The sequence below is a fragment of the Gopherus evgoodei genome, chromosome 12 (genome assembly GCF_007399415.2).
Source record: "Gopherus evgoodei ecotype Sinaloan lineage chromosome 12, rGopEvg1_v1.p, whole genome shotgun sequence".
In the NCBI taxonomy this organism is placed as follows: domain Eukaryota; kingdom Metazoa; phylum Chordata; order Testudines; family Testudinidae; genus Gopherus; species Gopherus evgoodei.
In genome coordinates, this window is record NC_044333.1 from 28,974,888 (window position 1) to 29,119,066 (window position 144,179).

A 144,179-nucleotide genomic window follows, 5' to 3' on the forward strand; every position below is an offset into this window, starting at 1 on the left:
TGAGAAGAATATTAAGAGAGGGAAAATTACTTTTTGTAGTGACTCAGCCACACTCAGTCTTTATTCAGGCCTAATTTGACAGTGTCCAGTCTGCAAATGGTGGGGAGGGATAGTTCAGTGGCTTGAGCATTGGCCTCATAAACCCAGGGTTGTGAGTTCAATCCTTGAGGGGGCCACCTATGGATCTGGGGCAAAAATTGGTCCTGCTAGTGAAGGCAGCAGGCTGGACTCAATGACCTTTCAAGGTCCCTTCCAGTTCTAGGAGATTAGTATATCTCAAATTATTACCTATTACCAAATTAATTCCAGTTCTGCAGTTTCTTGTTGAAGTCTGTTTTTAAAGTATATTTTGTTGAAGAATTGCCACTTTTAAGTCTATCATCGAGTGCCCAGGGGGACTGAAGTGCTCTCCTACTGATTTTTTGAATGTTAGAATTCTTGATGTCTGATTTCTATCCATTTATTCTTTTGCATAGAGACTGCCCAGTTTGGCCAGTGTACATGGCAGAGGGGCATTGCTGGCACATGATGGCATATCTCACATGCCCATCTTGATTGAATTGGCCTTGTTAGCACTACAAAAAGTAATTTTCCCTCTCTTGATATTCACCCCTTCTTGTCAACTGTTGAGAATAGGCCACTTCCATCTTGACTGAATTGTCCTTGTTAGCACTGACCCCCAACTTGGTAAGGCAACTCCCATCTTTTCATGTGCTGTTATATATCTGTCTACCATATTTTTTCACTCCAAGCATCTGATAAAGTGGGATTTAGCCCACGAAATCTTATGCCCAAGTAAATCTGTAAGTTTCTAAGGTGCCAAAAGGACTCCTCATTGTTTTTTCATTCTAATATTTTTTTGTTAATCTTTTTCCCTTTCTATGAATAGCCCAAACATGTGTGGGTGTGTATAAAACATATTCCAAATTTATTTTGCACTATGTTGGCTAGTTTTATAAATCCTCATTGCCTTGTAAACATACCCTTTGCTCACAATAGTACCTTTAAAGATCTGAGTAACTCCGCTCAATTTGAAGTTTGCTGGATCAGAACTATAACATTGTTTTCTTTTCCCTAATCACTCAACAAAGCATTATTTAATTGATTTATTTACTTGGTTTTATATTACAGTAATTCTGAACAATTAAATATACAATGTAAAGTTTTGTTCTGTTGAATAGTCAAATTTAAATTTTTGCTTTTTGTGACTATTTTTGCTACCCAAGTCCAGTCTCGCAAAGATGAAAAATGTTGCTAACACAGTTAAGTAGAAATTTGTATTTAAAATTCAAATGAATATTCATGGTTGTTTCAGCAGATGTTTATGCATTAGAAAGGAATGCACACATGTCCTGGGCTAGCTGAATTAAATTAATTTTATGAGTGCATCAAGACAAAGCTGTGCATAAAACAAATCATTTCAGAAAGGATTTTTTTTTCATATTCTTATACTGTCACTGTCCATCTATAGAGCTATCTAATCTGTTTTATATTATGCCCATCACCGTGATATTAGAGTTCCTGTTCCTTTCAGTTGAGAAAAAGTAATTTTGTATACACATAATTAAACCTCGAGGTTTGTTTTGTTCTTAAACAAACAAAAAACTCACAACCTCTTACTCTAATTATCTTTATTAGTCCTCTGGCTCAATGGTATACATGGCATCCTTTTTAAAATAAAAATTGAAGGCCAGATCCTCAGTAAGGCTTCACTGATTTGAATAAGGCAATTTTACAACAAATGAGAATCTGATCTAGAATGTTTAAGTTACAGTGCTAGCTGGGTGACAGTCAGCAGTCCCTCAGCAAATACTTTTTTTTTCATCAGCTTCTTTCAGGATGTGTTAAGAAAGGAACATTTTGAAAAATCTTCTCTTGGGGAGAAAAAAATTGCTCTCCAAGTAGCAAGCTCTAGTTTAGGGTATGCTCAATGGAAAACACGGACAACCCACTAGCAGTTAAATAATAAAAGTGTTGAAAGTCAGCAATTTTCTTTTACTGAGTTTCATTTTAGTTCACTGGAAATACATTTCCAGGACCATCTCCCTGTGAGGTTAGACAAAATAACAACTTATCAGTTTTGTAGGACAACTAACTACAGTTCTCTAGTGATCATTTATTGCAATGCCAACAAAGAACACACATTCTCTTGTGGTACACGTTAGGCTTGAAGCACAAGAACTGTAGAATCCTTGCGGTAGTATTAGTACATCCTCACCTGATGATGAACAGTGATAAAAACCTAACATGCCGTGACTTTCCTGGGGCTTTGGATTTGAACGAGAACAAGTTGAAACACAAAAGAATGACAAAGAAGGAAAGAATAATTTAAGAACAGAAAAATGATTTTTTTCCCTTCCATAATACTTACATATAGAATTAGAGTGGGACAAAATACATCTAATACTCCAGATATACTAGAAAGTCTGCCCATGTCTCAATGTGAAGGAACTATATATATCTTTTAAGTAATCAGAAATGCATTATGGGTTAAATCTCATTCATATGATATTTTTTTCATGATCAGGAAGTCAATTACTTCTGTTTGAAACCCAATAGAATAGTTACTTCATGAGTGATACATCACATAAAAATAAATTGTTGGTTTTTCTAGCTTCAGACTGAAAAATTGAGGCATCCAAAATGCGAGACCACTTCTGAAGATTTTGGCCATGTTTTATAAGTAAAATGATTCCATGTGGTATTATGGAATTATTATGTTTATGATTTTATTTATCATTCAATGTATTATAATCAAAACAATCTATAAGTTTGTCAAGGATAATCTAATGAATCTGGAACAGATACTCTAGGTCCAGTTACGTCTGCACTTTGTGGTAGCAGAATTGTTTTGAAGGGCAAATCTAGATCTGAAGTAAAGGAGTAGCACCTATGTCTATCAGTCCATTATCTACTAGATTATGCTGTCTGCCATGAATGAAGTTAGCAGATGGCAAGGATGAATGACATTTATTTTTTAAATCTATCCTACTAGCCTAACAATGATCTGATCAAGTTTTAGCAATATAATGCTAACATTAAAACATGAGTAAGCGGGTTGAGTTAAAGAGCCTGTGGGAGGCTAGTCTTCAACTTGACCTGCTCATTCATGAAAACTACAGACTGCCTTTTCTTCATTAAGACTGTACCTCAGGTTAATTAACTTGAGTTAAGAACACACTCTTCTCCCCACCAGCGAAGTCAAGGCCTGAGGCAAGATTACGATCTCTTGGGCTAGGGCAGTGGTGTCTGGCCTAAGAGTTCTATGAAGAGAGATGCTTCTGTGCTGCTTTCCTCCTACCTTTGTTCAGAGATACAAAACTTAGTCATTTTGCAAATGAACAAATTACACTGCCTTCTGTCCCCAATTTCTCATTCAAACAGAAACCATCTTACAAAGACCCAAATGTTGGTTACTGCTTGGCCAAAGTGGCAAAAATATACTTTCCTCAAAAGAGAAAACATTTTATGGTGATGTTCCTGAAAATATATAATAGGGCACAAGACTACAACAACTCTTTCTGTTGATACTCTGCTGTTTAAAAGCCAAAGATTGAGTTTTATTACAATATGGTATATGATTTGACAATGATGTTGGTAACCAAGAACAGAGGTATTTTATTTCAGGAGCCTCACACCATGCATAAAAGTGATGCTTAATTGCACCAATTGTACTGCAACTATTAGTTAACAACTGCAGCAAAAGAGCCATTATAGATTTTATATATAATTGTTAAAGGGATTCATAATAGAGTCATATTATATATAAGTGTGCACTACTTATGCAGAGCACCATTCCATTTTGAACTGTAGGAACATATGCTAGTTCAAAAATATAACAGCAAAACTCTTATAAGAATGCAAATATCTTTAGAAAAAATTAACACAGCTAGCAGTTAGCTGTTAGTAAAGTAAATAGTTTCAGAATGATTAGTAACACAACATGATGTGTATGACCTAACTGGGAATTTACATGGTTTATTTCAACTTTAAATAAACCATTTGAGTTTCATTTTATTCAGGTCTATAGGTTGTTTTTTTCCCCTTTTTGCTGCAGTGATCCAGTACAGATCAGGAACAATTCTGACAATGTAGTTAAACACATGCATAAGGCAGAAATGTCCCAAATGGATGAACATGTCAATACAATGGTAAGAATTTTCATTTTCAAAGTCATTATGTTGCTACAACACAATCCTGTATGGTAAGCAAATGTTATTGTCCCCTGAAACCTCCCCTTACTATTGCCTATCTTTGCAAGTCTGTGTAGTATCAAATCTGATGTTTTTATACGCCAGAGAAATCCCTTAAATAAAGAGAAAAAGGAAGCCTCCTTCCTATTGTTTTACCAGCTATGTACTGTTCGAGGCTTTATCCCAATACATTTTTGGCTGTACCAACCTGTTGCTGTCTTACTCAGGATATTTTTGAAAAAGAGCTTTTACAACTTTCCTGGAAGCGATTTACATATATATAGATAAAGCTTCCTTTAATGGCTGAATCTCTTAAATCTCTCTGTTCTCTGACAAACACAAGCTGAACTCTCTAACTAGAAGACACCATAACTAACCGTTGTCTTCAAAGGAAAAAAAATACACTCCAAATATTTCTAATAAGCTAACTTAGTTTTAAAGTTAAAAAACATCCAAACCTTTTTTTTTGGTTAGGAATTTCCCTCCCCCACCCCCCCCCCCAAAAAGTCTTTAGACCAAATGCTTCTATGAAAAATTGTGATCTAATCAGGAAGTGTAACATTCGCAAGCAATACATTTCCTGATATAGGAACATTTCTGCTCTCTTCAAATTGCTGTTCTCTGATCTACATCAGAATTTGATAACTGTATTTATCACCAGCTGCTACAGACATCAGATACAGATCCCCATCTTCTGACCTTTGGAACCCTGACTGAAATTATGAGAACGGGACAAGAAAATGAACTTCTAGGGTCTGATTCATGGTTACATAAAAGCCCTTTTCATATTCTGGAAGTATAGGAAGAATGTAAAAGGTATGTATCTATGCTGATGCAGCTACTACAGTATAACTACAACAATGTACAGAACCCCATGTAGACAGGACTTTATCATAGCCAAATGAAAATGGAGGGTAGGGGAAAGACTGAGAAAAGCTTGGTTGTAAGTTTTCTCCTCCTCAGGCCGATGAGGAAAAAGCCTGAAAGAAGGAATGGACTTTACAGTAGGATCTGACAGGGTGTGGAAAATCAGGCCAGGAAGGATGAACCCACACAGCAGCCCCAGGATCATTGCAGAACAAAAGTCAGTGTTATGCCTCTTTCCAGAGACTCCTGGCTGCCACACAGCCTGGGTACTGTGCTCCTCGGCAGTAGATCTGGACCCCATTCTCTGCTAATATGTTTCCACTGTGCACTGGCTAAGGAGCCCAAGCTCCTTTGACTTATTTTGTCTACATCACCACCCCAGCTCTAAACATTCCTAGCTCACTGCAATATTAGACACCCTGTGGTACGTAAGGGGTGTACCTTCTGCATCAGGGTGACTAACAAGAAATTCAAACTGCAATCCTGCCCTAACATTGCCTCAACTGGTTTTGTGGCTTCGTTAGAAGTTCATGAATATGATTTTTGGTGCTAGCTAGAGGAAGGCACTCAAGTATAATATAAAGGCATTCCCTCATTCCTGAGACTGAGTCAGTTTCTTCTTCTGTAGCCAGAAGAAACATCTCATCTCCACCTTGGCTCTGAGATCCTTGGCTGACAAAGTTTCAGTCTTACCAGTGTGAAGAATTAAAATAAACCTTTAAAAAATGCTGTCTTCCATTTATATTTGTAATTAGAAGATTATTTCCCTAGAATAATCATCTTTTGCTCCTTTCTCATTTTCTCACTGAATCTCTATAAATCATGGTTTACGGTGTTTGTCAGTAAATGTATTGATAGATTTGAGAGTGCTTGGAAGTGAGATGATGTCGTAAACCAAGGAGTTTAGCTTTATTGTAAAATCTTCAAACATGAAGATTTTCAAAACATAGGAATCAAAAGTTAGAATCCTAAATAAGTGGCTGGATTTTCAAAATTCTGCATACCTAGCAACAACTATTGAAGTAAATGGGTGTTCATAAAATCAGGGCACTTAATTGAAACCCTAAATACTAATTAAGGAGCCTGGAGATTATTATTTTTTTTTAGAATCTTGGCTTTAGCTAATGGATAACTCTAGCTATTAGATTAGTGGTGAAAATCATCGATGGAAATGTTAGGTTCCATTGGGTTTGTCAGGAATTACACAATAAGTGCTTAATGATGTTGAATTTACTTTCACAGTTTAAAGGTTTTTAACAAAACAATGGAGCACTTTAAAGAGAAGTCTACAAAGTTAATGATATTTTACTTTCCAGATTTAACTTAAAAAATAAATTATTAAATCAGGTTATAAATCTCATTAAAATCTAATATCATTCAGCAAAGCTGCCTGGTGTGTATAATATGGAAAATTGGATTTCACTGTAACATGTCTATGTACAATATTTCAAGTTAATTACAAAAGCTAGTTTTCCCAACATGTAATGCTAGCTTACAAGGGCTGCCCCACGCTGCACCAGAATGTAAGTGTTCCTAAGAAATTAGATTAAATAACTAGTCATCAACACTATTCAAACTAATAAAAGAAACCTCCATTGTACTAAATATTAATTCATGTCTTCCAAAAAAACAAGGTGCTAAATCTTCAGAATAGCATTCACTGCACCTGGGAGAGGAGCAAAAGTAGTTTTCTGGAACCAATTCAGGCCCTAGCATAAATCTGAACTGTTTTATGCTTCCTCTCCTCCCCTCCGCACCATGATTCCCCACCAAAGTTTGCTCTAGTGAGGATTACTGGGCACTTTGGCTATGTTCCAGATACAAGCCTTACAAAGGGATGGTGTGGAGCTAGTATGGCTGGTTCTGTGACCATCAAGGTTTCCACTGGGGAAATATTCAGAACACAGTTACAGCAACTCCTGACGTAGCACAAGGAGGACTTAATGGGGTGGAGGATTTAGCTCAAGAAGTTAGAACCAAATAGCTGTGAAGTTGCTTCTCATTAGATTTTGAAATTGTGAACAAAAGATACAAGGACACTGTCCACCGGGCTCAAATGCATACCAACTGTTAAAGTCAATGGGAGTGCTACACACAAACCCTGATGCAGCTCCATTGAAGACAATGTAATAGCTCTCACTGACAGCAGTGGGGGGTTCATTGGGCCCATGAAGTATTTATAGATTTGTAATGAAATTTAAGGAACAACTTCTAGTATACCTTAAGTCAATTTTCTGCATATAAGCCATGTAGTTAAAAATGTTCTGATGAAACTGTTTTGACAGAATATTGGGTTTGACTAAATTAAATATTTTGTAAAAAAAAAAAGTACATACTTGCTCTGAAAAAAATCATTTTTGGGGGTCAAAAACCTGAACTTATGAAAACTGAAATGTTTCCAGCTGAAAGACAAATGTTTAAATCCCAAGGTGTTGTTGCAGTACCTCACAGGAATTGTAGTTTGGGTGTCTCATTCTCCTACTTTTTTGTATGGGATAGCTTTCCCAAACCTCTCATGTTAAACCATGGCCATACAATATTTGGGATTTCAATTTTTTTTAACTGAAAGCTCAAAATTTACTATGGCAAGTTTCAATGAAAATAAATTTATTTTCATTTTTGTCAAAATTTTCAGTGGAAATGTCTCCTTTTTTCCAACACATTCTAATGTAAACACACTAATTGTTTAGAAGCCAACTTTTAATATTTAAAAAATTGTTTTGTAGCTAACTGCTGTTTGAAAATATAAGAGTAGTACCTGGTCACACTTATTTTTTCATCAAAAGAAGTTGTAGACTAGTGCCCAGTGTTTTATTGTGTATTATAAATGAAAATAGAGCATACAAAAGCTGCGGGGGAAAAAACGCTCTCAGTGTAAAATTGCAAGGTTAATTGATTACAAGGTGACAAGGGACCATTGTGATCATCTAGTCTGTCCTCCTGTAAAATACAGGTCATAGAACTTCCCCAAATTAATTTTTAGAGCGTATTTTTTTGAAAAAAATCTAATTTTGATTTAAAAATTGTCACTGATGAAGAATCCACCATGACCCTTGGTAAAATGTTCCTGGAGTTAATCACACTCACTGTTAAAAAAATGTCTGCTTTATTTCCAGTCTGAATTTGTCTAGCTTCAACTTCCAGCCATTGGATCATGTTTCAGATTTTACTGCTAGACTGAAGAGCCCATTATTAAATATTTGTTCCTCATGTAGGTATTTTTAGACTATAATCAAGTCACTCCTTAATCTTCTCTTTGTTAAGCTAAATAGATTGAGTTCTTTGAGTCTATCACTACAAGGTATAAAGAGCACTAATTCCCTCTCCCCATATCTATAGCATCCAAATTGTAAAAATAAAAAAGTTATTTCTATATAATGCTATAGGAACAAGATCATCAAATTAACACACACTTTTTTTTAATTTTTTTAGCTAAATGAGATCTAAGCCTGAGCTAAATCAATATTCCAAAGGATAATTTAATGAAAAGACAACAGAAATTGTATTTTCTTGTTTCTTCAAAATAAATTAATTCACAAGGTGCTTTATCTTGTTTAAAACTTATCTAAACCCAAGAGATACCTCAGAATGTTCTTTAATGTGGAAAAATAAACTCACTGCAGTGCAGAGATAGGCTTAAATAACACTGATAAATCAAATTTAAACATCAATACTTCTTAGTATTCCTTTAACTACGCTCTTCTTACAGCTAATGAAAACCTTCGAGCAGTTCTTAGCGCCCCAGCACTATTGATTACAAAGTACCATAATCTGCTGCTTGAAAACCGACTTTACACAAATATGTAGAGGTTCATATTTTCCTCTTCCAGAAGAACTATGAAAGTAATAATTGTAAATAAACTAAGGAAACCCTACTGGGATGTTATTTTCACAGCACTCTGTTAAAACAATATAATCTATAATGAAGTTTGCGTAAAGTACTATGAAGTCTGAGTAACAGCAGCTTTTATTTTGTTAACTTGTCTTGTTACAAAAGTGGGGGTATAACAACTGTAATTGTATAAGTGTCATCTTACATCCCAGAAAGCTCCCTTAACAGTGGTTGGAGCTGAAATGCATAACTCTTGACATCATGGTCACAATGTGAGTCTATCCTGACTTCTAAAAGGATTTATATTAATCTACAGGCCTTCTCTTACAGTGTGCACTAAGGAAAAAACTCCTATTGATTTCTGTCTGCCCAGGTAAAGACAACAGGATCAGGCGCTTCTGATCAAATCTTGCTTGCATTGAGGTATGTCGACACTGTGGGATTATTCCGATTTTACATAAACCAGTTTTGTAAAATAGATTGTATAAAGTTGAGTGCATGCGGCCATACAAAGCACAATAATTCAGTGGTGTGCGTCCATGGTCCGAGGCTAGCATCGATTTCTGGAGCGTTGCACTGTGGGTAGCTATTCCATAGCTATCACATAGCTCCCGCAGTCTCCCCCGTCCCTTGGAATTCTGGGTTGAGATCCCAGTGCCTGATGGGGCAAAAATCATTGTCACGGGTGGTTCTGGGTAAATGTGGTCAGTCATTCCTTCCTCCGGGAAAGCAATGGTAGACAATCATTTTGTGCTCTTTTTCCCTGGATTGCCTTGGCAGACGCCATAGCACGGCAACCATGGAGCCCATTCAGCTTTTTTTTACTGTCACCTTATGTGTACTGGATGCCGCTGACAGAGGCTGAAGGTTGCCCACCAGAGTTCTAACCTTGCCAAGTCTGCCCTAACTTGCAGTCAGGATCAAAAGTGCTCCCAGAAGCCCCAGTATGGGGAAGCATTAAAATGGTTAAATGCCATCTTTTCCTTGCCCCTCACAAGCATGCTACGGAGAGCTCCAGCATTCCTGAGGATCTAGGTCACAATTTTTAATGTCCTCTGATTGTATACTAGAAATATTCTGTGTACACTTTGATTTGGATTACTGAGGACTTGTATGTAGACTTAGTTCCACAAAAGAGCCTTAAAATGTAATACACACTTACAGAAATATGAGACCCAATACAAGAATCGTGCTCAAAATGTCCCTGCATAAAACATGAAGTAGGTTTTAATATTAACTCATAATTATATATAGACCCTGAGCCTACAAACGAATGCTCACATAAGCAACTGTATTCATGGGTCATCCCTATGAGTTCAAAGGACCTATTCACATGCCTAAAGTTACATATATGCATAAGGTTTGTAGCACTGCAAGATTTAGAAAGCTAATAACATACTGGTAGTATCCTCAAACTCTCTTTATGTTTGGATTCGTGGTGTTCCAAGCAATGTATAATATATGGACTTAATTCCCGGAGCGCTACATCATTTCTGCAGGTCTCAGAAGAAGAATATTCCTGGTACTGATCTTTTACATTTTTCTGCTGGCCTTGCTTTACATCATTTATTTAAATATCATTATTAATCTGATATAAACATTATTAAAAACAGTGCTTTATTTTTAAGACTCCATGCACTATCTGGTTAACAGCTTCTATATCTTGAAGTAGTGAGTATCAATATAATCTTTCATGTATTTTAAATTGCATTTGTGACATTGGAAAAAATATGGTTTGGTATAACTTCACAAATTAAACCATTCTTTCTAAATTTGCATAGAAATGTTTGTTTTCCAAGTGATATTCATAAAAGTTTAATGAAACTCATGCTATTATATTCAACTCTTTTTTTTTTTCTCATGTAAAGCAGTCTGACTTTCGGAACATACGGTATGTTTACATTTTAAGTTGCCACAGCCTACCAATTAGTAAACATGCTTAGGAAATTGTCCATTTAAAACAACATTTTTACACTACATACAGTCTTGTAAATCACAGGATGCTGACCACATGAAATGCCAGCTGTGGAAGTAGAAACTGATGAAAATGCAGTAATATAATATAAACCATGTCAGCAATATTTGTGAATAGCAGCTTTCACAATTTCATTCAAACTGCATAGATTATGGTATTTTTAAATTCGGTTCTTTTGTAGTAAATTGGACCCCATCACACACACCCTTTCCCGTATGATAAGCTCTGAATTGTCTGTAGACTTCAAATTAAAAATTGTGACTGAAAAGCGTGAAATGAATTGTCACAATATTAAAGTAGAAAGGGTAATTATGATGATCATAAAAATATGAATTGCAGCATAATGTCCATGCATACCAATATTCTATATTTTTAAAAAATATCAATATTACCTTTTTCTGCAGTGCATTGTATCATATTTATGTGAAGAAGTGACAGACTAAACCACTATGTTCACATCCTACCCGCTATTGTAATAAATAAGGCAATCAATTAATCACAGTTAACTCACACAATTAATTCAAAAATTTATTGTGATTCATCATTGTTTTTATTGCATTGTTAAACAATAGACTACCAATTGAAATGTATTAAATATTTTTGATGTTTTTCTACATTTACAAAAGTATTGATTGCAATTACAACACAGAATACAAAGTGTACACTGTTCACTTTATAGTATTTTTATTACAAATATTTTTACTGTAAAATATAAACAAAAGAAATAGTACTTTTCAATTCACTTCACACAAATAGTGTAGTGCAATATCTTTATTGTGAAAGTGCAATTTACAAATGTCTTTTCTTTTGTTTCAAAACTGCACCCAAAAACAAAACAATACGAAAATTTAGCGGCTAAAAGTCCACTCAGTCCAACTTCTTGTTCAGCTCATAACTGAAACAAACAACTTTGTTTACATTTATGGGAGATAATGCTGCCCACTTTTTATTTACAATGTCATCAGAAAGTGAGAACAGATGTTCACATGGGACTTTTGTAGTCAGCATTTCAAGGTATTTGCGTGCCAGATATGCTAAACATTCTTATGTTCCTTCATGCTTCGGCCACCATTCCAGAGGACATACTTCCATGCTGATGACACTTGTTAAAAAATAATGCTTTAATTAAATTTGTGACCGAACTTCCTGGGGGAGAATTGTATGTCTCCTGGTCTGTTTTACCTGCATTCTGCTGTGTATTTCATGTTATAGCAGTCTCAGATGATGACGCAGCACAAGTTGTTTGTTTTAAGAACACTTTTGCTGCAGATTTGACAAAATGCAAAGAAAGGTTCCAATGTGAGATTTCTAAAGATAGATACAGCACTCGACCCAAGGTTTAAGAATCTGAAGTGCCTTCCAAAATCTTAGAGGGATGAGGTGTGGCGCATGCTTTCAGAAGTCTTAAAAGAGCAAAACTCCAATACGGAAACTTCAGAAACTGAACCGCCAAAAAAGAAAATCAACCTTCCGTTGGTGGCATCTGACTCAGATAATGAAAATGAACGTGCATCGATCTGCACTGCTTTGGATTGTTGTTGAGCAGCACCTGTCATCAGCCTGGCCGCATGTCCTTTGGAATGGTGGTTGAAGCATGAAGGGACGTACGATTCTGTAGTGCATCTGGCATGTTAATATCTTGTAATGTTGGCTACAACAGTGTCATGTGAATGCTTGTTCTCATTTTTAGGTGCCATTTTAAATGGGAAGCGGGCAGCATTATTTCTACAAATGTAAACAAACTTGTTTGTCTGAGTGATTGGGTGAACAAGAAATAGGACTGAGTGGACTTGTAGGATTTAAAGTTTTACATTGTTTATTTTTGAATGCAGTTATTTTGGTACATAATTCTACATTTGTAAGCTCAGCTTTCATGATAAAGAGACTGCACTACAGTACTTGAATTGAAAAATACTATTTATTTTGTTTTTACAGTGCAAATATTTATAATCAGAAATAAATATAAAGTGAGCACTGTATACTTTGTGTTCTGTGTTGTAATTGAAATCAATATATTTGAAAATGTAGAAAACATCCAAAGTGTTTAAATAAATGGTAGTCTATTATTTTTAACAGTGTGATTAATCACAATTAATTGTTTTTATCACTTGACATCCCTAGTAATAATATTTGTATCAGGAAAGCCTTGTGAGGTATCACTTAAAAACTCATCATTTGCTGATCAATAATATCTTGACAAAATGCATTTAGCAGCATTATATGTGAAGTTATAAGCATAAGCTGAGATCATGATGAAAAGTATGCTTTCTGTGGATGGCTAAACCAGTTCCTCAGAGACAAAGGGCCAGCTGATGCCTCAGCCACGTGTAAACAAGGATGCTGGACCATTACCTGCTAGGTAGCCATTCTTTGGCAGGAAACTGGGCAGGGGCAAAAAGTTATATCTTAGCAAAGAAACAGCATGAAGTTCCCTTCCACACAGACTGCCCATTGTCTTGCCCCCAAGTGGAAATGCTTCTCAAAGGTGAGTCAGGACTATAAAAAGAAGGGGCGGACACCCTTCTTTCTCTCTCTCTCCCTGCCATTGCATTTTCTGCATGGAAAAGACAAAGGAAGCATTGGGGAGGGGTGCTGACCTAAAGAGTTTTGGCAGTAAGACTGCTGACAGCATATGGTGAGAAAATTTAGCTTTGAATCCAATCTAGTTTGTTAGGTGTCAGTAAGCATTTTATGTCTCTTTTTCTTGTAAACATTTCTGAGTTGTATGCCTCATTGCTTGTACTCGCTTAAAATCTATTTCTTTGTAGTTAATATATTTGTTTTATTGTTTTATTTAATCCAGTGTGTTTAATTTGAAGTATCAGGATAAGTATTTAAAATAATAAGATGGCATATTATTCCCTTAAGGAAATAATGGACCTATTTATACTGTTTTATTCTTTTTTCCAACATATTAGTAAGTGCCTTTGTGCACATAGGGCATTTGGTATGTTTTAAATCTATGAGCCCAATTCTTCCACTGCTGCATTAGTATTATGCCAGGATTACTCCATTGATTCAACAGTTACATCACTGTAAAAAAGTGATGTAATAGAGGGGAGATCTTGGTACTATTTATTTTTTCCAGTGCTTTTCAACCTGGCTATCTTCTGCAGACTGTTGCTGGTGCAGTGGTAGCTACAAAAATATATGATACATCAAATGTTGATGATGAAGAAGTTCATCTTGATGTGGTTATAGTTGGCTGCTCATAAGCCAAAAGGAAATATAGGGAGAATTACTCACAGAAGCGGATGGGAAGATGGAGCCCAGTTCAGTTCTTATTTAGGCTAACTGCTCTGATTTCACTCTGAGTTTTGCTTGTCTGAGCAGTATAGGAGTGAGCGATTATATTCTATACGCATAAAATATTGACTATTGCTTAATGAGCTACAATACATTGCTGTTAATTGGAATATCATCCTTCAATTTATTTATTATTGTTTTAAAATTTAAAAATAAGTGAGATTTCATTGATCACAGTGAAACATACAAGTACTGGAGAAATGTAGTTTGAAGGAATTTCATCTGATGTTTCTCTGAATACAATCCAAATCTACTAAAAAGGGAAATGGCCTTTAGCGAAGCTAAATGCAAATTGAGGGAACAATTCAATCTATTTGTGGAGGAAATTCAATGTATTGCATGGGGGGGTTATGTACTTATGCTCTGTGCCCAAAGAGGCCAACAGATCTTTTAACAGGCCATTGAAAGAAGAGGGTTGAACTGCAACTGGTTTAAGACCATGTAAATCTGGTATAATGCCAGTGAAGTCAAATGATTCTGGTTTTACAATGATGTACCTAAAATCAGGTAGCAAATATGTTCACAACATACAAGATTGGTTCAGGAGTGCTTGCATGATGTACAAAAAAAAGGTCTATATTTGCCAAACAGAGTAAAACCCTGACCCTAAAGAAATCAGCAACAAAACTCCTATTGACTTCAGTGAAGCCAGGATTTCACCTATAATAGTCGCCAATTGCTATTTAATGATTTCTAGAATAAAGACATATATTTGGTGGAAGCATTTGTGTAACCCTATAGACATGAGATATGTTTGTTGTAATTTCAGCCGTTTCCAGGACCATTTTATTGACATTGAAGGAGTCCATGTAAATTTTTGTTCACATAGTGAACTGTCATAAATATTAAGGGTAGGTGGATCCTTAACTTTGTGTGTTGTTTCAGTGTTACAAAGTGTTAGAAAAGTCATGAAAAAATGTGTTATGTAATGTATGGACAGCCCCTAAATCTGGTGATCATTCTTGAGAAAGTATATAAAGATACAGGTTTCTGACCTCTAGAGCCCTTTAATGACAATACATAACTGATTAAAATCGCTCTCTTTATTCCAGTCCAACCATCATAGTAAAAAAAAAATAAAATAAAAAGAAACATTACATAAAAATTCTGTCCAGTATACCATTCAGGATGAGATTTATATTTTGTATACGGATTATAGAAGGTGCATGTGTCCTTTACTCCTGTCAGCTTGAAAATTTGAGTTCCTTGCATGAATTTGTCTGTTCTTGCACACACTAGACACTTGATAGTTTGCAGAGACACTTTATAAGTGATATTCAGAGTTAGCCTGATGGGGTAGGCGTATCTCTGATTTTACTAACTGGGATAAAGAAAAAATGTTACCTTTTATGTTTGTTTGTTTTTTCAATAACAGAATTTTTAAAAAAAAATGTATTAAAGTTTGACATCTACAACCAAAATTAGTAGAACGTCTGAACAAAGTCTAAAGAGAGAGTATTGGCTAAGATTTTGAATACAATTCTTCAAATAAAAAAAAATGTTTAAAAAATGAGAGTCACATCCAGAACAACGTTCCTCACCCCCTCCTTATTTTTTTTTTCTGGTGCTATGATATTTTTTAAAATAGGGAGAAAAACATAGGCATTGGCCACACCAGATCAGTGCAGGTGCCCATAAAGTCATTAGCCTTTCTCTGAGAGTGAACATATCTAGATGTTTTAAGAAAGGTGCAACAAATCCCAGAGACTACCATTATGGAATAACCTGGTGATAAATAATGTTTTTTCTTAGCACCTACTCTCCCCCTGGTCAGTTAGTGGTGGGCCATGTGAATGCTTCTAGCACAAGCTTTTCCATAAACATATTCAGATGAATATTTGTGATATTCACAGTTTCTGCAAATGTTTATAGGAACCTGATGGTACTCATTCATAAAAATGAATTGAAGGTTGTAAACAATGTAGCAGTGTTTTTTTTAATATTAATCTATCTCTATCTGAAACCATATCACTGCCTCTTAATTTCTTTAAGTCTTTCATCTTTCAACCAGTTTGAAAAAAAAGCCTGATGATCTGAAAGTGTGCCTAAAGGAGAAAAACAAATATCAACTGTTCTAGCTACTGAGGCAGGATAGTTTGAAGAGTAGTGAGTACACCCACCCAATCTCATGCCTTTCTGACTGTGCCAGCTCTTGCCAAATCTGTCGGTGTCAGTTTGAGCACTGACAAATTCATAGCTGGCAACCAGACCAGCTCAGTTATATGTTCTCATAGACTCATAGACTTTAAGGCCACAAGGAACCAGCATGTCTTCTAGTCTGACTTCCTGTACACTCCAGGCCACAAAACTTCACCCACCCACTACTTTAATAGACCCATAACTTCTGGCTGAGCTACTGAGGTCCTCAAATCATGATTTAAAAAAATCATCTCATGCTAATATTTGTTTGTCATAAACAGATGGTTAATGTCTCTTTTACCTGTAAAGGGTTAACGAACAGGGAACCAAACACCTGACCAGGGGACCAATCAGGAGACAAGATACTTTCAAATCTCGGTGGAGGGAAGCCTTTGTTTGTGTTTTTTGGGTTTGGTTTTGTTCTCTCTGGGTTCTGAGAGTAACCACACGTACCTACAGGCTCTCTAATCTTCTGTTCAAATTTAGGAAGTATAAAGGTAGAAAGGTGGTTTAGTCTTTTCGATTGTTTTTTCTTTATTTGCAAATGTGTATCTGGCTGGTAGAAATTAAATGTGTATCTGGCTGGTAGAGTTTTAATGTGTATTTGGCTGAAAGCATTTTAAATTGTATTTCTGTTGGAGGAGACTTTTTCTCCAGTTTCTATAAGCTGGCAGACCCTGTAACTTTTACCATCTGAAGTACAGAGACACCTTTTACTTTTTTCTTTTTCTTTTTATTAAAAGTTTTGCTTTTAAGACCTGTCTGATTTTCCCCCCTTGTTGAGGCTCAAGGGAATTGAGTCTGTACTTAACAGGGAAGGAAAAGGGAGGGGAAGGATGGAATCCCTTTGTTTTAGGGGCGAGAATCTGTCTATCTCTCCAGGAGACCTAATTTCTCTGTGTTGTGATTCAAGGAGTTTGAATCACAGTAATCTTCCAGGGTAACCCAGGGAGGGGAAGGCTGGGAAAGGTAACAGTGAGGAAAGGGGTTTACTTTCCTTGTCTTAAGATCCAGGGGGTCTGGGTCTTGGGGGTCCCCAGGGAAGGTTTTGAGGGGACCAGAATATATCAGGCACTAGAATTCCTGATTGGTGGCAGCTTATCAGATCTAAGCTGGTAATTAAGCTTAGAGGAATTCATGCTGCTACCCCAACTTTTGGACTCTAAGGTTCAGATTGGGGAAATATACCATGACATGGTGAGCAGCGTTAGGATAAGAATCCAAAAGCCAGTAAGATTATTATTTTTCTTTTTTCTCTGCTAGCTGCTTATAAGTAGAGAAAAGGAGGATTTTAAAAGCAAATCTGCAGGCTTTTTTTTCTTTCTCTCTTCCTTCTGAGTACACTGAAGGCAGAAGATTAAGGTTTGGCAAGATAGAGTGTAGAGCCCAAAGGGACTGTCTCTTACTCCATGGTAAGTCTGTTACAGAGATCTAGAGGTTCACATTTGTGACTGGGTTCATGAAATCTAATTTTAGAATATACTACCACTTTGGGGTGTCTGCTCTTCTTTTGACAGTCTGTCCTGAGATTGGCACACTTTAGACAGTGTGACACTGACAACATAAGGAAGATCAATATGACAGAGATGCAAACAAGATGGCATAAAGAGACTTGAAAAAGAGAACAAGGAGAATACTGAACTGCATAAAGAATTGTCGTGATTTATAACTATGCTCCCAGAAATTGGGATGTGTATGTAGTTGGTTTATAACTCTAGAAGACCATCTATTTGGAGACAGTGTACCATCTTCATTTAAAATTGATGCATCATCCCTCTTTTCTCTTATGAACAGGAGACAAGCACCATCCGAAGAGCTGAATTTACCCAACAGATATCCATCATGAATATGTATGTTCTCCACTAAACTCTCCATTACATGTCACTTTAAACTGATGACTTACCACTTCCACTACTGCCTGTATTCGACCCAGCTGTGGTTGGTACTAAGGTAAGGAAAGTATCCAGAAAGATTATATACTTTGTTAATTCCAGTTGATCTTAATATTGTGACCACTTCTCTGAGTGCTCTCTAATTTTACACTTACATATTTTTGGCTAGAAAATAACATATATAATTTGCTAGTTGCATTTTTTGAATGATACATCCCATCCTATCAAACTTTCAGATATTGCCAGCTCTTGTGTCAAATGTGTGAAATAGAAACCTGTGTGTTTTTCTTTCCTTTTCCCTTTTTAATAAACAAGCAAATAAAAACCCTGACTTACTGTAACCACATATTTCACTGCAAATACCCTTCTGGAAAACCAGGCAATTTTTTTATTGAAAAATTGATGCAAACCAGTTAAATGTGCTCATTTTCTGAAGAAATTTTGTATAGCATGGCCAGGCTTAATAAAAACTGAGGTCCCAACCTTTCAGCTAACAGTCAAGGGGAGAAGTATACTTTATGGAATAGTCTGTATTTCCATCTTCTGTTGTGCCCTTCTGCATGCCCTTTTAGCTTTCAGAGCTACACATCTGTGCTCACTGCTTCTCATACCTGCATATCCTGGATTTGTTAGAAATTTTAAGCCCTCAGGCTGCCAAACTCAGCCTTTCTCATCAGCCTTCCTCATCTTTCCTGCACTCACTGCTTCACCTCTACCGGTTTTTCATGTGCTTCTGTGTCATATTCTATTTTCACACATCTCCCATTCATGTAAGGAATTGACTCAATGGAGGGATGACTTATGTTCTTGCTGCTATCTAGGTGTTCCACTTAGTTTCCTCACACATCCTTTTTAAGTCTCCACAGTGATACAAGCAGCCGTGGCCAAATCACCACTATTCCCACTATTGAAGAGCTTTCTGGCCAGCCAACTCATTCAGTTGTTCTGCAGCTAGATTTCTGAGTAATGGAGGGATTGGATACTTTTCAGCAGAAAGTACTTTTTCTTTCCACATTGACTATGTTTCTGCGTTAGGAACTGATATTCCAAATTGATTTCTGACTCACACATGGAGAAAAGGTAAGTTCAGCTTCTGACATTTAGAAATGTGTTCTCAAGTGGATGAAACTGTCAGACCTTTTCTAAGCTGGATAACTCAAATGGATAATACTTGGCTCCTGAGTCCTTCTATTATCTCAAATATACCCCAGTCCTTCAAAAGGAATCCCCAACCTTTAGAAGCCCATTTATTTAAATCCGTTCTAACATTGGTATCCTGACTTTTCCCTTTTAAGAAGTTGGGCAGCCCCTGTTCTGTACTCTTTTGTACCAAGTCCTGTTTGATAAGAAAACAAATATTCTCATTAGGTCTCATCTGGAGAAATATTCCCTATCTGACATGAGTAAACAATTGTTTTGGCAGATATATGAATTTCCTGCTAAAAGGATCCTTACCATTCTTTAATGAACATATACAGAGAAAACGTGTCTTCTTCAATAGAGTTTAGATGATGACTTCATAGTCCTCTGCTGAAAGAAAGACTCTAACAATGGGAAGCACATATTGCAGCCTTCAGATTCTTTCATGTTGCATCCCTATTATTTGGGATAACCTTAGCTTCTATGGTCTCTGTGCAGGGGAGAAAAAAGGGAAAAGATCTATGGAAGGTGACGAGTTAGATGAAAGGATAGTTTGCATGATCTTTGAGCCCCTTTGTGAGTCTATGCAAGATCTACCTGAGAAACATCTGCTCAGATGTTCCATACCCCCTCACTACCCTATCCCCAACCCCAATTGTTCTCAAGATCATTCAGGCCTGTTAAAAGCGCCTTTTCACAAAAGTGAAGGCCTCTGTGTGCCTCAGGATTTGCCCCAATGTAATTTATCACTATATAATTCTCCAATGTAAAGTAGAGGGGAAAAAAGAGGGTGGAGAAAATAATTATTGATTTCTTGATGGGCTAGTCCATCAATTTATATAATTTCCCTCCTAATGTCTCATCAATGGGCTTATCTATTATTCTAGAGAAATTAAATGTAAACTCTTACTTTATTTAATAAAAGCTTAACTTCTTCTAACTTGACTTTTGCTGAAAAAAGTGATACCTCTGGGGTCTCATGTCATTTATAATGAGGGTAATTTATTTGTGTCAGATGGTATAAGGAAACTTGTACAGTTAAGTTATATACAAAATGGCCAGCAACTTTTCCAAACCAGGACATGGCCAACCAGAGAATCAGATCCCCAATATCCTACCCCATCTGCCTACACATCCATCCCTGTGGCCATTGTCATGATAATATCAAACCTACCTCCTGTCTCACTCTCCCCAGGAACCTGGGAAAAGTTTGATCCTTCCAGTTTGTTGTGAAGCTCAGCAGATTCAGTCCATTTCAGATTCAAGGAGAATTATTTCTAAAGGTCAGAGAGTCTTATTATGAGGAGACCCTGACAACAGCTTAGAAGAAATGAACTACTATAAAATGTGTGTCAGTATAATTACCCAATATCAAGGGTTGCTTTGTTCAAGAATAGGAGAGAGAGATTCCTTTCCAAACCAACTTCATAACATAGCCTCTAAACCCTGTTAAAATACCAGAACATCCATGTCTGCTGAAATATTAATCACCTTTAAAGTGAATTTAATGCTTCTATTATAAATAGAAAAGCTTATTTCAGATAGTGGTCACAAACAATGCAATCAAGGGTCATTTAAAAAAAATTCTTCTGCTGAGATATCTGTTACAAAAAGCATTTAATTTTCCCCCAATTCTTAATTAATTGGTCTCATATACCATTATTGTTCAATACTTTTTGAATAGTAAAGTGATCTAAATGCCATTCTAAACACCTGGAAACAGGAACAAAGATGTTTGTTAATTAGGAGAACTTTTAGATAAAGTGGAAGCTAAAGTACAAAAAAAAATGTATTTGTGGCAACTCAAATAAAAAGGATTTCTTTGCTTTACTTTTCTTTTTTCCCTTCAAAAGAGGTAAGCTACAACTGCGGAGATAAGAATGTAAATCTATATGGAATTCAGTCTTGTTGCAGGCTGTCATTCCGACGTGGCTGGCATCTTCAAATCCCTGACAGAAGAAGTGAGGTGACATTAACCTGTCAGTCCTTCCACCCCAGTCTGACTTTTTTGAAGGCCTGAGGCAAACACATGCGACCAGTCACTAAAGGATTTGGTACCATTCCTCCGGTGCAGTAAGTCTGTAGCCCAGCAGCTGTTGTTTAGTGATAGATCAGTGAAGCAAAAAATTATGCTGGTATAAAAAATAGATCTTGAGCCACAGCTCTCATTCTTATGCCTTTGTTCTGCATTAGTAGGAAACCTCTGGGATTCATTTAGCTGTAATCCTTTGTTGCTAAGGGGCAGAGCGTCTTTCAGACAGTGATGATGGAGTCACCTTTGAAACAAGTGCAAATGAGTAGAAATCATTTTCCAATCTATCCTCCCAGGATTACATTTGATAAACTGGTGCACATTCCAAGAGCCTATTCTGAATGTTGAGAACTGACATACATACTAAATAAGCATTTTTTGCTTATTTTGTTCATATTTTTTTCCCTGACATTTTAATTAGTTTACCTTCTGGAGTTTCAACCCTTCGTTCAAGACCCACTGGTAGACATACAAAACAAAACTAAACTAAGAAACAAACATCAAGAGGCAAATTCTGTCCTCATGGATACCCACTGAAGTAAACACTCACCCACACTTTCTCTCTCTCTCTTAAGTGTCTGATCCAGCCTCCCCAGGAGTCAATAGAGCTCTCCAGTGGCTTTGGATCCGGGTTTAAGTGCACAATTAGGGATAGAATTGTTCCCTAATTCATTGTAATATATTTCTGATTAGTTTAAACTCTTTTTTGTCCTGTTCACAAATTATCCATGAGCAGGTCATGAATTCTCAGAATGTACTAATTATTTGTACATAAAGGTGAGCACATTTGGCAGGAAGCTTTCTCAAAAAATATTTAATCATGCAAGAATTCATGATGATTTTGCTTTCCACGGTCATTGTATTGAACAAATAGAGCAGAATGTTTGCAAATGTGTAAATAGAAGGGTCACTAATGCCAGTGAAGTCAATTGGTGGGTTTTAGTCACTAGATTTGCCCATTTATACATCATAAGGATGTTGGGTTATAGTTGTGGACTTGGACCTGGCATCATATTGCATCTCTCTCAATAAAGTCAGTGGAAGTTCTGCCTGAATAAGGTGTATTTTATGTAAAGCAAAAGCCATCATGTGCTAACCAAGCAACCTCTACTGAAAATCTAAGACTAAAAAGATAGCACTAGATTTTGTACTTGTAACTAATGTATGCCAGCTTGGACCCAGACTCTCTAGTGTATTAAAGCTTCTTGGTGACAGAAGCACATTGGTGACAGACTATGGTCCTAAAGCCAGCATATGTGGTCCCAGAATTGTTATTCCAGTATAGGGACATCCTTCAGTTGCCCACAGTCAGCACACTTTCTCCTATGCCAACCTATCCCTGCTGCTGTGATGATGAAATATGTACTTTGAAGTTGTGCTGTTCTAGTCCTATACAAATTCTAGCCTGCATTCTATCCTCCAGGTATGAATAATAGGCTGTACAGTTATATTCATATGCACTTTTTAGCCTGGGTGATATCAGCTCCCCAAGTTGTTCTTTTCCTGCTAAAATCACAAATTATTTGCCAAGAGGTTCTAGAGGGGCCAACTATGTGGGCAGGATTGCTACACATGAAAGCACAAGAGCTCCAAAGTATGTTCCTGCTTGTAGTGGAGTGACCACCCGCTACTGCCCTGAAGGGCTTGAAATCAGCCCTGGGAGAGGGCTGAGGCTGCTGCTAGGAAAAGCAGCAAGCCTTGGCTGATTGGGGAACCAGCCACAGATGCGGCCATGCCCCAGTAAGGGCCCAGCTGGCCCTTATAAGAGGGCAGTAGGCCAGGAGCACACAGACACTCCCTCTCTCTAGATGCAGAGAGGGATGGGCCCGGATGCTAGGAGCTAAGCAGGGTATCGAGACTGGAGCAGGGCTGGGGGAAGGCCAGAGCAGCTGGGGAGCTCCGGCCTAGAAACCCCCCAGGCTGCAGGCCTTGATAAAGGCCAAGAAAAGGGTACTAGGGGTGCAGGCCAGGGTAGGCCAAGGCAGCAGATCCAACCCCGCCCCTTGCCAGTGATGAGTGACACTTATACTGCAGTCTGACCCAGGGAACGGGGGCTAGGTGATGACTGGCAGTGGCCATAGACTGAGATGAGGTGGGGATAGAGGGTGGGGGTTCCCCAGGAAGGGGAGACCCCGATCTGTCAGGTATTGCCAGGGAGCAGCACACTGGCCTGAAAGGGGCACCAGGGTCCAGGATGGACTCTGGCCCACTAGCAAATGGGACACCGTTACACTGTTCTATTGGCTTTGCCCACTCAATCCCCTACCCAGGAAGACCAGTTGGACAGTCTTTTGGGGACTTTTGCCAGGAGGCAGAATCCAGGAGAACAGCTATCATTCTGGGCTCCTACTGCAAGCTGGGGTTTGCACTTCAGTGCAATACCAATCATAATTGGGGCCTAAAAGTTGTGTGTCATATGAGTATCCTGAAAGACAAAGGATTGCCAAGAAGATGAACATCGATAGTTGTTAAATTCCAAAACTATCTACAGGTACAAATAAGGTACATTTTCAAAGGTTGAAAGTGTTAATATTATTAACATACAATGACTGATGGAATAGTCAATATCTATTTTAACCAATGTTAAACATATCTCATGAAGAAAATATCTAGCAGAAATAATCAACATTGGTGTATATTTGTCCTTTGATCTCACTGCTCAGCACCTTTTGGGGGGGGAAAATCATGACACTTCTACTTAGATGCCTAAATATGGCTCTAGGAGCCTTAATTTAGGCACTCTGGTCTTACAATTCTAATCATTTTCTTTTGAAGAGCAGGAGAGAGAATCTGGCCTGTGGACAAAAACTGCATTCATATTTGCTTAGTGATACCTATGTAAATTCTTGCGCCTTCCTTTGCAATCCATAAGCTCTTCATGGGAGGCAGTGTGGTCTAGGGGACAAAGTACTGGACTGGGACTCAGGAGACCCCAGCCTGTTGGGTGACATTGCCTCAGTTTCCCTGCCTCAGTTTCCCTATCTGTAAATTGGGCAGAATGATGCTGAACTCCTTTGTAAAAAAAAAAAAAATCTACTAATGAAAAGCCCTGGATAAAGTCTTGGTGATACCCAGGTACAGCACAGCATTAACATTTGCACTCTCTCACTGCTGTCATCATATCTTATTTTCAGGCTGTTTGGTGTATGTATCCCTGTAAGAGTCTCTCAGTCCAAGTCTGACAAACAACCTCCTCCTCCTCACTTTTAAGTCTTTTCCTATGTCACTACAACCATTTCCCCACCTGGACTAGTGATCTTGGCATATCTTCTATTACCCAAATTATTTTCATATGGGTTGTGTGTGTGTGTGTTGGTGTCTCAAGTAATGTTACCACTTCATTTGTTTACCAAATACTGGTGACTTTAACAGAGCAGGGAACTTTTTTAGACTGTTCTTAAATTTGTACATTTAGGGCATTATAGAAATGCTTCCAAGTAATGCTAATCAGTTGTGGTGATAGACAAAGTATTATAAGGTCCAGTGAAATAAGCAAAGAGACAACTAAACTTCTGAGCCACAATGATCAGATTTTCATGCAAAATAGCAATAACTAGTGAAAAAGCTGAGGGGGGGAAGGGGAGAAAATGTTATTAGGAGAATTGTTTCTGCTAAGAAAACTTACCAATATTTTCCAGTGAGTATCAGTTGGGTTTATTTGCTTTGTTATGTTTGTAACACCAGTTATGCATTGCTAGCTCTTAAATGTAGCTGTACTATTAGATTTACAGATTTTGCACAATTGATATGAGTTAGTATGAGAGAACTGTCTATTAATGTAAGTAATTACTGTACATTAGATTTTAATGTGATAAGGAATAGTTGTTTTAAACATTTTATTTAATCCAAAATGTATCCATTTTCATATTGCTTCTTAGAATTAAATATGTATCCTTAAAATGTGTAATTGTAGTTCTAAATGAATTATTTAAAAGGGCACTTTATTGTTTGATTATAATACTGTAAATAAAAACAAAATGCTAATATGTTTCTTTTAAAATAATTTATAGTCACTGTTCCTGTTCCTAGGCAATGAAATTGTGGTCAAAAAAGCACAGTTTGACACATCCTCCACTGAGAGTTAATCCTGTGTGAAATACAGGAAATGCTGAGTTTATAGTCAGTTTCCTTTGCATTGTTCTGCAGGGAGAGATGCAGGTTAAACACCTTCTTACTCTCTCTGAAGAGCAGATAGGTAGGTAGGATTTCCTTTTCCTTGGTTAAAGCAGCAAAGAATCCTGTGGCACCTTATAGACTAACAGACGTTTTGGAGCATGAGCTTTCGTGGGTGAATACCCACTTCCTCAGATGCATGTAATGGAAATATCCAGGGGCAGGTATATATATATGTGCTAGCAAGCAAGCTAGAGATAACGAGGTCAATTTGCTCTTAGCAACACAAACATAAGCTTATAGTATTGGAAAACTTGCCACATGCACATTATTAAAACCAGTTTAACTTAATTAAGCACACTGTAATGCTGATGGACTAGCACTAAAGAAGCAGCACTATAGAAAAAATTCTGATATGAAAGAATGATGCAAATAATACATATTTTTTTAATTTATCAAAATTTTATTGGAAATTTATATGAAGAGGTATTGAAACAAAGATTTGTTTTTAATTAAAAGCAATCTTTCTGGCTTTTTTTGCTGCAAAATCAGTAATAATGTCATCGTATGACAAAGTCGTGTCTTGTTCGATCGCAAGAATAGCAAGACCAGTCAAGCGTTCCTGACTCATTGTAGAGCGGAGATAGTTTTTAATGAGCTTTAGTTTTGAGAAACTCTGTTCTCCTGATGCTTCTGTTACAGGAATTGTCAGTAGAATACGAGTGGCAATGTACACGTTAGGATATATGTCAACAAGTTTGCGGGTATGAATAAACTGTACAATGTCCATCACCGATTTTGCATGTGGCAACATTGATGACAGTGTAGTCGATTCTTTGTAGAGTTCAAGTCCATTTAAATCAAAATTATCACCATGCTTCAGGAGGCTCTCTAGATTCTTGCACTTTGTCATTAGTTGCTCTTGTTTTCCTATTTTGTTGAATTTAGTTATGTCATACAAAAATCCAAACTGTTCATGGTGTACTTGCAAGGTAGTAAACCTTTCATCAACAGCAGATACTGCTTTATCCATCACAACATTAAAAAATTCAACCTCAAATTTCTTTTCTGGATCGTCTATGGGCATGATCTGCTGTACAGATTCTTCATAAAGAAGTGTCCCTGGCCTTTTTAACTCATATTAACTATGTATTACTTTATGAAAGTTGGAGAAAAACATTTTGAAAATGTAAAACATTGGCTGCCCAATTTCTGGGCTGGCAAAAGTTATACTGACTCACAGGGAAAAAAAAAAGCAGGAGAATCTTAGTACAACATATGGTCACTCTATACCAGGGGTCGGATCGGCAACCTTTCAGAAGTGGTGTGCCAAGTTCACTGTAATTTAAGGTTTCTCGTGCCAGTGATACATTTTAATGTTTGTAGAAGGTTTCTCTCTATGTCTATATTATATAAATAAACTATTGATATTATCTGAGGTCTTGGCCACCGGTCCTGCTCAGGCCACTGCCAGCTGAGTAAATGAAACCCCAAACCGGCAGCGGGCTGGTGGCTGGATCCCTAGACAAGGATCCCAGGCCCTGCTCAGCCCGCTGCTGATCTGGGGTTCTGAGTATCAATTCCTGCCAGCCAGGATCCCGGCTGCCAACCCCCCCTCAGCCTGCTACCAGAATGGGATTCTGCTCACCCAGGCTGGCAGGAGGCAGAGTGGGGCTGGCGCCTGAGCTCCTGACTGGCAAGGGGCCAGCAGCCGGAACCCCGGAGTAGCAGTAGGCTGAGTGCTGCTGGCACCCCAGACTGGCAGCAGACTGAGCCACTCAACCCCCCACCGGCCCTGCTCAGCCCACCACCAGCCCACTCAGCCCGCTGCCGGCTGAGTGAATGGAACCCCAGGCTGACAGCAGGTTGAGTGGTTCAACTGGCCTGCTCAGCCCACTGCCAGCCTGGGATTCCTTGGGGGTCCCCAGGCCAGCAGCAGGTGCTGAGTGGGGCCGATGGCTGGTATCCCAGCTGGCAATAGGGCAGCAGCCGGAACCCCCGAGCAGTGATGGGCTGAGCTGCTCAGCCTGCTGCTGCATAACATCAAAAATCAGCTCACCTGCCACCTTTGACAGGTGTGCCGTAGGTTGCCGAACCCTGCTTTATACACTAGTAAGATGAGCATATTACAGTTGTTGGCGGGCTCTTATCAGGAGTAACAGGCTATAGGAAAGTCAGTCAACATTTTTTGTTTCTCTGATGAAAACTGACCCACTCCCTGCCTCAAACCAAACCTGTCACTAATAATTGTCAACAACTTAATTTTCTGTTTTTGGCTAAGATATTGATTTAAAAAAAAACATTGAAATTGGATTCAGGATTGTTATTTGGGGCTTTGTCTTATATAGGCACCAATTACCCCCACCTAGAGTGACCAGACAGAAAGTGTGTAAAATCAGGACAGGGATGGGTGGGAGTGGGAGGGGGATAAAAGGAGCTTATATAAGAAAAAGACCCCAAAATTGGGACTGTCCCTATAAAATAGGGATATCTGCTCACCCTACTCCAATCCCTTATCCTGATTTTTCACACATCTGGCTAACCCCAGCTAAGCCCTGTGTGACATTCCAATTCTGGCTGCCTGCCGAGGAAGTGAGTTACTTTCACTTTCATTCCTCAGCAGGCAGGCAGCCAGCCTCTCCTCCCCCCACCTACCCCCAGCACCTCCCCCAACCCAGCCCTGACGGAGGGGAGGGAGGAGACAGAGAGGGATGCTCCTGGGGAGGAGGGAGAAAGGAGGAGGTGCTCCGTGGGGCAGGGGGGAGAAGAATGGATGTTATGGGAGACAACAAAGGATACTGGTTCCAGAGCCACAGAGCCTGCCTGACCTGACCTCAGCCGGGGGGAAAGAGTCACACTCACAGGTGAGCTCCTTTCCCAACCCCTACCCACACCCCTTCCCAGAGACCCCAGCAGCCAATCCCATTCCTCAGACTGGGCTGCATTCGTCTCTCTCTAGGACCCAGCAGCCCTGCTTCTCCACTGTCTGGGCTGCCTGCAGAGTGGTGCCCCCAGGCAGAGTGAGGCCCTACGCGGCTGCCTATTCTGCCTATGCCTAAGGACGGCCCTGACTGTACTGCAATGGCTAATATGTTTGGGGTAAGGGAGCAAGGGGATAGAGTCATACAGAAGCTGCTTTTTCTGAAATCAAGACTAGTGAAAAAGTTTAGATCCATTACAATCCATGTCCAGAAAAAGTCCTTGGGACAGATTCTGTGCTGTTCCTCCTGAGATGCACAGTACAGGAAGAAGAAAGGGCAAAGATGGATTTGAACCATCTTTCTGCTGCACCGATTTTAGGCTGTTGTTTGGTTTGAAGGCCAGGAGACTGCTCTAATTTAGGGACAGCCTTCCAATGGCTGCCTATGAGTTGCAGTGCAGAATCTCCATAACATTGAGCAGTTGGTCTGCATCTCCTACCCCTGATCTACCCACTCATATCAAGTCCTCTTACTTTGGCCTATTGGTGCTCAAACATCAGGAGCATGCACCCAATATGGTTGCATCTCTATTACAACCTATATATGCTCTGGAACAGCCAGATAAAAGTGAAAGCTCATATTTCATATCCTGTTAAGGAGGCAGGTTTAAAAAAAATTAAACAATTTCCTCCTCCATGTGCACAGTCAGCCTACAGTCTGGCATCTCTCAAAGGTGAGTGTTTGACTTTGGAACCCTAGTTTTCTTTTAATTTAGGCTGTGTGTGTGTGTGTGTGTGTGTGTGTGTGTGTGTGTGTGTGTGTGTGTGTGTGTGTGTGTGTGTGTGTGTGTGTGTGTGTTTAGGGACGGCATGCAGGAACACATCGGCAGGTAAACAGTTTTTCTCAGTCATGCTACTTACATAATTTATACTGATACGCATTAAATGAGCCAGATTCTTAGATGGTGCAAATCCCCATAGCTGCATTGAAATCTTCCGGACTATGCCACTTTGCAGCAGCTAAGAATTTAGCACGCTATATAGATGTTCTATTTCTAAAGGTGTCTCTTTCTTTTCTGCTGAGCACTGATCAGTTGAGTGGAGTGTTATTGAATTACAACAGAACTGGGGGGCAGACAGCTAGACCAAAGCTCACGCTGAGTTACTTCACATTTTAACTCCAGCAGAAATGCCATTATTGACCACTCTGTTTTGTGACAGAATCTATTATCTTCATGTTTCACTCTCTGCAGTGAGGATGCTATGGCCCACCTACTGTTCCTTTGGCGACTCTGCTGTGCAGAAAAGTGAAACAAAGGTTTGATACTAGAGCTTGCAAAGTGGTCTGAAGGTGAGATTTTCTTACTTTATCTGACTTATGTTCAGATTCAGAAACGACTGTATTTTGTGCTAGAAGTCGATGCTTGATTGTTTTGGAAGTTGTGGTAACCCCCTCTTCAACATCAGTGCAATTTATGGACTTTCTTTGGAGGATTAAGAAAGAATTATATATATTTTGTATATTAAATTGTTGTTTATATTTCAACATAATACATATTTTGCTCTTTCATAAAGACTTGAATTCCTGACTACAACATGGAGAATACACTGGGACATATCTAGTGCATTCAGGCAAAGGGTGTAGCACACTTATTTTATAATGAGCTGTTCTTGAATGTTAATAACGTTGTGATGGAGGATGGGTGATAGACACCCTTCATTAGGATACAAGAAGTAGTTAAGCTCTTCTTTTGACGTGAGATAGTTAAAACAGTAGTAGCCCCTGTCCAATACACAGTCTACGTGCAAGGCTGGTCAGAATCTGAGCTATGTGACTGGTAGGCTTTCAGTGGGGGTGGAATGCAAAGGCTTTGTATCGTGTGGGTGGAAATTTGTGTATCATTTGTAGAAGCAGCCATAGAGAAAAGCACTGGTAATGTGGCCCTTATAAAAACAAGCCAAGAGAGAGCTCTATGTCGGAAGAGTTTGGGCTGGAAAGATGCTTTGAACTGTGACCAAGGAAATTGCCACATGTCTGATTCTCAGTGTGATCAAGGAAACAAGACTATGTACATTTTTTTTTTGTAAACACACAGAATTGAATCAAAATGTAAACTCACCAGCTGGCATGCCCCCTGGTGACTGAGCATGGAATAGCAAGTTTGCCTTATGGCATTTCTGTTGAAAGCCGCACTGGCCCTGTGATAGTTTTGTGACTTGGCCCTCTGGACAGGTCACATATTGTCCCACCCTTCTGGCATAAGCCAGCAGTCTAATCCCTGATAGTGTGCCAGCTTCATGTTAGACCATCGGTCCAAGCCCAGACTATCTTTACTCCTGGCTTCAGTAGTCCTAATGTCTTGTTGAAGGGTTTCTGCTCCACCTTCCTCAGTCGGCTGAAGGGGATCCCAAAGCCGTCCTCTCCACTGATTTTGAATAGATAGTCAAGGCCTGATTACACAGACCCCCTAGCCCCCGCCCCTCCACCCAGACCACTTCCTACCTTGCTCTGTCTTGGTCCTTTGCCTCAACCTCTTTCTGGGTTTCTGGTGTGCCCATTCCACTCTCTAAGCCTCTCCCATCCTTTCACTACTTAGCAATTTCTGTTGTCCAGCTGGTTCTGTGGCAGGAGAGTTTTCTCCATTTCCCTTGTGGGGCAAAAGCTGAGCCAGCTGGACTCTTTATTCTCTCTGCAGGCCCACCACAGAATTGAGATGTACCTTTGTTATGGGAAGCACTGTCTGCCAGCTGGCCCACTCAGCTTCCTGACTCCATCCCGACTTTTTCCCTGATTGAGAGGCAGAAATCTGCCCTTCTTCCTGGTCAGGCCCTAACTGAGCTGGGTTCAGACCTTTTTCTAGGTCTGATACTTAGTGCAGGTGTAGTGGGGTGAGGCCAATTGCACCACAGGCTCTCATTCACCCCTTCAAGCCCAGTGTGGACTTGGTATATCCCATCACACAGAGAAATACCTGTCTCCATCATCAATTTCTCCTGCTAATGGAAACAATCTCCAAGATGCTAAGTATTGGCTAACTGCTCAGATAAAAAAGGTAACAATAATAATATTAATTAATAATAAATTATAGTTATGTAGTATCTTGCAACCAAAGATCAACATAGAATTTACAATAGTTAAGTCGCACCAGACCCTTGTCAGGTAGGTAGGTTTATACTCCCTAGATGTGAACACACAAACAATGAGACCAGTGCTATATAATGTGGTTAAATATGGAATAAATAGCCAAGAGGGAGGCCTTCTCCCCCCACTGCAGACTACCCAGGAGGGCTGTTCTAGTGAAGAATTCAACTGGACGCTAATGTCCTCAGGTCCAGAAGATGGGTATAAAGGCATTGACCCCCTCCACACCGTTCAGCCTGTCCTGGGACTTTGGGTGGGTGCCAGAGTGCCAACCCATACCTCAACTTCCTACAGGAGGCAGGTGAGATGAGATGAAAGGAGCTGTTACACAAAGCTAGAGCAATTTCACTGTTTATAAATTTATAAGTTTTCCAAGTTTATACTGGTGTAACTGAGATAAGAATTAGCCCCAATATATAAGTTTAAATAATCCTGGGAAAATAAGACTAAATATCAAAATGTATACACCTTAACATTACATAGAATCATAGACTATTAGGGTTAGAAGGGACCTCAGGAGGTCATCTAGTCCAACCCCCTGCTCCAACCAGGACCATCCCCAGATTTTTACCCCAGTTCCCTTAATGGCCCCCTCAGGGATTGAACTCACAACCCTGGGTTTAGTAGGCCAATGCTCAAACCCCTGAGCTATCCCTCCCCCCTTGTGCTCTGCTGTAGCTGTAACACCCACAGATCTCAGTCATCAGCAGGCGGGATCGAACCTGGGGCTTCGGGAGCTTAGAGCAAGAGCCTCTACTGCATAAGCAAAAAGCCAACTGGCTGTTAGCCAAGGCTGTAGAGCAGAGTCATTTTATCTCTCTCTCTAAGTGGTCTCATTGCCACTAGATGGGACAGAACGCCACACCCAGGAGGTGTGTGGGTTACACACTTCCCCTAGCTGAGGAAGTGAGTCCTAAGCTTCAGAGACTTCCCAGCTGAAATCCCAGAGGATCCCCCACTTGTAACACCGACAGACCCCAGTTACCAGTGGGCAGGATTGAATCTGGGGTCTAGTCCATGAACCTCTATCAGACCATAATCTTCTGTGGTGTTAGAGGGCTTTCCCTTCACCCTCTGCCCTGGTTCTTGTCACGTAGACAGAAAGCAGAAGACCAGAAGTCTGAAGTACAAACAATGCAACGTTAATTGGGGTTAGTTTCCAAGCAAGCATATTCCGAAGCCTTTCACACCAGTCGGGCTTATCTCTATACGCTGATAGGGTCTGTTCCCCAGTGTTCCATTCCCAGCTCTGATGCCGCAGAGGATTTACCCCGTGCCTCCCTTCCCAGCTCTGACGCCACAAAGCCTTGGCCTGTGTCCCTGTTCCCCATTCCCCCCTGTTCCTGTTCTCCCCCTTAGCAAACGTTATTCCAATTTCCCTTTCCCTCAATATTCTCAGCTATACCTTAACTAATCATTTTACTGAAATTTAACTAACCAATCCTAACATATTGTAATATAATTCTCTAACCGATCATATCCCACTACCCTAATTAACTTACACCTAGCAAAACTAATTATACAGCAGACAGAAACAATTAGAGAACCAGAGTAAACAATAGAAAAGTGGGGGCCATAAAGATAAAACAATACAGAAATGAGGGTTCACAACCACCAACCATTGATCAGTGATTTCTTGACAGACAGGATGCTATCAAACTAAATTTTCTTTAACCATCTTAAGATCTGTTTCTTATCTGGTGATGATGGGCACTGTCAGGAGAGGAACGTCTTCCTAATAGCCCAATAGCACCTTATTTCAATGTGACTGGTTTGGAAGGTGATGATGTAACCGTATGCTTAGTCAAAGGCCTTAGTCTGAGGCCTTGTTTTTAGACTATCCTAGTGAGAGAGAGCCCATACACAGGTGGACTGTGATTTTGATTCTTTGTTTTTATACCCCTGTAACTAGCTCAGTGATAAAAAATACACCTAAGTTCTTCAAGTATAGGCCTTTACAAGCAGGCCTGAATATCTGTATTCTAACATGTGGTGGCCTCTTGGACTGCTAGCCTGTGGAGGGGGGGTGAAGGTAGTGGGAACTGGATAAAATATACCATATACTGAGTGAACAGAGGGAGAAGCATGGAGGAGGTCACAGTGGGGAAAAAAAAATAAAAAAAGGATTCCCCTAGGAGACTCTCCCTGAAGATCCAACATTGCCACCATTATCACTGCTGGCAGGGAGAAAGTCCTACAGAAGTCTGGAGAAGTCATTTGCTATCACAAAGCTAGAGCAAAGGATGAGCAGGGAAGGGCTGTGAACCCGGAGAATTCAGTAAGCTGTTCACCAAACTGAGTTTTTGCAAGTTTATCACAACTCAATTTGTAAGACCTTTTCCCCCTTCAGAATCCAGGTCATCAGGTGGTAAGGTTATATACATTGATAATTGCTTTAGTTACTTATTTTAGTTTTCTATCATATGCTGGTTTAAATAACATTTAATAAACACTTTATGCTTTTAATAATATGCTCAGATATTCTAGACATTGAAGTACATGAATGAATTTTAAACCAAGGCCCACACTAGCCTCAGCTGAGTGAGCAGATGTTGATATTCTTTCCTCACATCCAATCTAAGAATAGGGGGTAGAGTATCCATGTATATACCTGACATAGCATCAGCTACTTGATAGTCACATTCACAACCTCTGAATGAGGAATGAGCTAATGGATCTGGCTTGTCATAGATCCACTCTACTCTGCTCCCAAACCACCTTTCTTACTATCTCTGGGGTCCTCACACTGTACAATGGAGCCACTCTGCTTCTGCTTCATACAGGGCCTTCCACACCCTTCTACAGGATTTAGTCTATTTACTATACTAGGCTCGTATATGATGTGAGCCACATGTCCAAGCGGCACATTAGAACAATTACATTGCATCTAAAAGGAAAGGAATAGATTTTTAATGAACTATAAGTGTTTTGTTTTATTTTATCCTGCATCTTTGCTGTCAAGAAGTATTGCTACTGACTAGCTGTATGCTAATAAAATAGCTTCACTTTTAGCATTTCCAATAATAAAACGGACGAGCTGTAGTAAAACAAATATATGGAAATCTATAGTGGAATTCAAGCATTTGTTTGGAACATATAACTCCTTTTTATTCCATGAGAACAAGTTTGTTTTCTCTTAGAGGGAATATAATTATGATGAACAACAAGTACATTTAATGCTACTTCAAGCATGAAAAGGCAAAAGCACAGGTTATAACATCTGAATGATTTATACATAATATACTGTGCAGAATTATTAATCCTACAGAACTGCAAGTGTTGATGGTGCTTTACAGACAAATGAAAGTGAAGCCAGTAGCAGTGACTTATCTTTTCACTGTAGAGATGTGATTACTGCCTCAGTTTGCTCTCTTCAGTGGGTTAATTTAGCCCTCTGGCTAAATCAAAACTCCAGCCATTCCCAGGAGACGGAAGTCCATCTTTTTAGGGTGTCACAGCAACAACTCTTGGTGACCTCACAGTCCAGGGAAGCAGAGGGGAAGCTTCCTCCTACCCTCTCCTGGAAGCTCTGGCCTTGGACCCCAAAAAGAAAAACAATGCTTGGTTCAATTCCCCAGGTTCCTTTTCCTCCCCTTGCTAGACGTTCTTCCCACTTCAGGATTACCATACTAGCAGTTCCAAAAACCTTTCCTTTCTAGGCTTTCTTTCTTCATAAACTTCTTCTATGAACACCCATACCTTAGTATGTGAGACCCACAACCTGGTCTCTTCAGGCTTCTCTTCAGTTGGAGCAAAAGGGAGTTCTTGTATACAGTTTCCTTTCTCAGCAGAACTACACCTCCCATCCACCCTGGGGACTATAGTCAATAGATTCCAGAATGTTTGGGTTCTGGATTGTACCAGAGTCCTGGCCATGCTGGGTTTATAGCTTCCTTAAAGGGCCAGCACATTCTACTACAGAATCCCTTCCCCTAGGAATTTTCAGTCTAAATCCTTAATCCTGCAATGTGTTCTGGGTGGGTGGATCCCTACAACCATGCAATCTCCTGAACACCCCTGAACTTCATGGGGCTCCATGCTGGCACATGCATAGAGTTTATTGCAGGATCAGGGACAGTTAATACATTCTAAACTAGTAATAAGTGAACCAGTTTGGACAAAATAAAATGCCATATAGGTTCAATAAAGTCACATGAATATGTACTTCCTAGTTTTGATGGAATGAGAGAAGTGTTTGTTGTTATATATCTGGCCTAGATAAAACCTGGAAGTATCAGTCACCTCTCTCGAAAGGCTGAGCTTGCAAGATGGCAATGTTTTAGGCCGTTTAAAATAAGTTTTAATAAGTGCCTATACTTTTAGATATTTATCCTCTCCGAGCCCCCAGAATCCTTGTTATTTTGCCTAGATATTAAAAATCTAAGGATGAAGATTAATAAATTGTAAGGTATTGTGTGCTCCTGAAGAAAAAAGATACTTGCAGTAAAGAGGATATAGAAGAGTTCTTCGTTCTTTATAACAGGGCTCATCAACCTTTCAGAAGTGGTGTGCCGAGTCTTCATTTATTCGCTCTAATTTAAGGTTTCACGTGCCAGTAATACATTTTAATGTTTTTAGAAGGTCTCTTTCTATAAGTCTTTCATATATAACTCAACTATTGTTGTATGTAAAGTAAATATTTTTAAAATGTTTAAGAAGCTTCATTTAAAATTAAAATGCAAAGCCCCCTGGTGGCCAGGACGCAGGCAGTGTGAGTGCCACTGAAAATCAGCTCACGTGCCACCTACGGCACACGTGCCATAGGTTGTCTACCCCTGCTTTATAAGAATGGGTAGGCATAATTAAAACGGGAATCTAAACTACAAAACAATGAGAATCCAAAAGGAGATATTTGACAATAAGCCATCTTAATTTTATTGCTCACCTTCAAAGAGCTCTCTTTTTCATTTTAACTACAATGTAATTGTTTTACAAAGGATTACAGGGGAAAAAAATAGGAGTTTGGTATAAAAGTCACAGTTTAGTATGAACTCTATGATTTTTTTTCCCTCTTAAAAAATGTGGGCTAGAGATTCAGAAGAGCTCAGCATTCAGCAGCTCCTATTTAGGCATGTAGAGAAAGTGGCCAGATTTTCAGAAGCACTTCAGTGGCTTGCCTCTCTCAAATCAGGGCATACTGTTTTTGTCATTACAAACAAATAACTATCATATTTTATTTCAATTCTTGAGCTATTGTTTCATCAAGTGGCTAATACCACTTTAGTTTAGTTTATATCACATAGCTTTTGAAGGCCTAGAGATGAATAAGGTCTTTCATGACACGATCCCTCCTGAATATTAATCATGTCAAAGGTTGTCTTCTGTATAACTTCTACACTGTGTGACTGTGACTAATAAATATTCAGTGGAGTTCCCTTAATCATCAGGCTGCTAGTGCTACTGAAGATTGTGAGTTGGTACCAATCAAGGGGATAACACTCCTGAAGGATCATCCAGTTACGTGGGATAATTATGGTTTCTGGCAGACAATTTTTTTTCTGAAATAACTACATCACAAGTTATCTAAAATATGGGTTGGTTTAAGACTGTTCACTTACACTTTTCACTATTCATATTGTTCAATTAGTCATATAAGTCACATGGTATTGTGTCTATCCCCTGACTGAATGAGTGTACCTTTTATAAGCAGAAAATGGGCTTAAAATTTTAGTGTGTGCATGTACAAGAAATGCCAGTATTATGAAAGTATCTTTAAATAGACTTGGAAGGATTAATTTTTTGTCAGAAAACATCTATTTCACCATACACGCAGAAACTAACAAAATATTTGCATTGATGATAATCAAAATTTAGAGAGGCAAAGTAAGGAAAATGCTGGTTTAGACCTTATTAGAGCTTGATATGAGTATATTTACTTTGTATATTTTGACATGATATTGACAATTTGTGTTTTAATGGATATGAATATTGAACTTTTTGAATCTCAGCATCTATTACCATTAAGTAACTGTTGGACACCCCTGTAATGTTCTGCAATTATGAACATTTAAATAGATAATGAATAAAAATGGATTAAAAATAAACATTATCCTCTGAAATTATAAAAATAAAAATAGAATTCTGCCAAGCCTAATTTTAGAGTAAATTCCCAGAACACATTTGAAATGTTCTCCTAGCTATCACAGAGAGAGAGAGAGCTAACTGGAAAGAAGAACCATAAATCTCTCAAGAAAGTTGGTTCTTGCAACTTTTCTATGCATTAGCAGAATCGAGCAGTTTAGAAAGTTCAGGTGCCACAGTCAAGCAATGGAAGCTTCAGTAATCAACCTGAAACAAACTGAAGTTCACCCATCCAAAATCCATGCAAATACTGAAGATTATTTTTACACTTGGTGACTAGCCCAGAGCTGAATAACCTCAAAGGTTAGTACTTTCAGGGGCAAATGAAGGCATTACACTCTTCTCTTCAAGGGAGGCAGTCCACACCTTGTAGGTTTGGACCTTATTTAAGTTGTCATTCTTCACATGTGCAGTACAAATTATGGGCCATTCCTGCTTGCATTAAATTAGTGAAAAATCCCCTGGGTATTTGGCAATAGAGTCAACTGGAATCATTTTGCAGCAAAGGCTGGAGAGAGGTGAATATAATGGAACATGAATATGAGGCCAGTTGTTTGTGCACGAAATAAACAGTTCTACAATGCTTTCTAAGAACAATTAGTGTTTAGCAATGGAACCTCATTACAGTGACCTAATATTAAATCTTTGCTAAGAAGCATGGAGAAATTTTCTGTGCAAATTAAGGAGTGTGTAGATTAGCTTTGTGTCATTTAGCAATGGCTCTCCTGTATGTGTTTACCTCAAACATGCTGAATGGAAGAAAGAAAGCAGCTTTCATATCAGATACAGATTTCCAAAACAGGTAGCCAGAAATGTAAAACAGTATATATAAAACTCAGAATATTTAAAATAATCCATATCTTTGAGTGCCACAGAGAAATACCTAAAATTTCCTGGTGAATCATTCAAAATACTTAGCAGCAGTTTTTAAATGGCTGTAGTACATAAAAATGAAATTTGCTAAGAGTAACAACTGTTACATATTTTCTTGTTACATGTATAAAAATGATTTATTAATACTACCCTTTGTTTTGTATGGGATTTTTATGTTATTCCAAGTGAGATAATGTATCCATGGTCTGTTAATCATATTTGATTTTTTTTATCCTTTGCATTAATGCTCAATTATAATAACATTTTGTTTCACATCTGACTCCTTGCTATCTAATACAGAATCCAAAAAGCACTATTAATAGTGGGTTCAATCAATTTCTAAGTGCATGCATTTCCTCTAGGTACTGATCTAATTGCAATCATAGAAGACATTAAAGGAACATGCTGTAAGAATGGGAAAATTGTGTAAGTTAGAGTGCCAGGGACAATGAATAAACATGTATATGATTCTTCTAAGTGCTTTTGGAATGAAAGTCTATTAATCCACTTACCTATTGAATGACTCAAAACACAAGGAAATAAATGTTCTGATCCAATGTTAGGAGCTTTATGAATGCATATGGGAATGCTACCACAAATGCAGGAAATCAGGACTCATCATAGTTATTTTTAGTTAAATGTTAGGCTGCAATTTTTAATGAGGGTACTTAAAATAAAAAACAATCTCTAACAGTCACTTAAACAGCTATCTAGTAGTAAAGTTATATCTGTTCAAAATGGATCCCTCTCCCTTCAGAGTAATAGACCATCTAGCCCCAAAATGAAAAAGCCATCATATCACTTGCTCAAATGAGATTCATTTCCACCAGCCTAAGTTCCTCAACTAGTCCTTTTTACCCCTGCAATAATTCAGCTATAACAAGGGTTACCTGAAATCTGTGAATGATACTATTGCTCTTCTACAGAGCCTGGTTGGCTAGAGAGCTCATTTGAAATGAAAATCCTGCCCCTACTTCCTGGTTCCCCAGCTCTCCTCTCGTTGGAGTAAAGGATAGTTATTCCTACAAGGGATTGCGTGGGCTGAAAGAGTGGGTCTGTGCTGCTCTCCAGGCACAAAGCAGGTGAAGAGTCTGAACGCTGGGCTGGAAGACCGTTCCAGGGAGCAACCTGAGTGTGGGGACCCCCTGGGACTGCACTGCACTGCACATATGGATTGGCCAGAGCCAAAGGGGAAAGAGAGACTTTAATCTAGGACTAAGGACTCGCAGCTGGACGGGCTGTGAAGACTGTTACTGAAGGAAGCAGTTCCTTTTAGGCATCTGAGATATATTATACACTCCCACTGGGTGACTGTTTGCTGGGATTCTGTACATCGTAGTAAAAGTGTTGTGAGAGATTTGTGCACTGATGTGATTCCTTCATGAATTTTTCCCTCCCCAAAGAGATTGGAACCCTGAAAAAGAGGGGAGCCCCCACCATACAGCATGCAAACAATGATTTATTTGAGGAACCTTAGCCCGACACCAGTGCTCAGTTCCCAGCAAGCAACTCTAAATCAAGAATCAACTCCAGTCAGAAACAATGCAAAGGGCAAACTCTCCTGCTGTGGCACAGATCTCTCTGCCCAGAATCTTGCACAGTCAGAACTAACATTAAGCATATCTTTCTAAGACTGGAACTTGTTCACATGCTAAGAAAGAGAACTTGAAACACTAAGTGTAGCAGCTCTACCCAGTGGCACTAGCTGCTATGAAACAGGCCCGTGAATATCTGTAATCATCTGCATGTTTCAGTCTGTCTCCCAAAATGTGATTTATGTGCTTGACTTTTGGGACAGGATTAGACAGTTTCAACATCTTCACGTACAGAGAGAGACGACACAGTGAGACTGAGTGGCTCTACCTGACCAAACAAGTGAGTGGCATTCTCCTGGATAGGCCCTGATGGATAATCCTTCTGACTAGACCAAAAACTATTTGAGCAGTATGAGTTAAACAGAACCAGGCTGAGAGACCTACAGACTCACAGGTAAAGGGGAAAAAGGGAAGAAGAACAGCAGAACATGTTGTGAGTAGCTCTCCGGGTGGGTCATAGGTATAGTTGGGATCGCTAAAGAATGTAAGTTGGTTCTGCTCTATTCCTGTAACTTAAAAGGAAACCCTGTGCACCTTAGCTTATAGTGAATCATACGTTTAATTGAGGATAAATATGCACATAGGCTGTTTGTTGTTTTAAAATCCTCACATTTTCTCATGCTTTGTTCCAAATATTAAATAAAATACTTTGTTTTAAGAAGGCTGTTGGTCAATATTGCTGGTCACAACTTCCCAAAGGGAGGAAATGTGAGTTCCTGTCACCCAGTCTGATGACAAGCAATTGGAATATAAAACAAAACAGTAATTTATGCTTTATTTGGATTCAGAAATTGGCGTTCTATGAACTGCAGTCTGTGTCAATTTCTTTTTTCACCTTTTCCTAGCTGGTACATGCTGCTAGCATTACAGGCCTTATCCAATGATCCTGAAATCATTGGAGAGCATGCCATTGATTTGAATAGGTTTTGAATCAGGAACTATCTCATTCTGTTGACCAACAGGTAAGTGCTTCAATTGTATAAACAGGATGTTGCATCCCTCATCTTCTTTGTTCTCTAATTATCTGGATTTGCTCTATTATCGGTGAGTTTCCATCTGAACCATCTTTACCATTAGCATATTGGCATCTACAATAACATTTTTAGGCCCAATTTTCCCAAAGAGTTCTTAATTCTTGTTTTTGTGCCCTCATTCAATTGTTGGTCCATATGACAACATAAAAATTTATAGGAACAAAATAGTCTGCTATCTAAATTCTATAATTTGTGCCCAGAATTGATTGAGCCTGTATTATGTGTGTAAAATTGTGGCTCCAAAATTATTTGCCAGCTTTGAATATCTGACCTCTGAAGTCATCTACACCTGTAAGTAATGGTCACACAATATTATTAAGCTCTGTTGCCTTGTTTTCATTTTGATTTTCACTATTATCCACACCAAAATAAATGAAACAGCCAAACAGGCTTTCAAAGCGTGTCCTCATGGTACAGTCTTTATTAAAGTTCCACGCAAAACATGACAGCCAGATTACATGAAAACTACAAGGAGTCCAGTGGCACCTTAAAGACTAACAGATTTATTTGAGCATAAGCTTTCATAGCTGAAAAACCCACTTCTTCAGATGCCTGGAGTGAAAATTACAAATATAAGCATAAATATATAATTGCACATGAAGAGAAGGGAGTTACTTACAGTGGAGAAACAATGTTGAAGGCCAATTTAGTCAGGGTGGATGTAGTCCACTCCCAATAATGGATGAAGAGGTGTCAATACCAAGAGAGGGAAAACTGATTTTGTAGTGAGCCAGCCATTCCCAGTCCCTATTCAAGCCCAAACTGATGGTATTCAGTTTGCAAATAAATTGTAGCTCAGCAGTTTTTCTTTTAAGTTTTTTTGGTTGAAGTCTGGCTACCTTTAAATCTGTTATTGAGTGTCCAGGGAGATTGAAGTGTTTTCCTACTGGCTTTTGTATGTTGCCATTCCTGATGTCTGATTTGTGTCCATTTATCCTTTTACATAGAGACTGTCCAGTTTGGCCAATGTATATGGCAGAGGGGCATTGCTAGCACATGAAGATATATGCACATGATGGCATATATCACATTAGTAGATGTGCAAGTGAATGAGTCTCTGATGGTGTGGCTGGTGTGGTTGGATCCTATGATGGTGTCGCTAGAGTAGATATGGGGACGGAGAAGGCAACAGGGTTTATTACAGGGATTGGTTCCTGGGTTAGTGTTTCTGTGGTGTGTAGTTGCTGGTGAGTATTTACTTCATGTTGCGGGGCTGTCTGTAAGCGAGGATTGGCCTCTTTCCCAAGGCTTGTGAGAGTGGGAGATTGTTTTCCAGAATAGGTTGTAGATAGTTGATGACGCACTCCAGAAGTTTTAGCTGGGGGCTGTATGTGATGGCCAGTGGTGTTCTGTTGTTTTCCTTGTTGAGCCTGTCCTGTAGTAGGTGATTTCTGGATACCCATCTCGCTCTGTCAATCTGTTTCCTCACTTCCCCAGGTGGGTATTGTAGTTTTAAGAATGCTTGATAGAGATCTTGTAGGTGCTTGTCTCTGTCTGAGGGATTGGAGCAAATGCGGTTGTATCTTAAGGCTTGGCTGTAGACAATGGATCGTGTGATGTGTCCTGGATGGAAGCTAGAGGCTTGTAGGTAAGTATAGCAGTCAACAGGTTTCCAGTATAGGGTGATGTTTCTGTCACCATCATTTATTTACACTGTAGTGTCCAGGAAGTAGATCTCTTATGTGGACTGCTCCAGGCTGAGGTTGATGATGGGGTGGAAATTGTTGAAATCCAGGTGGAATTCTTCAAGGGCCTCCTTTCCATGGGTCCATATCCACAGTTCAACTTTGAACTGGAGTGAAAAGGTTGGGCTCTAGTAAAGAATCAGAGTCTTTTACTCTTAAAAATCACCATTTTGGCTTCAATTTTTATACAAACCTCTGTGCCTTATAGTCCACTGATTTCACTGCCGGGGGAAAAATGCTTTTAAACTATTCTTAATATTATTTTTCCTGCTGCTAGTATTCAATAGTGATGCCTGCCTAAATTGTATCACTTGTGCCTGCAATTCTTTCTGGGTAAAAACCTGCATGTGAAAAGTTAGAGGATGTTTACAAATCTGGTTCTCTTTAGTCTTAATTACATGTACCTCAGCTGACTTAAATCAAACTCAAAATTACAATATTTGATGAGGATAAGAACAAATGTGTGTGTCTCCAATTGTGTATTGTTTTGAAAATCTAGTAGATGAACATAGTCGTTCTGCAGCTAAGATGTAATTTTTGTTTATTTATCTCACCTCAACCATTCCTGGAAAATGAAATCCTGTTCAGACAAGCAACTAACATATATCTCACTGGTAGGATAACTCAGTGGTTTGAGCATTGGCCTGCTAAACCCACGGTTGTGAGCTCAGTCCTTGAGGGGGCCACTTAGGGATCTGGAGCAAAATCAGTACTTGGCCCTGCTAGTGAAGGCAGGGGGCTGGACTCAATGACCTTTCAGGGTCCCTTCCAGTTCTATGAGATAGGTATATCTCCTTATGTAATATTACATCTCTACCCCAATATAACACGACGCAGTATAACACAAATTTGGATATAATGCGGTAAAGCAGCGCTCTGGACGAGCGGGGCTGCATGCTCCGGCAGATCAAAGCAAGTTCGATATAACGTAGTTTCACCTATAACACAGTAAGATTTTTTGGCTCCTGAGAACAGCATAATATCGAGGTAGAGGTGTATATTTATTATTATATGTAACCTGGAGATCTTTCAGCAAATTAAAGAGGTTTCATTTTTACTATGAGCAATAAGTTACTTTTCTCTGTAGCAGAAATAAAGTTAAAATCATACTCTTGGCTTTATTTCTGCTTTAATGTTAGACATGGTGCATACCATCTTTCAAGGTGCCAAATAAAAAGGAAAACTATCCAGTTTTAATCAACATTAATAATGTCCCAGGGTCATTGTTAGTTATTTTTATTGGCAAAATACCATATTGCCATATGATATAGTATTACCATCAAAATATTTTTTCTCAGTATTCTTTTTAGAAAACATTATGTTGCATTTTCCAGTGCAACCACCAGCTGGCAGTGGGGTCAAATCTTTCATAATTAACCTGAGCTTCTTACCCTAGGAATGGGACCTCAGCCACCTCACAGTTCTTACCCTCATATTTTCTTTTCTGGTTTGCGTTCACATCACTTCGCCTTTCAGGTGTTCCTTTGTCGTCTTTTGACTAATCCACCTATCCTTGCTCTGAAATTGCCAACTGCTCCACAACTGCACAGCTAGCAAGCATTTGAACCTGCTCAAAAAAAGGTCTCTCTGTTTGGAGGAAATGAAACACCCAGTGACAGCCAGGAACAATTTGTAAGACAAGTACTTGTGACTAAGAGGCTAACTGCAGCTCCAAACATCCTAGTGAAGTGGGTTCAATAACTTGTGGTGGCCCATTCAAGGGATACATTTCCCATTATATCTTACAGGCAAAAATCAACTTTGTCCACAACAGCACCTTTCCTGCTTATCTACACCCAATTGAAGTGGCTTCAACCATACTCTGAATATGCTGAAATACATAGTAAATAATGTGCTTGTAGTAATGTAGACTTAAATATATGCTATTCATATACCCAAAGCCACATATAACTTACAGAAATATGTATTTCTTTATAAAATTGCACTGCAAGAGAAACAAAGTCTTTGCTGACAAGATAGTTCTGTGTTATGCTTTTCACATTAAGGGAGATTGTAGTGCTCCCACTCTTTATATAAAACATATATGTATAATATGCATGGTCTACCTCCATTGTGGGTGATAGTGAGGTGAAGGGGTGGAAAAGGGGTCTGAGAGCAGCTTCCCTTGGACCGTTACTTCTCTCCGGGTGAAGGTGAGAAGAGAGGGTGGATAGGCAGGGGTGCAGAACCGGTAGACCCTTCTCCGAAACCACGAGAGAATCAGGGCTGAAAAGTGACATTGAATCAGAGTTCAGTCTCTGGTCTGCTCCTGGGGCAGTTCAACTATGTGTCCTTATTCAGTGTGTGGTAGTGGCAGTGGTACCCATTTTAATTTGTACATTGTTTTATAACAGGTTTATTTAGTATCATATCCCAATGATACATGCTACATATATGATTATGTATTATCTATTAGTTGGGACTTGAAACCAGTTATTCTAGTTCCTGGACAAACAAAGAACAAAAAGACAGTCCCTACTCAAAAAGCTGACAATCTAAGTACTGTAGGACCCTGACTCAATGGTATGCTTTATCCTTCTGAGCAACATACATTAAACAACCTCTTTGTGTTAAGAGACACTGCATCAATATATACATTTAAATTAATACAAAATGCAAATATTTTTACAGGTTTTTTTTTCAAAGTTAGGGAATGAGGTACAGAGGACCACCTCTTTCCTTTGCATGATAAAAAGTACATGACAAAAGCAACGCTGAAAAAGAGAGTTTCTTGGGGACAAGCTTTGATCAAATGCATGTAAATAGGCTGAAATAAGCTCAAGTACACTTAAAAAACACCACTCAGACACATTTTCAGAACAAACTATTGCTTATGAATCCTAAGTGATTAATATCCAAAGGAAGCTAGGTGAACACTTTTAATTTTATAATTATATCTGTATTATACATCCACCATCACTTTACTTTGTCCTTTCAAACATCATTTACATAAAACTGAGATTATTGTCTTAGAAAAAAATAGGCAAGCAAGCATCTGCACAAAAGCCTTTTATTGCTGGTGTTCATTATTTTAACGCATGATACTGATAATAAGTGAAATGCAATCTCAAATATATCAAATATGTTTAGCTATTTGCACAGTTATCTGCATCTAATTAGAGACCTGAAAATTATTAATATGCAAATTGCAAAGTTTTAATGCATAGCATTACCCTAAAATCTATTTAAAATGTCCAAATGTATCTTTTCAGAATCTTGGACCATATTATCTGTATCACTTTTTTTAAAGAATGTATCAAAATAAAGAAATTGGTTTAAAAATGTTATTTTCCCCTTGGAACAAGAGCTGTGAATCGCATTAGATTTTCTTCTGGTTTAAGGAGGCCAGACATGACTCTTGTTGGGGACCGTCAACACTGCTTGTTGCGTTGAATCAATACTAGTGATCTAGTGAAAGGGAATTCCACCCAGAATTCCCTTCACACTGCTCCTAGTTTGAGATGGGGAGACTCCAAATAATGGTTGGAATTTGCAACAGGTTTGGTAATAAAATGTATGATTAAGAAACTGATGGCCCAATTCTGCTCCCATTGAATCTAATGGAAGCAGGAACTCTATTATCCGTAATAATTTACCAATAACTATCTTTGTGATTATGGAAATTGGGATAAAAAGAACCAAATTTTATGGGTCATGGCTCAGCCTGACCAGGAGGAGATTTTCAATCCCATGTATGTTGCATTTAATCAAATAGCTTACTTTTCGTGGATTCTGGTCACGTGTCTTCCTCAGTTTCCCTTTCCCATGGTTGATTCATTGTCTTCCTCTGGTGGGCCTCAGGCTCCCAGTATGGCTAGATTACTAAGGTGGCCTGGTCCTCTGCCTATGTCACAATGATCCATCTCTTCTAGAATTGACAAGTACAGACACAGTTCACCCCACTGGCTCCAACTTGCCCTTTTCAGGTGACATGGAGTCCTTTCCTAGGACACACTGTTCTTTGAAGATCCTTCAGGACTCAGTGCAGGTTTCATTGTACCTAACAGTCCCTTCATCTGTGGGTATCAGCTTGCCTGCTGTCATGGACTTACAAGATCTGTGCTACACTCCTACTTTAAGACAGTTTTCTGGGAGTAACCCTTTAGAGTACCAGACCACAAAGGGTCACACTTATCCACAAGAGTAGGGTACATGGCCTCAATGTCTCGGAGACTGAGCCTTTGGGCCCCAGCATTCCTGTGTCTCACCATAAGGTCTGTACGATGAGTCCAGCTAAGCTAGGCTGTTGTTCAGAGACTTTTATCCTCTCCAGGGATCAATGCACTTGAGCAAATAGCTGCAGCAACACCAGACAACCTTTCAAAACTGAGTAGGTTCATTAGTCAAATGGAATACAGTGCTGGGAAGTCCGTAGGTTTGCATAGAGAAGCAAAGGTAAAAGTTCAGAATGGCCCAAATCAGAGCTCCACAAAAGACAAGCTGCTGTAGGATCCATCTAGGCTTTTTCTTTCTCTCTGTCCCTTTGTCTCTCAGGATATACCTGCACTTAAAATGCTACATGGCACAGCTGCAGCACTGCAAGAGTGCTGCTGCTGTGGTGTGTCAATGTACACACTTACTACAGTGTTGGGAGAGAATCTCCCATTGCTATATGTAATCCACCTCCCTGGGAGGCTATCACTGTACCACTGTCTACACTGGGAATTAGGTCGGCTTAATTATGTCTCTCAAAGGTATAGATTTTTCTGTACCTCTCTGAGATGCAGCTAGGCTGAGGTAACTTCGAAGTTGAGTTGTCCTCAGTCCCAGGTGAGAGCTCCTGTGTTCTGTGTGTCTAGTTCCTCTCACAGCTTCCTGTTACTTCCAATACATTGTTCTTGCACTGCAAAACCATGCTTAGTTCACAGGTTCAGCTTGCCTGAGTCTTCCATTGCTAAACTTTTCCATTTGGTCATTGGAGTTCTATTGTCTTTCCTAGATAGGTGCTGATTCCAGCCAGCTCTCCATGGTTCATTCATACTACCTCTGACAGCTGCCTGACACAAATACCTCCCCATGCCTTCCCTCTGTTCTAGGGGAAGTACTTTAACCCTTCTCTGCCTACCAGGTAGCAATATCAAACCCAATGGGCCAACTACCATGCCTATAATTAATAAAAATATTACAGACCATTTCCATTATACCTTCCTTCTGGAAGTACAGGTGAGCTGTTGAAGAATTTTCATGCCACCAAGTCCAAGTGGCACTGAATGCAAACCCAGTACATCTCTAATCTAGGTTCTACTTCATGGACCCTGTAGCAAACAAAGAAGGTGCAATTATGCATACTGCTTGCTTTGGCTCCTTGGACCTCTTCTTACCTAAGCCTATCTCTTGGCCTTCCCCAAGTTCTTTCCTGGACTCTGTTTGCTCTTTCTCTAGACGTCTTCCCTGGGACCACTGTGGATGGTTCAGTCCTTCCCACATTGTCTCTCAAGTCTTAGTCTTTGTCAACTTCCCTAAGCTCATTTTCCTGCCAACATCCCACAATCCTTTCACCTGACTTAGCTGCCAGCTCAGCGTATGAAAGAGGGCGCAGGGATGCACATACATACCCCCACGAATAGTGTCCTGTTACACTGTACAGATGATTAAGTATATTTTAACCTGTAACTTTAAGGTTAGAAAACTGCACTCTAATTGGGGTTGTAAAAGTAACTGGAATCTTCCGTTAGAAGTAGAATGAAGTGGCTCATCTTATGAAGAGAGAGTCTATGAACAAATCACAGCAATCTCCATGCTATGTATTATGCACTGGCTACTTCTTTCAGACTGGGTGCAGTTGAAGACATTGGACACAAGCATGTACATGGGATATAAGTCAGTGGTCTCCCCTACCATCTGTTGATCAGCTGGTGGAAAAGACTGAAGGAGCAGACTATTTGCATAGCTAGACCTACTTTGCTAGGTGATCATCTGCTTTGCCAAAGTGATCAGTTTTGGCTGATTGGGTTAAAATTCACTTACTCCTTGGATGCAAAAGTAATGAAATGTTGTTATCCTTACTGTATGACTAAAGGGTAGTGGAACTATAATTAATATGCCCTAATTGAGGGGTCACCATAAATTTCATCTCACTTGCTAAATGGAGATACGATGCTAAATCCAAGTGAAAGAAGGTGTTTTTACCTGGGATGTTGACTCTTTTTAAGGGCCCTTAAATGTTATTTGATCCTCCCCCTACAATGTTTAAAGACAGAGCTGATTACACTCAGTTATAGGTCCTTGTTTTTGCTCAATAATCACTGGAACTGAAATCACTAGTAAGCTGATCAAGAAATCTGAGCTATAGATCTGATGTGAGGACAGCATGGCAATGAAGAACAACACAAAAAAAGAGAAGCAGTGAGATTTCCCCACTATCTGCTGAAATCATTACGGACTCGAGTAGGCCGTGGATCCTCAGAATGTGGCATGACAGCTAAAGGTGATAGCGACAGGAAGTGTCGGAAGACAGGATACTGGGCTAGGTGGACCTTTGGTCTGACCCAGTATGGCCGTTCTTATGTTATGTAAGCAGTGGCAAACTGTGACACTGGCAAGCAGCAGCAGAGGTAGAGGCAACAGGCCCAACAACACTTTCTTTCATTTTTTATCCTCCTCTCTCTTTTCAAGCCAATCTAACCTGCAGTCTGGGTATCTGGTACAGAAAACTCTATATGCCTGGATAGTTTCTTCTCTCATTTACAAAGTATATCTAAAGTAACCATGTGGAGGTCAGTTCTGGATTTACAACTGAGTGACAGTACAATCTAAATGCATCTAATATATACTGATAAAAATAACTGTGATGCTTACTTTCAAAATTATGAAAAACACATTTGTCTGGATAGTATATGATAAACAAAGTGAAGTGACAAAACCACATTTTTATAGAGGATTTGTCTTTTTGTAGGCTTTCTTGGATTAACCTGTATTATGATGTTCATGTTCAGATCCTACATAATACATGTAGAATGTAACTTGCTTTCGAATTATATCTGTCTTCAATGCTAAAGATATCTGATGAATTATTATCCATTTGAGCATATACCCCTAGCTTGGCTGTAATGTTGCTCAGGGCAAAATATTTTTACTTTGAGGACATGAGTGATTTATGGCTTTTGGTCTTGGCATGTGAAATCCATCGTGTGTGTGTGTGTGTGTGTGTGTGTGTGTGTGTGTGTGTGTGTGTGTGTGTGTGTGTGTGTTCTAAAGCAAAAATAAACACACAAATCTTTAAAAGATACAATGAAGGCTAAAAGTGGAATCTTTAAAGAATCTGTTGTGAAAAAAATAAGAGCCATGCAGCAAAATGCAAGAATCTGGAATGTCAAAAAAAAATCCGATCAGTGTGCAAGATTTCATCCGTCTCTTTCAGCTACTTATATGTAGGATGACTTAGGATCAACAAGATTCACAGGCCACTGGCATTTTTAACCACATTTGATCAGGATTAGCCAATCCAGTGAGAGTAACAAAAGCATCCAAGGGACCTCTTATGCCATGTCTACACTACAGATGCTAGTGTTGCTAGCCTTGTGGATCTGAACAGAAGGCAGCAACAGCAGGAATTGTTTTGTAGAAGTGCCCAGTGTAGCTACAGCCATAGATGAAAAATCTCTTCAGAGGTCTTCCAAATTTGACCTTACCAACTTTGCCAGCCTACAAGGAAAAAATAATTAAATTAATGGAAAAAACTTACCTTCCCAATATTACATTTAACTATTAATAACTACCAAAGCAAACAAACTCTAACTAAAGCAGAAATGAATAATTTTTTTCATATTTATTGTTACACATCTGAATTCACATCCAACTAAATGTTAGCACAGGGTAATATGTTACAGAAACCCACAAAAACATTCTAAAATGGCCTTTCTGAATAATTGAATATGACTTTGTCTTTTTACCAGAATTCTCTGTAAACTCAACATGGCCTCAATGAGAGTTTACCACAATATTATCTACAAAGTATCATTTACCAGTATTTCAGCTAGCCTTACTGTAAGTGATGAACTTCCTACCAGGACAAATATAGCAGGATTTACTAGAATGTAGTTTTTGGGCTCCATGAGTTCTCATCATAAGGAAAATTATAATTCAATAGCCCACAACAGGCTGGACTGAAGTTGAACTTGAAGGATTAACCAACACAGTGGAGAAGTGAGAAGCCTGCGGCTACTTCACCCCTTCTCCTCCCACACATGCAGATTACCCAGTTAGTGTATGGAGCAGTCGTGACTGGATTCCTGTGGGCACAATTCTGTTGTGTTTCTTACATGGTCCATGCAAGGAGTGGAAAGATACCATGGGTTTCCCTTCCCTATTCACTTGTGAAAGGACCAGCCACGATCTGACCTCTTACTATTCATAGAAAATAAGTTACAGATTTCTCATTTTTCTTACGATGTCAATGGGGTTAAGGTGGGGGAGAGGTGTGACTGGTACATGATGGAGGATATCAAGGGATGTAACAGCAGGCATACCCTGTGGCACACTACTAATGTGGAAAGAATTCCCTATATTCCCCAGGGAGCAGCACCTCCACAACTCACCTACATAGACTTGCATGCAATCTGTGTAATCTAGTCCAAAGGAAAAAAAAAATCTTCTTCCCTTACAGAAAGGCAAGTTCTCAATGGCAAAAAGCCTTTCAAACTCAAGCAGCACAAGCAGCTTTTTATTAATAGATCACATCCTCACACACCTATCAAACAAATTATCTCACAGAAGTACTTTGCACATAGATAGCACTTTCCTTCTCAGGCAGTAAAAGTACTTGAAAATATTAATAAAACAAGGATCATAGCAGTCCTATTTATACAAGCGGCACACTACAGCACAAAAAGGTCACATTAATATCCAAGTCCATACTGCATGCCCAGTGTTAAAACCCAGTCATGTCAATTATCCCCTCCCTAGCCACTAGTCCTTTTCTTTATGGGAAGGCCATCAGGGTTACTTGTGTTACCAAGTCAACATGTGAAAAAAGTGTAGGAATCTGGGTCACCTTTGTACCAAAAAATGCTGGCAGCGAAAAAAGCAGTGTTAGGATTAGAAGCATCTTCTCTGGGGCAGGATGACTTCAGTTTTCTGACTTTTAAAAATACAGTAGTTTATAAATAAACCTACTTATTGCAATATCAAAGGACACATACCTTTACATAGACCGAGTAGCATGAATAGTTCCAATGCTTTAAATGGAGCAAGATACTACTCAGTGTGTGTAAGAGTATCAGAATCTGGCTTGGCAGTGAATTGGATTATCACCAGTGAATATTGCTTAGCAATGAATTGGATATTTCTTTTAATTGACTGACTATCTCCATGTTCTTCTGGTGGACCTCCAAAATAATAAAAAGAGGGGCAAATGAACTGGACCATAGTTGGACAGCATCCATCCAGGAAATAGTGGTAGAATATTTTAGTACCAGGCAAAGCTTTGACTAAAAATGATCATCATTGGATGGTAAAGGTAAATTAAATTTCTTTCCCACTGAGGGCATATGCCATTAAAATTCTTTCTTATCTAGCATTTCCGTGCAAGACTTCAGGGTAAAACTGAAGATGTCTTCATCTGTATTGGAACTCAGGTTCGTTTTCATTCATTGTGGCTTTGAAATGTTTTGTACATTGCAAATATTGATGGCCATGGGAGTATCTGGGGGGTGAAGTTTTTTGAGGGGGGGAAAAGGATTGTTCTTTAACTTCAAGGTGCAATTCTGCCTTTAGGAATGTCCCTAATTATATTCTGTTTCCCCCTACATATGGAAAATGCTGACTCCAGAGCATTGCTCTGATCCATATGCCATTTTACAAGGTTGCTCTGGCAGTATGGCTGTGAAAAGGTGTCACCCACTCTGTATGGGTGTGAAAAGTGGAACAAACATGGCTTCTTCCTGCTGTACACAGCTGGTTACTTTTGTAACCATGTCATACTTCAGTGGAAATGCACTTGCATAGGATGGCTACTGTACTTCAAGCGCTGGCTGTTGCAAACAGCTGAAGCCCGATTGCCCTTGTTTGTTTCACTTTCTTCTTGTCGAAGATTCAGCAGAACAAAGAAACAGGCTTTTGCCCATTTCAACAAGTTCTTCCCTGCTAGTATTAACTTTTCTTCCACTCTGCTCAATTTCTATAGGCGAGAATATGCCTCAAATGTGTATATTTTGTGACAAAGGCGGCAAATTAATATTGCTTCAATTCCGAGCTGAATTACCGAGCAATCATGATCAGACTAGAAAGTTGGCATGTTGCCCCTGACTATAAGAACTCAACCTGAAAAAGTAAAAGAGTCTCTCAGACCCATCAGGAGTCATTTATGGCAGGAAGGTGGCAACATTGTAATGTCAATCTCCCTCTTTTCTGTCCCTATTCTGAGCTTGCTCCGTGGAGTGAATCTGATCTTGCTGGGGGCAAGTTGTCGCCAATAGGAATGAAAGGCTCATTATTAGACAATAGCCCTTTCATGAGTGTCAACATTCTTTGGGAAGTGAACTGTGTTGAGGAAAGAGTGTGAACCACTACAACACCAGCAGGGATTTCCTTTCTCAAAATGAGCTTCTCTGTAGCTATGCCTTAATTTCTTTTCCCTGCCTCCTTCCCCTACATAAAAGGTGAAGTCTCTCAATTCAAATCTGGTTTTGCTGTGAGGAAATTACTACATTTTTGCTAAGGTACCTGTGTGAAAACCTGCAATTATTTGCCCCCCTAAAGTGGAATTAATCCAATCGCTTTTCTCTATGGAAAAACCCATTATGTTCTGTGGATGAAATGGCAACATTAGCAAACTTGGAAATGATTAATTTCACCCAACACTCATTGGTAACAGCATGTCATAAATAGGATGAGGATTAGCGTCAATAAAAGTCAGACTGAGAAAGAGAGGTCAAAATCAATGCCATACATATATATATATAAAGAGGGAGAGAGGAACATTACTAGACTAGGGCAATTATCTAATAGCTTACTTGTCTCCCACTTGGAAAGCAATATGTTTAGTTGTTTTATTAACACTAGTATTCTTTTTGGTGGGTTAGCACTGATTTTGATGATTCTTTTTTTTTATACATATGATTTCCACACATTTTCTAACCTCCAAACTCCTGGGCTTCTGAACTTTGTTGCTCACTATCGCTAATAACATGCCATGGCTGTAGGCCCAGCTTGGCAAGGCGTTTCCTCTCAAATAGTATTTGAATATTCAGGCTAAAGCAACCCTTTGGCATAATGTCTAAACAGCTTAATATTCATTTAGTGAACATGGGGAAGCAGTAGAATCAGTAATATTTCAGGCATGGTTGAATGAAATCACAAAACTCAGCACCAGAGCTAATTTATATCTCTAACCTGAGAGCTACATTTTCACTTTCTCAACTATATATGATATCTCTAGGTTACTGGAATTTTAGTTGATACTAAAGGGATCTGAGACAGTCGGTTCTAGGTAGTTGAAAGAGTAATGTGCAAGAGCCAATTTTTGCTATACTGTTATTTGTGTAGGAAATTTGAGATGGTGACAGTTCACAAGAGTAGCTCATTGTGAACCTGAGCTATTTCTGCACTGGCTCTTTTCAACAAACATTTTTTCAAGAGGTCAATCAGCTTTAAATCAATTTGTTAAATCTATGCAAACTTTGTATCACTTTCACTATTATGACCAGCACCTTCCCTCCTTCATACCATGGTACAAAACATTTTCTTTTTTAGAGGGGGTATCTTTTTTCCAGTGTGATACTGCAGTTTTATACTATTCAGTGATATTTCCACATTCTCATTAAACTCTCTCTCCCTCCTACTTAGAAAATGAAACTTCAGTTTTCACAGAAGAATTTTTATCATGTTTGTAGCCAACTGTGATCCTAGAGCTTGTCTACAAATGAAAATTAATCTGGAATAAGGGAAACTGTGAATTTAAAGCAAATTAACCATTACTGAATTAACTCCTTGTGTGGGCTGCTGCTGGCTATGTAGATGTACCCAATATGACTTAAGATCCTAAGCCTTTAAACAGGACTTAGGCACCTAAGTCATTTAGGAGTTCTTAAAAGTTTTAGCCCTTGTCTATACATGGGCAACCAGTGAAGCTGCACCAAATCCCATGTATAGACATGAAAAGTTGTGATTTGCACTGGTTGAGCTTGTACGACTTCCAGTTAGGGGCAAACTCAGCTAGGGCAAATGTCAGCTGACCTTGTCTCCACTTGGAATTTGTATCAGTAAAGGTAACCTAGTTGCCAGCCATAATGGCTGAATCTGGTTTAGACAGGACCAGATTGTAAGTACCTTGAGTTAATGACTTTCTAAAAAAATCTGTAAAGAACCTTGCACGGTTTTGGCACCACAGAAACAATTAGTTTAGAAGTTTTTCTTCTGTGATAAAAGCAAACTAATTTTGCTCTCTCTGTGTGAAAAGTACTTTACTTGCAGTGTAGTGTCTCAGGTTCGAGTGTGCCTCTGTGTGTCTGAGGAGGAGAAAGGGTAAATAAACCCTCCAAGATTTAAGTCACATTTATATTTTCATTCCCAGATCAGAGTTTTTATCCCAGTCTTTCAATAGCATCTATGCCTTCGAATAATTTTCCCACTATCATATATGAAACTCTGTGCCCCCTTTTAAATGTGCTTATGTTTGCCTCTGATAGAGAAGAGGGAAACATAACAGAGTGAGTGAGAGAGACTGCTGACAGGAGATATGGCAAGAAGAGAAGAAGGACACAATGCAATAGGACAATTTCTAGACTCCTCTCCGCTTCCAGAGACCATAATTACCCTACTCACACAGGACTACATTGTGGCATTTATGACACAGCCCTGAGTAGGGAAAAGGCAGAGCACATTGTACCAGGTGTAGCATTAGAGACATGGGGCCTCCAAGAGACTAGCTTTCTCGATGCTGCTTCTTGTGCAGAAGGGGGTTCTCAGCCTTCTCCAGCCATGAACATTGAGCAGATGAACCAATAAGTGCACCAGCCTATGTGTCAGTGCACAAAGTGAGTGGCCATGAAGTCAGTTCTTTTCCACCCCATTTATAGTGACCTATAGAGATCCTACCATCAGAAAAAGCAGTTAAAGAGTTGTACAAGGGCTTCCTGCATGGCCCTCTGTCCCTATAAACCAATTCAAGGACATTCATGGTCAGGTCCATGGGAGTTGGGGGGAGAAGGTCATGTAATATATTCCTTCCATTGTGTAGCCACCTCTCTCAGCTACATTGTCACTACATGGGAGCTAAGAGGTAGGGCTAAAGAAAATAATGGGGGCAGCTGCTCTACTATATTTGGAAGCAGAGGGCAAAATTTCCGGGCCTCAATCTCTGGCATTGATTAGGTCTAAGGCCTGACTTGATTGCATTCTTGTGTTACAGGGTTCTCGAAGACAGTACAAGGAAGGAATCTGGAATGATTCTATTCATATTAACTACTTCAGCATTCAAACTAGTTATGAGATGGACTTTAAAAAATCTACTGTCTTTGCCCCTTTTTGTATACATCACATTATTTTGCCCACTGTGATGGCAGATTTGCTTGTAAAACTACTGTTCATAATCTGTGACTCCCTGTAAATGTGATTTTCTACTAATTTATTAGGAGGCAGCCTAGGTGAGGAGGCAGACACAGGAAGCAAATTCAACTCTTCCATTTGATAGAGATCACAGGTCATTTCATCTCTGTATATTTAATATTGAACACAGAAATATCATACCAAGAAGCTGTATAAGCCATTCATTTAAGACCTAATTTCAATACATTAGTGAAATAGATGAAAATGTATTCCTCAGAGGAGTTCAGCATACATCACCCTTACTACCTAATATTAAACATTTCTAATTATCTAACTTGCACCTGACAGCTTTTCCATTGCACAGATTAAAAAAGGTACAAATCAGAGTTACAAACTTTCAAAGTTGCTTTTGTACCCTCTTTCTTCCCACCTACCCATGCAAATGTTTGGTTTCTAGTTAACCTACAACACTTATGCTGTGCACACAATCTGTGACTGTAGTTAAAACAAGATTCAGCCACCAATTCAGCATAGTCATTATCTGGAAGTAAATATAAAATCACTACTGATAAAATGTGTGGTTGATGCAAAGATTGGCAGAGTGGTGAAGGATCAGAACAGAGCAGTCACACCATGTGATCTGAACTGCTTGGTAAGCTGGGATCATTCAAACAAAGTGCATTTTAATATAGCAAATGCAAAGTTATACAACTGGCAACAAGGAATGCAGGTCTGGGTTTAGTGTGTGGGTGGTGCTGGTGGTCTGTGATATATGGCAAGTCAGACTCGATGATCTGCTGGTCTCTTGTTTGCTTAAACCAATGGTGGGCAACCTGCGGCATATTGGTAATCTGCTAATGGGCCATGAGACAGTTTGTTTACAGCCACCCGCACCTCTCACTGGCCGCAGTTTGCTGTTCCCAAGTTATAATTTCTACACACTGGTTTTAGACAAAACAAAAAACAAGTTTATTAACTACAAAAGATAGATTTTAAGTTATTATAACTGATAGCAAACAAATCAAAGCAGATTACCTTAGTAAATAAACATAACTGCAAACTGAGCTTAACACACTAGATAGATAGGATATGAATTAGCAAATTCTCACCCTGAATGATAAACAGGTTGGCAGAATTTTAAGGCACAAGCTGTCCTGGCTTTCCCAGATTTTCATACACAGGCTAAAAATCCTTCTAGTCTGGGACCATCACTTCCCACAGTTCTGTTCTGGCCCATCTGGTGTTTCTAGGTTTGGTGTTCTAGGGAGAGCAAGGTATCATCATGTCATTTCCCCCCCTTTTATATCTTCGCACTTGCTGGAAAGCTCTTTTTGCTGTGACCTGAGTCAAGCAGTTCCCATCGTGTAGTGCTATCTCTGAGAGGTTTGTGTTTTACACAGTTCCTGGGGTAATACTTGTGCTTGTGTGTACTTTCTCAATAAGCCATTTACATTGTTTGGCCTTTTACTGTTGCAGCTGAAAAGCTGCTTGTTGGTGTTTTCAACCTCATAACATGTTTCAGTAAAACGTATATAGCTAAACTTCATATCTTCCCATACGACGATAGCACATACAATCCAATGATATTTTACTGTCTAGCAGATCAAGACTTTTAGAATGACCCCTCACAAGGCATACTTTATACAAAGCATATCCTAATTACATGACCGTGGTGAATTTTGGGGTGCCAGGGTGTCACAGATGCTTTCTGAAGTATGTTAGCCAAATACAATTTATGTTTTAGTCAAACAAAAGTTACTGGGCTCAATATAGAAGTATCAGGATTAAATGTAATGGCCTATGTTATACAGGAGGTCAGATAAGATGATTTAATCTCTTCTGGCCTTAAACACTATGAAAAATTAGAGTTACATGTCACATCTTTAATGTTACCATTATGACCATCACACCATCGTGCTATTCTTTGTAACAGAATGTGAAAAAAAAAAAAAACCTTCGTAAGGGTAACCTACCAGCTACATGAAAGTGCAATTTTTAGAGATGTCCCACATTTGTGTTATTTCTTTGACACACCATTGTGACAATGTGTATGGGACCCTTTGTGGACCCTTGCTGAAGGCTCTGCTACATACTGCCGCAGGAAGGAGCAGTAGAGATGGGCCCTGCAATCCTGCCTAGAGAAGTTTGTTGAAGAAGCCAATCGGAGCTCAGCAGGTTCAGCTAAATGGAGCTGCAGGTGGTTAGCAGCTCAGTTTTTGGGTGAAACCAGAAGAGTGAGGAAAGGGGTTCCTGCTCTGGCTAAAGGAGTTTGGTGGGCTGTGTTTGCTAAACCTGGAAGTGAAAGGACCTGAGAACTCTAACACTAAGGTAATGGATGGACATAAAGGGGCTGGGTGGGAAGAGACCCACAGGAAATGCAGCAATAACTAACTAAAGGAAACAGTATGTGGCTGTGTCATAAACAGATAGCTAAGGGTTAATGTCTCTTTCACCTGAAGCACCTGACCAGAGGACCAATCAGGAAACCAGATTTTTTTCAACTTTGGGTGGAGGAAATTTTGTGTCTGAGGTCTTTGTTTTCTGTCTGCCTGCTTTCTCTGAGCTTTGGAGAAGTAGTCTCTGCTTTCTACTCTTCTGTTTCTAAGTGTAAGGACAAAGAGATCAGATAGTAAGTTATATGGTTTCTTTTCTTTGGTATTTGCATGAATATAAGTGCTGGAGTGCTTTGATTTGTATTTTTTTTGAATAAGGCTGTTTATTCATATTTCTTTTAAGCAATTGACCCTGTATTTTGTCACCTTAATACAGAGAGACCATTTGTATGTATTTTCTTTCTTTTTATATAAAGCTTTCTTTTTGAGACCTGTTGGAGTTTTCTTTTCTGGGAAATTTCAGGGAAATTGAGTCTGTACTCACCAGGGAATTGGTGGGAGGAAGAAATCAGGGGGAGATCTGTGTGTGTTGGATTTGCTAGCCTGATTTTGCATTCCCTCTAGGTGAAGAGGAAAGTGCTTTTGTTTCCAGGACTGGGAACGGAGAGGGGGAGTCACTCTATTTGGATTCACAGAGCTTGTGTCTGTGTATCTCTCCAGGAACACCTGGAGGGGGGAAGGGAAAAAGGATTATTTCCCTTTGTTGTGAGACTCAAGGGATTTGGGTCTTGGGGTCCCCAGGGAAGGTTTTTCAGGGGGACCAGAGTGCCCCAAAACACTCTAATTTTTTGGGTGGTGGCAGCAAGTACCAGGTCCAAGCTGGTAGCTAAGCTTGGAGGTTTTCATGCTAACCCCCATATTTTGGACGCTAAGGTCCAAATCTGGGACTAAAGTTATGACAGGCTGCTATTTATAGGATCCCTCGGTTGGAGTGTGGAATAGTGGGTGGAACTAGGGTTGCCCTAGTAGCCACTGGTGAAGGAGCGGGTATAGGGTTCCTTTAGAACCCTGAGCAAAAGGCTGAAGACCTTGGTGAGAGCAGACAATTTAGTGAACTCTTTGCTACCCCAGAAGGGCTTTACTTTGACTGTGTGACTTGGCTGGATGGCTGAGCTACTGATGACCTGCCTAGTAAGATTGGCAACCTATGGGGAGTGCGAGGAGTGGGACAATACCACGCCCAGTTGCTTGGATGCACTTGGGAGGTGAGTACTCCCAATCACAACTCTCCACTCTTGGTAAGATTAAAGAGACAAGGAGGTTAAAACACTATCATTCAAGACAGCTTACACTTTTCTCCTTTATTTATGCATGCACCCAAACACTTTAACCCTATTTTTGAAAGCATCATAGTTTTATCTTTAAAGAACCCCCTCGCCGCCCCCCCCAAAAAAACCTTGCTGTTTTGTGACTGTTGGGTGGGCATCCCTGGATGTTGGCTATTAGGACCATTAATTCTAATGACTCAGGCCTAGCAATTCATTCATCTTGTGGTTTGAACTTTTGGTACAGTAATTGGTATAACAGGAACAGGCCACATCCTCAAGACACTCTGGAGGTACAAAGCCATTTTGAACATCCAGCTGGGGAGTACAGACTACCCAGGTGGCATAAAGCCCAGCCAAGTTGATTTGTGCACCCTCACCCCACTGACATAGATGACATCTTGTGGGTAGGACAGGTATGGACAGAGCATATTGCACTCTGCAGATTCGATACTGACAATTGTCTCTAGAGGGTCAATGCTACCTGTACAAAATAGAGTACTCCTGATGCTTAGTCAGTCTCAGACTGTTTATAGGGATCAGGGAGAGGATAGAAAGTTGGCAGAAAACTGTTTTCTGGTATGGTTGGAAATAAAATGAAATTTCAGTTTAAAAAAACAAACCTACAGATGTCTAACTTTCCCTTTAATTTTATGTGAGTGGCTGTATTTGACCTATTATCATAATTAAAAATTGAACATTCTAGTATGAATGCCATCTTCAGAATTACCTACCCTATATACTTGATAATATGCTGGTTCATTTATAAGTTGACTCCCATAAGATAGATAAGTAAAAATGGAAAATTTGTATAACCCGTTCATAAGCCAATCCTATAATTTTGGCTCCTGGGCCATCAGGAAAAGCTGCTGGTGGGCCGAGATGGTTTGTTTACCTCAAGTGTCCACAGGCACAGAGGTAAACCTAAATAAAGAAAGTGTCCTGGTGCGCTGGGACGTTTACCTTAACGGGCCGGGACAGCAACTGGTGGGGAAATATTTTGTTGGGGAGAAGCTGGGAGTCAGGGGAGTAACCCCTGTGACCACTCCTCACATGACCTCCCCTTAGCCCAGAACCCCCACATTCTCCCCATCCCATCCCTTCCCACCTTATGCAGGGAGGGCTAGGGGAGGATGCCTTTGGCCTGGCTGCAGCCTTCTCCGGCAGGCCGGGTGGCGTGGCTGCAGCTGCTTCGGAGGCTGGGAGGAGAGCAGTGTGGCCAAAAGCGGAAAGACTCTGGGCCCATCTCTTCCCTTCAGTCTCTGCTGGCTGTGCTGCCTCTCCTTGCTCCCTCTGTAAGGGGGAGGGTCTTTTTTCCACCTCTCCCTCTCTATACCTGTTCATAAGCCAACCCCCTTCTCTCAAGCTTCCCTTTACTAAAAAGATTTGGCTTATGAATGAGTGTGTGTGTGTGTGTGTGTGTGTGTGTGTATATATATATATATATATATATATATATATATATATATATATATATATATATATATATATATATATATATATATATATATATATATATATATATATATATATATATATGTTTATTGTCCTTCCAATGTAAGAGGACTCCATGGTTCCCTACAGAATTTAGTTTTTAATAAACGTGTTTGTTTTTCTCTTCTATTTTTCTCTGCCCAAGTACTTCAGAATTAGAAGAAACAGGGCCTCTAAAGCAGCAATGTAGGACTACCATGACAATTGTCAGACCCAGACAGCTTTTCTTTTAGAATAACAAATTCATTATTTGGCCTGTTTTTGTTTTTCCTTTTATCTTTCTTGTACTTTGTTACTATGCATCCAGGGCCAGATCCAGGAGTTTTGCTGCCCCAAGCAGCCCCCCCCCGCACCCCAAAAAAACCTGTGATTGCCATCTGCAGCAATTCAGTGGGAGGTCCTTCGCTCTGACCAGGAGCGAGGGAATCCTCCGCCGAATTGCTGCTGAATACCTGAACGTGTTGCCCCTTTCCGGAGTGGCCACCCCAAGCACCTGCTTGTTAAGCTGGTGCCTGGAGCCAGCCCTGTATGTGTCCAATGACTCATCAGTGCCTCGTTGTTCCACTTAAATGCATATATTTTTAAAGTTCTTGCCGTTCAGTAACATTTATTGAGTAGCAAAAAGCTTCCAAAACCAGAAAACATCCAGTCTACTTTTGCTGTGTAGTGTGCCTGTTTATTTCTCTAAGAGTACATCAGAACATACCTTTTTAATTATATATATTTTTAAACAGTTGGTCTCTTTTGTGCATGTGCCACCACTTTTTTTCCATCATAATAATGAACTATCGCCCACTGATTTAGGTGACACACTGCTTACATGGATGTATGGGAGTGTACATGAACACGCACATAGAGGTAGCTGGCACACAGTCAATTTGACTGGCGAACTCGCCTACTGCATTTGGACACTTATGCTCTGCAATTGTAAAAAACTCTACTATAGAACATCTGTGTTGTTAGTGAAAATTCAAATTCAATAACTAGTTATGCATGTAAATATAACTTGTTTAGCTTTAAGAACCTCCTCACATCCAGGGATCATTCTGTTAGAACTGTTAATTGCCTTACTATCTATTTCTGAGATATATTTGACTTGCATCCTTTATTAAATAATGGGACCTACACCTTGAAATAGCTCATGTCTGAAGTCCAGTAGTGACAATAGTGGAGGAAGAGACCAAATCCTGGAGCCCTGCCTCTCAGTTATAATGCACAACCAGAATTGAGTTGAAAGTGCAATCAGTTTTTTTTTTCTTAGTCTTCTACTGAAGCCATTTTACATAGTCTTGTTTCACCAGCTTAGTACTCTGGTTTCAGGTTCGTTTATATCCATATTTTAGCACTAAAGTTAGTTTAACATATTCAAACCCCCCCCTCTTTCTGATGGCAGCTATGGGTTTTTCTCTGGAATTGTTCCTATCTCAAGACCGTATTTCATGGGTGAGATCAACAGCTGCCGCAGTTCTGCTTGGCACATTTAGGAGGGGCTCAAAGCTATCTTTGTGCTGCTTCAATCACCAGTGTTGCAAGGGCCTCCTACAAAACACATCAGTCTCAGGGTTGCTGCCAGTTTTCAATATTCTCCCCCCTTCTCCCATTGGTATAGTGGGGACACATCAGCAAAGGTGGGAAGAGGTAGCAGATCCAGCTATGCTGGTCTTAGGCTAACCAGAGAGTATTTTGCTCTAGGTGGGATCTTCAGATTCGTTTTTCATGGATCTTTATCACTGGGGCTTAACAAGGACTGGGATCTGCTCACAAGACTCTCCTTACCTTTGCCTCCTCCCACATATTGCGTAGCAAAAATATGTCTCTCTCTTTAATTTAAACATCTCCCATCACTTCCCCCTTTATCATTATTTCTCATATCCCTTTCCAGTCATCTTTCACTCTCATGTGCTTCTTATCATTCACACCATTTATTTAAGTGGCTTAACGAACATCAATAGTTTTTCATTCAGTTCTTGGAGCTCTGTTTTAGTTACTATGGTGCACTGAAATACATTCTGCAGCATCTTCCATAATTAACTTTAGTTTACTTAAAAGTTTTTAAGTGTTTCTATATCACTTATTTCTAAATTAGAAGAAATCATATTTAGCCTTGGAGTTAACTTTTTTGTCGGTATTTCATCCACAAAAGCCTGCACACACTTTTCTCCTCGCTATTCTCCTTTCAGTACAAAGACAAAGAATCTTTGAGTGCTTTAAGCATTCTTTGTCAATATGTTACCCTCCTTACATCCACTTAAATACTTTTCTATCCCCTTCCCTGATCTCTTGTTCCTTATGCACTGTACTTGAAACATTTCTTCTTTAATCCTATTGTAGTGCAATCTGTATTTCGCTCACTACCTTGACCTTATCACTTTTCAGACTCAGATTCATTCTGTATTCTTGTGTGCTTCTTTTGCACCCTTACTTTTTTGTTCACATGTTCTTGTTGGTATACTTATACTTTCTTTAAAGACCTCAGCTGGTGCATTTATCACCATGGGTATTAAACCATCCATTTAATTTGTCCTTTCACCTCTTAAAGTGGGTTATAATAGTGGCTCTTTAATTCAGCATAAATGAAGATGTACTCTGTCCTACAAGCAAGCTGCTCTCCTTATACATGCTTCATTGTGAGCATATCTGATAACTTTTGCCAGAAATAACCAACATTATTTCATTATATATCAGTGACTACCTCCTACTTCTAAGGCTTTCATGATGGATTTTTTCCTCATGGAAAATGTACTAAGAATTTGACTGAAAATTGCTGGTGAAAAATACTGTCAAGTTATTAAAAACAAAGTCAAGTAGCAGATTAACTTTTGGTTGCAAAATTAGCAGAAAGACCACTTTAGGTTCATGAGGATTCTCCCATGCTGAAGAATGAGGCTACTGTGGTGGATCTAGAGCTGCCTGTAATAGAGTATTGATAAATTATCTTGACAGCATGTTAATGTAGTAGGTAGCTGGAACCTGATCCATAGTCTCTTAAGTACTTGAACAGTGTATAAGAGTCAGCTGTTTTGAAATTCTACCTTAAATACCCTGCTGAACTCAGACCAGGTTGGAGCAGCAGATCCAAGCTGTGGAAATGAAAAAAAAAAAGTCTTTGGCTGGGTTTAAAGATCTCTCCGTCTCCCAGTCCTGGGGAGAAGAGACAACCACGCTGCCAGAGATTAGGAATCTGGGGTAAAATAGAAATGTGGCTGAGTACTCTTAGGTTATGCTTTGTTCCTATTATTAAGAACAATTTCTTAAAAATTATTTTGGTCACTGTATTCATTGCTGGTTACAAGCTCCAAAGGAAACAACAGGTATCAAATCTTGTTGGAACTACAACACTTTATACACTGGGTGTTGTAGCCTAGAGCCAGAGAAGAGTGGGAAATTCATGAAATTCTGTCTTGGGAGAAATGAAAACACAGATGAGAAAGGGTCAGAGATGCAACAGCTGGCCCTGTCACCAGGACAGCTACACTTGGAGTACATTCCTCTTTCCTGGATATCTAATTGCTTGACATGGAGACAATATATTGAAGGGCTATTGTAGTTGTGCAGTGGCTCAATCCTAATGCCTTATCTGTTAGGCTAGGTTTGCCTTCTTTGAAAAATGTAACATCAAAAGGGAATGCTTTTTTTTTTTTTTTTTTTTTTTTTGTGGCCAATATGTTGGACTGGGATTGAGAAGATGGAGAACATGTAAGTCAACCTACTACAAACTTCTTGTGACAATGTGCAGATGACTTAGTATCCCTGTATCTCAATTCCCCATCTGTGGAATGGGGATAATAATGCTGCTTCTCCCCCACATATCTAACTAGATGGCAAATAGTTCTGGGCAAGGACTATTATATATACAGTTCCCACTACAGTGGGTTTCTGGCTTCCTAATATAAATTGCATTCTACCATAAATGGAGGATAGAGAGCTTTGTAGCAGTTGTATCATGATTTGATGAATAAGAAGGACAATGCTTCATACGTAGAAAGGCTAGAAGCAGCCTCAGCATGGGAGAGAGCAGTGCCATTAAGCTGTTTTTGAATGTAGCTTGTCAAATGCTGAAATTAGTTTTCTAGTTTGAAAGAGCTATATTCAGTTTAGTCGGTTAAGTCTCTTCTGCAGGCATTTTCACCACAGGCATTTGTACCAGTGTCTGATCCCAAGATCTGGCATGAATAAATATTGAAAGAGTATTATTTGCTACTAATTCACTGTCATTTGTTTGGAAGTCGCCTTCTGAGGGAGGAGAAGCAATATCCTGTTACTCAGGAAATCAAAGGTGGACTAGAAGGGAACAGTTTGTGGAAAAACCCACAGGCTATAAAAATTATTTGTCTAAACTGTTCAATGGATACGTACTGTGGAAGTAGAGAAAACTGAAAGGGATTCTCCAACAGTACAATTCCACCTGCACAGATCAAGATCAATTTAGAAATAATATGGAAATGGGGGATGAGGGAGAAGAGTAAATTCCCAATTAATTGAACCAGCTCTGATTGCAAATTTGGCTTTCTAAAACTTTCAGTTTATTACAGTGACACTGATTGTGTGAGAGATGTTAATTTTCATATTTCTTCCTCTAATAATAGCTCAGTTATCACAGAACAGTGATGGGCAATCTGCGGCCTGCAGGTCACACACAGCCTGTCAGGGTAATCTGCTGGTGGGCTGCGAGACAGTGTTTACAGTGACTGTCCACAGGCATGGCCTCCTGCAGCTCTCAGTGGCTGCTGTTCGCCATTCCTGGCCAATGGGAGCTGCAGGCTTCCTGCAGCTCCATGATAAAAGCATGAAATGTTCTGCACCTTTCTGATCATATGTAGCCACTTCACTGTTTTGTACATAACTGCAAAAGGTCAGTCAACTTGTGCCGGGGCTTAAAACTGAAGATGTAAAGAATCATTAGGGAGCAGTGGTTAAATAAAGCAGGGCATCATGTCAGATGTACAACAGCACTGCAGGCTTGGCTGGCTTCTCAGAGCAAAGCTTGTGACATATGTTGTCTTTAGGTTTCCAAATGACTTATAGCACCTTTTTAAGGTTTGTTGGAAATAGAGACTCCAGGGAAAGAATAATTCAGGCAGGAGACCTAACGGAGGGCAGGGGATAAAGAGGAGACAGAGGGAAGACAAAAATGAAAGCTTAACAAGAGAGGAAGGTTGTTTTTGTTTTTTTGTTTTTTAAGTTTAAATAGGGGAAAGCTCAGGTGCTGGAAAAAGGTTATTTGGTAAAGCTGCCTAGAAAGTTGCTATTCACATAATGCACCATACTAGTCAGATGAAATTTATTTTTTTTAACATGTTTCTCATGGGACCATCACTCAGACCCCTCAAGCTACTATTCACTGCTTCTGTAGAGATGCCAACAGAAGCAATAATATTGAGAGTTCCATGAATGATGGAGGGAGAGCATAAAGTGGGGGGGTAGGGGAAGCAAAGAGGTAATCAGATACTTGTGGAACAGTGCAATTGCTGTTCCTTTGTAATAGCTCTGCTAATAGTAATCAGTTAATAGGTAGACATGGGATGGGATATTCTATGAAGATTAGTTGTGTGTAGAAAAGATGGAAGTGAAGGGAAAATAAATGAAATTGCAGGAGAACCTTCCCATTTTGCTACCACATGCATATTACTTCATGTAGACAACTTAAGTCAGGAATCTGGCATACCTGTTTTGCAAATGAGATGAAAATAAAAGGATAGTTAATTGTGTATTAAAAGGAAAAGATCTCTCTCAGCCTTTGATCATGAAATTTACCTCCGGTGCTCTATCCTCTACCCACTGATATCAGTGGTAGAACTCCCATTGACTTTGGATGCAGGATCAGCCTCTCTTGACCTTTTTAAGAGTTGATTAATGATCTACTGCAGTGGCTCTGCTATATTGGGTCACATCCATAAACACTTCATGAAGGCCACATGCAAGAAGGAAAATGGTAAGACTCAAAGAGATGAAAGTAGAGAACCAAGAGGAAATACAGCAGCTACAGGACCCATCTCCTCAGACCAAATCAGACTAATTTAATTTAGCCATTATTTGGGGATATAAATGAACCCAAACCTGTTTGAACACCTCTGTATTGTTCTTCATGTAAGAATGAGTTTCAGCCCCTAGAAGAACCAAAGTCCAATTACTCTTCCTCCCTGTTTCAACTGCAGGAGTAGAAATAGTAGACAGAGGCTTTATCAAGATGTCAAATTATTTTTGATGTATATCCTTTCAGTGCTATCTGATGCATCTTTGAAACTTTTCACAAACAATAAGACCACTCAGCTTTAAATAAACAACTGTCTCTTTTTCACAAGTCATTTAAAGTTTCTAAAGTTGCATGGTTCCTGTTCTCAAAAGTGTGTATGTGTGTGTGTGTTTTTTTTCAAACCAAAGTAGCGTGAATGGGATTTTAGTGTTGACACTGTTTTGTCTGCAACCACCCCTCTTGCTCTACAGTTTAAATTCTGATTCTTGGCAAAGAGTTAAAGAAAATGGTATTTAAATATACAGAATTCAACCATTCCTTTAAAATTGATAGATTCCAAGGCCAAAAGGGATCACTCTAATCATCTAGTCTGACTTCTAAAGCATAGGTCATAGAAATGTCCCAAATATATTCTAGAGCATATTGTTTTAGTAGGGCTGTCAAGAGATTTAAAAAATTAATTGAATGATTAATTGCACTATTAAACAAAAATTGAAAACTATTTAAATATTTTTGGATGTTTTCTACCTTTTCAAATGTGTTGATTTCAATTACAATACAGAATACAAAGTGTACAGTGCTCGCTGTACATTTTTTATTAAAAGAATTTGCACTGTAAAAAAGTGTTTTTCAATTCACCTAATACAAGTAATGTAGTGAAAGTGCAACTTACACATGTAGATTGTTTTATTTTTTGAGGGCAGTTATGTAACAAAAAATCTGTGTAAATTGCACTTTCATGACAAAGATTGCCCTACAGTACTTGTATTTTTCAATTCACCTCATATTATTTCGTTCATTTTTACAGTGCACATATTTGTAATAAAAGAAATACACGCTTTCATTTCAATTACAACACAAAATACAACTGTATATGAAAATGTAGAATCATCCAACATTAAAATTTAAATTGGCATTCTATTGTTTAATAGTGCAATTAAAACTGCAATTAATAGCAATTAATTTGAGTTAATTGCATGAGTTAACTCTGATTACTCATGATTAAATTTGATTGGATGCCTTTTTAAAAAAACATCCAATCTTTATTTAAACACTGTCAAGGTTGACCCTTGGTAAGTTGTGCCAGTGAGTAATTACTCACTGTTAAACACCCACATCTTATTTCCAGTCCGAATTTGTTTAGCTTCAGCTTTGAACCATTGGATCTTGTTATACCATTTTCTGCTAGATTGAAGCGCTTATTATTAAATATTTGTTCCTCATGTAAATACTTAGCTTAACAAAGAGAAAGTTAAATAGGTTGAGCTCCTTGAGTGTCACTATATGGCAGCTTTTGTAATCCTTTAGGCATGCTTATGGCTCTTTCTGAACCCTAATTATCAACATCCTGCTTGAGCTCTGGAAGCAGGAACCGGACACTATGTTCTAGCAGCAGTCGCACCAGTGCCAAGTAAAGGTAAAATCTCTTCTCCTACTCAAGGTTTCCCTGTTTATGCATCCAAGGATAGTATTTGCCCTTTTGGCCACAGTGTTGCACTGGGAACTTTATGTTCAGCTGATTATGCACCAATCTTCTATCCTGTAAATATGCCCTACATTCTTTGCTACTAGATTTAGCCATATAAAAACACATTGTTTACACAAGCCCAGCTGAGCAAGTGATCCAGATCACTTGCTATCAGTGACCTGTACATTTAATTATTTACTGCTCCCCAAATTTTCTGTGTCATCTGCCAATTTTAAGTGGAAATTTTGTTTTCCAAGTCGCTGATAAAAATGTTAAATAATGTAGGGCCAACAGCCAAACCTTGTGGGAACCTAACAGAAACATATTTGTTCAATGACTTCCAGTTTAGTTACATTTTGAGACCTATCAGTTAACAAGCTTTTAATACATATAATGTTTACTATGATAATTTTATTATTCCAGATTTTAATCAAAATGTCAGAAGTCTATTACATCAGTATTATTGCCTCTACCAACCAAAGTTGTAATAACTATCTTTTTTGAGGATAACTTGAGAGGATCTATTTTCCATAAAGCCACCTAATTAGCATTAGTTAAATAACCTGACTTTGATTTTTGAGTCCCAAATCAGCCAGGATTGATGTCTGACAGCCTATCATTACATAGGTCATCCCATTTACCCTTTTGAAATATTGACACATTATCTATTTTCCAATCTTCTGGGACTTCCCCAGGGTTCCAAGACTATTGAAAATCAACATTAACAGTCCAGTGAGCAACGCATCCAGCTCTTTTAATACTCTTGGATGCAAGTTATGCAGACCAACTGACCTTAAAATATCCAACTCTTGTAGCTGCTTAAAATACTTTTTCTATTACACCAGTATCTCAGGAGTGTTGTATACGGTTTTTCCCAAATACAGAATAGAAATGTGGTTAATTCTTCTACATTAAGGCAATCATTTCCATCTAGTAATGGATCGATACCAACCTTTAGGATTCTTTTTTCCTAATATACTTAAAAAAAACCCACCTCTTTATTCTTAACTCTTTTGTCTCTTTGCTTCCCTTCAACAGTTTTCTATTGATCCTAGTTTCTGATTTATATTCATTGCTATTGGCTCCCCATTTTATATATGTATAGAGACAGATCTGCCTTCACTTCCTCTCTACTCCAGGGATATTGTTGGGATATATATATAACATATATTTTTTAAACCAGTAGGGATGCCTTCCTCACTCATGGGATTGTAGCTTTTTGGAAATCTGGTAAAGTGTTCTTAAACCATTCAAAATTATATTCATTATTAAATTCTTTCTCCCAGCTGACTTGGCTCAATGGTTTTCAGATTTGTGAAACTTACACAGAAATTTAAAAGGGCATGTATATGTAATCTCTGGCCTAGATTCTCTTCTGTTTGCACATTATAAATGTGACTAAGTTATGATCACTAAGCTACCATTTATTTTTAGTTCTGTGATCCGTTCCTCTTTGTCTGTCGAGACAAGGTCTAATATAGTGGATGCAACAATTTCTAAGTTGGGAAACTGTCAACATTGAGATGTACTTGGTTTATTCTTAGTGGAATGAGTAACTGGTATGAATGATGTACAGTGTACAATTGTAGGAAAAGGTGGGCTTTTCAAACAATGTTAGTGATGTATAGGGAAATTCAGTGACCACACAAGGTTTTAAAACAGCTGCATACAAAATGCTTGATATTAAATCTGAAGTTTTGGACTTCCATTTCTTAATTATGCAAATACTGCTTTTCAGTTAATATCCTACAAGGAAAAGATGCTGTGGGGAGAAAGCCCAAGCCTGCAAACTTCTTCCTTTGTTTAATTAGTCACAGTGATGTCCTATGAAGGCCTGACCCTGCTCATTTTAAAGTCAGTGACCCTAATCATATTCATTTCCGTGGAACAGGAAGGAGGTCATGCTACTTAACCTATGCAAAATCAAAGTGTTCTAGATTAGATGTTTTCGGTATTGTTTTGAGTTAGTATAAGCAGGACCCAATTCCCAGAGGAAAAGATGTTATGCTAACATTGCTCTTGATTTTCATTATGATTATTGCTATTTTAGTTTAATCAATGTTTAGTGCTTACATAATGCTCTTCATTTTTCCAAACATTAGCTAATAGCCATTAAAAAATGCTGAAAAGTTTCAGATGGCTGCAGGGATTCCCTTAGATGAAAGATTCCAAAATACTAGCTACAATATGGCAATTTAATGTCTCCTCATCAAGCCGCCTGGAATTTTAGTAAGCTAATCAGATTTCTCCCTCAGTCCTGCCCATTTGCTCTAATGAAGTTGAAAACTGAATTTATTTTAATATAATGCACACATTAATAAAACATGCTAAGCAATGAGGCAGGACAAATCAGGATCACTTGGGTAGAATTGGGTAGAAAGTAGCAGTATGTGAAGCCTGCTGGTTTTTGTTTGCATTGATTTTGGAGAGGAGGGAATAAGCCCAGACATTCATATCATATCATTTAGATGCTCCCCTGGCTTGCTTCAAGCTCTGAAAACTCAGAGCAAAGCTAGGAGAAACTAGTGGGCATTGGTAAGTTTTGTGTGTGTTTTGTCATCTCACTAAGGCCTCTTCCCCTATTTCCACCAACATTCTTCCTGGTTACTTCCAGCTCTAATTGGAAGAAGCCACCTGTCTACTGCATCATGGCAGAATTAATTTCATCTTCACTAAGCCATCCCTGAGAGATGGGAGTTAAATCATGTCTTGAACATGCATCATCATTTAGACATTGTTATGTATTTATTTCTAAGAAAAATGTGTCTGTATCCCAGATGCACAAGTATCATATCTTGCAGGAATTCTCATGTTAAATACTTTTGCTTTGTTGTTGAACACTGAAGTAAACAGATGCTTTCAGCAAGCATTTTCGTTTTTTGTGTTTTTTTTAATTTTGATGTCAGGTTAGCTACTGCTGCCCTTGGTTAAACATTTTATACCCACCTGTATACTTTATCCATTAGAAATAGTATATATTTTTTTAAGCTGGCTCCTTCTGTGTCTGGAATTACACTGATACTGTGTAGATAACAGTTTAATTCTAATGAATGAAAGGAATAAATCAGTTTCATGAACTGTAAGGGGATTTTTAAAGGCTTTTTTTCTTTGTAAAAGGCCTCTTTTTTTTTTTTAGTGCAGTATCACAGAAATTATCTACAAGTGTTGTATGAAATAGCAGTGCCTATGTGAGTAAGTTTGAAACTAAGCTCCGGCTTTACAGTTCCTAACTCTAGGTTTATAAGAACAAAAATAGAAATTGAGAAACACACTCACTGTTTTTGCTTGGGGGATAGCTTTTCTGTTAATCCTTTGCTGCAGGCTTTCATTGAGTTGAAATGAGTGACTACTCAAAAATGCACTCACCCCTCTCCCCCTTCAGCCCATTCTCCTCCTAGATTTAGCACCAATTGACTTTGTACCTTTCTAGGTATTAGTGAGCTGGGGAATATCACTACAAAATGCCAGTTTCAGTTCACGAGAACTTGTGGACACATTTTCCTGGCTCTTCAGCCAAGACTTGAAGCTTGAATAAACTTCATATCAGCAACACAAAACTCAGCTGAACTACAGTGTTAATTTTCATTATGTTTCAAAGTAAGCCCAGATACTAAAATCCAGTGGTGGGGTGGGTAGGAGTGTGTGTGTGTCTTTTTTGGAAAAAAGAAGAAATGAGCTCACCTTTAAGCCCAAATTCCAATCTTGGCAAAATGGCTTATGAAACCTAGTTGAGAGTTTCAAATTCATGATGAAACTTGAAGGTGAGACTTATTTCAGTGAGTACATCTTGCTCTTTATGGCTTTCTATGTCATCATTATTGACTTCACTTTACACTCCCAGTCCAGCATAACGAAGGTGCTGTATCTTTTACTGTAGTAGGTGAATACTCCCTGGACAGCTGGAAGAATGGTTTATGGGATTGCAATGAGCAGTTCATAGAGACATTCTAGGCATGTTAGGATCAAGGTAGGAGTCCTGACTAGGAAGTAGGCAGAGAGTGTTGCTGTTCTTGGTCATTAATCAGTTCGGAGGTGTAAGAGTTCGTCATGGCGTCTCTCCAAACACATCCCCAGAAATTACTTCTACAACAGAAGTTAAGTCTGGGATTTCCATGAGCATGCAAATCCTAAATCTCATTTAAATATAATGGGCTGTTGACATGTAAACTGAAACCTAATGTTAAGAGCCTTTTGAAAACACACCGAGTTCTTCAAGTTTAAAACAAAAAGACCTCCAAGTGACCCACCCACTACTGTTATCCCTACGAAACACAGTACTTTTTTCTCCTCTTGCTGGTATCGGAGCAGCACTTAAACTATTTTCAGAGTTGTGCTGATATTGTTCAATGAGATTAGTGCCTCCAAAAACAATACTTGTTGCAGTTCTGCTGTTCGATTATTCTTTGCACAATATATAGACACAATTGTCTGACACCCTTCTCCCCCATTTTCTCTAGTTATTTATATGACTACTACCTTCAGAATGCTTTTGACCACAAAAGCTAAAAATAGCTAGATGCATTCCTAGGATAAATCTGTTTTTACGTAAAGTGTTCAGAAGTGCAGATCTCCACCCACTCCTAAAAACTTGCTCTACTGATCGAGCAGCAGATCTTCTCCTGAACCTGTGGGCTCTTATTAAGTTTTTCTATGCTACAATTCATTTAATAGGTTTACAACCAAATGGTTTTTAAAGGAAGCTATGGCCTGGATTCAACATGCATGCGAGGCCTGTGAATGGTTTTGTCTTGATCTCTCACACAGATGTTTCAGGCAATCCTTCCTCCGGCAGCATAGTTCTCACTGTCAGGAATACAAGCACTAGGAGTTTTGATTTTCATTGAGCTAGCTTGTTCAGGTGTTTCACCTTTTATCCTAAAACTGAAGCATTAAGGGCTAATTCTTTTCTGATTTATATATCCTGTAATTCCACTAACCTTAAAGCCTTCATCCAACTGCAATGGTATTTCATAAGGCAGAATTGGACCCAGTGCTGTTTAATTTGAATTGAATTTCATAGCCCAAACTAGTTAATGGTTGCTAACAAGATGCACTTTTGACCACTTGAGTTCCCAAGTTAATAATTAGGATTGAGTAGGGGATATTAAGTTTATTATGGGCTATGATGATTGGTAAGGTGGAAAAGAGACATAATTTGAGAACTGCCATCACTTTCACTTTTGTTTGAACAGAAATCAGGAACAAAAGGTTTTCTGAGCAGATCTAGTAACTAATGACTACCACTTATGATTAATTATGAAGCTGAAGGTTTATATTTTTTTAGGAAAAGTAACTAAAACAATTACAAAATACAGGGGTGCAATAGAAAGCCATATTTATTACATCAGAAGGCACTTTAAACTTGTTCAGTGCTTCATATTTTAAGAAAGTACTCAAAGGATGAAAGGAGCCATAGAAAGTGGGAGGTAGGTGAAGGATGCTACTCAGAAAATAGCAAGTCAGAGAAAAGTAACTCTGCACAGAGCTAGGAAAATAGTTAACATACTGCAGTAACATAAGCCTACAACTAAGGGGTGGATGTTGGCTCTTGCCCAGCTGTGGTGTATGCTACCTCTGCAGCTATTGTTGTGATAGGCTCAGTTGTGAATGAGGCACTGGTAACAAGGTACTTAGAGGTCAAATTAAAATAAAGTCCAACTGCCAAGAATGAGAACTGCTCTAGGAAGTCTTAATTAAATAAAGTAGAACTACAGTATTTTACTGATTGCTCATCCAGGCTATTAGCCCATGACTGTGTCATCTCAACTGTAGTCATTGTTAATTATCTGAGGTAAGAGGCAGTAGGCAATGTTACACAGTGAATTTCCATAGTGAGCAATATTTCTTTTCATTGGGGGAATTGCCTAGATGTGGTGTTTTCATAGGACCTGTTTCTGCTCCCTAAAAGGGACTCTCAAATTTCACTGACTTCAGTAGAAGTAAGGATCAGGCTATTATACATAAGTAGTACTACTTTTATTTCTAATAAGATGAATCATGAGGGGGGAAAAAACACAAAGTTTCCAAGAGGCATAATTATAATCAGGTGAGAGCTTGAAAAGGCATCTAAGGTGATTTCAGTGAAAGTCCATATGAAAAGCCCTAATTAAGAAGAATGATGGCTTTTACTTAAGCCCCCTGAAAAATATAAGATGCTCTATTTAACTACTCCACACCCAGTAGCAAGAATATCCAAAATACCAGTGTATTTTTAAGCAAACAACTCTTTTTTTTTTTTGGCTACAGCAGTCCATAGACTTATCTGTTTGTCAGGGATGCTGGCAGGCATGAAGCATCATGATGGACAAATTTATGAGAATAAAATTGAATTGGAATCCAATAAAAAGTTTACTGATTGAAGTATTCATGTAATTACAACATTTTCAATAAAATTGTAGTGCCAGCATTGTCTGGGTACACGGCAAGAAGGATAGGAGATATTTGTCATAGATTTAAATCAGGCCACAACTTTATTATATAGATGCCTGGGACTACCCGGCAGATAAAGTGTACAGTGCAGGCAAATCCATGTTTATTCAAATCACTTTTCCGGGGCTTCCACCAGCCCCCACCCTTTGTTTCTTTCCACATCCCCCAGCCAACCCATGGCTTAGACCTTACCATCTGCCACCCAGTAAGAGTGTCAAAGTGAGCTATGAGAATGAGGGGTTGGATCAGAGGAGTCCCCAACCTCCCCCCCTCCCCCGCATTCTTGTGTGTGTGTGTGTGTGTGTGTGTGTGTGTGTGTGTGTGTGTGTGTGTGTGTGTGTGTGTGTGTGGTTGTTTTGTTTTGTCAAGTACCTCCTTTTTAAGTCCTTTTTATCAGGCCCATTTATCTGGTCACTGGTTGCCTTCCCTATGGAGTGCCTGCACTGGACATCCACCACAAGGAGGCGCCAGCAATTTGCTTGGCTGCCTCCCCCGCAACTCAGCCAGGTTGCTAGACATCTTCAAATGACCTCTTGCCTAGCAGCCCTACTGAGGAGAAAGAACCCATTGTCCTTCAGTGCCACCGAACACACCCAGAGGAAGTGAAGGACGCGCTGCCGAAGACCCAGAGCTTCCACTCTGGGTCTTCGGCAACAAGGACTCCTTCTACTCCGGGTCTTCAATAGCAGTTCGGCGACAGGTCCTTCGCTCCCTCCCGGACTGTCATAAACAGATAGTTAAGAGTTAATGTCTCTTTTACCTGTAAAGGGTTAAGAAGCTCAGTAAACCTGGCTGACACCTGACCAGAGGACCAATAAGGGGACAAGATACTTTCAAACCTTGGTGGAGGGAAGTCTTTATGTTCTTTGTTTTGTTCGCCCTTGGGACTAAGAGGGACCAGACGTCCATCCAGGTTCTCCAAATCTTTCTGAATCCGTCTCTCATGTTTCAAACTTATAAGTAATAGCCAGGCAAGGCGTGTTAGTCTTATGTATTTTTTCTCAACTTCTAAATGTTTCTTTTTGCTGGAAAGATTTTACCTCTGTTTGCTGTAACTTTGAACCTAAGGCTAGGGGGGGTCCCTCTGGTCTACAGGAACCTGATTACCCTGTAAAGCATTTTCCATCCTGATTTTACAGAGAGAAAAATTCTTTTCTTTCTTTAATTAAAAGCTTTCTTTTTAAGAACCTGATTTTTCCCCCTTGTGTTAAGATCCAAGGGGTTTGGATCTGTGTTCACCAGGGAATTGGTGAAGTCCCTCAAGGCAACCCAGGGAGGGGACGAAGTTTTGGGGGAACAGAGTGCACCAGACACTGGAATTCTGAGTAGTGGCAGTACACCAGAGCTAAGCTAGTAATTAGGCTTAGAAGTGTCCATGCAGGTCCCCACAACTGTACCCTAAAGTTCAGAGTGGGGAAAGAAACCTTGACAGGGACCCACTGCCAAAGTGCCCTGAAGACCCGGAGCGGAAGGACCCCTGACACCGAAGACCCTAGGCCCTCTGAACCTCTGGGCGGCCCTGAGTCCCCATGTGCCCAAGGGCTTCATTCCCAACACGGGCTTTGCTACCCTTGCTGGGGGTCTGCCCCTGTCCTGCTACCCAAGCTTGAGCCCATGTTCAGCCTACGCTGTCTCCCTGTGCAGACCCCTCACACCTAGCTGCCTGAAGCTGCTACAGTAAATGCAAATTAGCTTTCACCAGCTGTGTAATACCATCTGTGTCCCCACTGAAGGTGCCACTCCTAGGTGTGTCTGACCAGGCTTCTGGACCTCTAACTTCTGGGACCAGAGTATTCACTATCCCAATAGACTCACTCCTGTCCCCTTACTGAACTTACTGAGGGACTGGTTGAGCATGGTCCCTGAACTCACCATGGATCACCACTCCTTGCCAGGGTGGAAGGCCAGATGCCACCTCTGCCATTCATCCCTCCCGCCCCCCCCCCCCACTTCTGTCTGGTTCAGATCAAACTGACCCCTGGGATCAGTGTTAGTCCCATCCCTCATGTCCAGTGGAGGAGAACATCCTGGTTCTGAGTGACCTTGTGCCCTTTGGAAGTGCTGTAATGCTGTGGAGAAAACCTCGGAAACAATTTCACTGACCACTTGTTGCACAGCTCTGTTGACTACCCCATTAATCCACACAGCCTGCCCACCTGCATGTGTGAACACTTCCCTTCGGTCATTCCCCTTCCTCAGTTCATGAGGCTGCCTGGGCTATGCCAAGGGTTATTAAAGACACTACCCTGGGCATTAGGAGCCCCCATACTGGTGAGCACCCTGTGCCCCTGCTGCAATACTGTCTCCCTTGGGTCCCCTTCCAGCCCTAGGGCTCCATTGAGACTGACCTGCATTGCAGCTGCTGCCTCTCCTTGTACCCTTTCCAGCAAAGGTACAGACACCTGAGCCGCAACCTGCTCACAGCCAGAAAAAATTGCAGCCTGATAGCCCATACAGATACTTGCAGCACAGCTGGTACATGAAACCGTTAAATGTCCTTGTCCTCCCTCTCTTTCCAATGAACATTGATTGTTTCAGATGTTGACCAGCTTAGCTTGCCAATTCACTCTCCCAGCTTGCAGCTTCTGGCCTGCTTCCAAGTGGAAGTACCTGGGGCAGGAGGATGCTAGTTCCCCTTCTTTCTGCTCTCCCCTTCCTGCATGAGCCTGAAAGCCACACTGTCTTGTGACTGCACCAGATGCCGAGCAGCAACTACACTTGCTATATTACACCCCTTGTGTCCTGCTTGTAATTTGCCTCTGCCTGTCCTTCCTTGCAGCTGGGGTCATGGGGTAGCAGCCCCTTTTTTTCCCCCAAGCTCACCCTTCTCCATGTCCCTGGAGACAGGCTGCTTCACAATCCTGTTTGCTGGCTTCCTCACTGCGCAGAACAAAGACTTTCCCCACCCAGGTTTCATACTTTTATGCCCTTTGCACATCACATTCTGGGATGGAGGAGTCATTGCTGCAAAGCTGACCACGGAGCACCTTTTTTGCAGCAGTTTCTGGCCTCCTTCCTCTTCCTCCTCCTCCCCTCCACGATAAAGCAGAGCTGTCCTTCCTGGGTAAGCCTCAGATAAACTGTCCATTAGAATGGTCTATTATGGAATATTTTTTAAACTACTATGACTTTAAAAAAAATAGAAATACGTGACTTAATACAGAATTAATGTAGCTAAGGCACCCATCTTAAAACTCATATAATCTTTTAAATTTATCACTTCAGTAAAGTTTTTTTCCCCCGTTTTTTTCTGAAGGAACTATAAGGTACACAAGGTATTTTAGCTGCAGGGTGCATATGTGGAGAAAGTATTGCCTGCTGAGATCATCTGCCTGCCTTGTAAATTAACTGCAAAAAGAGTCCTGGTCATGTTACAGTATGACATTTATTTTTCTAATCTGTTTAATACCATAGTTTGCACATGATGTGTTTCTGATGTGCTTTTATATTTCTGATACTAAAAAAAAAATCACAGAGCTGCAGTAGTGATTCTTTTACAGATAATATAATTCATAACAAATTGTATTTTTCAGAAAACATATACATGAAAAACCTAACCTCATGTTCATTCTTTCAAAAAAAAAAAAAAAGTCTGTTGCCCATCTTTCTATTTGTCAGTATAAGGTCTAAGCACCATTTCTGGATGCACATGCAACCAGAATCTCCCATTCTATTTTAAAGACCCAAGATAACTGTAGTCAGAATTTGAATAAGTCATGCGCTAGTCTTGGGGGGGAGGGAATCTGTATCATAATTTCATATATTTCAAACTTGTTAATCACTTTAGTTTCTCCTGTATCCTCTAGAACCTAAAAATAGTTAGCTGGCAATCACAGAATTTTACTGTTTCCCTGCAATTTCTACAAAAGTGTTTGTAGAAAGATAGGTGGCTTCTTATACAGTTGCTGCCTGAGCTTCTACTCTTTCTTATTTTTCTTATCCCTGTTTAGACCCTAGTTTTCACAGAGCACTCATACTATACAGTCATATTTTATGCATTTGTACATACTATGTATTATGCTTCCAGTATTCCCAAGTACTTTTAAACTAATTAAAAGAAAAATAAGCTCTCTAGGCCGAACAGGAAATCCTCACAACTCCTCCCCATATTGGTGGTCCTGACTTTTCAGTGATTGGTATAAAGACAGTTTTGCTGTCAGTTGGGTGCAAGGGAGGCAGGTGAAAGTCCATCAGTCCCCTCCTCTGCTCTCCATAGCTCCATGCTGTCTCTCAAACCCTTTCTTCCTTCCTTTTCGCTAAATTAGATCATCCACCTGAATCTCTTAATCTATCTGTCTTCTCAATCTCCAGCTGCCGTTTATGTCAGTTGTGAATGCTCAGCACTTATGCAATTCAGAATTCAAGTGCCTCAGGAAAATGAGGACCACCAATGAAAAGTTTCACTGTGTTAAATGACTTACCTTCCATCCACTAGGAACTCTGTGATGGAGGCAGTGACAGATTCCAAGTGCCTTAACCATGAGCTCATCATCTTCCTGCAGTTCCCTACCTTATTCATTACTCCTCATCCAACTGCTGCAATAAATGAGGAAGGGATCCTGGCAACAACAGCCTCATTTCACTGCACAAGCGAAATTGATTCCCTGACCACTATCCATCCTGCTCACTGAATGAAGCAGGGGTCTTGGTGGAGGGGGAGAAGCATATGGTCATGTGATAGGAGACTTTATCATAATGGATATGCACAAGGGAACTGAATTAAGGCTTCATGAGCAGCCTTAATATTAGCATTTCCTAATTCTCAAGTACTTAACTTTGCACCTTTTTAATGTACACTTTTTGAATGTAACATTGAGCGAAATAAAAGGACAATAGCAATGGGGGGGTTAAGTTACATTTTGAAAGAGAATGCACAGAGATGGTGATATGGTAATAAAGGTCACCACCAGGTAGCTATGAGTCCTTCCATCCCCACTTTTCATCTGTCATTACACCTTTCTGTGGGGTATATTTGAAGTTAAATTCAGCCTCTCAAAGTGGAAGTTACACATACTTTATGCATAAGATACACAATTTATTACTTTGACACGGTAAGGGCCAATGTTTCTCACATGGACCATTCTGATAGGAGTCACTAAACTAAAGTCAGGGGCATTACAGATGCACAACTAGTGTAAAGCTAGAAGTGTGATTCCCAGCTCATATACATCCTTTGTACTAGCTCTTATTGCACTAGCAAGCTAAAGATAGTAGTGTAACTATAGTAGTAGGGGCAGTGGTGGCATGGGCTACCTAGCCCAAATACAATCCCCTGAACCTCATGGATCTGTACTTGGGGCAGCTAGCCCATGCCGCTGCTGTGGTTGCACTACTCTCTTTCGCATGGTAGCTTGGTGAGAGCTAGTACAAGTATGTGTACATGAGCTGGAAATCTCTTTCCTAGCTCATAGTGTAGACATGGGTTAAGAGAGAATAAGACCCTGGGCGCATATGAAGATGATGAGACAGAGATCTCATTGCTCATGGTAACAGGTCTTAAATTCTCTTCCATGACTCACTAGGCAGTTTGCTTCCCCCCTGCAGATACCAAGAGCACCTTCACAGTATTTCAGCTAGAAATTTTGCTTCATTAATTTTGCTTGTGGCATTCCTTTGAAATTCAAGAAGGCAGCACGTGGTGACCATGACTCCTGAGAGGGAAAAGCTTTTTCCATTCTGATAAATTAATCCCTCAGGATGAAAGATTCTCAAAGGAAAGTGACTTGACTTAAACAAAATTCACGCTAGAGAAAACAGTTCTCTTGAAGGTTACAGCAGGGGGAAAATTCCCTCACCAGTAACTCTAAGCTACGCAAAATTATTCTAAAGGGGAGATTTGCAGCACTGAGTCCTTACCACCAAGAGGGGGAAAATTAATTCAGCAGTGGCACCTGTTATAAGTGAAAGTCTTCAGATAACAAATTGTCCAGGTCATACTCTTACCTTCTGGTACGATGGACATTGTATTTTTAAGAAAGGGTTGAGAAGATTTAATGTCATGTAGAAATGAAAGGTGCTTTTACATTATGGAGACAAAAACTGGAGGGGGGGGCAGGGTGAGTGGAAGAGAGAGACAGTATGGAGAGAGAGAGTTTAAGGCCAAATCCTCAACTGATGTGTCAATAGGGCTGTACTCATTCATGAAAATTGAGAATTTGGCCCTTCAAGTTGATAAGATTGAGGAATTTATATAGGTCTAGTTCAGTACTAGCAATGAATTGATGTTCAGAAACACTGAATGAATTAAATATAGTGATGTGATCTTCTGAAGCACCCAAGTAACTTAATTTTATTAGCTTTTGTGTACTTATGTTTAATGCATGATAGTTGATTTTGCCCCATGTAATACTTGTAAAGCAAGCCACAGCACCTTTGCTATAGCTATGAAGACAGACTCTGTATGAAGAGAATTAGTTTGACTAGATAAATATGTTAGATGTAGGAAGAATTTAAAAAGCCTGCCTAGGATAAACTCAAAGTGCACGTTAACCAGAGGTGCATGAAGCCTTCCAGGTAAAGCAGAAGTTGTATCTGATCCAAACCCGTTAATAGAAAGACTCACACTGACTTAACTTCAAAGGGCTTTGGATCAGGCTCTTGGCTGAAACTTGTAATTTTTCTGACATAATTATGGTGAGAACTATACTTGCCAGCCATGCCAATTCATGCCGTGTCCAAAAGGGATACCATGAGTTTTCATGGCTTAAGTCAATAGCCATGAGATCAACTATGTATGAAAACACTGAGTGGAGAATTGGAAGGAGAGAAATTGTTTGAACGCAGGAAGAAGCTATTGGGAAAACATAGGACAAAGTAATTGAAGTCAGCTTATACAATATAGAATACATCTTTAATTTATATAATACCAAAGATTGTATGTCTAAGACATCAACAGAAGTGAGAGGAAAAAAGGTTCATGAACAGTAGGCAAAATTCCAAGACAGAGGAAGGAGAGAATCTTTATTAATTTCATCAATGCTTCATTCCCATAAAATGCTGTGATTACAGTCCTAGCATCAGTGCAGGCATTGTCAGATTCCAACATAGTAACACATGCACCTGTGGCTATAGTGGGGGAAGTATATTTTAATGCAGTTTCTCATTCCAACAATCCACTATCTATCATCACTACTTCTCACCTACCCTCCCACAGCATTGACATGTTAGAGAGACATCTGTTACCTAGGAAGGTATTTTTCATTTGTGGCTTTTTTATGGGATCTTTAATTACATCATATAATTGTATCTCACCTCTGCACTGTCCCCTTTCAAGGGAGTCAGTCAGCATCACGTTTATGCCAGAGGCACAGTCTGACCTAGCCTACACTTTGCAAGGCAAAAAGTCAAAGTCACAAAGGAACAGCTCATACTATTGGTGCAACAATGGAAGGGATGTAAGAAATATATTTGAGTACCCAATAATAGCTCAGCTGTTTTATGAATTACAGCTATTAGTTTCTCATGGGAACTGTAAAAGAAAAATGACAGGTAATCAACATAGTCTGGAAAAAAGGGCAAAACTCATGGATTTATTGGGGTGAGGTAGAGAGCCGAATCCTAATTAGTCATGTGGGATGGGGCAGGTTTTTTGAAGGTCTGGGAGTATATTTGTAGATCTGTTTTCTAGAAGAGGAAGATGTTTACCATATTCCCCAGCCCATTTCAAATAGATAATGCTGTTTGCACCCAAGGCTTTTGAGTTCAAAGTGGACACTGATTGCACTCCCCGTACAATGTAGCTCTTTCAAGTTGTGCTCGGGGGGAGGGGGTAAGCACTGACTTAGTTTTCAGGTTAGACTGATCTTCAAATATTCCTGACAATTCTTTTTTGGTTTGAGGATTTGGCCAGCAAAAACCTGATAGTTAGGGCCATACCAAATTCACGGTCCATTTTGGTCAATTTCACATCATAAGATTTAAAAAACAATAAATGTCATGAGTTCAGCTATTTAAATCTGAAATTTCTTGGTGGTGTGATTGTAGAGGTCCTGACCCAAAAAGGAGTTTGGTGTATATGTGTGTGTGTGTTTGTGTGTGTGTGTTTTTTGGGGAGGCGAGTGTCACAAGATTTTGTACGGAGGGTTGCGGTACTGCTACCCTTACTTCCCTGGCGCAGGCGATGACATTGCCTTCAGACGTGGGAAGCTGGAGAGCAGTGACTGCTGGCCAGGAGCCCAGATTTGAAGAAAGAAGTAAAGGATGTGATGGTATGGTATTGCCACCCTTACTTTTGTGCTGCTGACAGAGGACATGGCCTTCAGAGGTGGGCACCCGGCAAACAGCCGCAGCTCTCCAGTATCCCAACTCTGAAAGCACCTCAGAAGTAAGGGTGGCAATACTGTGACCCCCTTAAATAACTTTTTGATGCCCCTGCAACTCCTTTTTGGATCAAGACCCCATGACACACACACACACACAACTTGAGAAGCACTGGTCTTCCCTGTGAAATCTGTATAATATAGGGTTAAAAGCACAGAAAAGACCAAATTTCATGGGGGAGACCAGATTTCACAGTCCATGACACGTTTTTCATGGCCGTGAATTTGGTAGCATCCTACTTATAGCCTATGCACTAGGTGAGGCTCATTTGGGGATTACGTTCACATGAAACCTCTCTCCATGTGTTCATCATGCTTTGACTATCTTAACCTTCATTCCTTCTCTGTGGTTGAAGACCTTTTCCCAGCAAACTGAGAGCTCTGTATCGGCTTCCTTGGCTCACTTCCCTGGGTGCTTTGGCTCAAGCTAAGAGCCTTTATCCAGTGATCCATGATGGGACACCTATAGAATCCTAACAGTGTTAGCTGCTTTTCTCCTCTCTCCCTCCATTCTGAATGGGACATCCATTGAAAATGCTCCTGTTTTCAGAATGCCACTTTACAAAACAAATCTTGCTATACAAATGTAGAGTGGGGAAAAAAACCAACAATTCCTAGCTCAGAAATTCCATGAGGGATGACAAGAGTCACTGAGCATTTTGGAAAGGAATAAAAGTTTATATAATCTCTCCTTCCTCCCCCTTAGAACTACCCAAAGGATGACCATTCCATATTACAACAACTTTTGAGAGTTCAAAACCTTGTTTTTGTTTCAAGTGTGGAACAAAACCAAAACCTTTTGAATGTTTCCATGCCAACAGAATTGGATCAAAATGTCCTTCCCCACCCCTTCTGGGCTGAAACCTGAGCTTTGGTTCAGGAAAACTTCTGATTCCCATTTTGGCCACTTCAAGGGAGAATGTCAGACTCTCATTTGTGTAGTCTAGCCTTGTGGTCGGAGCATTGGCCTGGGATGTGGGAGATGTAGGTTGAAGTGACCAGCCCTGGACTCTTGTTCATCATTGTAGTGTCTGGGTGCTTTCAGTAGTGCATTAAGCAACATAACTAACATCTGGGGGTGCATGTGTATGTTCTCTCACCCTCTCTCCAAGGAAAGAATCTTGGGGACTGTCTTTATAAATACGTACACACACATTGCTGTGTGTGTTAGAGAAAGCAAAGTCAAAAGATATGCACCTTGCACTTGGAGCAGAAAGCAGTGAGAATTGTGATGATCCTTAGCTGCTAGAGTTGTTTTTTACTACATAGTCTCCAGCTGTCCCCAGAGAAAGCTTTATCTCCCAAAGAGATGTGCTGCACTGTTATTGTAGAGAGTTCCATTGTGCCAGAGGAGTGTAATTAACCACGGTCTTAGCTCTGAAGCTTTAGATCTTTTAGCTATCTTGGACCCAGGATATAGGACATTTTTAAGATAAGGAAAAGGACCTTGAATTTAATTTAAATTTATGGAATCATAGAAATGTAGGACGGCAAGGGACCTTGATAGGTCATCCAGTCTAGTCTCCTGCACTGAGAAAGGATTAAATATTATCTAGACAAGTGGTAGGCAGCCTGCACACAGCCCATCAGTGTAATCTGCGGCGTGGGCCACAGGGACGTTCTGGCCATTGCTTCCCGCAGCTCCCATTGGCCAGGAACAGCAAACCATGGCCACTGGGAGCTGCTGGCAGCCGTGCCTGAGGAGGATCAATGTAAACAAACTGTCTCATGGCCTGCCAGCAGATTACTCTGACGGCTGTGTGCGGAGTGCAAGTTGCTCACCGCTGATCTAGACTAACCCTGATTGGTGTTTGTCTAACCTGTTCTTAAAAACTTTCAATTATAGAGTTTCTAGGTAACTTGTTTTGGTGCTCAACTGCCCTTATGACAAACTTGCTAATTATATTGTCCAGCCTAAATCTCCCTTGCTGAATTGTAAACCCATTACTTCTCCTTAATCACTGAGGACAGGAGAAGAACAATTTATCACCCTCCTCTTTATAACAACCTTTTACATACTTGAAGACTGTAATATCTCCCTAAGTCTTCTCTTCTCCAGACTAAACAAACTCAATGTTTTTGATCTTTCCTCATAGGTCATGTTTCTAGACCTAGGTCTATAGGAAGCCAGTGTTGAGAGGAGAGAACAGATCTGATGTGCTTACTCTCCCATTTCTCCTTCCCCACCTCATGCAGGACTCCTCCCCTCCCAACTATGTAAACATCCCTACAAAGTGAAGTAGCCAATGTAGTCCTCCCTGCACAGAGATCACTTGGGAAGTGATTATGACTTAGAGAGGTACACTGCCCCCAACCTGGGCCAGTATCTAAATGGCTCAAATTGCCCCTATGTCTGATATTTTTGAGCAGTGGCTCCAAGATTCTTCCTTTGTGCTCTGTTGTGGCAAAGATTATTGTCCGCAAAATAAAATTCAGTCCTTAAGTGCCCTGAGTTTTACTCGCCACAAATATCTGGGCAGTCAGGTTACCCAAGGGTACCAAGCCCTTTGCTTTTACCATCTGCTCTGTTTTCCCTTAGCAAGGTTTTGCCCTTGCATTCCCCTTCATCAAGAGACCTGGATCTGGCTCCAGTTATTGTTGTTATTTTAATTAATCTTGGCTATCCAACCTAAATATCTTTTTCCTATGTCTCAAAACTACCACCGCTTGGCAGAGTTGAATACAATTGGCAGTCAGTGTTCAAGAGACGCCGAGAACTTGAATAGAAGGGAGTGGAGGTCAGCATGCTGCCCTGGCAGAGACAGTGGCATTTTAGAATAACATACTGGCTCTACTCATTGCTATTAGATGCTCACTTTCAACACTGCCAAATTCGTAGAGTTGAGTAAGAGTGCTAGTCTGAAGTGTGCTATTCACAATATGCATAGCTGAAGTATCATAGGAAAAGTGTGGTATACCTCCCTTAAATAGGGAGACAAAGTTCCTAAGGGCCACATGTGAGCACATGCACATACATTAAAGATTAAGTTTCATACTGAAAGATTAGGGGTGTTCTCATTTTGAGTGTGATCATATTGATTGTTTCCAGGATGCACAAAAATGAAATGGTAAATCGTGGACTAAATTGTCAAAGGCATTTAAAATGTTTAGAATTGTCTATTTTTTGCAATGCAACTGGAAAATACAAAAAGTGTATGGGGTTTAGTTTTGGTTTTTATTTAGCATTTTCCCTTCCCCATTATTTCAGAGACAAGTAGTGGACATAGGGGAAAACCTGAAAATAAACAAATAGAAAAAAGCTTTAAACTCTGAAGTGTTGAAGATTTGTGAAAAAACTTTAAGCAGGAAAAGAGTTGTTCCTTTCCAAAGGCAGGAGAATGAAAAAGAACTCGTGGAAAATGTTTTCCATTTTTCTAGCAAACAAAACCAGGAGAGCCTCTATATCCTGAGCATCAGAAAGACATAGACAAGTTCTTGGAACTTGATTTTGCTATTTATGTACATCTGAGTCTTAGATATGAAGTGACACAGACAAATAATTGGTTAGGCTTGAAACATTAAGTTGGGATTACAGTTGTGAGAGCACAGTGGTTTCTAATATATCTATTAATATATCCAAAGCACCTTAACTGAAACTATCCCAGTTCTTCAAAAAGTTGCTGTGTGTTCAGTATGCTGGTTATGTCAGCAAAACTTTATATCCTCATTGTAGTATTTAGACTATAAAGAGTCCCAGTAGTTAATGTAGAGGGAAGCATTTGCAAACTAGTTTAACTCAGTATGTAATCTTTGATCTTAATGTGACCTAAGAGAAGATATCTACCGAGACCTGTCAAAACTGCAATGTCAGATAAATGGAAATGTTGCAATTTACAGATTTTGCAGATCTACATTTTTCAAACTTGGTACAGAAGATTTCTTAAGTGAGAGAAAAATCCTGCTACAAATTAAAAGGTTTTTTTGTTTTTTTTTTAAATAGGTCACTAAAATGGAAATGTAAAACAGCTGGGAAATTTGTGCTTTTTCTGAACTCATGCCCCGTGGGATGAATTTGACTGCCAACAGTATATTTGTTAATTGCTGCTGTTGTGATCCAAAGAGCTTCTTAGAGATCGACACTTCTATTGAACATCTAAATTAAATTCCCTCTTCCTGCATGTGCAAAGGCACCTCAGAATGGCTTTTACATGATCCTCATCGTAAATACCTTCCATTCACAGGGGCAGTAACAAATATTCTCCTGCCCCTTTTGTTTTTCACAAACCTTGACACATGAAAAAATATGTACATCTAGTCAAACATTGTTTTATTGCCCAACTTTCTGTGCACTTGCATGTTTTTCAGGGTTCCGATCTACTATTGATAAATTGTCAGTTTAATACTTCCTAATACAAGGCATTTTTTAATAAACTATAGAGTAGCGAGTGGGATTGCAAAGCTTATTTTCAGAATTCAGTTAACTAATTTACATGAAAGTGTCATAATAGGCTTGTATTTCAGTTGCATGATTTCATTCTTCCCTTTAATATTTAATTGCATAGCAGTGTGCTAGTGTAATAGATCTTACTGAGTATTGCTTAACAAATAATGCAGCCCACCATTTATGAACTACAAACATGAAGTACCAGAACATACTAGACATGTGATTGAGGTCTTTTGCCATTAGAGGAGAAAGGTTATTTTGTATGTATTAAACTCACAAGGTTGTGGTAAAATATCCAGAGAGGGGTCGGAGCCAAAACTGCAAATCTGATAATCCCTCAGATTTTGGAGAAATTTTGAGCCAGATTTTGCTGTTTGGCCCATGTATTAAAGTGACACGTTCTTAAAGAGGTATTGAGTACAATTCTACCTTCAGTTTACACTTTTGAAAATGGTATATCTAGGTATTAACAGAATATATTCCAAGAATAAACTTCATTAAGGTGAAACAGAGGCTCAGTGTACATATCAGTAAATAGGGAGCAAGACATCCATTAAAAAGGGCAGAAGTTCAGAATAATTTTTTAGAATCCCAGACATTAACTGTATTTCTATTCTCTATACATTATCCAAATGACTTTAAATCTTCCCCTTAGCAATACAGCCTCCCATCTTTTTTTGTGCCTATTTTGTCAGAGGTTATAATAGGATCAAGGACTTTACTGCTTTTTAGTCTCTGGCTAATCAACCCTACAATTTGAAAATCTGTGTCTTTAAAATGTAAGAGTATTGAAAATGGATACTAAGGAGATTATTTTTGTTGAGTGGTTTTGAGTTTGTATTGTTACTGGGAGATGGAACATCTCCTTTCCATGAGAGGTCACTGACACCACTCCAACAGGACAGCCATCATAAACCAGGATTGAAAGATCAAAATTTGCTGTGCAAGTGCTTTGGCAACTTTTTCGGCATTCCATTGCCTATTCCTAATTTTTGTAAAAGTGAGAGATCAGTGAGAATTAGTTTGCCTGTCCCATGAAGTTTTTGGTGATATCAAAGTTCCTGTCCTGAATCAGGATAAAAGAATCAATGTCAAATGTTTGTGAACCAATAAATAAATAATTAAAACTTTTAAAAAATGGATTGCATCAATTGAAATGTTTCAATTTTGGCCATTTTTTTAAAAGTTTGAACATTATGTAAAACTTAAGCTTTAAAAAAGAAACCAAACAAAAAAACAAAAACAAAAACCCATGATTTGTAGCCAGAATACCAGAATTTCTTAATTCAAATAAAGTCAAAATAAAATGTTTGGACAACTGCAAAGTTGTCATCAAAATTTTAAGTAATTGAAACTGACCTTTTCCTGGGGATGGTGGTGAGGAGGGGAGATTATTGATGAATCAACATTTTCTAACGTTTTATTGAAAAATCCTGATCAGCTTTAGAAAGAGTTTTTAAAATCAGGTGCTTTTTTTCTTTTTTTCTTTTTAACCAGATGAGACAAACATGGCCCAAACTCTCCATAGTAGTTCACCAGTGTCAAGGAAGTCTGCGGTATGTATCAGAGCAACTGTGGGTACTGACTGTGATGGTTCTCAGGGCACTCAGGACTGATAGTCACCTTGTTACCCACTGCCTCCAGCAAAAGGGCATCTTTCTTGTGGTATTTGGGTGCTAGGTCCCTGACGCTACCAGCCTGTCAGCCAGTCAATCACTCTTCTCTCAGTTTTACCAGCCCTGTCTTTGCCTTGCTGGTTAATATGAAGCCCAGTCCCCTTGAAATGTTCCCTTCTAACACTGGCTACTCACAGAAATTCCAGATCCTCTTCACCCAAAAGTGCAGTTCACCAATTTTATCTTAAATTGCCACTCCTGAGTAAGACACCACATTTGTGAACACTTATAATAAAACAAAGGAAGGTTTATTTAAGAAAGAATAGAGGTTCCACTAGAATCAAGAGTGAGTGTTGGAAATAAATGGTTACATTATAAAACAAGATCATAAAATGCAAACTACGCCCTATTCTTACTAATAGCTACCTTTCTTGTCTAACAAAGTAGGTTTCCCCCCACAAAGTTCAGTTTTTTGCAGAGATGACTGGCCCAAGGACCAGGATCTAGTCGTTCATGAAACACCTTCGCTCAACAAGGCATCTCCTTAGCAAATGGAAGTGGAGTGTTTTTCTCTGCTCTGTGAAATACTGAAGCTGTGTTTTTTTGGTCATTATTCATGGACAGGGCAATCCCCTCTTTGTCACAATGTTCCTTTTTACCTCCTTTTGATTGTTGGCAATTGTTTTTGATGGCTTTCCACTGACTGTTCTGATATGAGTCAAGAGTAAGCAATTGAACCTTGCACTACATCATCAGGGAAGGGTGACAACTCCCTCCCATTTGAATCACTGAGACATGATTCCCTGCTGACTTTTATTCTAATACAATAAGGCATAGTTTTCAATAGTTACATTATTCCTTAAATCTTATCTGTACACACATTTCATAATGATTATGAATATTGATACATTACAGGTTTTCAGTAGATACTGCACATGCTACCCTTCACTGATAAATACTGTGAAAATGATGTATTAGTTGTAGTGAGTTTGTCAGCTCTGAGATAGGAGTTCTTAAAAATAAAATTTAAATTTCTCTTCCGGGGTGGATTCCTTCAGCATCAGTTCTGTTTCCTACAGTCATGAAGAAATAACATGTTCATACCTGACATTGAGAGTTCTACAGCCTAGATATGCCCATTTGTTTTGCTGATGGACTATTTTTATTCCTTTTGTTTAGAGCAGCTTGTTCTTTGGAGTTACGAACCCCAAGAGCGCCTGTGCTCATTTTGGAGCAGCTCAGGGCCATTAATTCTTTCCCTAGCATGTTTAGTGCTTTCAAAATTATTCACACATTGGCCAGAGTTCTTACCCAAGACAATTTTCCCCATAAACTGCAATTAGGGTAGGAACTTGCTGGGCAGTTTCCTACTGCTAATTTCACTTACAAACTGATTCCCCAGCTGTTCTAATGTAACACATGGGATGTCGATTTTTTGAAAATGCTGTAAAAACTGACAGATTTTCATCTGTTGTCTATTTCAGAAAATTATGCTAGGGATGAACTTGATTCACAGTGGGTACAACTCCCACTGAAACCTAAAGCTGCATTACATATTTGTAGTAGAGCTATATCTGGGCCCTATAGCTTTCAGCCAGGACATTAACTTAAAAAGAATAAGAATTCTGGACATTTTAATGTTAGACTCAGTTTTACCAGATAGCACTGAAAGGACCCCCTCTGTCTTTGTAGTATTTGGTGTTACAAGCTTTTTCAGACATTCATAACAAGGACTAGAAACCCCTGTGTCATAATCCAAATTTACTGCAGAAGCATCTTAGTTTAATTGTTACTCCTCAGAGGCCAATTTCTTTTTTTAAAACCAGCAGTGATCTCCTCCTCCATTTCCAAATTGTTGCATTTGGTATAATGATAATTAAAAGTCTGGAAGAGACTCAAAAAAAATAGTGTTTGAGGAAGTCAGATTCCTAAATAGGACATTTTGACTATTCCAGGTAGTACAGCTCAAAACTAGGAGAGGTCTAGGGAGACCTGCAACATCAGAATTCTCTAACAAAAATATACTTAGAGATGAGCTAATACCTATGCAGTACCAAGGCATCTTTAAAAATGCTAAAGAATTGAAGTTGGAAAAAGACCTCTCAATACAGAAGAATTATAGGCTACATTTTCACAGCACAACTGGCCTGAATTAGCCTAGCATAGGTAGTGTCCCCACTGCAAAGCTGTACCCATGCCAGACCTGTGTGGCTGCATCTATAATGGTGCTATACTAGCCAGGGTGCTGGGCTGGATTTCTAGCAGGATGTCCCACAGTTCTTTGAAGTGCATTAAACTGAGCCATTATGAATTTATTTGCAGTGTATTGTTTGAGAACTTCTGTCCTACCTTTGCTCCTGTAAGTGCTTTTATAGGTGTTACTGATATCCCACAATAGTTTACCAGAAGGCTGGTGTCAGCTTTTAGGCAACTAGCAGCATAAGAGAAGGATTTCTTGGATAGTATCTCTGTTCAAATGCTGTGAAAGTGCAGCAGAAAAGGAGCAGGCAAACTTGGGGTTGAGGCATACAGCCCAGATGAAAGTATGAGATAGGAATGGAGGACTAGCAGCATCCAGGCTTGATTAGCCTGCATTTTTATAACAAAGTAAGTGGGCTCCCAATCCAGATTAAAGGGAAACCGGAGCTCAAGCCTACTCCCTCAGCAGTGCCTGCTAGCCCAAGCTTCAAGTACCATCAAACTCAGGTTAGACACTGTGGATGGAAGCAGGAAGGATGGAAGTTAGCCAAGATGTTGCCCTTAACCCTGCTACCATCCACAGTGTCTAGGGCAACATCTTGGCTAACTCTGCAGTGAAGACATCCCCATAGCGTGGAGTTCTCAGATATTATATATGTAACCCTTCTGCCCCTCTGAGTTGGCAGCAACAAGGGCCGGGTTCAGTATCCAGGGGTTCCGTTTCAATAACACAATGGAAAACCAGCTCGAGCCCCCACCTAGTGCCCTGGGAAAATCTTACACACACCCCTGGGTGCCTCGAAGAGGCAATACTTCCCCTCTCACAAGCACAGAGTCTCGGTGTAGCAGAAAAGGTTTAATTATATGAGATAAACAACAAGCATTAAATTGGGAAAACACCTCAACTAAACCGTGAGCAAAGACCCACCCCAGGAAATTGGGCCATGTCCTTTTCTCTGGGCTCTTGAGTCCAGCAACCCCCCAAATCACCCACAGTCCCAAAAGTCCCACAATCCAAGAGTCTCTGTCCCGGGTCAGTACAGCCCCAGAGTTCAAGAGTCTATCTGCAGAGTCTTCCCCGCCAGCCTGGGTAGAAAGGGGCACCTTACGTGGTCCAGGGCCAACTGTCCTGCCTCTCCATGGGGTTCTGCTTCCGCCTTCTCCAAGAACTGCTTTGTTCTACCAGCCACTCCACTCTGCTCCTCCAGCCGTCCTCACAAACTGCTCTGCTAGCCGCTCTGCTCCACCAGCTGTCCCGTGATCCGCTCCAGCTGTGCCTGCAAACTGCTCGGCTCTGCTCGCTCTGTGGGCTTTTCCACCCATCCACTCTGCCAGCTGCTCTGCTCCACCAGCTGTCCCGTGTTCCACTCTAGCCATCCCCACAAACTGCTCCACGCCACTCTGCCAGCTGCTCTGTTCCGCAGTATAGCTTCAGGCTCCCCCACTAGTTAGCACAGTACTCAGTGCTCTCAGCTCAGTAATTCCAGCTCTTTAGTGATTTCAGCTCATAGTAAGGGAGCCCCAGTGCTAGTGCACCATTAGCCCAAAGTGAGTTCAGCTCAGTAACCTGTATCTAGATTCTTAAGGGAATAAGAAAAATCAACTCTGATATTCCACAGTGGAGAGAGAAGTGGGTGGAACTGGTGCTTCTGGCTCACACAAGGAGCCTGCACCACCAGGCACAGATACCTGTCCTCAGCCTCTCTCAATTCACTGGGTTTTGGAACCCATGTCCCTTGTCTGGCAAGTGTCACTTTATTTATGTTGAGACATTTCTGTCATAAAGCAGTCTCGTAGTTCCTCATTCACATAATCGGGTAACAATAGTTTATTCCTCTTGCCCCAGTAACAAAGAATTTGGGGATCCCAGAGCTGTCAAAATAACCATCCCAGGCTGCCGTGCGCTATGCTAGATGGGGTGAGTGTGCCAATGCAAATACTTAAAATTCCTTTCCACATTCCCCATAATTCACCACCAGATGTCAGGGTAGGGCTCATCCTAACTCTGCTTACATATAGAATATGTGTTCCGCTAGAAATGGGACACAACATTATAACCAAGTTACTACAGCTGAGCAAACATTCTCATTTATGTATAATGAAGCATTTGACTTTCTTGCTACTACGCAATACCAATGCACTCTTCGAAGTGATTGAAGGAGATAGCAAGAAGTCACAGCAGTGGTATGCCAAAGGTTAGAGATGGAAAAATGCTGTTGGTCAGTGAGACCTTAGAAGAGTTCTACAAGATTTAATAAAGTGTAATAACATTTCTGTACAATGTTAATGCTGTCCTGTAGATTTTAGAAGAATTCCATCTTTGCTATGGACTTCTATAGGATGGCTTCAAAGATCTGCAAAGAGGTTAGCACGTGAGTTCCCCACAGTAGGGTACCAACATCTATTTGTTTCATTCTCTCAAATTCTACAGGAATTTTCCATGGGGGCTGGAAGGGGACGAAAAAATTTGCCAAGAGACATAAGGACTTTAATACTCTGCATGACAAACCCAGGATTTTTTCCTTCTCTGCCTTGTTTCTCTTTTAACCTCAGATACTTTAAGCACGAGACTTATGTTTTGTACCTTTTTGTTTTTGCTTTAATTTCATTTTCACTCAGTATTTTAAGATTTGTTCGAGACCTGTTTTGAGGCTTGTTCTGTCCATGTGAAATACTAAGATTTGTTCTCCAATACAAGGAAAGAACTTGGGAATGATGCCAGGAGTGTATTATCTGAGCACTCAGTCCAAAGCATTGGGCAAGAATGCCCTGTCCCTAGGAGGTTCAACCAAGACACTGGCCATGGTCAGCCAAGCACATGGGTAACCACTTGTAACAGAAGGCTACCCATTCTAGATATACAAGGATAGTGATTTAAGAGCTCTCTAGAATATGACTTAAAGACTTTAGAGAAGTAAGAGTACCACAAAGAGAAATGAAGGCATCTCTCAGGATCTCTTTCTCTTCCTCCTCCCCCCAGCAAAGAAAAAAACAAAACTCTATTGGCTATTCATTACTTTCACTGTCATTCCATGTGCCAGAGTATCTTTAAAATTTGGATTACAGTTTGAACAAAACCACCAAGAACTCCAAAAATCAAATAAGTAGGAAAAACAATTCATTTCACTGAGGAAAGTTGTATGAACAAGTAATCCTAATAACATTTTTCCCTTCAACTCATTATCAATATATTGTTTACTGACATGAAAATGGATTACAGCATCTCTGAAATTAAAGATGGATCTGTATACACATTTCCCAAGATGGTCTCTTGTCATACTGCATTTGATCAATCCTCACCCTCTTTTTATTACTATTGATGGAAGAGCAAATTATCCAGAAATAAGTGATCAATAATGGAATCAGCTCCTAGGCTTTGTATATTATCCATTGGCATCTGTTGTTCCATTCCAGGTTGTGATTGGGTATGATTGCATTCTCTTGTTTAGATAGCTTCCACTGCTTAAGTAAATGTATATAGCATACCCAGTGGGAGGTTCTTTACACACTATTATTCTCCAAAACCCACTGTAACTTCACATTAATCCATATACTTTAGCAAGTCTAATACTGCATCATCTCTGTACTACTCCACTTATTCTGGGTGATTGCTGGTGCGCTTTGTATCTTTTGTTTTTAACCACAGCTCTGAAAATATAATTACAAGCATTCCAGCCCGGTTGCGGGGAGTGGGATGGAGACAGATAGAGCTCTCCCGTCTGTAAAAAAGAATTTAAAAAACTCACTCATCCATCTTGAAGATAGAAATGGTCACATATCATTAATACTGTGATCTTATGGGTAAACCCTGTGGGGGCAATTTTGAAGAGTGTGACCAAGAGATCTTTGAATGGACAAATCTGTGCTACTGTGTTTTTATTCAGAAAAAAGTGTGCTTGTACCTCCCTTGCACCGCTTCATAAAGCACAGGCCAATTGCATTTGTGGTATTTCAAGTCCCCTGCGATATATTGTGTTTGGGTAACAGGTATGTTAAATGAGGCTTTTAGAAACTGGAAAGCTGATTTGTGACCCAAGCACTTGCATGACATCGAGGTTCTATTTTTAAATAGACCACGGCTTAGTGTAGCCTTTTCTATATTAAAGATTTTTGAGGGTAAGCATCTCATTATTCATATTAATCCATTTGTGCTAGAAGTAGGATTTTCCTGGGATGATGATTGTTGGCACAAAAGGAGTTGAGTTCATATTGTTTTGCAGTCCATTTCCAGGCCAAGTCTGTATGGTTTGTTATATTAATTTGTTGGGGAGGAGGAGAAGTTGCCCATAGCCAGGCTGCCTCTGCTCATGTGCCTCCCTGAAAAAGTACCCCTCAAATTAAGCATCATGAAAATGATAGCTGCTTTACCCCAAGAGGACACTGAGAATCCTCTCCCCCTCACCATTTTTTTCCCAGGGTTCACAAATGCCTATACTCCCTGTGATCACAGAAAGAGATGCCCCCCTTTCCATGTAGCATTATTCCACTGATAGTATGCACAGGCTAGGGTGGGGGAAAAAACCAAAACACTACCCAGTGTTTTAAGCTGTGCAAATATCACTCCAAGGAAACGGAGCTGAGAGGTACTTGTGAAGACCTATTTTTGAAACCGTACTGTTCCTTTAATGTTTTCTAAGTTAATACATATCTACTAATCCTGATGATGATCCATGTAGGTTAGTGGATATGTATCCATATGGTTGAAATATATGTATATTTGAGCCATATGGGTCCACATCAACTCCCCCACATGAATCATCATCAGGATCAGAATCTTTATAACCCCAGCACAGATCTCTGTAACTCGAGATAATTCCGGGGTAGGCAGCCTATGGCACGTGTGCCAAAGGCGGCACGCGAGCTGATTTTCGGTAGCACTCACACTGCCCGGGTCCTGATCACCAGTCTGGGGGGCTCTGCATTTTAATTTAATTTTAAATGAAGCTTCTTAAACATTTTAAAAACCTTGTTTACTTTACATTCAACACTAGTTTAGTTATATATCATGGACTTATAGAAGGAGACCTTCTAAAAGTGTTAAAATGTATAACTGGCACGCAAAACCTTAAATTAGAGTGAAAAAAAAAGAAGACTCAGCACACCACTTCTGAAAGTTTGCTGACCCTGGAGGTAATTGGATAACATCCTCTGGGCCAGCCACTAGATGGGACTTCATAGATATTTGCTGACATCAGAAGAATGTCGGGGCTCTGGAATCCTGGGCTGGGTGAGGATCTGACGGGCATATTCTCTAATGATTGCAAACATTTTGGTCCCTATCCCAGTCTTGCCTTCTTCTTCCTGCTCCATATCTTCCCAGTTTTCAGGCCCCGCTCCTTGCCCTTCTCCATACCAAGTCAGGTTGTTTCTCTCCTCCTTTTCTATGCTGCCTGGGAGCCTTCAGCAAGTGTTGAGAATACAGGTGAGAGTCTCCCTGTTCTCAGTTCCTGTGCCTAGCAGCACCACAGTGTCTGCTGGCAACCAGAAGGAGTAATTGCATTGAAAGTCCTGCTCAGCCATGTAACCATGGGCTGGAGCATGCATGGTACAGATGGACTCTGTGGAGAATTTAGTAAACTAAACACACTAAGATGTCTCTACCAAAAATGTTTTTGAACATGCTCAGAGGGTCATAACTTGACCAAATTTGAGGGTTTTTTTTCCTCACAGGGCTGGCACCCGGGCTATTTACCTGCCAAATTTCAAGTCCCTGCTCCAAAGCATGAATATGCTAGAAAGTCTCAGCAAGGCAGCTGTAGACATTTTCCCCATGGGGAAAATGTATTTTTCTTCAATCTTGTTCTGAAAAATAGCTGGCCAGTGTTTGCTGAAGTTCACCCCTTCTCCACCTCCCCCTTCAAAAAAAAAAAAAAGTCCCAAGGCAGTTAGCATAGAAAGTTTTAACCCAAAGAGTTTGGAAAAGTTATTAACAATTAAAAGTAGGATTTTATAATTTAAAGTTGATAGGCAAGCTTAACTTTAGTCTGCCTATAATTAAAACAAGTACATGAGGATGTCAGACATTAATGATGTCTCAGTTCTGTAGTGTTCCTATGCTTGTAATTAAGTTCTAGGTCCCAGTCCCATACATTTATCTATGCAAGAGTCATGTAGATAAGAACCCAATTCACAAGGCTCTACCTGTGTGGTTTAGCTATCAGGACCAGGGCCTTAGATTGTATGCTACATAGAGGAGCAATCAGGTTTTAAATATTTGGAAAGAACATAGCATATTTTGGGACCTACTTTAATTCAATCTAGAAATTAGATTGTAAGCTGTTCAGGTAGAGAGACTGTCTGTGTAGCACCTAGGTTTAAGGGCACCTATACAGCTTGTTGCAGCTAATAAGCACTACAAATAGCAAGTTAGCATTTACAGACTTCCTTTGTGCATTTGGTTGACAAGCTATTCCATAAATGAATAAATGTTTAGAACAGTCATTACAGGACAAGTCCTGAGGGTCACTCAGCTAGACTTAGAATGAAAGCTGTTTGGGACAGAGACTGTCTGTTTTCATTCTCTGTGTATAGTACCTAGCACAGTAGGGTCCTTGCCCACGACTGGGGTGAGAGGAGTGACAGTAATGCAAGTAGACTCCATTTGAGAGTCTGAGGGAGATTTGTTTTTTTGATGAAAAAGAGTAGGCATTCCACAGCATGTGCCTCATGTGTCTTATGAACCAAATTCTGACTTCTTCAGTTTCTGCATTAACTGGCTGGAGCAGTGTAACATGTTTGTGGGAGCCTGCGTATGTACTCTTGGAAAGAATATTCTTCTGAGTACTATACAGCTACTTCTGACATGCCACTCCACCTATCCCTCTGCCCAGGATGTCATGCCCACTGTATGCCTCCTGACCCTATACTGGGGCATTGGTTCAGAACTGCCTCATAGGGAAATGTGCCATTAAGTCACAAGCATCATATTCTGTAGCATTGAAGTATTCATTTTATATTTCCCACCCAGGCATGGATCCTTTTAAGTTCTGACAGCTTCCCAGCAAAAGGTCTCAGCAGCTGTCATCATAGCACACCATGACCAACAGTGCTGTTTCAGACTTCTATAAATGTAGATGTGTTGTAAAACAATTGGATAGTCTGTTAGTAGCAAAGGGGTTTCTTTATGACAAAAATCTTGTCATCGTTATAATACATATTTTATTCTTCAGATGTCAGTGTTAGATTAATTATGCAAGGTCAGTGCTGATTGTTTGTCCAAATTTGTCCTCCTTCCCTTGAAAGACTAATCCTTGGCTGGGTGCGTCAGTATTCAAAATTCTGCAAATAAATGCAGTTGAAAAGGTTTTTAACCTAGCTCATGATAGTAGGAATACAATCACAGCCATATACGTGCAATAGGCTTAGTGCCTCCAGCATAAAATACAATTTCTGGCTCATCAAGTTTTATTGATAAAACATAGATGTAGTTATGTTATAAGACTTTTGAATCCAATTTTCCAGAGGGAAAAATGAAATTGGCTTTTTTGCATAATCTTCAATATATTCTTATTGGATAAGTGATTGTTTCAGATATGTTTAAAAGTGCCAGGATTAGAGGATGTCAATTTTCCTCCCCACAGCACATGCAACATCAAGTGTTTCATCGCTGCTGTAGATGTCTGAATGTGACATTTCATGGAAACAAACTTCTTCTTTTACATTACATACTAAACTTGAAGCTAAAAATCAAGTATTGCTACCTTCTTCTACAAATAGGAACTCAAAACAGCACTATTTCATGAGTAAATGGGCTTTTTAGTTATCTACAATGGGTACATAACACATGGACTAAAACAAATCATGAAACATTTGTAATACACTTGATTAAGTACTTCCTTACAATAGCATTATTACACATCTTTCACAATCCAATTCAGGCATCATATCAGAAGAATATTACAAGTGCTAAATCTACACATGATAAATCGCTTGAAACAAATTTAAAATAAAGTCAAACAACATCTGGGAAGTCATGATATGATGGTGTGGTCAGAAGTTGGCTGCGTGTCCATTAATTTAGTGTTCTGTTCCAGTTCTGCACAGATAGCGAAGACAGCAGACCTCAATTAAATTGCCCAATAAATCCACAGACTTGGCCTGCCTCTTGGTCACAACCTGACTTTGCTTCATATCAGCAAAGTTTTGACCACTATAATTCAGGCCTCAGGCCTCTAATACAAGGGCTTATGTCTCAGCATCTCTTCCTGCTACAGATGGGTCTAACCAACAGGGTTTCTGCAATAGCAAAATCATGTTTCACTAATCTTAGGATTCTTTGCAAGTGTCAAAGTACTGAATAAAGGAGACTTCCAAAAGCCCTTTATCAAGATCCCTACTAGAAGGCTAAATAAGTTAAGTAATCAAGGGTGAGAGGCAAAATATTGTCATGGAGCAAAAACTGATTACGATAGGGAACCAAAACTAGGGTTAAATGGCCATTTTTTATCATAGTGAAAGGTTAACAGCAGTTATGTGTTTCCTAATGCTAGAAAAGTTACTAGTTTTGGTGGTGGTCCCCACTATGTGATAGAACCAAAGCCAGCAGAAGTAAATTGAAAGACTCTCATTGACTTCAAAGAACTTTACATCAGGTCTTTTAGGCATAACTGTCTCTGGAGTTGGGACACTCTAGAAATTGAATGTCCTTCAAGAGTGGACGTAAGGAGTTCACAATGGTATGCAATATCTGAAATTTACTGACAATTATTATATTTAAAGCATTTTATTGTAAACACTGAGAACCTTAGTTAACCAAGAAAATCTCAAACTGATGCATAATCAGCCTTGTTTACTCAGTTATTTAGGTACATTTTCTACTCTGTGGCATTTTGAAAGACATTGTCATAATATAATTAGTAAATAGATGCAAGATATATTCTGCTAGCTTTTGAGAGACAATATTAGTAATACACAACAGTGACTCAAAGTATCTTGTTCTCTTAATCTAGCCATTAATAACTATTATGTTTTGTTATTCACTGGCAAACAAGTATCAAATAGCTTTTTATGATAGATGACAGTAACATCAGCATATTGGAGGAACAGATATGAGTTGTTCTGTTGCATCCCATGGGTGGAATTGAAAGTGCGCTAAGTTAACAGAGGGAAAACATGCAGCTTAGTGATACAAGTGAAGTCATACACAGATTTGTAATGGATTTAGCTTGTGTGATATGCTGTCATTTTGGAAAACATATACTTCTTCTTGCCAAATTTTCCATTCGAATAAACCATTATTTAGTAAGACGATTGGAATAAGAGACACTGTCACTCACTATGGTAATGTAAATGTAGCAGGCTGTAATATATTTCGTAGCAGCCAGATTGCTAAATCTGTAAAAAGGATGAGGTTTTTTTAGTGTTTTTGTTTTTTTAGAAATGATCTTAATCTCCCTCCATGCCAGTTTTCTAGATGAACACTGTTGTCCACTGTAAGATATCTTTAGAGTAATAATAAGGAATATACTAATGTGCACATACAGCCCTCCTCCTCACCAACTCGAGTCCGAAGACCATAAACTGAAATCAGTTGGTGCTGTAGATAATCACCGCTCAGCAGAATAAGATTTTTTTTTTAAACAATTTTGGCCATAACCACACCAGGTGCTTCAGCCTCTTTCCAAGTACTAGATCTATACAAAACTGCCCAAGAAAGATGTGCACCAGCCATCTCACCAATTTTTTGAAAACTCTCAGAACCCTTTGACAACAATCCAGATCCATTTGTTAACTGACAAACACTCCTGCAACAACTCTTTACCATTTGCTCCTTCCCTGCAAGGAGATCTCCTCTTACCCCCTCCTCCCAAGACATCCTAGAATTACAACTCCTCTTATTTTACCTTTTGCAAGTAACCATTTCATAGATGAACCCTACTCTCACACCTCATCAGGAGTACCTGAGCACAGGTCTCCCCACCTGCACTATGCCCCAACAAACTCTTCAGATTAAAGTCTATATCCTACTGCTGCCATACCCTCCTAATTTCATAATGTCTTTCACCTGGAAGTTAATGTTCCAAGGATTTGAAAATAGAACACTACTTGCTTCAGTGTGGTTATAGTATTATAACAGGGCAAAATCTGGCTTAATATATGCATAATAGAATTAAATCAAATCAAATTAAATTAGATACAATGAGTAATTTTTTCTTAACATTTTTTCTCAGTGAAAATGCTCAAAAGCTACTACAAAATTATAGTCCAAAAGCCAGTTTTCCCCTAATGTAAAGCCATTGGTGTCAACAGCATTACACTAGGCATGAATTTATTTGGTAATTGAATTCTGCAAGTTAAAGCAGGTTAGGCACCTCGTAAGAAAATATTTTGAGTCCCATAAACCACAGGCAGAAAAAGATATTATATGTCTCTAACAATTAGACTATCTAAGTAGACAGTTTGCTTAGTATTTCCTTGATAATATCAAGCAAGACATTGAGACAAGTATACCAAACTGGAATATTTTATTCAACTCTGTATTAGAGTATGGTTGGTGTGGGCTTTATCAGATTTGTAGAAAGGGTAAATACTTATCTAAAATACACCAACTCATACATTAACAGGGAAAATTCTGTTCTGTATAGCCTAATTGGTTTCAGAATTTGGTTCAATATCTTTAGTAAGAGATTAAATGAGATGCATTTGTCTGGTCAATACATCAAATGCTCACAGAGCAGAAATGAAGGTAGGCTAAGCTCCTTAACTCTAACATGTAAAAGCAAAAATGTTTATCAGGTACATAACTAGAATGACTAGGATCAATGTTAACAGTGTTTGTCTCCAAAGTGACTTTACAAATGCTAACAGGTTACATTAATTTATTTTCTTCCCTTCTCCCTCACCTCACCTTGACAATCAAAATACAAAAGGAGCTCTTAAAAACGATAAAGTCATTGCGGAGAAACTAAATGGATTCTTTGCTTCAGTCTTCACGGCTGAGGATGTTAGGGAGATTCCCAAACCTAAGCCGGCTTTTGTAGGTGACAAATCTGAGGAACTGTTACAGATTGAAGTGTCACTAGAGGAGGTTTTGGAATTAATTGATAAACTCAACATTAACAAGTCACCAGGATCAGATGGCATTCACCCAAGAGTTCTGAAAGAACTCAAATGTGAAGTTGTGGAACTAATAACTAAGGTTTGTAACCTGTCCTTTAAATCAGCTTCGGTACCCAATGACTGGAAGTTAGCTAACGTAACACCAATATTTAAAAAGGGCTCTAGAGGTGATCCCAGCAGTTACAGACCAGTAAGTCTAACGTCGGTACCGGGCAAATTAGTCTAAACAATAGTTAAGAATAAAATTGTCAGACACATAGAAAAACATAAACTGTTGAGCAATAATCAATATGGTTTCTGTAAAAGGAAATCGTGTCTTACTAATCTATTAGAGTTCTTTGAAGGGGTCATCAAATATGTGGACAAGGGGGATCCAGTGGACATAGTGTACTTAGATTTCCAGAAAGCCTTTGACAAGGTCCCTCACCAAAGGCTCTTACGTAAATTAAGCTGTCATGGGATAAAAGGGAAGGTCCTTTCATGGATTGAGAACTGGTTAAAAGACAGGGAACAAAGGGTAGGAATTAAATGGTAAATTCTCAGAATGGAGAGGGGTAACTAGTGGTGTTCCCCAGAAGTCAGTCCTAGGACCAATCCTATTCAATTTATTCATAAATGATCTGGAGAAAGAGGTAAACAGTGAGGTGGCAAAGTTTGCAGATGATACTAAACTACTCAAGATAGTTAAGACCAAAGCAGATTGTGAAGAACTTCAAAGATCCCACAAAACTAAGTGATAGGGCAACAAAATGGCAAATGAAATTTAATGTGGATAAATGTAAAGTAATGCACATTGGAAAAAATAACCCCAACTATACATACAATATAATGGGGGGCTAATTTAGCTACAACGAGTCAGGAAAAAGATCTTGGCGTCATCGTTGATAGTTCTCTGAAGATGTCCATGCAGTGTGCAGAGGCGGTCAAAAAAGCAAACAGGATGTTAGGAATCATTAAAAAGGGGATAGAGAATAAAACAGAGAATATCTTATTGCCCTTATATAAATCCATGGTACTCCCACATCTTGAATACTGTGTACTGATGTGGTCTCCTCACCTCACAAAAGATATTCTAGCACTAGAAAAGGTTCAGAAAAGGGCAACTAAAATGTTTAGGGGTTTGGAGAAGGTCCCATACAAGGAAAAATTAAAGAGGCTAGGCCTCTTCAGCTTGGAAAAGAGGAGACTAAGGGGGGGATATGATAGAGGTATGTAAAATCATGAGTGATGTAGAGAAAGTGGATAAGGAAAAGTTATTTACTTATTCCCATAATACAAGAACTAGGGATCACCAAATGAAATTAATAGGTAGCAGGTTTAAAACGTATATCACATTGGTAGATGTGCAGGTGAATGAGCCCTTGATGGTGTAGCTGCTGTGATTGGGGCCTGTGATGGTGTTCCTTGAATAGATATGTGGACAAAGTTGGCAAATGCCTCTGTTGCAAGGATAGGTTCCTGGGTTAGTGTTATTGTTGTGTGGTTGCTGGTGAGTATTTGTTTCGGGTTGGGAGTCTGTCTGTAAGCGAGGACTGGCCTGTCTCCCAAGATCTGTGAGAGTGAGGGATTGTCCTTCAGGATAAGTTGTAGATCCTTGATGCGCTGGAGAGGTTTTAGTTGGGGGCTGAAGGTGACAGCTAGTGGTGTTCTGATACTTTCTTTGTTGGGCCTGTCCAGTAGTAGGTGACTTCTGGCTACTCTTCTGGCTCTATCAATCTGTTTCTTCACTTCAGCAGGTGGGTATTGCAGTTTTAAGAATGATAGAGATTTTGTCTCTGCCTGAGAGATTGGAGCAAATGTGGTTGTATCTTAGAGATTTGCTGTAGAAAATGGATCGTGTGATGTGGTCTAGATGAAAGCTGGAGGCATGTAGGTAAGTATAGCGGGCAGTGGGTTTCTGGTATAGGGTGGTGGTTATTAGCACTGTAGTGTCCAGGAAGTGGATCTCTTGTGTGGATTGGCCCCGGCTGAGGTTGATGGTGGGATGGAAATTGTAGAAATCTTGGTGGAATTCCCAAGGGCTTCTTTTCCATGGGTCCAGATGATGATGTCATCGATGTAGCACAAGTAGAGTAGGAGTGTTAGGGGACAAGAACTGAGGAAGTGTTGTTCTAAGTCAGCCATAAAAATGTTGGCATACTGTGAGGCCATGCGGGTACCAATAGCCGTGCCGCTGACTTGAAGCTATATATTGTCCCCAAATGTGAAATAGTTGTGGGTGAGGACAAAGTCACAAAGTTCAGCCATCAGGTTTGCTGTGACATTTTGAAGTGAAGACTCATTTTTGTGTCTGATTTCAATCTATGACAAAAATTTTGCTTTTGCCATGATGAAAGTGGCAACATTTCACATCCTGAAAATAGTATGACTCTTTAAAAAAAAATCGTTTGTGCCAAAATTTGAAGGGTAGAGTACAAAATATTATTGTTTTGAAAACCCGGAAAAGATCTATGCATGGAATGTTTTTTGTTTGTTTCATTTTGTTTTTCTTTTGTGTGGTTGTTTATGTTTTGTTTGTGTGTGTCAGTGGAGATACTTTTTACATAAGGCAACACATTACAGTAAGTCAACAACAGTACAAAACTGGAAAAGAACTTCTGAACAATCTCAGCATGGATGATACTCCATGGCAGTTCTACCTTTGGTAGCAAGATCATTTAAAGGACAGGTCTTTCTTATGTTGCCAAGTTTTCCCCAATCTATTCCAAACAGTAGTGCTCAACAGGGATGGACAAATAATGAAGGAGATTATTCACATGCATTCAGGGACTTCTAAATGGAATTTCACTTTCATCATGATTGTGCCGTTTGTTGTTCACCTTTTGCAAGCACTCATGTGAGAAAAATTTAGTTAATATGAATGTTTGCTGAAAGTATATTCTGAGCTGCAGCCAAGATCCATTTAATAACAGAGTGAATTTTGTTTTGAGCAAAACAAAAAATCATTTTAGGCAGACAGGGTTGTAGGTTATTAAGTTTAGGTCATGCAGTCAGAAAACAGAAACACCATGTGACTTAGGTCACACACAACTCAAATAATGAACTGCAAATACTGAATATGCTCAGTGAACAGTTTTGGGTTAAGAGCCAGGACTAACTTGTTCTTACTAAAGATTCAAACAATTTCAAAAGCTAACCATGTTTTAAAAAGAAACTATGTATGTTCAGATATAACAAACCAAAGGAGCTACATTTGCTGGATATTTGCCCAACTATAATGGTGAGTTTTCAAACATGTCTTTCAGCAACTCCAGGAAAAGGCATTCCATTAACATATAGTGTGCGACAAATGACTACATCAGTTCCGTCCCTATGCGGGCAGACTATCAGAACCAGCTTCTCCTATCTTTCAGAATAATCTAAAAACTTGTACTATTTTCTGTTGCCTTAATTATATGCCAGGAAAGGGTAGAGCAAAATGATACATAAATATGCCAACAAAAAGAGACAAGTATGCATTATCTGTCCCTTTGACTGTTTATACTGAATCAAGCCTGAATTAGTATTCCTGGCTTGTGGTTGTAGCTTTTGGCTCCTAGACTTCTAAGTGCATTTACTAGTAATCTCCGTGCATGCTGACAGATATGCCACAATACCTTAATTGCCATTGGCTACAAGGCTAATAAAGGTTCGTAACAAAGCAGAATTCCGTAGGGGCTCATTTTTTAAACAGGTAATATCAAGCCCTATGAACTTTTAATGCCCACTCTGTCCTATTTAGATAGTCATGGCTCAGAACTTGTATTAAAAGTAGCAAGGAATGCTTGTTCAGAAGTGTTTGAAAATATTGCAAATTCAATTGTAATATAAGCTTAGTCCAAACTAATCCTATCCTTTACTGACCTTTGCAGAAACAGTTCTTTCATTTAGCAGCTTCGTTTCCCATCTTTCAGCTTTTCTTACTCCCCAGTCCTTCTATTTTATATTATTTAGTCATCAAGAATTTGTTTGATGGGGCTGCTGCCATTTAGATGTGTAGTCTGATAGGTTTGTTGTGCTCACCCCAGAGCAAATCCTATTTCTCATTCTATTTCCACTGCAGCCTCATTTTCATCTCAACACTGCATTCTTCAGGAGCTAGTCAATACCTTTTTCCTTTGTAAGACAATGAATATGTTTACTTTTTGCTATACCTCTCCAGCTCTGTGTACAGAGTTTTGGAGTTTCTTTTTTCTATTTCTCTGCTCATTACACACACACTAAATTCATCCAGAAGCTAAAAATAAATGAAATTGAAAGTCAAGAAGGAAGTGTGTGTGTGTGTGATTTCAGTAAGATCTTTCAATAACACTAATAGAATACTAGATTAGAATACAATAGCAGTGTTGTAATTGATGACCCCAGTGCGCAATTGCTAATCACAACCTCAGTCCACTTAAATAGTGAAATATTTTGTATCCTTTGTAAATTAGCTACACCATTACTTACATAAGGTCTGATTTGCCTTTTACACTCATATATGGTTCCAACCCTCATTTAGGTCAATAGGAAATGGATCCATATACAGTTGTCTGAGAACAAAATTGGACCTTGAATACTTGAATAAACTGACACAAAATCAAGACTATCTTAGTGTGGCACAAATATCTCGTTCCTATTCATGTTAAATACTGGTGGCCTGATCCTACACTTGTGTAAATGATCATAACTCTATTGAAGTTAATGGAGCTGTGACCATTTACATCTGTATGTGCTTTTATAGTGCTGATAATGATAACACAGTTTTTCTTAGTGCTCAACAAACAAGGCAGATATCAAGCCCAAAACCTCAAAAGGTATTTCAATGTTTAACACCCATTGAATTCAATGTGAGTTAAGTGCCTAAATACATTTGAGGATCTGGACCCAACTCTATGCCCTGAACTCTTCCCACTGTCTTTCACGAGGCTACTTCCTTCTCCCCAGAGTACCGTCCAGCCAATACAGACCTTTGATTTTCTTCCCTCTGACACAAGTAACTTTAAACACTGAAATTAAACTCTTTTTCTTGGGATATAAAGCTACATCAATTCAGAGACATTCCAGATGGCATCTCTCCACAGGCAGCCATGTTTCTGCTGAGTATTTTTCTGGCTGTCTCGCTGCTCCTTGTAACCAAATACTTCCAAGTGCTGGTACTTGGGTTTGCCCAGCTAGACCCAGTTCCAGTAGCTCTCTTCCTCTTTCTGTTCCTCTTATATCTTCCAAATTGTTCTTCTGATAGTTACTTAGCTGCACCTGTATCTGGATTTGCACTGTTAATCCTTACCTCCTGCACAGAGATCAGGTCAGAAAATTTGATCTTCCACCTCATCTTCCTATGGCATGCCCCAGAAATGTACTATCTTCCCTCACAATAGGTCAAATACTGATCATACTATAAATATAATACCAACCTGTCTTCATGGTTAGAGATACTCAGACTTTCCAAACTGGTAGAATCATCTGAAATTGCTTTAGAAAAACCAGAGGTAATAGGTAGCTGAGAGGGCAGACATTAAGAAATTAAAAGTAAAAGTAAAAACTTTTTAAAAATATTTAGTTATTTGGGACCCACTGATTCCTGGCACCAGCATGACACCTCATAAGCTTCCAACTGCATTGCTTCTATCTAATATATTTATCTGATTACGCAACAGAAAAAAATGCCATTTGACTTCTGTGACCAATTGCAATCAAGCAATTCATCTCAAATTTCACATATCAAATAGTGACTAGCAGGCCTGAAAATCAATACTATTGAAATAAGTCATCTAGCTATTGAACTTAACAAATCTGAGATCTGTTTGAGGACATTGTTCCAAGAGAAAGAAACTAAATTTTTTGAATAAAGTGTAATTTGAATAACTTATTCAACTTCAATATTAATTGTTTCATTTTTGGTTAAGAGATCATTTAGAATGAGTTCTTCCCTGTGAAGAGAGCCAACACAGGGGTTGCATTCCACTTATTTTGTATTTTGGGGGGTTAACTAGGATTTAAATGGTGCATGAGTTCTGTACTGGTCTTCAGCACTGCATTGTAACAAATGAAAAAATAGGACATTTCCATACCTATGTACTATATATTAGTGAAAGTTTGATGGTTCTTAATGATGATTCAAGAGATCCTTCTTGAAAAGGGACAGATACTAAATTGTATCCTTTTTTTTCTTTCTAAGAAGATTGTTTTTAAAAAGCATGTTTTCTTCTAATAGCTTTTACATTTTGTCCGTAAAAGAAAATCACATACCGTCAGTCATCCTTTCAGAGAAAGCCTTATGTTTTTGTAAAAATATACCCAATTTACCATACTGTTTGTACAGTGCTGCCAGTCTTTAAGATTTCATTGTTCATCACAAAGTCAAATCTAATCCTTTCACTGTTCGGTTTCCTCACTATAACTACAATTAGTATGTCCTTGATCTCACTCTTATATGTGCCTTCCTTTTTATCAACATTTGGCAGTGCTATACCTTCTGTGTTGCTATAGTTCTTCAACCATTTACAAAGAAATATCTTAAGCATATCTAAGTGACAACCTCTATGGATGTAAAAATAGTATTGTTAAGTTTTACTATAGTGCTTTTCAATATTCTTATCTGGCTTTCATACAATTCTTCTTTACACTAAGATTTCTATAGCTAGTCATTAGCATCAGCATCCCCAGTTGGAAATCCGACTTGACCATTTGTTATGACCATAGTTGTTGTATTATGTGGAGGTCATTATATATTACTGAGGAAATGCATGTACCATTTAGCAATCAGTCATGTATGGCTTTAATGGCAGAAATCATTTCACTTCCATTTGGTATTAAAAGATATTGAATTTGTTGCCACAGTGGTCCTATAAATAACAGCTCGACGGTCCATTAAATGGTAAACACAAAAATGTCTGAAAGGATATATTTTGATTCTTAAAACATATGTCTTTAATGTACCATTATGATCATTTAGCCCTTACTATTTCTTTGTGAAATTACCTCTGAGGTTTGCACTGGAGATCTGAGGACACGATTGTATTTCATCAGTCCTAGTATTTAGAGTTTTCTTGTTAACAAAGCTAATGATTCCCCATAGTTGTGTTATACCATTTTCACTATCTGGATGCATTGTTTTGTTTTGTTTTTGTGTTCAGGATCCTAAAGATATAAAGTCAATGGAGTAAACACTAGCAAAATGTAGAGCTGATATTCCACTTCCATCAGGCCAGAGTTTGTTTCTGTTTCTGGTCTTACGGTTACGGTACTGGTATGGGATTCTGAAGGCCTGATTCTACTATAGATCTTCTGTGTGACATTGGGCAAGTCACTTGCTTTCTCTATGCCTCTGTTATCCATAAAATGGAAATAATAATGCCACATCTCTCCTACCACTTGTCTATTTACACTGTAGGGTCCTGGGAGCAAGGACTGTCTTACTCTTAGTACATTAAAACTAAGGGTATGTCTCCACTACCTGCCGGATCAGCGGGCAGTGATCGATCCAGCAGAGATTGATTTATCGCATCTGTAGCCTGTTACATAGATACTCATATTTTTTGTTTGTTTCTCTAAGCTAATATAGCCAAAAAAAAGCTGATATACAATCAATAATTGTAAAAACAAAATTTAATTGGGATCATTATTCATCCAGATCAAGAAAATTGTTGAATCCCTTGGCTGCTATCTATTACACTGGGATGGCACTAGATGATTTGGTAATATCCTATTTGGATTCCCTATTATGAGATTTACGTCTGTTTTGCTGCATAATATCACCATTATTTACATATGTCCATTCTACATCCAACTAAAACACATTTCATATTTTGTGATAGCTAGTGCTTTTTGCTCTTAGGTCACTGGGAAATTGATGCTCTATCTAAAAATCTCTAGAGTGAGTTACTAAACATTTCATGTGTGGGAACAGGTCACACTTTCTTCCTCTATGTTCTTTTCCTATTTGGTCTCCTAGGCCAGAAGATGTAACACGTACTCTGCTGGCTGGATAATGTGTGGTCAGACCAGATGGATCTAACTAAATTCAGTTTACCTGTAACTAGACTTCAGTTCATGGAAATGTTAAAATTTGGGGCACAGAGTGTGAAAATGCACTACTCCTACAGCCTCGTGGAGGGATGTATTCCTCCCCATCCCCTAAGTTGTTGCCTCTCTGGTGCAATTCTCTTGGCTCACCAATATATTTAGGCACAGCACATCCATACTACTTGCTATGGTCCCTCTCCTTCAACTGCAGCCCCCATCAAGTCATCCTGAACCTTCTCTCTCTGCTGGTTCACCCTGCCTTTCCTGCCTCCTTCCTTTCCTTCCAGAATGCCCTCTCTTAAGAAAGAAAGATGCTCAGGGCCATATATTTTCATTCGGGATGCAAACACCCAAATTTAAATGTGCATGTTCTATGTGGCTTTTCACACTGTCTGAGGAGGACATTAATTTGTATAGAGTTGTAGACAAAATCCTGGAACCCTGTCCTGAAGAGGATTTCCTGCCCTGCAGTCCATTGATTAACACTGAGATCCAGCCATCTAGCAGGGTCCTAGAGCCCAGGGTCCAGGCCACGCCCAAATGTCTACATGGCAGGTAAACAGCCCCTTAGTGTGAGCCCGGCTGCAGGTTTTTAACTGCAGTGCAGGTGTACCCTAAGGCTCTAGGACCATACACATGAAATCAACAATAGTAGACATTACTGTGTTTATTTTTAAATTGTATTGGTTAAGAGAAGTGAGGAGTGCTTAGTCTCTTAAAAAGCTGTTTGCAGAAAACATTACCTCAGATCACTCAATTTCTTTAATTTATCCATTTTTCCCCCTTCATTAGGATTTGCTTGAGGACATCAACACTGGAATCCCAGTCTGAATCCATGACTGAGATATAACCCCCACAATTTAATGAACTGCCAGGATCTGCTTCGTTACTTCAAACACTGGAGAATAAGAAGAGAACACAAAAGGTAATTATCACATACATCAGTCCCATTCATTCTCGTTTACTTGCACTTTTAAAAATAAGTATATCATGTGAATTCAGTTCTTGTAGAAGATGTCATATTGACAGCTCTGGTATACAAAAGCCTCTGTTTATTTATAGAGAACAGACTTCTATTTATCCTACAGAACAGGTGTGGTACATTGCAAGCCAACTCCTATTCACCTCTATAGGTCTCCCTCTTCCATGGCAATTGAAGGTATCTCCACACGTGATCATAAGTGAGATCGCAGCATGTGTAGACATATCTGAGCTAACTTGGATCTAGTGAGCTCAAGCTGAGGCAACTCATGTGGTAGCATGGTTAGCTGCTCGAGTACATGCTTTTTGTCCTGAACGTGTGTCAGCTTCACTGCTGTGTTAGTGGAGGTAGCTGTATCAAAGCTAACTTGAGTATGTCCACTTGTGCTACAGTCACACTCCTATTGCAGTGTAGACATACCTTTAGACATGACTTTGGAAATGATGTGTCTCCACTGTCTGTGAGGCTGTTGGGATTTGAGCATGCTAACAAATGATTCACGTACACCTTCGTTGGTTCAGCTCTGCAGGGGCTAATGATGTTTTTTCAGGGCAGGTCTGTACTGGCCTTGGGAGTAATAGGAGGAAGACTAGCAGGTCTGCCACACAGTGGATCCACTAGCTAATCTTCTCCTGAAGAGAAGCCTCTCTGGCACAGTGTGGGCAGCTCTAGGGCTGTAGTGGTGTTTGTGAAATGCTGCACTTTGTAGCTTGGGAAAGAGAGTGTCTTTACACACAATTCCAGCTGGTGGGCAGCTCCACTTCTGCAAACACATTCCTCAAGATTAGTAGGGGTGTGGCATGGATTTTGCTCCTAGTGAGTAGAGAGAAGAGCTGGCAAGATGTTCTCCAATGGAATGCTTTTCCCCTTGAGAAAGCTGATTTATCAAAATTGAAATATTCCACAGAGACAGTTCTGGTTTAGATGACAGTCCAATGGAAAGCAGGAAGGTTTCTGTCAGAAAGCAGCCTGGTTTCTTTCCTGCTTGCTTGTGCAGCTCATCAGCAGCCTGCCAGGTGCACTGATGGGGCGCCAAGGACTTGGAACGCAGGAGGCACCAGCTTCTATGTTCCCAGGCTTCTTGGCTTCTCCACACCTTATCTGGCAGGCTGTCATAGAGCTAGTTTCCAGACATACCAGGGCTATTAGTGCTACCAAAGCTTGCCAAGTGGAATGATAGAGAGCTGGACCCCGGGAGCACTGGCTCCCAAGCTCTCAGTCACATAGTCTCTTGGCAGCCTGTGCTCCCAGGGCCTTCAGGGTCCCAGCTCCCTATCATTCCGCCTGGCAAGCTTCAGAAGCACTAGTAGCCTTCGTAAGGGGAATCACAGCCTCCAAGGTGAATTGCAACATTTTTTGTTTTTTTACATTCTGAACTGGAATGAAACCAGATTTCACATGTCTAAATCCTCCACAAAACAGAATTACCTTTCTTCGCACAGCTTGAGTAGAGACGGTCTTGAGCCATGAAGTGTGGACCTGGATCCCAGCTTTCCAGAAACTGCATGTGATTCAGAGGCAGTGGTTTGGTTCTGATCCATCTCCACTCATGAGTTGCAGTTTTGCCAACTTCAGGCATCCAAAAATCAGAAGTCACCCCCCTGCCCTCCCAACACACACACAAATCACGACTTCTTTTTGTTTTGTTTTGTTTTTTTAGATATCAATGTTTTTTCTTTGAGTGATGGTCCCTAGTGTGAATTACACATGCATCTGGAGTGAGAGAATTTGAAAGTAGTGTCTGTTGGTCCACCCTGCACCCTGGCTCCCTCATGGCTCTGTCCAAGGGGCTAAAGAGCAGGGTGGACTGACCGTCTCTCCAGTTCCTTCTCACTGTCCCATGCTCTCGGTCGGAACCTTCAGTATTTGCAGCTTAGTCTTTGTCCCATAAAATGTATCGTGTTTGTAAAGAGTTTTAATAGCTTTTAGCTTTAGTGCTTAGATTAGTCTTCTGAGGGGATCATCCTCCTCCCTTGTCCTCTGAGTACCAGACTATGCCGTGGACTTGGGCTTTTAACTCAGTGCTTCCTGCAGTGCTTCTTGTTCAGTAGCAATCACCTGTACTGCCTTGGGGGAGCCCACATTGCAGCAAGATGCAGTATCTGCCTATTGTTCCAAAACTGTATCTGAGAAGGGCAGGAACTTCATCTCCACAAATACCTTATGGAGAAGGCTGCAATGGGACCCAAGCTAGGGAACCTCACACCATTAGTGTAGCTAGGGGGGAGCCCCACTGAGCACAAGTTGAGCCTTGTCTATTTCTTGGTGCCTTTTTACTCACCTGGGGGAGTGATTTTAAAAGAAAAAAAGGAACTATCCACTGCAGCACTGTTATTTAACTCACCCAGCGGTGCTCCAGGTCTTTGGCAGCACTTCAGCGGTGGGACCTTCACTCGCTCAGGGTCTTCGGCAGCATTTTGGTGGGACCTTCAGTGCAGCCAGACACCCGGAGCAAGTGAAGGCCCTGCCACAGAAAACCCAGAGTGCCTCCAGGTAAGTAAAAATGCCCCAGCGGGTGGCACCTTTTTTTTTTAATTGCTCCCCCTGTTCCCTCCACTTGCTATGCCACGGTCCCCCCCTCTGTACATTGCCTGATTCAGCAAGGAGTGCACCTCCTGCTGTGAAGTGCAACTCTGGTGCAGGAGAATCAACATCTACAGACTCCACTGTGAGATCTTGTTGGGAAGACAGGAAGCACTCTCGTAAGAAAGAGACTAAGTCTCCCTCTAAATCCACTTCCAAGAGTCAGATTTGACTGTAAGCAAGCCCATCAGCTTGGCCCATGAAGACTTAGTATGTCCTAAGTCCCAGAGGCATGACAAAAAGCACTGGACTCCATCAATACTGGACCGTGGTCTATTGGTGCCATCATTCTCCCAAACCCCAGGATACACCAGCATCAACAGAGTCTGATCACCATCAACTTTGGTCACTGCCCTCCTCATCGGCTCTGGCAGATGGAACAAGTAGAACCTCTCTCATACAGGGAAAATCTGAATCAGTTGCCACTCCACTTTTGCTCTCCAGGATCTGGTATCCCTCTGCCTCCATCAGGTCCCTCTGTCTCCAGAGAGATAACGCCATGGAAGAAGTCAACTGCTAGAAGGAGTTTTTTCACCTGTCCCACACTCAGAATACAACTCCGCTCCAACCAGTACCACTACTGGAACTGGAATCAGCCTTCTTTTCATCAGGAGATTCTGAACCACCACATGAACGTTTTTTCCCCATCCTCCAGTGCCCAAAAGACCTGCACCAGTTTGAGACCAAACTCCACCTCATCTAACTTGGAGCCATTGATACCCTATGACATGGGGGCCTTCCAGGATCACCTATTGAGCCCTCCTACTAGCTATCTGAAGGGCCTTGGGACCAGAGTCAATCTAATCTACTAAGGATTCACCCCTTGCCTCTCCTCTAAGACAATGCTCAGATCTGCCCCTGGATCTGACAAAAGAGGAGGATGAACATTATGCGCCAGAGCCAGCAATTCCACTGGAACCAGTGAGACTGCTGTCTTCATCTCTGGATGAAGTAGTGATTCTTACATCTCCACCCCCACCAATTACTTCATACAGTTCCAGGACCTTCTTCACAGGGTTGCTGGAGAACTTCAGATCAGGATTCCCAAGGATAGTCCAGAATACCGTTGAGGACCTCCCCTTTAATGAATCTCACACTTCAACCAGAAGACTGAATCCCTCCATACCCTGAAGGATTCCAGGGCTGCTGGATGCTCTCTGGAGATATATATGCCTGTCCCTAAGAGGAAGCTTCACTGCTCATCATTCAGACCTAAAGGTATGCTCAGCAGTTTTTCCATCACAGGCCCTATGAAATATTGCACAAAAGACAGATGGTTCAAAAGTCCTGCTTCCCTCACCCTCTGCAACAGGCTCTGACTCTCAGTTTCAGCCCCTGGCTAGACATTATTTTTGACAGGCACTTGAGAGCCAGGAACACTAAGCCAAACACCACCTTAATTCCGCCCCCCCCACACACACCATTTGTGGATCATCCAGCAGTTTCTCAACACCTAGAGTGCAATAACAATGGACAAATTGGGGCTGAACGTCATATGCTCTGATTATTTGATAGAGTTTGCATCTCTAGCTCCTCCAAAATGCCCCTCCCATACCCTTTCAGAGACCGCTCTCACAAGAGTATTCTCAAACAAGTGTTGAACTCCTCTTTACAGCTGTGAGGAGCAATGGAACATGTCCCTCCTTGATAACAACGGAGGAGAGGGTTTTACTCTACTTATTCCCCCAAAAAAAGGATGGTTGGAGACCAGTCCTCAACCTCCCATCTCAACTGCTTCATTTGCATGGTCACATTGGCATCTATAATACTATCTTTAAAAAATGGCATGTGATTTATGGCTCTCGACATGAAGGGCACCTATTTTCACATAGACATTTGTCCTGCTCAGAGGGACTTCCTTAGATTTATGATGGGCTCCGACCATTTTCAGCACAGGGTGCTCCCTTTTGGAATAGTGCCCACCCCCAGAGTGTTTACCCAGATTTTTTCAGTAGTAGCAGCTCACATCAGACAGGATGGTCTCATTGTCTTCCCATACCTTGACAACTAGTTTCCTGTCACCATGTCCCACCAGAAAGCCTACAGTTCAAATTCTATGATGATATACCACCTGTCCTCACTGGGAGTTGATGAAACATCAAAAAAATCTGTTCTCATTGCCACAGAATCTCTGGATTTAATCAGGGCCACCTTGAATTTTTATCACTGCAAAAGCATAAGCATACCAGACCAAGGACATGTTCCAGACCATAAACAATATCATAGTTCAGATCACAAGCAACTCTTGAGTACTGATCAGCACATGTCTCTCTCCTAGGTCACATGGTCTCATCACCCCATTCACAAGACTCCACCTTCATTGCCTTCAAATGTGGCTGCAGTTGGTATATTCAGCAATCTGCCACTCCATGAACCTCATGGTAACAGTTCTGACCAAGATAGCACTTTCTCTGCTATGGTGGACAAATCCTCATCAGGTGTGCCTGGATGTTTCCTTTCTCTCTTCCTATCAGAACAGGACCTTTATTACAGACACATCTCTACTAGGTTGGGGAGCCCAAATGAACACCCACACAGCAGACAGAACCTGGATGTCTCAAGAGATCAGGCTGCATGCCAATATCTTGGAGTTGCAAACAGTGCTGAAGGAATGTGAGTGCTTTCTCACTCATCATGTCCTTATAATGTCAGACATTGACAGTCTTCTACATAAACAAGCAGAGATGAATGAGATCCATTTCCCTGTGTGCAAAAGCAGTCAGCCTCTGGAACTGGTGTATCAGCAATCTCATCACTCTATAGGCAGTCTATCTTCTAGGGAAGCAAAATGTACTTGCAGACTCCCTCAGCAAACATTTCACAATCGACCTCAGCTGACAACTCCATGACTTGATAGTCTGTGATATTTTCAATCTGTGATGAACCCCAACCAGAGATCTGTTCACTTCTCAGATAAAGAGGAAATACACCACATGTTGCTCAAGAGGACCCCTAGATTGCCATTCTCCTTCCTTGGTCAAAACACTTCAAGTAAGCCCCCCTGCTATTACCACTCCTGCCATGAGTTCTATGCAAAATCCAGCAGGACAGAGCACAGGTCATCCTGGAAGAGCATGTCATTCCGACTACCAATCATCCTCCCAGTATTTCCCAAGCTGCTGACCCAGTGGAACAGCACGATCAAGCATCCTGATCTGCATCTACTCCTTCTTGGTATTTGGATGGACATTGTCCTTAGAATTTTCATGCTCCACAGCCATATGAGACTTCTTTTCTAACAGTAAAAAAGAACTCTACTGGAAAATGTTACCTACCTAAATGGAAGTGCCTTTCTTCTTGGGCACATCAGAGGAATTCTCCCAGAAACTGCAGATATTCCTCTCATCTTGGAGTATATCCTCCCTTTGAAGACATCAGGTTTGCCCATTGACTCCTTGTGAGTCCACTTGGTGGCAATCAGTGCATACCATCTACCTTCTCAGGGCTATTCAGTCTTTGCAATTCTACTGATAAATAGATTCTGGAAAGGCCTATTCAGAATCTTCCCTCCTATTCAGAAATCTACTCCCCACTGGGGTTTGAACATTGTTCTCTCAGTCTCACAAGGCCCCCTTTGAACCTTTTAGCTTTTTTCATGAAAGCTGCTTTGGGCTTTTACCTGTGGACAGCAAAACCAATCAGGAAATCCATGAAACTATTAGTCAGTATAGCAGAAAGAATCGGGGGGCATGCCATCTCAACTCAGAATCTTCAAATAGATCTATGGCTGCAGTCTACTCTATCAGTTATCAAACTTTCCCTGCCCTCTCCTTCCCTGGCTCATTCCACCAGAGCACAAGCAACAACTATATGGCATCATATCAGGAGGTACCCCTCCTTAACATCAGTAAAGCAGCCACATGGGGATCCATTCACACATTTGGGAGACATTATGCCTTGGTGCAGTACTCCTCTGCTGATATTCCCTTTGGGACAGCTGTCCTCCATTCAGCTTATCCTCTACCTCATCCACCTTTCTCTTACTTAAGTACAGCTTGTCAGATACCCACTGTGGAATACAAGAGGGACCATCACTTGAAGAGGAGATTACTGATCTATGACTGAAAGTGATAGGGACCACGTATTTTGAGGAACTATTCCACTAATTGCCCTCTTTCTCCTCTGCTTTGGATCTTATCTGATGAAAGGCAGTAGGTCTGCCCTGCCCTTTATCTCCTTGGACCGAAGCAAGAAGTGATCCTGAGTGCACACATAGACCAACCAACACTACTTTCACATTCTCTGGCTCTGGGAACATGTTGCACACGTGTAACCCAGAATGGACTGCAGATAGTGACGGTACGTCTTGAATCTCCAGTTACAGGAAAGTAACTTCCTCTTTTTCTTCTGTTAAAAAAAAAAAACTTTTGGGGTTCTCTGTATTGCTTTTGGCTTCTGAGCCTTAAGGACTCACTCACTTCATGTTTTTCAAACTTTTCCCTACAAACATGAGGACTCAAAAATTACTCTAAAAAATTAAAGCTGAGATTTGCATGCAATCTCTCACCAAATAGCATGAGATTCACAGTACTATCTAGACAGCTGGCCACATTGTAGTTAACCGGGGATTTACCCAAGGTTATGCAAGGAATCTGGGGCAGAACCTGTAAAAGTTCCAGATCACCTGAGGTCCCATCGTGTGCTTTAGTCTACAATGACTCCTAGGGCCTGAATAAAAACACATCTAAGTAAATGAAAATCTCCTGGTTCTTCCTCCCCATAGTGACCCCTAGCATCATTAAAAATATTGTGATTAACCAGGCCCTGCTAAGTTCACCTTGAAATTTAACTCTTACAAGAACTTCTTTCTGTTCAACAGGGTGAAATACTGTTTTTAAGCAATTATGTAATAAACTTTATTAGGATTAAGGGTAAATGTCATAAAGTCCTGGCTGGTATCAATGAAACTACTGCATATCATCAGTTTAAATATAAGCTTTCAAGAAAATGAATGATCTACTTATCAAGCCATGGTGAAAAGCCACCAACAGCAGAAATAAGAGCCTGGCATGCAATAAAAGAAGTGGAAATAGAGCCCTACAATGCTTTTCTTTCTGCTGTTACTCCTGCTGCATACCATACCAAAGAGATCCCCAAAGAATTCTCTGACAAGTCTATCCATTCATTGATCAGTTCTACCTCCTGGTAGTGAGAGTAATCAGTCACTAACAGGATGGGTTTTGTCAGTCTGTTAGCAGTGCAGGGTCTCAGAGTCAGTGTGTCCTGCAGATAAGCTTAAAAGGCAGGAAAAAACACAGCAGTAATCATGTCAGCCTGTCACATACCCAGCTCTCACTCAAAACAGCAAAAACCAAGATGGTCAAGCTGACTGACCCAAAAACTCTTTCCTGAAATTGTTTTGTAAGTAGCCTGACAGTTATGGGCAGAATCTGCTTTAATGGAAGAAAACCAATTCAGAAGGGAGAACAATGCAGGAAGAAAATTATCATGTGAGGAGTTTATGTATGAACCTGACACATTCTTTCTTCATATAATTATCAGTGTGGGTGGGAGAAACACATGAAGATTTCATTCAAATTAAGATAAAAGGACAGCAGTAGTAAAAATAGGGCATTGAAAGACCCCCAGGTTGCCAGTCAATTTTCTGTAGTAACCTTAATGAAGGTTATTATGGATTCTGTGCCTCATCTAAGATTTTACTTTCAGATCTTATTCAAGGCTTTCACTTTTACCTTTTTTTACTAGTGAGCCTTTTTTTGTGCTGATAAATGTCACAGACAAATTATTATTCAGGTTTATCACATGTTTAAATAGCATCTGTGGTTGAATCTCATAAAACATTTATTAAGAAATGTAAAGTATACAGCACCTAAAATATTTTTGGCATGACATTATTTAAAAGCAAAAATATTTTTGTGTGACCTGCTGACCAAGTTTTCAGTAAATTGTTTATGACTTTGTTTTTCTTTCTATAGGAAGGAAATAATCCTACTGTTAGGAATTTAAACTAGTATTCGATCTTTTATGATCTCTTCAAGATCCCATTACATTGGACATGTATTAAACATCGCATTGTACTAACTCCATCCTCATTACAAAAAGATGCTCCAATAAAAAAAAGGTTGTAATCTGGGCAGCAGTGTAATAAAGTCTATTAACATCACCCACAATTGGAACTCATGTGGTCTTTAAGTGTTTTGTACTATGTTACATACTTGCCAAAGCAAATGCAGGATTGGACCCTATATGAAAATATGAATCAGTTAACATACCATTGAAATGCAGTCAGTTGTAGGATGATAAATATTTAAGGGTTTGATTCTATACCTAATGAAGTCTAAGATCAAATGGTGCAGGATCACCCTGTATAACCACAAGGTTCAGACCTTGGAAAAAGTCCTAATCTTACATCCAATGTGCTGTGTACAAACTTTTTTCCTTATTTATGCAAATGGTCTCAGATGATAATCGGGGTGAAAAGATTGCAGGATGAGGTTTCAGATTAGGAGAAGGCAGGAGGTAAAGAACAGTGCTGTACCTAATTGAAACTTCAAAAAAAAATCAGTTGCTGATTAAAAGATAGGAACAAATGGTTAGTTTTCAGAATGGAGAAAGGTAAATAATGGTATACCCCCGGGGTCTGTACTAGGACCAATACTGTTCAACATATTCATAATGATCTGGAAAAAGAGGTATACAGTGAGGTGGCAAAATTTGCAAATGATACAAAACTACTCAAGAAAGTTAAATCCAAAGCAGACTGCAAAGAGTTACAAAGGGATCTCACAAAACTGGCTGAATGGGCAACAAAATGGCAGATGAAATTCAATATTGATAAATGCAAAGTCATGAACATGAGAAAACATAATCCCAATTATACATATAAAATGATGGAGTCTAAATTAGCTGTTATCACTCACAAAATAGATCTTGAAGACATCGTGGATAGTTCTCTGAAACCATCCACTCAGTGTGCAGCAACAGTCAAAAAAGCGAACAGAATGTTGGGAATCATTAAGAAAGGGATAGAAAATAAGACAGAAAATATCATAGTGTCTTTATATAAATCCATGGTATGCCCACATCTTGAATATCACGTGCAGATCTGCTCAACCCATCTCAAAAAAAAAAGAAAGATATATTGGAAAAGGTACAGAGAAGGGCAACAATTTTTTTTAAGTGTATGGAAAAACTTCCATATGAGGAGAGATTAATAAGAATGGGACTCTTTAGCTTGGAAAAGAGACCACTAAGGGGGGATGTGATAGAGGTGTATAAAATCATGACGGGTTTGGAGAAAGTACATAAGGAAGTATTATTTACTCCTTCTCATAACACAAGAACTAGGGGTCACCAAAGGAAATTAATTGGCAGCAGGATTAAGACAAACAAAAGGAAGTATTTCTTCACACAACATAGAGTCAACCTGTGGAACTCTTTTGCCAGAGGATGTTGTGAAGGCCAAGACTATAACAAGGTTCAAAAAAGAAGGGCAAGGGTGCAAAACCATGCTCCGAAGTATCCCTAGCCTTTGTTTGCCAGAAGCTGGGAATGGGCCACAGGTCATGGATCACTTGGTGACTACCTGTTCTGTTCATTCCCTCTGGGTCACCTGGCATTGGCTGCTGCTGGAAGACAGGATACTGGGCTAGACAAACCATTGGTATGGCCCAATATGGCTGTTCTTATGTTGTTAAGAAAATGTAGGTATGACAATTGTAGTAATTGGATCTAGTACAGACTGCAAGAAAATCTTGCTTATTTATCATATACTGTAGGTGTAAAATATAATTGATACTTTTTTTTCTCCTTTGTCCATCTTCCCATACATTGTGTAGCAAGCATTTTCCAAGCAGCATGGGCCAGTGTGGCTACTGAGAGTCAAAGGACATGGGTTCTATTCCTGGCAAGTTATTCACCTCTCCATATCAGTTTCCTTGTCTGTAAAAGGGGGATAATGATAATGACTTTTTTTTTAAAGTGCTTCGAGAATGAGGGAAATTCTATAGAAGAGCTAAGTATTAGTGTTATTTTTAATATCTCGCATATGAAACAGAGCTCACCAGACCATATAATGAACACAAGTATTCTGGCATAGTGTAAGTATTGATATGCAGTGCAACACAAAATACATAGTTTACAATCATGAATAAAGAGTTCTTGTAGATGCTCCAGCATGGACTAACTGGGACCTTCAGGTGTATCAACAGAAATAATGTTACAGAACTTGAATTACAGGAGCCATTTTCTCCTTGCTATTTATTTGCAGTGTAATCCCTGTGACAAACCACAAAGGTAGGTATACACATATTCAAGGCCAGGGTACGCAACTTAATGGAAAACACATACATATGTGCCTCTTGTGGAGGCATAGAAAGAAGCATTCTCCCAGATAAGCCATTCTTCCCCTACCACCAAACCTTCTCTCTGACAAACTGCTGGGAAAGTGAAGGAGCCTACACTGTGACTTGAAGACCAGCAGACTAAGGCTCTGTTAGACAAGCCAAGGGAGTTAGTTAGAGTCAAGAATCCTCCATTTAGAATGTCTTGACAAGAGCTCACCAATTATTGAATCTAAGATGTGTGAGCATGAGTACCCTGCTGACCTTAACAGGGCATGTATAGGGAAGTAAAACATTTGATGGTCATATAGGTCATTACACATCAAAGTCAATACCTTGAATGACATCCAGAAGTGAATAGCCAGGTACTGCAGTTCCAGGAGAACTGTTATTTTTATTTCCCTTTTAGTTACTAACTCCAAACAGGCAGCCACATTCTGCACTAGCAATAAATATCAGTGTTCCTCAAGCGTACCCCCAAATGATCACAGTTGTAGATAGTTCTGGAAACTAACAGTGCCCTATCAATCTGGCACTTTTTACTGCTTTAATGTGGCTGTAGAAAACATTTTCAAAATATAGCCTGTTTGTGCATAAAAAACCATTTGTGAATGTGATTGTTCAGTATTGTCACTCATAAACGCAAACAATATAATTTTCACATGCAAAGGCCATTTACTCATGTAGGTGGAGTGCAAGTGGGGGGGGGGGCAAATTGAGGGCAAATGATGACTGCAGTTGATATTACATTTATAATCCTGTCATTCAGTTTGCATTGTACTGGTGTTCATACACTCTCTGTTAGGTATAAATGTTGGGATATTAACTGACAATTACTAACGGTGTTTGATTGGACCCGAGCAGAGGTCTAGTATTTACATAATGTGCTATCAGGCAAGGGATCCTCATTTAGGATTCAAGCCTGATGCCATGGAAATGGAGGTTTGGGGCGGAGTGTGCAGTGAGTTATTATGGAAGGACAGCACTCTACACCTCCTTTTATTAATGTCTCTCTGACTGTGGATTGACATTGCTGGGATCTTCTGGGAAATGTGTACTCTGTTGAAAGTAAGGTCAACTCCACATAAGGTAGACATGGTATGTGAAATAAAAGGGAAATATGTTGGGAGTGAAGGACCTTTGGGGTTTCTAGAAGGGCTTTGAGTAATCTGCAGAGTCAAACAAAGCAAAAATCATCAAATCAGTATAGTTTGAATGTAGCTTTTGCCCAGCGTCTGATGCTATTTATTATTCCATTGCAAAAGTTTTTATCTTTTTTTTTTAAAAATCTTCAGCAGTGGTCTAAGCTGCCCATTTGCTAAAAGCTACCCATATTTATCTACCTCTGTTTACTGTGATTAATAGCAATTCTTGAAATGATGTAGTTGATATATAAACTCTCATAAACACACACTGTTTCTGAACTTAAACACTTATTAAAAACCAAAAGGCTATAATTGAATACTGCAGAATATAGGTTGTGAGGAAAAGGTATTTAGATATTTTAGAAAAGCTCATGAAAAGATGTATTTTTATTTTGCTCTTTATAAAATAATTCAAGCATACTTTCATTTGTTTTCCCTTTCTTTCTAGTAGCACACACTGTAGCAAGTGCAACCCCACAGTTAGAAGCGAAGAGAGACATTGCGTGATTCCACTGCCATTCTAGAACAAGAATAATAGAATGAAAACTTAGAATTCCGTTTTCTCATAATAACAAACATCCACTTATCTCACTACAATAAGCTTATGAATTCTTTGCTGCACATGTGGAAGGTACATGTCTCTGGAGAGCATTCAATCTAAAGCTGTCTACTTTCCACTTATTAAATTTAGAAATAAACTCTGTGTAAAGTTTTCAGTTTCAACTGAGAAATTATTCTTCGCTTCCTTCTTTTTTTGCCTCTGCATGTAAAGAGTATTGATATTACAGGTGCAGATGGCCTCTGTGTTCCATCAGAGGTGGTTGTAGTTCTGGCATGGTGTGATATTCCCCTTACACAGAAAATCTTAAGATGGAAGGCACTATTGATTAGATTTAGAGCTGGAACTTTGTGCCTCATCTCTGAATGCATTTGCTAAGGGGTGTTGATAATGTTGTTCATTCCAGGTTAGCACATTAGCTCTTTCAGCCCCACATTCGAGCAATGGTGAAACAGAAGCATAGTTACATAGAACTTCCTTCTGCCAGCCTTCTGTAATGAGATTTGCCCTTTTCTTCCCACAATGAGGCCCATAAACAAGAAAAAATTGTTGCCTACTATAGATTGGGAGTTACATAACAGTAACTTGTTCATCAGAATTAGAGTAGTTGGAGACTACTATATTATTGCAGTGTCAAGTAACACTGCTAACCAGCTATCAGCATTTCCATTATAAACTCAATTTTTCAGGTGTCAATAACTCTCTGGGAAAGATGCGCTCAGGGATGACATTTAGCATAGAAAGACTCAGCAAGGGAGTGATTTTTTTTTAAGAAGAGTTAAGCAAATAAAGAAATAACATCTTCAGTTTCATGGTGGTGGGTTGTTTTTCCACTTTGTTTTTCTTCGGGTCACTGCACTTCTCCAACCTGGCATGGCTGTCTTGTTTAACATAAAGGATATTTTGCAATTAATAAAGAATTTTGAAATGCTCATGCTGATGAGTCACATCTGAAGTATACAAGCATAAATCTACTGAACATGCACGATTGCTGGAATTCTACTACAGGTTCACTAAAGCTACACTGCCAGGGGCTCCCATGTGGTTAGAGCAGCTCCTTGGGACCATGTGGAAGCTCTGCAGAAAAGCTAATAAATCTTGGGTCTGTTTTATCTTTTTGTCTAATTTCTATGGAGCCAGAGAGAGATAATGTACATTGTTCCCCAGCCCTTATGGCTTTTTTCTTGGCCCTCCCTAACTTCTACTAATTCAAAAGAGGCTGGAAATTTTCATTTGAACTTCAAAGTGACTTTCAATTTGACCATATTTATGACCTCTTTGAGTTGGTTTCTATGCATATTTGAGAACTCAGAATTTACTAGCATGGATGCTCATGAGAAGCAAATGTTAATGTTTAATATTCCCCAAAAGGCAATTTCAAATTAAACTATATCTTCAAATATAATTTGTAATTCCCACTGAAGAAATTCATGGACAATTATGAACAAAGGAATTTAAGAATATGGGGCCCTGAAAAAGAGGTGAACATTTGCCTATTGAATTATTTGTTGTGAGTTTTTTCATCAGCCCTAGTAATTGCCTGACATTTCTTTTAGATATTACTTTCTATCCTGTAGTTAAATAGCTGCTGCCTTCCATTCTAGTTGTCATAAACAGATAGCTAAGGGTTAACGTCTCTCACCTGGAAAGAAGTAATCTGAAACACCTGACCAGAGGACCAATCAGGAAACAAGACTTTTTCAAATCTGGGTGAAGGGAAGTTTGTGTGTGAGTCCTTTGTTCTTGGTCTTCTGCCTGTCTCTCTCTCGGCTATGGGAGGATTTCTGTTTCCTGCTTTCTAATCTTCTGTTTCCAAGTTGTGAGTACAGAGATCATAATACAATAGGGGTTATTGTTTTTTTCTTTTGTATTTACATGGTATAGTTGCTGGAGTGCTTTGAATTGTATTCTTTTTGAATAAGGCTGTTTATTCATATTTCTTTTAAGCAATTGACCCTGTATTTGTCACCTTAATACAGAGAGACCATTTTTATGTATTTTTCTTTCTTTTTATGTAAAGCTTTCTTTTTAAGACCTGTTGGAGTTTTTCTTTAGTGGGGAACTCCAGGGAATTGAGTCTGTGCTCACCAGGGAATTGGTGGGAGGAAGAAGTCAGGGGGAAATCTCTGTGTGTTAGATTTACTAGCCTGACTTTGCATACCCTCTGGGTGAAGAGAGAAGTGCTTGTGTTTTCCAGGACTGGAAATAGAGAGGGTGGAATCCCTCTGTTTAGATTCACGGAGTTTGCTTCTGTGTATCTCTCCAGAAACCCAGGGAGGGAATACCTGGAAGGGAGAAGGGAAGGGAAATGGTTTATTCCCCTTTGTTGTGAGACTCAAGGAATTTGGGTCTTGGGGTCCCCAGGGAAGGGTTTTTGGGGGGACCAGAGTGCCCCAAAACACTCTAATTTTTTGGGTGGTGGCAGCTTTACCAGGTCCAAGCTGGTAACTAAGCTTGGAGGTTTTCATGCTAATCCCCATATTTTGGACGCTAAGGTCCAAATCTGGGACTAGGTTATGATTTAGTGGAGGCTGCATTTCAGTGGTGAGTGAAATGGTCCTTGTATATAAGCCTCACCCTCTCTAAGTGCTGTTGTGAGACTTGGTAAAATTTATTTTTGTAAAGCATTCAAAAATGCGTACATAAAAGGCACTCTGAACATATGCATAATATTTGTATTATGTTTCTGCATCCTTTATGCATGCACACAAACGCCATAAAGAAGAAAGGACAGAAAGAGAGTGATTGCATCACCAGCAACCATCTAATCACTTTCTACTGCTGCAAAAGCACTTCTGTTCCCTTATGACTTTGTGTATTGGCTCTCTCAGGCTGTCTCACTGGTACTTCTAATGCTACTGGTTGAGTCAGCACTGGGGCTTAATCTCTCTCATGTCAACTGCTGTAGCTCCTCCTAAGTCCACCTAAGAAGTATTTTATATTTGTGCCACCAGACTCTGCTTCAATTAAGGACTTCAAGCAGAGGACACTGGTGACTCCCTTCCTCAAAGGACTGCAGGGTACCAGAGGAGATGGCATAGACATTTCCCTTTGGAACACGCTCCTTTTCTTGGACAGCCTGGTCAATAGTTATGTCGCTGATGCCTGGTTTTCCAAACACACCTCTCCTCTAAAGGCAGCAACTTGGTTGGAGTGATCTGTTGAGTTGATTGGCCATTTCTGTCATCCTGCAGAAGGGCCACTGGTATACGTGCTGTATCCTTCCACTGCAGCAGATGGATTTTTTTTTTTGCATTTTAGATTTATTCCAATTTATTTTCAATATAAAATAAGGAGAAAATATATACTTGCATCTCAAAATAGAAGGCAACAGCATAAATAGAGATTGTTAGCTAACATTGGTGATTTTGTTCTATACGTTACTGTGTCTTGGCAAGAGTATTGCTTGCCACATATCCCCTCCCCAAGGAGTAAGGGGATATAAGGCATGTCCCTACTTCTCTGTATTGGTGGCCCAGATAGCCAGACACAGTGAAGTTGGGGAAACAGGTACCTCCTGTCTACTACTTCCCTTCCACCTCTACACCACCCCCACATTGGCTGGGAGTGGGCAGGCAGGGGCATGGAATGGGCAGAGCCAAGATTCTGCCCCCCAGTCCATCAAGCAGCAGAGCTGAAACAACATGGAGAGGAAAGTAATGTGTTCCTGAAAGACGGTTTACTGTTTCTTGGAGCAAGTAGGGAACCAGAGAACTAGGAGTCTCAGTCACAAAATGTTTCCTTCTGCAGGAACACAATGACACACTACCGTCTATTCAATGGCCAGATTTCATGGTTATAATCCATGAAAAAGAGTCCCTTCTCTCTCACCAAACACTGTCATTTATGAGTCTAACGTAGTGCTGATCACTTGCATATTGAGTGAGTCCGTGAGTGGAATTTACCATTCAAACATCAGCTTCAACCTTCAATCAAAATCTGAATGAGATTTCTCCCACCCACAAGAATGCAGTTTTTGCTAGTGTAGAAAAACCTTGCAAAAGTTCAAATTTTAAAAAAAAATCCATCCCTTTTATCATATCCAAATCAGTGGTAAATGATGCTGCTTATTTTGAGCTATGTAGTTTTGAGCTGTGCATCTAATTCATTCATCTAGTTCATTGACACATGAATAATCATCAGTTTAGGGAGATAAAATCTCCTCTATTGGGCAAGGTGAACAATCCTGGGCAATATGATCTATAGTAAAATTGGGCAGACAGGTTATTTAAACATCTCAGGTATTCATGAACACGTGCTTTCAAGGGTAAGCATATCTATAAAGAAAAAAAAATAACCTCTGCTTTGAATTATAATAGTAATCTATTCTCAGTTTATGAACAGGTTTATGGCTATAAGAATACATTTAAATGCTTACTCAGTCTCAGATTCTGGGTTGAGACCCCATGTTTTTATGTTGAGAGATTGAGAAACTGCCAGAACAAAGGACTGAAATGAGTTTTGTTTTCCTATTTCTGAGACTCATGAATGGGGTGATGTTATCAGCAGAGATAATAACGCCTTTAAATGGCTTGGAATATATTCAGTTCACAAAATCATATGGGAAGATTGACGGCATCTTAAACAGCTGCAGTCAGTGAGGATGTGGCTGGAGTACTGACAGGAGTGATTTTTTGAGTAACGAAGAAGGTTAAGTGATTAAGTTTCCTGAAGCATACATTGCCTGCTGTGTGCGCTTACAGTATATTGCCACCCTTCTGTGTCACTGAAGAGCTTCACTTCTTTTCATAACCAGGATCGATAGGATTAGAGGATTTGCACTCAAAGCTTGCCTGTGGCTTCTTGTTAAGCATGGAGCGTGCTTTATAGCTATCTTTACTGGCTTTTTGCACCATTCCACGTATTAATCACCTAAGAATCTCCATACTGATTTTTGGCTATTTTTTCTATAGATACTTTTAATAAATAAATTAATAATACATTTTAAAAATTACACTAAAATTGTCACAAACAGAAGCCAAAAGTTAGGCTCCGGAATCTAAATAAAGTAGCCAGATTTTCAAAACTGCTAAGCACCCTTTGATTTGAATGAAAGCTGCAGTGTGTCCAGCACTTTTGTAAATGTAGTGGGGTTGTGTGCGCATGACTATACAGAATAATTCGTATTGTGTTTCCTTTACAGTTGGTGTACATGGGAGTTGTATTTAAGCATAATGCCATTACATGGAAATGTTTGGATCACCTTATCACCTATTAATTTAAGGAATATGTAGATTGAAGTCCCATGCAAACAAGTTTTCTAGCTTCTTTGCTTTCTGTTGGCATTTAAGTTCCACTTAAGATGCATTTGTTAAAAAATCTCTCTCCCCTATTGCAAATAGAAACATGTATAATAACTTTAAAACTACTCAACCAAAACTCCCGCAAACTTTGATCAACTTTCAGGGCTTGTCTGCACTACAAAGTTAAGTCGACTTACTTTATGCTGATGTACATAAGTAATCACTATTTTATCACTGTGCTTCTTGTGTTGGCTGAGCAGATCCATTCTAGTAGTTCTTGCATCGACACAGAGAGCAGTGCTCTGTGGGTAGCTATCCCATTGTGCAACTTGCCAACCTCTACTGCACAGTGTTTTGGAAATGATTTGCAATGCCTTATAGGGACAAGTTCAGTGTGCCATGATGCAGTTTTCTACATCTCATCATTCTATAGGCATCCTAGTATTTTTTGCGCCACTTTTCAACAGCCTCTGTAGCCTGTGTGCTTGCCACCTTTGTCAGAAAACATGGATCCTGAACTGTTCTCCATTAATGTTCTGAATGCTATTAACACCACATGCCTGATCCTGCAGTATTTCCTGAGCTGTGACTCTGATGACGATGACTTGGTGTCTTCCTTGCTGTGTGCCATGGAAAGAAACAATTCAAGATTACTGTTGGCATTCACGGAGCATCTGCACATGGTGGACCATTGGCTCTGGGTTCGAGAAACAAGAACTGACTGGTGGGATTGCATCATTATGCAGGTATGTGATGATGAGCAATGGTTGTAGAGCTCTCCCTTGGGCTGCTGTGCCTTGGGTGCTGCTGGAGAGTATAGTTGGGTCCTGGAATGCAGTCTTCTATGGGCTGCAGGGGGAGGTGAGCACAGATGTGCTCATCCTGAAGTTCCATCAGAGACTGCAGCATGTCTGTTTGCTCCCTCAGCAGCACTGTCACCTCTTGCTGTCAGTAGTTCCGATTGATTTCTGCCCTCTACTCACAATCTGAAGCATCAGAGGCTTGCAAGACCTCTTGGAACACATCTTCCTTAGTCCTCTTATTTCTCCTTCTTATCTGGCTGAGCCACTCTGCTGATGTGCTTGAAGAAACCCTCAAGGCTGCATCTGCAACTGCTAAAGAAACAATGGACAGAGCTACTATTGTAATTGCACTTACATCCCTTGATTGAAACAAGGTACAAGCACAACGTTCTCACTTGCCTTGGGAGTCATAGAGCATGGTGGCAGCCTCAGCTATGGTGTATATGGCCCAATGGGAAGGAAGTGAGTTGGGATAATGTGGAGGGATAGCACTGGGGTATCAGTACAAGTGCATAAGGGCAGGGCCGACTTTAGGCCGATTACTCCAAATCGGGCCCCGCACCTAAGAGGGCCCCATGCCCAGACAGACTGCGGCAAGCCCATGGCCCCGCTCCCCCGGCCAGAGCACCAAGTGGAGTGCTGCAAGCCCGTGGCCCTGCTACCCCAGCCGGAGTACAAAAATTCCCGTGGCTCTGCTACCCCAGCTGGAGCCCAGCAACCCTGCAACCTGCTTCCCCAGTGGAGCCTGGCAAGTCCCACAGTCCCGCTCCCCCCCTCTGAAGCATGGGAAGCCTTGCTGTCCCCTTGCTCCGGTTGGAGAGCGGACAGACAACCTTAAACACGCGGCCCCGCTCCCTGGACCAGAGCGCAGCAAGGCCACAGCCCCACTCCCCCAGCTGGAGCATGGCAATCCGAAGTGCCGCCAAAGACTCGAAGTGCCGCCCGGCAAGTACAAGCTCCACGAATTGGGCCCTGCAGTTGCTAAAGCCAGCCCTGCACAGAGTATTGTGCTGAATACTGGCACCATTTTACACAGGTCACCCATAGTGATTGTAGCTGATATCTCACTTCTGAGTGGAACCGAGGCTGCAAGAGAGCAGCTTCTACATACATCTGGCTGCAGACTGGGTCCATATGCTGCTAGCCTGGGTGCTGCAATGGTGCTGGCTGAAGTAATTGCTGAGTGGCAAGGCAAAGTGTCCTACTGCAGGGAAGAAACAAGGCAGCCCTCCCAAGAAACCTTCAGCTGAGGCTTGCAGATTACCTCCAGGAAAGTTCTCTAGATATCTATGGAGGATTCATGGGATATTCCACTGTGCATAATCAAACTATTCTGCAGGGCCCCCTCTGCCGAGATGTACAAAGGAATGAGAACCAGAGGGCAACTGTACCTGTATTAGTTATTTCCCTAACTCTTCTAGCCTGATTTAAAAAGTAGAACATGAGCAGTATTGATCAAGCTGAGAGTTACCAGAAGTTCCCTCTGCTGTATCAGGCTTGGCAGAGCTGTACTCCTGGGAGTGGCCAGACTGCTCAGGAGTCCAAAAGAAGTCCTGGCTTATCACACCACTGGATCTCCCTGTTGCCTGCCCCTCATTCTCAGGTTCATTCCAGTAACCTGTGACTCCAGCCTCCCTCCTCCCCCTCACACCCCGAAGTATCCACTATGGCTCTTGGTGGTAGAAGCAGGGTCGCCACTGAGGATGGCATGTAGCTCCTTGTAGATGCCTGCAGCTCTGCACCAGAGCAACTGTTGGCCTCCCTCACCTTCTGGAACACCTGCTACAATGCCTTGATTTTTATGTGGCCATCTGGAAAAGGTAGATGTTTGATCTGAAGGGACAGGTGTAGAAACAGAGGCTATTGGGAAGGAGAGATGAAAAGGGCAGGGGCTGGCACAGAAGGGGTCTTAGGTAGAACTAACATAACCAGGGACACTCAGGTGATAGAGCCTTGGGGGGAACTTGTGGGAGAGGGTATCTAGGAGAGGCAGAAGGAAGAGGGATGAAGATGGAACATTAGAAGGGGATCTCCCCAGGGAGGAGAGCTGAGTAACTTTGGGCAGTGATCGCTTGGGGCTTTCAGAGAGTAAAGGAGTGGTGAAAATTAGGGGCTTGTGAAGAAATGGAAAGGGAGAAGGGGTAGGGAGATGAGATTTGGGAAGGGGGTATTTGGGAGAGGGAAGTGCTTGTGGGAGTGGGAAGAGGGAATGTGGGGTGGTGGGGGAGGGAGGAGGAAGACTAAGAGGCAGTGGCATAGATGAGAACTTACTTTGCTGGAGGCCTCTGGCTAGTTAGACCTCCTGAAGCACTGTGGAAATTTGTTTCCACCTAACTCTGTAGGCAAAAGTACTTAACTCCCAACAACCAAACCTTACAGTATAGGAAGATACCTGCATAGGGTCACTATCCTAGAGCACAATTCCTGGCATGAGGTGGGCCTGTATGTGCCCTCCACCCTCTGTTTCTCCTTCTCAGAGCTCCTCAGGAACAGTTCTCCAACACAGACTGAAATATGTGATGGATTAATTTATTAATACAGACCTCATATCACAAAATAACGGTCAATACCATCACTCAAAAGGTTCTGGCTTTGCTGCTTTCTTTGACTCTAGTCTCTTCCTCTGTCTCAAGATTCCTTCAGACTATAGGGCTCTTGGGCTTGGGCTAGAGTCTCCTACTAGAATTCAAAAGCTCAAAAGTAACAATAACACAAACAATATCCACTCATCCTTGGCTTAACAAGAGTCTCACAGCTCTCCTGCGCTTTTCCCAGCTTCCTGCCCCTCATATAGGACAGTGTCCATAGGGCCACTGTCCTAGGCCGCCTTCTTGTGCCAGAGTCCTCCCTTAGACAGTGAGAGCCCCACATCTACTCCCTACCTCTTTCTTGATTGATTAATTGATTCACCGAATCTCCTTCCCTCTGAGACCCATGTGTCTTCTCCTAAGCCCACCTGAAAGTAAGTTGACCAGTCACAGTTGCACTGGCTTCTTCCTTCTTGAAGGACCAATGCCACCCTGTGAGAATACCCTTGTGTACTGGTTTTTGAGGTAATACTTTGGCCTGATGGAACACATACAATTACGGTATTTTGCAGTATTTACATTTTCCACCTCCCATGTTGATTCAAAACAGCTTTTCAATGAAGGTGGAAATACAGATGCAAGACTGTATAGCAAATGTAGAACAGCCACTATTTTAAAAGATAAATGGTGGATGTGTTTTGTGCAGAAGTGGACAACCATTAATTGTCTCTAGCACCCTATCCTGAACCTCTAACATAGTTTCAAATAAAATGTAGTGAACAAGAACCCCTTCACACAACAATAGTGCTTCAGAGCATTGACATTACTGAATAGGACTTAATGTCATGTTTACCCTTCAACTTATCTTATAGCAAACTCTTAACAAAAATACTTCCTTGTTTTCCCCTGCCGAAGGGAGGCATTGTTATTGACCAAATGATAATCATGGGTAAATAAGGGATGCAGACATCTCATTCTCAGATTGTGCAAGAGGAACATCATTAGCATTGTCACTGTACCTTCTGTCGCTATACGTCATACTCTGTCATTGACAAATCTCATACTTTATTGAATAAAAGTCAAGGTATTAAGCTCTCTGGCATATCCTGAAATGGTTTCAAGGTGTAATATGTTCTCTTTTTGTTTATTTTTACTTTAGCAATTGGGATCATGAAACATGTCAGCTTCCACCTCTGAAAACTACTATGGGCCCAATTAAAAGTCAATTGAAGATAATGGATAATATTTATTTCAGTTTTGAGTGTCATTTGTGAACATTTCCTGCTAAAAGAAAGTCAGCATGCGAGAATAATTTTTTTTCCTACAAAAGGATAAAAAGTATTAAAAACAACCAAGTGACCACTTATATTAGTTCAAAGAGAAGTAAGAGAATTACTCCATTTCTAGAAAAAAAGCTAAAATGCTGCAAAATCTTAAGACAGAGAAAAAAAGAGGGAAAGAAACTTCAAAGAAAAATAGAGCTAAATTCCTCAATTAATGGACAAAACTGTTTCTCCCTGCTGAGAGAAGAAGAATGGGTTGCTTAGATGGAAGTGATGTGCGTATGAAAATTTCCTATCTCTGTCTGCTGGTAGGTCATATTACACAACTCCCATAAGTCCTAATCCAGCAAAGCACTTAGGCATCAGACTCATTTTCAGAACTAAATCAAATATTTTTTTCTGATTTTTTTTTTAATTTTGCAGCCCCAACTGAAAAAAAAAATCACTTAGGCACCCAGTTCTAATTATAATATATTTATGGCAGCATGTAGGATGTTTTTGAGATGGGGTGAATTTCCAATAAGTGGCAACAGCCAGAAAAATAAGTCTTGAAGAAGTAGGAAAAGATAAAAGAGGGCCTTGTATTCTTTTGTGGATGAAAGTAGAAAAAGACAGACAGGAAAAAAAGAAGAATTAGTAACAGGTCCAAGAAGGATCAGCGAGTAGAGTTGTACAAAGAGCTAAACTGTAAAAAACACTTGAGTGATCTGAGCTTCTGCCTTGGCATTATAAATTAGAACTGAGTATCGGCCTCAGACGAGTACATAAAGGAGAGTCCCAGTTGTCCCATAGGGCATGCAGGTGCCCCAAGAGACAGAGATCAGAATGGACAAGCAGAACTGTGACAGTTCGAAAATAAGAAATTCACATAGGTGTGGAGGATTATAGGAATGTATGCAATGACTGGAAGAGCAAATGGGTCCTATCCAGACTCATCTCGTCAAATCAGCAGAATGTGGAGTGGAGGAGGCTGCATCTGGAGGATAGAGAAAATTTACACCTGGAGAGAGAGAAATTCTCAGACTGGAATCAAGAGAGAGAAGACCGAGTCCAGCACCTCTGGCACAGGGAGGCAGAGTGAGAATGGAAGCATCAGCATGAACTGGACCTCACATAACTAAGGAGCTAGGGACCTGGTGACTCAGTAAGCAGAAAGTATAGATACTAATGGTTGCCTAGTTGAAGGAGAGAGGTATTGATGCTGTCTTATCACCTTTCAGAAGACTTGTGACTTGAATTTGGTTTGCCTTCTGGATTGCCTAGACGCACAAAGCCTTACACCTGAGAGGGTACACTCAGAGAGATCTAAGAAGGGACAGAAGACTGGGTATGGATCACTCCTATAATTGCCCTGTTCTGTTCACTGTCTCTGAAGCATCATGCACTGGTCAATGTCGGAAGACAGGATACTGGGCAAGATGGACCATTGGTCTGACCCATTCTTATGTTCTTAACTGTAACATGCATAATGGTGGAATGATTGCAACAAAAAGCTAATAATAAAAAGGCTTTTTTCTTGCCTATATAATATTTTCAGAAAGATTTTAACTGAAAAGGGCTAGAAAAAGATGCTGTACCACAGTATATTTGCCGTGGAACATTTTATTAGATGGCTAATTAGATGAACTGCTAGGTCAGCTCAGGGTAAATGTGTCAGAACTCATCTGAGTATTTGTTTAAGAATAAGCCTATTCTGTTTATTAGAATGGAATAGAAAATGACTCCAATGCAAGAAGTGCTATCGCTCACAGTGGAAATCAAGCTAAAAAAACCCGTCCTTATCATTATTGCTTTTGCTTGCAGATTTAAGGGTCAGATGTTAAAATACCATAATATGTCCAAATAGGAGACAGCCACATAATAACATTTTTGGGAGCCCAGGAGCAAAAGGATCCTGCCTAGGACAGTTTTGTTGAAACTTAAATATCTGCTGTAGTTAAATATTTGCTATTAGAAAACAGACATGCTGCAATGGCTGAAAATTGCAATAAAAATGGACATCGGTGCTAACTCAGTGGAAACAAACATACTGAAAATTGAGCAGAAAAAAAATCTTGGCTATATAGGTTCCCAGATATTTTTCTGGAGGAAGCATTAAGAGGTGTGAAGTCATCTTCTGAAGTACTAAACTTAATCTGATGTTCAGTGGTCTAGCATACTGGAGTGCTTCATTACCAGAATTATTTAACTGAAAAAAATAGTCAATAGTCAAGGGAGTCCAAGAAACTGTAGTCCTAAATTTGTACCACACAAGAGAGATTTAGTTTAGATATTAGGACAAACCTAAGGATAATTAATCACTGGAACAGGTTACTAAGATTGGTTGCCGAATTCCCATTATTGGAGGATTTTGAGATAGGCAAACACCTGTCAGGGATGATCTAGGTATACTTGGTCTGGCCTTGGCTTAGGGGGATGGACTAGGTGACCTTAGAGGTCACTTCCAGCTCTACAGTTCTATGATTTGAGGCCCACAATGATCATCTTTGGAACACTGTGTGTCATTATTCTGTCTGATAATGACACAAGCGAAAAGGCGTAGAGAATACTAGAGTAATCTGCTAAAAATAAACAAACAACTGAATAGTGCCTGGGTACAGCTGAAGCATCCTCAGCACATGATCTATGGCAGCACACAAAGCCAAAGTAGCTCAGGCTATGGATAGGTATATGGGTTTCCCAGTAAAGCTACCCAATGTTATAGGTGCCAGACTTTGCTCTTATTTACACTGGTTAATGAAAACTAATGGGATTGCTCTTTTGTAATTGACATCCAATGGAGCCCTAGGTTTTCATTACAAACACTTCACTAGGTGAAACATGAAACATAGCATGGAAATGTTCCTGAGAAATTTGTTCCTGAAGTGCAGATTGATTGGAAAAAACAAAGAAACAAAACTTGACAGTTGTTCCATTCCTTATTAGGAGCCCTTGGTCCCTCTACTTGGTCTACTGCACTGCCCTCGGGTCTAATAGTGACACACAGTTAATTCTCCCTCTGTCAACTGATGGAGGGTGCTTACCGTAGCTTGTCTTCTTAAGTGATATCTATTATTTAATTACAGCCTACAATATCCTTGTTTGGGGCCTATTCTGCGAGCTAGTGAAATCTAGTCGACTGGAAGTAGAACTAGGAGCCAGGAAACTCCTGGTTCCAAACTCTTGTCTGACACAGACTTGCTGGCATGGCCATGGGCAAGTCTCCTCAACATCCCGATGTCCTGCTGCCCTCACATCTAAAATAAGAAACATGCTAATTAGTTTCTAGTTTCCAAGCACTGGTGAAATATTAAGTAGAACGTACTTTAAGTGTTAAGTTAACTATACTGTATTTGGAATAACTCCAAGAGAAAGGTATGTAAGAACAACTCCTGGGTACCAAATGTGTGAAATCTTTCCCCTGTTATGAAACTGCTATAAACACCATTTAAAAACTTCTAAGGGCACCGTCGGTAGTGTTTCTCGTTTCTCCTCATACTTACACCTGAGTGTTGAGGAAGTCAGTGGTACTATTCTATTGTCCTGTCCTGCTGCTGATACTCATACTTTTCTTTCCAGGAAACTTTTAGTGAGGAGAGTATCACTTTACAGAATCAAGAGCACATAGCAAATAGCGCACAAAGTATAGTAGAAAATGAATTGGCATTGGCAGGGGAGCACCTAGTGATCTCAACATTAAAATTGAGCTTCAAGAGGGGAATAACACTAATTACAAAGGGTGCATTTTTAATTTGAATGTTTTAATTAACTGGCTTCTTTGATGAGGAAGGACAGAGAAAGTAATTGAGGGCTATACAGAAGAAGCAGGACAGGGAGAGAAGGATGATGCTAAGGGAAACCATGGATTTCAAATCTGATTCTGGTATTCTCATTATATCCCTGCTGCTTTCACAAGAAGACACTGTAAAGTTTTGCTTCTTTCAATTCCAAACCCATTGGCTTCATTTTTTTTTCTTAATTTCTTTCACTCTTCAGAACTGAACTCTACAAGTCTGCTTTGGAACCCGCTGACACCAGATTTACACCAGTGTAACTTCACTGACTTCTGTAGAGTTCTGGGGTCTGGTCCTACTCCCACTAAGTTAGACTCCTGTGGTGCAGAATCCTGGTGAGTACTGATGTAACTGAGGGCAGAGGCAGACAATTTGGGGTGACTGGATTTCCCTGGGCTGTTCTACTGGGAATGACTGGGAGTCTCTTTTACATGAAACAATAGTAAACCTTAACATTCACACTGCTTTTCATCTGAAAAGCACTTCATGAGCATTGGGCAGGCCTTTCCCTTGCACAATTTCCATTGATATCAAAGGGCGGGGGGCAATCCCATTATGGAATACTATTAACTAATTAAGTTTCTGGCTATAGAAAGAAGTTAAGACAAGCATCTCTACTGTCCAGACCTTGCACCATGTCTTGCACAGTGAGCTCCATTGAAGTCAATAGGCTGCACATGGGCAAAATAAGTTGCCTGCCAACATCACTTTGCAGAACTAGTCCCTATAGGAGAGGGGTTTGTTTTGTTTATGTTGTAGTAACATGCAGCTCACAGCTGGAAAATGATAGATTTCTATTCCCTTCATTTTAGAGATGACAAAATTCACAAGCTGGTTAGATATTACCTCCCAAACTCTCTCTTTTCAAAGCAATCTCAAATTTGACTTGTGCAGCTTTGGCTGGATTTTTTAAACAATCTGGGGGGGTGGTAAACCTTAGTGTTGGTGTTTCCCATATGCAGAATTGGAGTTGCTGGGGTAAAAAGTGCAATAGTGATAAAAATGGTTTGAATGGTCCTAAAGGGAAGTGTGGCATTGTTTTAAAGTCCTTTGGTTTTAAGTGAGTGGATTTGTTTGGGTAATTCTGATGGAATGTTTTTCTATAAGCATCAGGGACTATTCAGTTTAATTGGGTTACAGCTGGTGCTGATGCTGCATTTTTCCTTAATATTTTTGGAGGTTGCAATGAGAGGGGACAGTGCACTCAGCACTGTTTTGACTTTCTTTACTTTATTTTATTCCATTTACATTTTATTCCCTTTTCATTTTTTTTTAAATTTCCCATCAACAGTAACAGGAATGGCTGAACCCTGCAAGCACTAGAGACTGAATGGATTCCTGCTACAATAGCTCTGAACTGCTTTTTTCTCCCTTTCCTCACTTTCTAACTGAAGTCTCTGCTTTCTCTCCTTTTTTGGTCCATGTTCGTGTTGTTTAACCTTTTCAAGGCACCAAAAATCCTAAAGTGAAGCCCATTTTGATGCAGGCATCCTTTACAAAGCTTTAATAATTTTGATGGCCACATTTCAAGCTTGAGTGCCTAAAGTTAGATTGGTCCTTGAGTCACTATTGCTTTGATTGTTGAGGGTGGGAGTCTAACTTACTGGATTTTAAATCAATCGTAATTAAAAGCCCAGCATTGTACAGTCAGAGAAAGTTGGAAATGGAAAGGAGCTGCTAGTATTATCTACTATAATCTATCCCCCATCACAGCAGGATTCGTCCTTACCTCTGAGGACAGCAGTAGTCTGGGAGCTGGTTAAGAGCGCCATTTAAAAGCACTTTATACAGCTGTCAGAAGTCCTCTGTAAATGAGCCCCTCACAAACATGTTGGGGAGTGACAGATGAAGCAGCAGAGAGAGAGCCAGGAGCATTTGAATGATCAGCACACTGCTGAGACTAAAATGGTTGGTAGGTCTCCTTCTTTCCAGGCCACCTTCATAAAGACTGGGCAAGTGATGCTATCAGAAACATCAAGTAGAGTCCAGAACCTCCAATTTTACCCTTTGGGGTGATTGACACTTGAGGCAGTATCTCAGAAACAAGTTGCTGTCACTTGAAGATTTAGATCATATCAGAATAGAAGTAGAAATCCAGATGCAAAATCTAGGTCATTAGGGATTTGCTAGCATGGGCCTCCTATGCTTGTGCAGATCACACTGAAATCAATGGGAGTCTGTATAGGCACAGGGATCCATGATAGAGGATCCCAGTGCAAGACTGAGGTCCTTGTCTTTGGATAGACAAAACTTCAAGATCAGATAGGATCTATCTGTCTCTAGGAAGCCACAAAAAAGTAAAACAAATTATCGGATGCCACATAGAAAACAAGGAAAATACCAATGGGTTGGAAAGATGTACATCTGTATTTTACAAAGCAATATGTCAGAGTGGAAAAATTTGTCAAAGCTATGATAGGGAAACCCTTGGAACATATAATTTGATTATGGATAGTCAGGATACATTTACAAAAGAGCAAAATTTACATCATTGGATTTTATTTAATTAATTAATTGTCAGAAAGAGCTGACTGGGAAAGTTGAAGATGCGATTTACCAGGACATTTAAGAAATCTTTATATATATGTCTTTTGTGAACTTCCACTGAGTATATATTATATATAATCTACCTCTATCTGAACATACAAAGACTAATCAGCAAGACCACTAAGTGTCACAAAAGATGAGCTATTCAAATGGATGTAGGACTTGATTGGAAGTCGATGACAGAAGCCAAATATGAATGACAAGAGTTCAGGATGGAGATATGTGTTGCTGGAGTGCAGCAATGATCAGGTTTCAGACTTGTTTTCAGATTTATTGGCTGATTGCCTTTATAAATAATTTGGAAAAAGAAACGTAGTAAGGGGAAGAAATGTGCTGAGGAGATAAAGTTGGGGAGTTTTGATCATTACAAAGGGCTGTATAACAACAAACTAGTGGGACTAAATGAGCTCATGTCAGAGGTATATCAGTTAGCCATGAATGAACCGCAGAAGGTTTGCAGGTTCAGTTCATATACGCCCCTGAAAGTTCAGATGATTGTTCAAACCTTAATCAAATTCTTGGCTTTGCAAAACTAGGCTAGAAATCTTACAAGTATCGATTTTTCTTCTAGATTACATTTATTTATTACACTTCTTGTTCCAGGGTAGGCTGTATGTGCCACAAAGATAGCAGTTACACTGATACATGAACTAGAAAAGAGCTGCTTCTTTAAGTGTTCTGTGATTGAGGGACTAGGGGTGTGGCTACACTTACAGTTGTTACAGCACTGGGAGTTACAGCTGTCTTCGTACAGCTGTGTAGGGAAAACGCGCAGTGTGTCCACACTGACAGCTACCAGCGCTGCGTTGTGGCCACATTGCAGCATTTTTACAGTGCTGTTGGGAGTGGTGCATTGTGGGCAGCTATCCCAGCATTCAAGTGGCTGCACGTGCTTTTCAAAAGAGGGCGGTGAGGGGGAACGTGGGGGAGAGAGAGTGAGTGGATTTTTTGGATCTGTCAGCTCCCTGCCTTGCAAGTTCTAAGGACTGGAACATACACATCACCAACCTGCAATCAATTTAAAAGTTTTGAGCCCTTCCCCCACCCCTCTCTTATTCACTAAATGCAAATTATGCACTCCTAAATAGCCTTCAGACCACATAAGCAGCTGCTCAACATGAACTTCCCCCTCCCCCTCTACCGTATGACTTCTCTCTTCAAGCAAACAGCTGTGAACCTTCCAAAGCAATTCCCCTGCCTGCCTCCACTCGCTCGCTCCAGCAAACAGGGGCTGTGTTTTTTTTTTAGATAAGCAGCTCAGGAGAGCTTGGAGTTCAGCCATTCTTCCGGTTTGTTGTGAGCAGGCATTCTGGGATACCTCCTAATACCCTGGAGGCCAATAACAGCGCTTTTGGTGGCCACACTTGATGAGCAATGCTGCATCACCAGCGCTGCAATCGTTACACCCCAAGCAGACCAGGTGTACAGCCAGCGCTGCAGCCAGGGAGTTGCAGTGCTGGATGTGCCTTGCAGGTGTGGACAGTTACTAAGTTGCAGCACTGTAAACCCACCACCAGCGCTGCAACTCTCCAGTGTAGCCAAGCCCTAGGAAGGGTTTGAAAAGGTGCAATTCATAAACTATGACCCTCTGGCTATAGTCTCCACATTTCAAAGCCTATTTACAGAGATATATGATGAATCATTTGCTATTCACATTGGAGTATAAGTAACAAAACAGAATTTCAGAAAGGAAAATGGGATCTCAGTATACTTTTACCTTATTGTCAGTGTCTAATTAGTTTGTTAATGCTTATATGGAAAAAAATAATATGACTCATAGAATTAGAGTTAATTGAGAAATGTTAATTTAAATTAATGTTATCAAGCAAAGAAATGTGGCTCAATTCCCAAGGCACAAATAAGAAACCAAATTAAAATACTGTTAAAATGTAGAGGCCAAATCCTCCTATCCATACTTAGGGCCTGAATTTGTGAAGGATCCTGTGAGTGCCTCAGTGAAGTGTTCAGAGACCTCACAGTAAAGCCTTTCAATCCCTATGTACCATAGACTTGCTTCTGCTCCCATTGAAATCAGTAGGAGTAGGGTCCGGCCACGTTACACAAATCAACAAGTTGACAGTGTTATTGTAGGAAATAGATAAAGAGAAATATAAAAGTAAGGGTGTGGGTGTGGGTGCAGGGAGAGGGAAAGCTATTGAGGGGGAAAATACCAATCAGAGGTTTTTTGTTTCAATTCACCCTCCTTTTATAACTAAGATACAGGAAAATTGTATAAGCAGGAAACTGAAAACTCCAGATCTGTTCTGTTCCAAAATAGCATAGTAAATAAATTCATTTGTTGGTATAAAGATCAGCATTCAACTCAGAGATTTCATTGATTTAATGCTAAAGGTTTGTTTTTGTTGACTCTTTCTTCCTTATAAATGTTTCTCCTATTCCTTTTATAAAACTTTCTTCTAATTATTTGCATAGTTGTATGTCATCATCAAGCATTGCAGATAAATGTTCTCCCCAGTGCCTCAGAGCACACAAGCATGATTATAATTCTCACTAATCGTCAATCCTGTACAAAAGTATTCAAGTCCGTTTTTTAGTAACTCCTAATTTAAATGCTTTAGAAAGTAATTACTGATTGGTTATTGTTTGTGTCCCATTTGTAACAACAGATTTCTAGTCTCTGGCTCTTATTAGTGCAACCCACTTTCTGATAAAATCCACCTCTCTTGCATACTGTTGGAAGATGCCATTCCTATAATATACCAACACATCTTTAGGGACACAAAAACAAGTCACTAACTTCATTAATGATAATGTTGTCCTGTGTCTCCAGAAACAACAGTATAGCACCAACTGTTCAGCCTTTCCACTGCAGTACTATCTTTCAGAGATTGCACTCATAGGAATCATAAGTTAATTTATGACTATGTTTATGATGATTAGGCATCAGTATGGATATGAAATTATCTCTGAGCTTCTCATGATCAGATTCCTTCAGTTTCTCCTGCTCTCACTGAACATAATGGAAATGTTCCCATTAACTTCACCGGAAGAAGGATAGTGGATGTTTTGTTCTTAATCTGTTGGGTCTAATTCAAATCTGACTACCATGCAGATCCTTTTTCTTGTCACTTACAATTTGTGCAAGAGACCCTGGCATCGTTTTAAATTAAGTGCTTTGTACACATCATGATACTCATTTTCTGTGGATATCTTGATAATAAGTCTCATGTTTTACTCTACTAACACTTTAAAAATACCCTGCTTATGTCAGTGCAAACTACAATAAAACAAGATAGATAAAGTTTGCAATATTTTTCTTTTTGGTCTGCTTGGCTGTTATATTAATGGTTTCTAAAGCAGAA

At 39.9% G+C, this 144,179-nt stretch overlaps 1 long non-coding RNA gene across 2 annotated transcripts; it reads left to right on the top strand.

Annotated features, from left to right (window-relative positions):
* The first annotated feature begins 28,307 nt into the window (after positions 1-28,307).
* On the top strand, positions 28,308-112,026 carry LOC115660434. Of its 2 annotated transcripts, none has more exons than XR_004002819.1 (3): positions 28,308-28,353; positions 29,663-29,760; positions 111,900-112,026. It is a non-coding gene; the product is annotated as an uncharacterized LOC115660434 (long non-coding RNA). The 2 variants fall into 2 exon arrangements; XR_004002818.1 differs by lacking the exon at positions 111,900-112,026 and adding an exon at positions 40,304-40,381.
* Positions 112,027-144,179: the final 32,153 nt, after the last annotated feature.